This window comes from Phyllostomus discolor, chromosome 9 (assembly GCF_004126475.2).
Source record: "Phyllostomus discolor isolate MPI-MPIP mPhyDis1 chromosome 9, mPhyDis1.pri.v3, whole genome shotgun sequence".
NCBI classification, from domain to species: domain Eukaryota; kingdom Metazoa; phylum Chordata; class Mammalia; order Chiroptera; family Phyllostomidae; genus Phyllostomus; species Phyllostomus discolor.
The window spans coordinates 28,149,893-28,253,216 of NC_040911.2; the positions used below are offsets into that span (position 1 = coordinate 28,149,893).

The 103,324-nt window shown below is 42.8% G+C and overlaps 2 protein-coding genes and 1 long non-coding RNA gene across 5 annotated transcripts; 2 read left to right on the forward strand and 1 right to left on the reverse strand.

Moving 5' to 3' along the window:
• The first annotated feature begins 28,980 nt into the window (after window positions 1-28,980).
• Window positions 28,981-57,275, forward strand: ZNF24 (zinc finger protein 24). The gene is made up of 8 exons (XM_028523529.2): window positions 28,981-29,088; window positions 31,780-32,255; window positions 32,529-32,670; window positions 34,990-35,528; window positions 46,324-46,602; window positions 48,763-49,188; window positions 49,340-49,487; window positions 51,804-57,275. The coding sequence occupies exons 2-8, from the start codon at window positions 31,851-31,853 to the stop codon at window positions 52,340-52,342; spliced, it is 2,478 nt and encodes an 825-aa protein (XP_028379330.2). The 5' UTR covers window positions 28,981-29,088; window positions 31,780-31,850; the 3' UTR covers window positions 52,343-57,275.
• Window positions 57,276-63,952: 6,677 nt separating this feature from the next.
• ZNF397 (zinc finger protein 397) lies at window positions 63,953-102,999 on the reverse strand. 3 transcript variants are annotated; one of them, XM_036009156.1, is made up of 4 exons: window positions 101,150-102,861; window positions 100,744-100,882; window positions 97,138-98,099; window positions 64,336-67,044 (listed from the first exon to the last, which is right to left on the reverse strand). In XM_036009156.1, the coding sequence occupies exons 1-4, from the start codon at window positions 101,561-101,563 to the stop codon at window positions 65,362-65,364; spliced, it is 3,198 nt and encodes a 1,065-aa protein (XP_035865049.1). In that variant the 5' UTR covers window positions 101,564-102,861; the 3' UTR covers window positions 64,336-65,361. The 3 variants fall into 3 exon arrangements, with proteins under 3 accessions (XP_028379733.1, XP_035865049.1, XP_028379734.1); XM_028523933.2 differs by lacking the exon at window positions 64,336-67,044 and adding an exon at window positions 102,895-102,999 and having other exon boundaries at window positions 94,496-98,099; window positions 101,150-101,647; XM_028523932.2 differs by lacking the exons at window positions 97,138-98,099; window positions 100,744-100,882; window positions 101,150-102,861 and adding exons at window positions 79,516-79,735; window positions 80,391-80,485 and having other exon boundaries at window positions 63,953-67,307.
• LOC118496676 lies at window positions 89,919-92,703 on the forward strand. Its single transcript, XR_004899233.1, has 3 exons — window positions 89,919-91,476; window positions 91,751-91,918; window positions 92,425-92,703. It is a non-coding gene; the product is annotated as an uncharacterized LOC118496676 (long non-coding RNA).
• Window positions 103,000-103,324: the final 325 nt, after the last annotated feature.

Consider the following 103,324-nt stretch of genomic DNA (forward strand, 5'->3'; position numbering starts at 1 on the left):
TTTTTCCTGCAATTGCAACCAGAAATTTTATGTGTTTTGTCCCTAGTTTAGCTGTGCCACTAAATGGATTTTCCCATCCTCTGGATCCTCCTGTGTTGTTCTTCAACATCTAATACATCAAACCCTTAAAACCATTAGTCCATCTGTACACTTCAAAACTCTAGACTTAGTCAACAGTAGTTAATGGTGAAATTTAAGTGTAATAAATTAAAAATAAATTTAAAATAAAAGTAAATTATAAATAAGTTTAAATTACTTTAAAATAAGTTTAAAAATAATAAAAATAAAAGTTAACCATGGGAAAAAGAAGAAGTGGTTAAAATGTAGGTAACTATAAAAGGCAATGACTATATACACTTTATCTTTTGTTCTGTTATTTCTTTAAGTGGCATAAATTTATATAAAACAAGTGTATTTGGGGTTTATAACATATATAGTATTAATGTATATACTAATAGCACAAATGTGAGGGTGGGGTAGGGAGAAAATGAAGTAATATTGGAACAAAGTTGCTATGTTACTGTATTAAGTTAGTATTAACCCAGGTAGGTTGTGATATGTTAAAATGTATGCTATGATTTCTAGAGCAAGTAACTCAAAAATATAGCTTAAAAATAAGTGAAGGAATTAAAATATTATACAAAATTATTTGTTTAACATTAGAAAGGGAATAAAATAAGAACAAAGATACATTAGGCAAGTTAAAAAAAAGTGGCAAAATAATACATATAAATCCAACCACATTAATAATTACACTAGATGTGAACAGAGTAAATATGACAGTCAAAAGCCAGACATTGTCAGACTCGATAAAAAGGCAAAGCCAACTGTGTTGTCTGCAAGGCACACACTTCCACTTCGAAGACACAAGGAGGTTGAGAGCAGAAGGATGTCTGCCCTCACCACTCGTACTCAGCATCATGCTGGAGGGGCTGCCAGTACAATGGAACCAGAAGGACCAACCAAGTGTGCTACATGCAAATTAGAAAATAAAAAGTAAAACTTTTAAATCACAGAAAGCATCATCCAGTATGTAGAAAATCTCAGAATAAAAGATCAATAAACAAAGTATCATTTTTCTTTTGTAATTACAATGGACAGTCTAAAACTCAATTAATAGGGTCTAAAAGAATAAAACAGTTAGAAGTAAATTTAACTTAAATGCAAGCCTTGTACACTGAAAAGTACAAAACATGAGAGAAATTAAAGATCTAAATAAATGTAGATGTATTCTATCTTCATGGATTAAAAGGAACAATATTATTAAGATAGCAGTCTTCCTTAAACTGACCAACAGAATCTCTATCAAAATCCCAGCTGAATTTCTTGTGATAACTGGCAAGACAACCCTAAAATGTATATGAAAATGCAAAAGATCTAGAAGAGCCAAAATAATTTCTAAAACAACAAATTTGAAGGACTCAAATTTGTAAAACTTACTGCAAAGCCACAATAGTGAAGACATACAGATTAATGGAGCAGCATTGAGACTTCAGAAATAAATCCATATATTTAAGGTCAATTGATTTTTAACAAAGGTACTGGTTCAGTTGAAAAAGAATGGTCTTCAACAAATGTGGCTGGGATAGTTTTCTCCATATGCAGAAAAATGGACTTTGACCCTTACTTCACAACATACACAAAAGTTAACCCAAGATGACTCACAGGCTTAAAAGTAAGAGCGAAAACTATAAGACTTCTAGAAGAAAACCTTGTAGAGAATCTTTGTGACCTTATGTTAGTTTAGGGTAGAGTTCTTAGATATGGAACACAAAGCACAGTAGGATACCAAAAGAAGTAATTCATAAACTGGACTACATCAAAATTAAAAACTTTTGCTCTTCAAAAGATATCACTAAAAAATAAAAAGATGAACCCCATCTATGAGAAAATACTTGTAAACCTATGTCTGGAAAAGAATTTATATCTAGAATATATAAAGAACTTTTACAATTCAATAATAAATCAAATAACAATTAAAAATGGGCAAAAGATTTTAATAGCTATTCACCAAGAAGATATTTAAGTTACTAATAAGGGTACAAAAATATATGTCTACACAAGACTTGTCTGTAAATGTTTATGACAGCTGGGCACTGGGGGCTTGCTCTGCACCTGTCCTTGCTTTTAGGGCTTTCTGGAAGGATTTTGGGATGCCCTGCTGTGCTCAAATGAATCTGCACTGCGCAGACCAAAGCTACTGTGAGTGGCTTTAGTAATGACAGTGAGAGCAACACTATTATGTAATGTATTCTTGACAACTATTGCACTCTGCCCCAACAACATCTTCTGCTGTTCTCTGGGCACATTGATGGCCACCATGTTATCTGATCCTCACTCATCCGGTGGGTAAAATTCTCACCAAGACTGGGTTCCCCGGCCTCCTAGAAACCTCCTCCCCTTCCCTGGGTCACCTAGCCTACCTCTTCATACCTTAATGATATCCCAGGCGGCAATGGCCTGAGCAACCTCACCTGGTATGGTGCATCTGGGCTCGTTAAGACAGAGCCCTCCGACTCTTCTGATCTCTGTCTCTTTGAAACAAAAAAGATATATTGTGTCACCCTGACCTGCCATATAAATAGAAGTAAGAAGAGAGAAATGGGAGCTTTTACTATGACTGAGCTCCATTGCTGAGACTATTAAAAATCAGAAAAAAACCACAGTAGCCAAGGAGGAAGGAGCAATGTGGTTTACTGAGCTTTGCTGAAAAGCAGGAATTTCTCTCATGGGACGACTTGCTTGGAAATAGAAGGAACTGCAGTTGAGACATGTGATTCTCATTACCAGCTACATCCTCTCAGACTGGAGGCAGATATAATTGGATCCATTTTTATTTTAATTATAATTCTTTGGCTTTAAAGAAATTGCCAATGGAAATCTGCAAGCCACCACAAATGCCGCCATTGCAAATTCCCTGGATTTTAATGTGGCCTGGATCTCCTTCAGGAAGGCTGAGGCCACACACCACAATTGATATTTGTTGTTGTTACAGACCTAAAGTTTTCCCCAAAGATGAGCTGACTCCTTCTCTTTCTCTTCCTTCTTCTGTCCTTCCTTTTGAAGCAAGGAGAAAGATCTTTTAGATTTTGTCATCCCTCTACAACACACAGAAAAGAGAAGGAAGCCTTTTTTAAAAAAAGATTTTATTTATCTATTTTTAGAGAGAGGGAAAGGGAGGGAGATAGAGAGGGAGATGAACATTGATATGAGAAAGATACATCAATTGGTTGCTTCTCATAAACTCTCCGATGAGGGACCAACCCACAACTCAGGCATGTGCCCTGACTGGGAATCAAACTGGTGACCTTTTGCTTTGCGGGACAATGCCCAAGCAAGACACACCAGTCAGGGCAAGAAGGAAGGCTTTGGTGATAAGTGGCAACAGAGTGCAGGCTCACAGAGGGCTTCCTTTTGTTTTCCACTACTCCAACCTCTCTAGAGGCCCAGATTCAGGAATAGGCCTGAAAAGTACTTGAAATTCAAAGACAGGCTCTTATAAAGTCATAGAGCACACCAACACTGTAAAACTCCTGGGGTTAAACCTCATTTGAGCTGTTTCCCACTCACTCCCTTTCTATCAAAGACATTCTTGGCAGAATCAGAAGGAACCCTGGGAAGGTCAATCCTGAGCACACAGTGGGTGACGAGGGCAGGGTACCAGGTGCCCGTGCAGCCTCCAGCAGGGCCTCACTCCCAAGTCCCTGGGAGAGGAGCTGGTGGGTGTCTGAGGTTCCTCTGCCAGTCCTGGATGGTTGACGGCTTGTTGAATGTAGTCTGCATAGGAGCAAGGCAGGACCCACCTTTCTGTTGAAGCTGAGCAAATAAATACAAATTGCACAACCTATGTCATTGTCACAATTTTGTTTTAAACTAAAATTCAGGTAAAAACAGTTGTGAGTGTGTCCCAGTGTTTTCCTTGCTCTAATTTGCCCTGTGCTCAAATATCGTACTCACATTCACTAAGATACAATTCAGCAAGTTCTGCAATGACTTTTCCTATCACAACTAAATCTCTGTTTAGAGAGAAAAGAGAAGGGTCTTACAACCATCATTCTTCTCCAAACACACACTAAATACAGCCTCGGCTGGCGAATTATGCAAAGAAGTTTCTCAGTTTCTGAGACATTTGTATTTTATTTCCTCATTATATACTGGAAGCCTTTCCCCTGAAGCTTCTTAGGAAGAACTTGCATCCCTTCTCTCATGGTTTTCCAGACCCTGTTCTTATTTTCTTCTCTTGGCTCCTGCCCCCAAACCTATGTCAATATATAAGGCCCATGGGTAAGGAACTGAGGAGGGAGCAAGTTTGTGGCAGGCCAAGTAATGGCTCCCCAGACCTGCTCTCCTGGGACCTGGGACTATGTTATGTTACATGGTAAAGCAGAATTAAGGCTGCAGGTAAAATTAAGTTTGCTAGTCAGCTGACTTTAAAACAAGGAGATTATCCTGGATTATCTAGGTGGACCTAATATAATCTCAAGGGTCCTTAAAAATGGAAAGAGAGGCAGAAAAAAGAGTCAGAAAGAGAGATATTTGCACCACCCCCACCACCCCAAAAAAGAAAAAAATGGTCAGAGCAATGCAACATTTCTGGCTTTGAAGATGGAGCCAGGAGCCAATGAAAATGGGCCAACTTTAGAAACTGGAAAAGACAAGGAAACAGATTCTTGCTTAGAGCTTTCAGAAATGAAGTTCCACCCATACCTTTATTTTAGCCAAGTGACACGACTGTGGACTTCTGACCGTCTTCTGAGAAGACAGTAAATCTAATGCCTACAAAGATGTAGTATTGCTGTCCTCCTCCTCTGGGTGAAGAGATGTTGGGGGCTCTGATGGTCGGAGCAGGGAGGGCAGGGCCAGGGCAGTTACAGGGGTGGGGGCAGGTCGGCATGCCATCCTTAAGGCCCAGCACCACACAAGTCACCATGCAAGTCACCCTGCACCCTTCTGCCCCCCTTCTTCAGGTTTTGATTAGGCCCTTATGCTTGCCTAGTATTTAATCAATTCTAATAAAATAAATGTAATCAATTCTGATTTAAATGATTCCCAAATCAATATTTTTGTTTACATTATAATGTCTATAAAGCAGGGATGCACCTTACAGTCTATGGGGTATGAAGATGTTCCTGCTCCTTGGCATCAGTATCCGGGAACACGGTGATGCCGGGAAGGTGACGTCAGAGTCCCCCCCCTCCCCCAGGGGTAATACAGCCATCTCCATTTGTCGACTGTTCTTTGACATTTTTGTAGGGCCCTGAGGTAGTTTTGTACTGCTGCTGTAACAAATTCCCACAGACTTCACGGCTAAAACAATACAGATACATGATCTCATGGCCCTTGAGGTCAGAGTCTCACATACGGCTCTCACTGGGCTAAATCGAGGTGTGGGCAGGCTGTCCTCCTTTTTGGAGGTGCTAGGGGAGAGTCCATTTCCCGCCTATTTGGGTCGTTGGCAGGGTTCAGTTTTTTGTGATGGTAGGACGGTACGCTGGCTGTAGGCGGAGGGCTGCGTCCCCTTCCACGGGCTGCTGCTTCCCTTCCCTCGGGCCCCCTGCAAAGTCGGTGACGGTGGGTTGAGTTCCCCTCACACAGCCTCCCTTTCACAGTGCCTTGCCTGATAAGACAACTAATCCCAATACCTCAACCAGCAAAAAGTCTTCCCTCAGATGGGAAAAACAGAACTAAAACCGCATGTATACTCCATTTCTTTAATAAACTTCAGCTAGGAGGACGCACGAGCAAAGTGTACCGGGGATGGCAGAGGACGGTGGATTTCCTCGTGAATAGAAATCTCGTAGGTCCTCTCGTACCTGTCTGAGCATGATGAAAGGAAGAGTGAGCAAAATTCCTCAAGTTTACTTCAGACAAAGAGAGATACCTTGGCTGAACCGTATATTTTTACCTTAAAAGCGAGCTTGTGTGCACACACGTCCACATCCACTGTCCAGGATGGGGCTCTCTCAGCACTCCTTTCTCAAAGGCTCCCCTCCGCTGCCAGCATCGCTGGGCTCCCTGGGCACTGTAAGCACGTCGTCTGCCTCCAGAGACCTAGCTGGGTCCAGCCAAACATCTTTGCAAACAGACGCGTGAAAGCCTTGGGGAGGGACACAAAGGCAGGGGTCTCCCTTTTTACTAGGTGGAACCCAGCCCCACCTGGCACCCAGAGAGCACGTGGCTCCACGCCCGCCCCCACTGGACTTGCCACTGGGAATTTAATACTTCACAGTAAGTTCTCTGAGGACAAACTGATAAGGGATTTTGAGACTTCCATGGTTTCGGGGTTGGGTGTTTCCCTCGGCTGCAGAACCTACTGTGGAGGGTGGTCGGTGGCTGGCCCTGCACGTCTAGGGATGGGAATTACAGCCCCAGCCGCAGCGAGGGTTTTCTCACGCGGAGTCACCAGCCTTCTCTGGAGAGGAATCTGGTGTCCTGGCTTCACTGAGGGTATTGAGAACCAGAAAATGATGGCACTTCGTGTGAGACAGAGAACCTACAAACTGGAACCAGATGGACATCAAGCTTGTCAGCAGCAACTATTAATGTGAGAGGATTTGTGGGATTGTGGTTTGAAAATGTTGCAGAAAAGAGTGCTTTAAACTAAAATTTTACATCCAGCTATATTACTGTTTCAATGTGAAGATCAAATAAAGATATTCTTAGGCACACAGAGTCTCATAGAGTTTTACTAGACAAAGTCTTTTTTAGGGAAAACTTGGAGGAAGAATTCTAGCAAAAAGAGAAATAAATATAGGAAGACACTTTGGAATAAGGAATATAAGGGTGAGTACATAATTCATAAACTTTATATTATGTAAATATGTTTACTGTTATATAAATAGGAAAGAACTTCCAACTTTCTTTTAAGTGTCTCCTTTTAAATATGATGCCCTGGCTGGTGTGGCTCAGTGGACTGAGTGCTGGCCTGCAAACTTAAAGGTCGCGGATCGATTCCCCATCAGGGCACATGCTTGGGTTACAGACCTGGCCCTGATTAGGGGCTTGTGAGAGGCTACAATGGATCTCTCAGGCATCAATGTTTTAAGCCCTCCCTTCACCTCTCTCTAAAAATAAATAAATAAAGTATTTTTGAAAATTAATATGAATGAGAAACCATGAATAGCCTGACAATAGATGAAAGCCTTTAACATTAAGTCTGGAAACCAAATAAACAAAGAGAAAAATGAAATTTGGCAACAATGACAATGCAGACGGCAGAATAATATGTTAAAAATATAATTAATACTCCAGATAGATGAGATATCACATTCATTAAATAAGAATAGCAGGCCATAAAAAAGAAGCATTAAAAAATATGAGCAATTTCTTTGAAATTTAAAATACAGTAGCAGAAATTTACAATTCAGCAGAGCCCTGACCCATGTGGCTCAGTGGGTTGGGCGTCCCCCCACAAACTGAAAGGTCTCCTGTTCGATTCTGTTCAGAGCTCATGCCTGGGCTGTGGGCCGGTCCCTGGTTGGGGGCCTGCAGGAGGCAACCGATTGGTGTTTCTCTTGTACACTGATATTTCCTTCCTTCTCTTTCTCCCTCCCTTCCCTTCTATCTAAAAATAAATTAAAAAAAAACTTTTTAAGTAAAAATTCAGCAGAATATTGAAAAGATAAAAGTTAAGGAACTTTCCAAGAAAGTAGAATAAAAGATAAATAGATACGCAGACAGACATCTAGATGACAGAAAGAGAGAAACAGAAAAAAAATGAATTAATCTAGGAGACTAGTCCAGGAGATCCAACATCCAAATAACAAAAGCTTTCGAAGAAAAAACAGAGAAGAGAACTCTTAAAGACATAAAATAAGAATACCCAAGATGCTTATGGAGATTATTTAAAAGTTTCAAATTGAAGAAATAAAGGAAGATACATTTGCTTACACTCAAGATGGATTGTCAGGGACCAAGTTTTACACTCCTGCCTCAAATATACCAATAAACAAACCAAGATACAAATAGTACATCCTCACTTAACACCTTCAATAGGTTGTGCAACTTTAAGCAAAATAACAAAACCAATTTTACCATAGGCTAATTGATATAAACAAAAGTTAAGTTCCTGTGGTCTCTCATCAATGTTATAACAGAGGAATGTTGAACAAAAGGACATTATTCGAGGACCCATATATGAAACAACGGGTTTAAAGACATTGGACATGAGCCAACAATGAACATTAATCCTGAGAGACCAGAAACAAAGGAGGTGAGCCCTGTGAGCCTAGCTTACTGCCTGGAGAGAGTTTCCAGGCTGCAGTTCAGGGACAGAGAACGAGGGCAGAGTTCAGCGGCTTCCCTGGGGTACAGGAGTCAGAGCTGAGAGTTTCGAGGACATCAAGGTGGCTAAAGTGTCTAGACAGAGAGGGAATCCCAGAGATCTGCAGAGACCAGCACAGGAATGAGGAGAAACTACCTAAGGCTACGGGGAAAAAGGATCTGAACAGATTGGAGAACAGTGTCCGGCACTGACACCAAGCTGGGAACAGTGCCTATTCCTACCGGCCAGATTGGTAACACTCTTCATTCTCAGGGCATTGAGTAGAATACTCAGGAAGGCCTTGCCTCAGTAGTGGGGAATAATTAGCCCTAGACAAAGCACTACTCCGGACCTACTAGAATCATAAAAGTAAGTCATGAAAGGATCAATCATTTTCTAAGAAACTTGACTGCATTCCAGAATGAACCTCAAGAATATTCTCAGAACAAAAAAATATCCAGCAGTCACAAGGTAAAATTTACAATGTCTGGCATCAAAACAATGGTCACCAGGCATTGAAAGAATCAGGAAAATACAATTCACAATAAGAAGAATAATCAATCAATTGAAACTGATCCAGAACTAACACAGCTGTTAGAATGACTGAAGATATTAAGACAATTATTATAATTATATTCTATACATTTAAATAGTTAAATAGAGACAAATATTCATTTTTTAAGATTTTATTTTTAGAGAGAGGAGGAGGAAAGGAGAAAGAAAGGGAGAGAAACATCTATCAGTTGCCTCTTGTATGGTCCCCAACCAGCAACCAAACCCACACCCAGGCAGGTGCTCCAACTGAGATTCGAACCAGCAACCTTTCACTTCATGGGACAACACCCAACCAACTGAGCCACACTGGTCAGGGTGAGACAAATATTTTTTAAAAGACCTAAATCAAACTTCTAGAAATGCAGACTACAAGGTATGAAATGAAAAATGCACTGGGCTCTATTAATGGCACATTAGATCTAGCAGAGAAAAAGAGCCTTGGCAAACTGTGAAAAAACTTTAAGCAGCCAAACGTATGAATGGATTCTTCACTTGAGAGAAGAGAACGGAAGGTCAAAAAAAAGTTTGAATAAATCATGGCTGATATTTTTCCTATTTTTTTTTTCAAACTATAAACCCACAGTTCAAGGAACTCAATGACTCCCATGGTTAAGAAACATGAAAAAAAAAACCATCGGAAAAACAGTGATGAGAAAATCTTAAAGGCAGCTGGGGCAGGGGATAGAAGGATGTTATGCACAGACAGACAAAGGTGAGAACAGTAGGTTTCTCATGGAAACAATATAAGCAAGGACACATGGAGCATCTTTAAAGTACTGAAAGAAAAGACTTTCAACCTTCTGTATCCAATGAAAATATCTCTCAAAAAATGAGGGGAAAATTAAGATGCAATGTCAGAACTGCACAATGAAAAATGTTAAAGGACATCCTTCCGGAAGAAGGAAAATGTCAGAGGTAAATCGGGACCTACATAAAGAAAGGAAAAGCACCACAAATTTTAAATACATGGGTAAATATACGAGTATAGTGTTAAAGACCTGACTTGTTTTTTAATTGCAATGCAAGTAACTGAATTAAGCTATTGATTGCTCAAACATCTACTTCATAGTTAGCTATTATGAATAAACATGTTGCCAGCCACAGGACTAGATAAAGAGCCCGCTAATAGAGAGCTGGTTGATTTAGACAACTGATGGTTTGGCTGGTTGTTTTTAATTTCCACTCTTATGTTTTAAACTCACCACTAAAGAGTGAACACTGGGAAACCCTAGGCCCCCTGCATTTGGCACCAGTAAAAGCAGAACCCAAGGCCAGTGCTCTGTCTGTTTCTCTCTACACCTGTGGCATCGTTGTGTGGCCCCGGGTGTGCCATGGTACCCTCCAGCACTTGTAATAAACCTGTCTTTCAAAATTTTCTCATGATTATTGATGAGAGCCTCTTGCAGTCATAACAAGAACCACAGGGCCAATCCAGCCACAACATTGGTTCCGAAAAGAGAGGTGTTGGCGGGCAGTTCACTGTGGGCCTGGGTGAGTGTCCCCAGGCATTTCTACCTGTTAGCATCACTATCCATAGGTTGAGACTGGCACAGAACAAAGATTTTAGTATCTGTGTATTAGTATTTGCATCCCTTTTTATTTTATTTTATTTTTTAAAAAGATTTTCTTTATTTATTTTTGGAGAGAGGGGAAGGGAAGGAGAAAGAGAGGGAGAGAAACATCAATGTGTGGTTGCCTCTCATGCGCCCCTCACTGGGGATCTGGCCCGCAACCCAGGCATGTACACTGACTGGGAGCCAAACTGGCGACCCTTTGGTTTACAGGTGGGCACTCAACCACTGAACTACACCAGTCAGGGCTACATCTCTTTTTAAAATAATTGATGATTAAAATGGATGTCATAACTGCTAGAAGGGGAGAAATGTAAGTAGAGATTTGTGAGGTTCTTATACTACATGTGAAGCAATGTAATATCACTTGATGGTCAGTTGTAATAAGTTAAAGATGTATAACATAAACCCTAAAGTAACTACTAGATATTAAATAAGAAAAAATTCATGAACTTGAAGACACAACAATAGAAACTATCCAAAATAAAACAGAGAGGAAAAAGACTGAAATAAGTGAACAAGGCATCAGCAAACAGTGGGATAACTTCAAGTGGTCAAATATGCACACACGCACACACACACACACACACACACACACACAACTGGAACTCCTGAAAAAGAGGGGAGAGATGGGATGGGCAGAAAAAAAACTGTAAAATCAAATTTTTCTGAATTTGATACAAATTATCGACCCACAGATCTAAGAAACAATAAAATCCAAGCACTAAAGAAATAAATTACACCAAGTCACATCATATCAAATTTCTCAAAACCAATGATTAAGACAAAATCTTAAAAGCAGCTGGAAGAAAAAAATACGTTACTTAAGATAGTAACATCTTCAAAGTATCAGGGAAAACTCTGTCAATCTAAAATTCTTTACTCAACAAAAATACCTTTCAAAAAAGAAAGCAAAAGAAAGGCTATTCCAGACAAACAAAAGCTGAAAGAATCCATCACTAGTGACCCATACTAAAAAAGAAATGTTTAAGGGAGTCCTTTAAAAAAAAGACAATAATAACAGATGGAAAACTGGATTTACTCAAAGGAATGAAGAACATCAAAGGCAGTAATTATAGGGGTAAATATAAAGAACTTTTTAGTCCTTTAAATCACCTAATAAGATAATTGACTCCAGCACAAAGATGTGGAGAGGAGAGATGGAACTATACACTTATAAGGGCCTTATAATATATGTAAAGTAGTGTGATGTCACCTGATACCTTAAAGATGTATACTGTCAACCCTAAAACAAGGACTAACATAATATAACAAAGAGGTACAGTGAGTAAGGCAACAAATGAGATAAGATGGAATCATAAAAAGTACTCAACTCTAAAGAAGGCAGAAAAAGAGACAGGTGAAAGGAACAAATAGCAAATGGGACAAACAGGAAACAAATATCAAAATGAAAGACTTAAATATAACCAACCAATAATCCCATTACATGTGAACGTTCAACTGCAAGATTGTAAAAAAAAGCAATACCCAACAGTACACTGCAAATCAGAAATGGAATTATTAGGACTCAATAACAGAAAGATCTCTGGAAACCCCAAATATTTGAAAAATCGAATATTTGAAAATTGGCAAATAAGCACATGAAAAGATGCCCAACGCTTTTGGCAAATTAATTAGGGAATTGCAACTTAAAATCACGAGATACCTCTACACACTGATTAGAATGGAAAACATCGCCAAGACTGACCATACCAACTATTGGTGAGAATACAGGGAAACTGGAACTCTTGTGGGAATGTAGAATGGTACAAACATTCTGAAAAACAGTTTGGCAGTTACTTAAAAATTTGAACATACCTACCCAGCATATAACCAAACCCTTTCACTATTATGTATTTACCCAGTGGTAGAGAAAACATATGCACAAAATGATTTTTACACAGACTTTATGGCAGCTTTAATTATAATATCCCCAAACTGGAAACAACCAAATTGTCCACCAAAAAATGAATGGGTAAACAAATTATGGTGTATTCATATGGTAGAATACTACTCAGCAATGAAAAGAAACAAGCTGTTAATTCATGCTACAGGATGGGTGTGTCTCAAAATTAGTATACTAAGTGAAAGAAGCCAGACCCCCCCAAAAAGGTGTGTTTCCATTTATTAAAATTTTTTTGAAAATGCAGAGGGGGCGAGGAGGATATCAAGATATAAAAAGGGAAGGGTCAAGTCAAGGAGCATGTATAGAGGACCCGTGGACAAAGACAATCAGGAGGGGAGAGCTGAAAGTGGAAGGTGGGGGTGGGTAGGGCAGGGGAGAGTAATGGGGGGGGGGATGGGGACAACTGTAATTGAACAATAAAAAATTTTAGAAACTGCAAACAACTCTATCTATAGTGACAGAAAGTAATCACATTGCATGAAGAAAAAGGTGTGCCCAAATTTCCAAAGGGGCACAAGGAAATTTGAGGGGATGACAAATTTGTTCACTATTTGATATTGGTGACGGTTTCATAGTTTCATCCATATGTTACAGCTTACCAGTTTGTACACTTTAAATGTTTGCTGCATCTTATAGGAGAATTTTATTTCTATAAAGCTGTCAAACATGAATACAGGAAGATTTCCATAAATACATGTGGATGGGATGGCAACTCTTTAAGAAGTTAGTGCTTAGAAAGGGAGAAAATAATTTAAAGGTCATCCACGGGGAAAAAAAACTTTGAAAAGGAACTTCCTTATTTTCCCTTCCATTCCTAGTCTTCTGTTTCACTATGGCTCCAGAGAAATAAATCAAAGAGGAAAGAAGATTGTTGCAATTGGATTCTTTAAAAATGGTAATACAATAATATTTCCTCTCAAGGGATTGAAAGTACACTGCCTGCTGAAGCTGGCACTTACCTTAATTTCATTTCACTCACAGTGAAGTAGCAAGAGACAGCATGATTTATACCTATATCAGGACAATGATAAAGCCTTTTTTTAGTAGTGTCCTACCAAGAAACAAGTCAGGGTATGCTACAAAAACACCTCCCGTATTTCCCATCACCTGTAAGATGAGATCATTCACCATCTTGCTCCCACTGACCTTTCTAGCCACAGTTTCCATCCCATCCTTAGTAATGTTGCTCAGCTTCATCCAAACAGACTGACTCATTGTTCCACCAGCAGACTTTGGGATTTTCTGACCCCCTGCCTGGGAAACATCCCTTGCTCATGCTCCTTTAGTGGCCTGCTCAATCCTTACCCATCCGCTATGATCCTGTTGTATCTCTCCCATCCTACGTAAATGTCCCACTCCTGAAGGGCTAGAGCACTTGCCTCTGCCATCCATTGGCTGATAGTTATTTTCTTTTAGCATTTTGAAGGTATTATTCCATTTTCTTCCAGATTCCATTGTTTCTGCTTAGAACTCAGCTATAAATTTATGGCTTAAAATTTTTAATCAATGTTTGAAAATTCTCAACTCTTAGCTCTTCAAATACTGCTTCTATCCCATCATCTTCCCTCCTTAGGGCACTTCTTTCTGTAACTTTTTTCTCTCGTACCTTCACTTCTGGTTTTCTTTTTTTATCTTTCCATCTCTCAATACAGTATTCTGGATATTGTCTTTGATCCATCAAAAATCCGTTCATTCTCTCTTCAGCTACCTATTCTGCCCATCGCTGAGTTACTAATCTTGATGGTTGTGCTGACAGTTCTAGCGTTTCCCGTTTTTGTAGTTTCTATTTCTCTGCCAGAATATTCAGTCTCATCTTTCATCTCTCAGTGAACACGGCAAGCGTACTTATTTTAAAGTCTGAGGTTTTTTTACTTCATTCTCTAGATTTCCTGTGTGTCTCTTGTTTCTTCCGGTTGTTGTTTACATTGTTTTGTTCCTTCGTGTGCCAGGTTGGTGGTGGTTTTTTTTTTTTAGGTGAAGTTTGTGTAACATCAAAATAACCAATTTAAAGTGTATGATTCAGTGGCATCGAGTACATTCACAGTACTCTGCAATCACTACATCTATTTAGTTCCAAACTGCTTTTATCACCCCCACAGAAAACCTTGTACTCATTCATCAGTCACTTCCCATTTCCTCTCCCCTAGTTCCTGGTAACTACTGGTCTGCTTTTTAAGGTCTCCATTCCATTCTAATACTTAAAGGAGTTTCTTGTAGGCAGCATGCAGTTGGGTCTTGCTCTGTTTGAGTCCCATTCCCTGTACTGTCACCTGAAAACTCTCAAAGCTATAAATTGGGACAATCACTTGCTTTCCTTATCTTGGGGATCACTGTCCTGATTGTTGCCTGATACCCGGTCTCTCTGAGGCAGGGTAGTAAGAAGCTAGGAAACTTCATTGGTGAGTGGAGTGAGGAAACCGAGACAGATAGCTGAACAAAGTAGCTGAGTAATTTATAGCCAGATACAGAAGGTCACCAGGGCAGAAAGTTCCTGGTGCCTAGTGACAGGCAAAACTGTTGGCCTAGCGTGGCCTTATTCCCCTGGCATCTTGCTGGTCCTGCTGTTTAGACCCCCTGCCCTGGCTCTGACCAATCAGTGGAGACCACAACCTGAAAGGGCACCCCTGGAAAAGCTGATGAGTAGTCTGCTGAGATCCTCCCGTAAGACCTCTCCTAAACACCCTGGCTTTAAAAGCCTATGAGATGAAGGACCCAGGGTTCGTTCTCCCTCCCTGAAGCACACCTGCATGTTTCCATTCCCCTCCTCACTCTCCCCAGGCGTGCATCTCCTAAACTCTAAGGGGCCCACCAAATGTGCAACCAGGGGAGGAATGAGCAGTGGCAACTTTTCCGGAGCCGACCTCCTGAGCCTGTCTCCCAGACCCTCTGTCTTCTGACTTTTTGGTGAAAGCAGCCCCGCCTGGTCTCTCCCTGTTGCTTCTCTCCTAGGCCCTTCCTTGTTTCACTGTCCCCAGCTTTAAGACATGTCCCTTCAAAATCACCTCGTGTTGTGAGATCTTTCCTGCTTTAAGTCAAGAACCCACCCACTGCCATCAGCCTTAGGCAGGTCTGCTCCCGCCCAGTCCCCTTTCCAGTAACATCTTCTCTAGAAAACCATTATTTCATATATTTTGGCCCATTTTCCTTTTCTTTCCTTTTTCCTTGTTGTTTTGGGTAGGAGGGTAAATACAGTGTCTGTTACTCCACTTTGGCTAGGAGCAGAATTCTGCTGCTCCTTTAAAACATACTTTATGTGCTTTAGTTTAGCAGCTAAATCCTTCTGTTCAATTTTAATTTTAGTTTTTTTGAAGCATGGTGTCACTTGACCACATTTTAACCAAGACAGTCACCATCCTGAAATCCTTCCTCGGGAGCTTTCATTGTATAAAACCTGCTCATTTCTTCCGAGTTAACCTCCTTCGCCTGTAACCAGCAGGTGGCTGACTCCAGGTCCCCTTTGCCTTGGAAGCTGGTGTGAGCAGCACGTGTCCGTGAACCGCTGACGGTGTCCCTAGTCATCGGACACACTCCGACTGTGGAGAACTGGCCTCTCTAGTCCAATCGAGACCGTCACATCCACCAGCCCCTGGGACATGCATACGACCCCTGGCTCTGTGTAAACGACTTCGGGTTCTGGGGGCTCTGATGTTTTAAAATCCAACATACTGCATTTTGCCATGTATAATGCGCATTTTTGTCCAAATTTTTGAGGGAAAATGAGGATGTGCATTATACATGGGTACAATGATTACATACCATGGGAATCCCGTGTATACTGTGCACAAGAAAATGGGTGTGCGTTACACATGGCAAAATGTGGTAGTTAATGCTTAGATGTTGCTAGATTTTTTAAAATAATTTTCAATCCCATGAAGATTTTTCTGAGTTATTGTCTCCTCTTTCCTCATTCTTGAATTTTTAATTTAATTTGATTTTTTTTTGCCATCAACTTATAGTGTTTCTAAACAACCCAAATGCCGTCCACTCCTGAGCCCAGACGGTCCTGGGTGAAACTTCGGTGAGAACCCCTGACGCTGATATATATGTGACCAGGGTGCCATCCTGGTCTTATCGGAGGCAGAATTCTTTGAGTGGCCCCACCTACGGACTGAATAGTTATCACGTTGGCTTTAACATACTACACAACCAAGGAGCACTGAAACAAAAGGCAGGCTTTTTGTCATGCCTAAACCTTGCCCATCATAAAAACACCTTCCCTGCAGTTATTGCTTCATCTCTCCCTGCCCTTTCTCAGCCAGACTTCTTGAAAGAAATGTCAGCACTTACTCCTTCCATTTTTTCACACCTGGGCTGATTGCAATCTGGTTCCTATACCCCACCCCCAGCCTTCCTAAGCATCTTTCAACAGCTCTTGAAATTGCCCCTCAGTTCTGGTCCAGCTTGCAGGGACAGCATCTGATACTGCAGACCCACCCCCTTCTCATCCCCTACTTCTCTGCAACCCCTCCACTTTCTTTCTGCCCTCTCCTTTTACTCCCTCCCAGTTTTGTCAATGGTCCTGGGGGCTTTGTCCTCACTCCTCTCTTCTTCCAGGAGAACCCATGGGCTCCTGCGGCTTCGATGACCCCACTGGTGAGAGAGGGCTGGGGGTGACGAAAGAAGACTGTGTAGGTCAGGAGAGTGTGCCAGGCCTTGAATGAAACCCTAAGCAGATTGCTGGGGAGAATTAAGGCAGCTGGAGGAGAGTGGGGACGCTGAGGACATGCCTGCCGCTTCCAGACGTGGTGCCTAAACACTGGTGAGTCAGTTTTGTGGATCCTGAGTAGGAGAAATGTAAAGTACACAAGGCAAGATGTTCCCAGAGACAAATTATAATATCTGGTATTGCGTGCAAGCACAGAGCAATATATCAACCCAGAATGCTGAGTAAGGCTTTGCTGTCTTGAAGCACTATGAGGAGTACAATTTTCTATGTTGAAACTTTCTCCCCTGGGGGAAAGAACCATTCACATGAGTTTGTTCCAGTTTGCTTTGTACACGTGTACATATATGTACAGAGTAGGGCCTGCTATGACCTGACCCTCCTTTCCAGCAGAGCTTGCAACTGCCTTTCCCAGGAACTCTTCCACCACCTCGTGCTTGCCCCTTGCACACGAATGTCTGGTTGTTTATACTTCCTTCTGCTGTGGCTCATACAGACCTTCTTTCTTCAGCCAGTCTATAGGCTTCCTGAAGAGAAGGCTTGTTCCTCAAGCCACTCGGCAAAGCACTCCACCTGCCATGAGCACTCAGTATTTGTGGACTGAGGTTTGTCTGTAAATTCCTACAGGAGGGGGGTGGCACTGGTAGGGTTTTGGCCACTCACCCCAACTTCAGCCCCGCCCCATTAGCCACAAAGAGCCACTTGAGAGCACTGATGTGGCTCCTTGCCAACCCCTGTACAAGACAAGTAATTCTCTGCTCCAAATAAAGGAGAGAGGAGAGAGAGAAAACACCTTAGAGGCCATCCCTGTCTCTCCCACTCTGCAGCACATCCCATCCCAGGAGCCCTTGGAGGGTATCAATGGTGGGGTTGTGGGGGCCGGCCTGTCCTGGACTGAGGCTGAATAATGGTCCAGGCTGTGTGCCTGCGTGTGTATGTGTTGAAAAAACTGGAGCTTAATAACTGGATATTACACGGCAGCATTCCAGTCATTCCAGCTACCCAAATCCATTTCTAATCCACTTCTCCTCCCTTGAAGTTGAACCTTCTTAAAGTTCATGACCCAAGAATGAGCATGAACCTGCTTGTAGCCAGCTTCTACCTTCCTCCTCATCTCCCAGTGATGTTAGCATATAACTGACCTGGTCCTCTCCACCCTCCTCCTGTCATTTCTGTACCAAGGATGAGCCACCATGCTCTGGCTTCTCAGTCTTTCATCATCTCAACAGCCATCCTCTCCCTCCACAACACCTCAGCTGCTCACGGCCTAACTCCAGATGTTACTTCTGCAAATGAATGCACGGCCTTCAAAAACTTGCTTGGTGCCTCCATCTCCTATGGTTCCTCTCTGTACAGAATCCCGGTTCAACACTTGGGCCACAGGGCATGGTCTGCAGGGCCAGCATCTCATTTTCCTCCTGAGCTAAGATGATCAGTGGTCTGGCACATCACCACTTGTCTTCTGATACCCTTTCTCTCCTCTGGGCTGAACCTCCAGTACTTGTTAACCAGGACATCCAGCCATCAGACCTGCGGAGCAGGAGCCCAAGGAATGGGGATGTCAGAGGCGAGAACACTGTTTTACAAATCTCAAATGAGCACCAGCCCTGCCAGCTGACTCATTGCGCTCCTTGGACAAGTTCACACCCTGCCCTCGGAGCAGCCTATTTCACAGCCTCCCCTTCTCCTCTACTCTCCACCCCACTTCAAGCTCTGCAGAGACCCACTGCTTCTGGGGGAAGTGAGAGCCCTCCGCTGCTAGTGGTGGGGCAGGAACCTTCCTGGGCTCAGGACCCTGCACACAGCAGCTGTCACGCCTCTTGGCCACCCCGTTGAACTAATTCTGGCATGAATTGCTAGCCTGATGGAGATGGGGTCAGAGGGCATCATTTATTTCCCTACAGTGGGGCCAGTTCTTCCCTGCCCTGTGGAGAAACACTGGGGCAGCTCCTGAAATTTTTCTGGTATCTGGTGTCTAATAATAATAATAATGATAATAATAATAAACAACTTTAAACTTCACATTTGGGCTGGCTTTCCCCTCTTCCGCCAAGACACCGGCAGGGGCAAAGGTCCTGAAACATTTCTCTTTTTCCTCCAGCCTCTTTCTTAACTTTCCTTCCACCCCTTGCCCTGGTTTCTGGCCCCACCCAGGGTGGGGTGGTGCAGCCGCGCACAGGAAAGTCCTCACAACTTGGAATTCCATGATGATCTGGCCTCAGCCCTCCCAGAAGCTGAGCTCCCTGAAAGTTCAACAATGGGCATGAACCTGCTCGTAACCGGCTTCTATTTACCTCATTCCACAGTGACTTTAGCCGGTAGCTGACCTGGTCCTCTCCACCCTCCTCCTGTCATTTCTGTACCACGGATGAGAAGCAAGTGCTTTCCTCCCTGAGGCACTTTGGTGGGGTTTTTGGACACCCCTAGACTCTGGGATCTCTTTTCAGTGGGTCACTCAAGGCCCCTCCCTCAGCTTTTATGTATATGATGGAGTCTCAGAACTTCCCCTGCGGGGGGGGGGGGGGGGGGTCTGCTTGCCAGGTAGCCTTCTTGTTTGGGGTATCAAACAACCCTATGCCAGCATTCTCACCTGCGTGGCCCAGACCCCGTCCTTGGGGAACATGTTCCCTCGGCCCCTGCAAACAGTGGGAGCCCTGCCCCCACCCCGCTGCCTCCCTCCACAGCACAGACTAGGACCAGTGCTCCAGCAGCTCTCTCCAAAATCCCTTCTCATCTCCAGCTTTTCCCCCTGGCCTTTTAAACCGCTTTTCTAGGCCAGAGGTAGGGGGCCACCTGGGGTCACAGCACCAGTTCTAGAAGCTTCCTCTGTGAGGTAGTGTTGGCCATCACTCGGGAACGCAGCACCCGCCGTACAGTCCGAACCGGGGCCTCCCCAGCCCCGTTTTCCAGTCCTGCCACACCTGGCTGCACACGCAGTGAGTGAAGCGCTGGTCACGGCTGCTGCTGTTCAAGGCAGAAAGGCAGCAAAAGGCAGGAAACAGAGCGGTCCTAAACCGGGTCGGGCACCCTAGTCAGTTGAACGCATCAGTGAGGTTTCGGTGCTCTCCTCAGGCCCAGAAAGCCCGCCTTATTGCAGGCTGTACAAGGCTTTGCTCCAGAATTGAAATATATTTTTCTACACCAGGTAGTTTGTCATGGCAACCAATACGATGTCCTCTGACCCATATGCGTATCTAGAAACCCGGAGGCCAGCAGAGGTGGCAATGACCCCTCTAGTTCGGCCTGTGTGCCCACTTGTCTGGGGCCTCCTCCCCGGACCTCGAAGCCCCTGCACCCGGGATGGAAGCCACTTGTCATTTCAGGCAGAAAAGAACTGTTTACCGAGGGGCTGCAAGGGCTCGGGTCAGGTAGGGGTGGCCAGATGAGAAAACAGGTTAGGGAAGCTGTAAGGGTTGGGTTGTAAAGCAGGAGCAGAATGTGCGGCAAGTGGTACCTGACAAACTCCGAGGAAAGAGCTTGGGGAGCCTCCTGGGGATCATTCAGGGCTCTGCAGGAAATCCCACTTGAGTTTCATGGGTGAAGAAATAACAGTGGTAGTACTAGTAACAATAATAGCTTCCTTTTTTTAGTGTTTCCCAGACCCTTAGGAAACCTGACCTCCTGTATTTATTACCTCATTTACTTCTCAGGACACTCCTATGAGTACCTACTACCATTATCATCATTTTACAGGTGAGGAAACTGAGAACCACGAGGTAAATTCACCTGCCCTAGGGGTCCCAGCCAGGAAGGGCAGCACCTGGAGGAGACCCTGGCATTACGACCCCCGACCCAGTGTGATTTCCATCACATTATACTGCACGGCAGAGAAGCTGAGGAGGAAATGCTCTTATAACACCAGGTTTAGGATCTGACAGAGTGCCGCATACTTTTCCCACTTTTTAAGTTCAGAGTCTAAGAGCAGAGCCATTGCTTCTAAAATACGTGTGGCATCAGATTGAAAAGCCAAGGACAGAGGGCTAAGAGCAGGCTGCAAACGGGAGAGCAGAAGCTGTGAGAGCAGTGTCGGCCCATGTAGGTGAGCCTCGTGGGTTCCGAGAGTCAGCACATCTCTGGCAGGCTGACAGGCCAGCAGACGTGAGACCCTGGGGAAGAAGGATGGCAATCCCATGTTGGGAGAGAGTGGGTCTGGGAGAAAAGAGACCTAGAGACCAGGGAAGCTTAAGAGATAAGTTAAGAGCCCTGGCTGGCATAGCTCAGTGGATTGAGTGCGGGTTGGGAGCCAAAGTGTCTCAGGTTCGATTCCCAGCCAGGGTACATTCCTGGGTTGCAGGCCATAACCCCCAGCAACCGCACATTGATGTCTCTCTCTCTCTCTCTCTCTCTCTCTCTCTCTCTCTCTCTCTTTCTCCCCCCTTCTCTCCCTAAAAATAAATAAATAAAAATCTTAAAAAAAAAAAAAAAAAGAGAACACACACGGCAAACAGTCTAAGTATTTAAAAAAAAAAGAGATAAGTTAAGACAGGAAAGGAAGTCAGAGAAATTCAGAGGTCCTAGGCAAGAAGGCAGTGTGATATTTGAGAACAAACCCTCAGATAAGAGGGAAGGGGGGAGGGAAAACACCAGTCTCTTAGAAGGCCCTGGACAAGCACATGGCTTCTATGAGGAGAGTGTGGACAGCTGGAGATCACCCTGGTGATGGGGTGGGTGAAGATCATGGGCAGGGAGGGAACAAAGCAAGCTGCAAGGGGCCAAGTAAGGAGAAGGACAAAATGCTGAGTGAATTTGAAAGGGATGCTAGGGAACTTAGAGAGAGAGACCTCGGAGTGTGCCCAGCACCGGCGGGCAGAATCACCACCCCCAAGTCTTCTGTGCACTCTTCCTGGCATTCCCACAGCCCCTTGGGCGGTGCTCCCAGAGCCGCTCTCGCCCTGTGCAAACAGTCTCTCCCACCGCCACCGCCTCATCCACAGGCATCATTGACATGGCTGCTGGGTGTGCCGCCACCCTGTGCCCCCCATATCCCCTCATGGCGCACCCCCACCACCGCTCCAACCTCCCAGCAGGAACACCCCCAACGCATTATCTGCAGATTCCTTGGGCCCTTAGTACGTCTTCAAATGTATCATTCCTGATCGCTGTGTGACGCCACTGGACTGTGAGTGCTCTGAATAGTGTCTTGTTCGTCTGCGCAGCGCCCCGACCCGAGGCAGTCCTTTATACGTGGCCTGTTCGTGTACAATCGTTGGTATTATAACTATTCCAATATAAGTGTTCAGAATTAGTGCCAGTTAAAATATTACTACATCCTTTCCTCAGAAAACTAAAAATGGATCTGCCTTTTAACCCAGCAATTCCATTGCTGGGACTCTATCCTAAGAACACTAAAACACCAATCCAAAAGAACCTTTACACCCCGATGTTCATAGCAGCACAATTTACAATAGCTAGGTGCTGGAAGCAACCTAGATGCCCATCAGTAAATGAATGGATCAAAAAACTATGGTACATTTACACAGTGGAATTCTATGCAGCAGAAAGAAAGAAGGAGCTCATACCCTTTGCAACAGCATGGATGGAGCTGGAAAGCATTATGCTAAGTGAAACAGGCCAGGCAGTGAAAGACAAATACCACATGATATCACCTTTAACAGGAATCTAAACAACAAAACAAAACAAAAAAAACCTAGCAAAATATAACCAAAGACACTGAAATAGGGGATAGTCTGACAGTGGCCAGAGGGGAGAGAAGAGGGAATTTCAGGGGGGAATGGGTAGGGATTACAGGAACAAATTTGGAGGACACATGGACAAAAACTAGGGGTGGGGGGTAATGGGGGGAAGGGGGGAGGGTTGGGTGGAGGGGCTGGAACGGGAGTAGGGGGGAGAAAACTGTACTTAAACAATGATTGAAATAAAAAAAAATATTACTACATCCTGTAAAACAACACAAAGCAAAACAATAGCAATAGCAGTTTGTCAACTCTACCAAAACGGAAATAGTTGGTAATTGCTAATAGTCGTTGAGTTAAAAATCTTATTCACCTTGTGCCCTCTTGTGGAGAAGAGGGCAAAGAACATTCAGTTCTTGTCGCCACCTTCTCTAAACATATTCAGTAGTTATAATACTAATCAATGGAAATATAGTTACATTTAACTACATATTATCCTATATTTTGATTTAATCATTCTATATTTAAATATAGCCATATTATATTTAAATATAGATATATAATACAAAATTAATGAATCGCCTTTACCATATTAGGATTTATGATTTTGTTAATGCCATTCACAGATGAACCAGGAAGTACTGTGTAATTGTATTTTCTTTCTGGCAAGATCCTCCAGTGTTTCGCTCTTGGAAAATCATTACCATATTTTCTGATTCTAAGACACACTCTCCCCCGGCCCATTTGGGAGGAATAATGGTGGTTAATACTGCTGTTGAGTTCTGTTTACATTTACATTGGTGAAATACTATGTCATTTATGTTATTAAATATTTCACCACATTTTTTGCTTCAAAAATTTTTTTTCTGTTTTTCTCCTCTAAAACCTAGGTACATCTTATAGTCCAAAAAATACATTGTTTCATTTCTTATTTGCTTAGTTTTCTGGCTCCTTATCAAAATTGATGCCCCAAATCTCTACTGAAACTGTAAGGTCTTCTCGGTATTGTTAAACAAATCTGGAATCTTCAGCAACACTACCTTTAAAAATTACTGGAGCTATCCTCAGTGCCACTGTTTAAAATGAGACTAATTATCTCCTGTCTCAGTTGCTGCACAGCTGTTATCCTGGGGTCCGAAACTTGCTTGCATTTTCTGTCTGTGATAAATAGAAGTTCTGAATTTTAATAAATCAAATTCGTCATCCATGATAATGTACCTTTGGAATGTCAGGGTAATTTCTGTTTCTGCAGGCCCCTCCGGGCACAGTCCCCCACCAGAGCGCTAGACCGCACAACCCCTCATTGGTATCTGGTTCTCCTGCAAACCACCTCTACGTGCTCTGAAAATGAGCTGTTCGCTGCCCTGTACCCACCAGTGTAAAAGAAGGACGTATCTATCTGTCTTACTTTTCATCCAGTCTCAGAGATTTCCCCACTTTGCTTTCTCCTGTCTCCCTAATCTACCACCAGTGGATTTCATGTAACTCCTTTATGTCACCTCCTTCGATTATAATGTATAGAGCAAGGTGCAGAACTGCCATTCTCTGGAGCATTTTCTCAATCTCTTGAGGTTTTACTTCCCAGCAGTTGTCACTGAGTTTGGCTCAAATAAACTCATAAAAATTCTTACAGGTTTGGATGTTTCTTATGTGAACATTTAATAAATAATGATACAAGAATAGAACTCAAAACTGTAAGCTATTTTTGCCAAAGCCTGTATAACCAAAAAAATATAACTTACATTTTAAAAAATTGTGACAAAATATATATAACATAAAATTTACCATCTGAACCACCTTCACGTGCGCAGTTCAGTAGGAAGTACATTCATGTTGCTGTGCAGCCTTTCTCCAGAGCTCTCTCCATCTTGCAAAGCTGAAACTTTGTGTTTGTTAAACAACAACTCTCATTCGCCCCCCCCCCCGGCGAAGGAATACCATTCTACTTTCTGTCTCTATGAATTTAACTCTACTGATTTCATTCATAAAGCATTTATATTTTATTGTTTCGTTTAGCATGACAGCCTCAAGATTCATCCATGTTGTAGCCTACGTCAGAATTGCCTTCCTTTTTAAGGCTCAACAATACTCCACTGTGTGTGTATGTGTATGTATACATGAGCCACTTTTGTTTCCATTCCTCTGTTGATTTACGCTTGTGTGGCTTCCATCATTATGCTACTGTGAACAACGCTTCTATGAACACTAGTGTACAAGCATCCCTCTGAGATCCTGCTTTCAGTTCTTTTGGGTATATACCCACACGTGGAATTGCTGTATTATGTAGTAATTCTATTTTTAATTTTTTTTAGGAATTATAGTATACCATTTTAATTCATCTTGCATAATTATTTTTAAGTGTCGGGAAAAAGTCATATTACAAATATTATCATGCATATTTTTAAAAGAGTTTTATGGTACAATATGTTAATCCAAAATAAAATCTTACATAAATTATTGCTCTCTCTATATATATATCAAGCAAAAATTGATGAGTTATTTTTTTAAATTCCCAAATGGTTTTGAGAAGTTACATATTAATGTAAAAGGTGCTCTTTAGTGAAATTTGTTTTGGAATCACTGAATGCCGAGCAAGAAGCAGATTAATCAGTGCAGCAAGGGAGTAAGGACAGCTATTTAATTAAGAGGTATTCGTTAAGCAGTGATTCGCTGTATGTGGTTTTTGATGGGTAGTGCAGAAAGAAGTGGGATCCAGTCCTAAAAGAGTTTAGGATCTAGTGGGCTGGGGCTGGCAGACAGGAGTATAATACATCAAATAACTAGAGGAAAATGACACCCAGAATATAAGTAGGTGCTAAATGTGTGAGACATGAAGGGGGAAAGGTATTTGAAAGAAACTCCACGGAGGAAACAAGCCGTGTCAACACTGAGAGCATAAGAAGAGATAGTTAAGGTTCAAAGAACAGAGCGAGCAAAAGCACAGCGATACCTATGAGTGCACTTTGTAGCTCAACCTGCATGTGCACCCTCCTACAGGTCTTTGAACTTCTGTGCAGCAGTGAAACAAGTTTCCCGCTAACAAAATACAACTTATCTGTCTTAAAGGGAAAGTTCTCACCGTTTCTCAAAACGTGGAGACACACAGTCGCAACAGTTCCACCACTTGTTAGATTAATTACTCATTAAATTTGGGCAGAATCTGACTGAATATTCTGCTACCTAAAGCAGAGATTTTCAGCCTTTTTCATTTCATGGCACACATGAACTAATTACTAAAATTCTGAAGCACACCAAAAAATATATTCTTTGTCGATTTGACAAAAAAGTTGGTATGATTTTGACTGACTTACAAAAAAAATAATAATAGTAATTACCTACTCTTTTTTGCTCCAAAGTGACTTTTTAAAAAATCAGTTGCCTATACTTGTATCTAAGGGTTTCTGGTACCAAAAATTAACCAATCAGATGCAACCTTATTATGCAACATGACCAATAAGATGCAACTGACCTATATACAGGGTCTGGCAGAAGTAAAGCTTGCCTGAGTGTGGTTGGCAGCATACGTGAATGTCTCACACAAGGAGGACCGCAACCTAAACATTTCACCTAAAATGTCACATGGTGTGCTTGAGTGTATATTGTTATGTTACAAAATTACATGCTTATGATTTTGTAATAAAAGATTTTTGTAATAAAAAAGGGTGCTACTTGTGCCAGACCCTGTTGATGGTTTAAGACAGGGCAGTCACATTAGATGGCTATTGTTGTGTTGGCTGTTGTCATTTTTTATTTGACAATCTAAGGGAAAAGGGGTCAGTGCCTTTGACTATTTAGTCAAGTATTGCATGTTTTAAAAATTCTTGCAGCACACTAGTTGAAAATCACTGACCTAAAGAATAAATTGCAAAGTTACCTTTCCACTATATATATATAAAATAACAATTGGAGAGAGAAGAAAATGGTTAGCATATAAAACAAACACACACATACACATATAAGCAAGCAGAAAAGATACAGAGCTACCACTGTTATCTTTCTGGGACCTGCTGGGAGGCTGTCAGTGATATCTACGTCTTCCTCCTCCCAGCACCGGGTCCGCATGTCTCCCACCCTCCACCAGAAACTCGGCTGGTCAAGGTCTTTACCTACTGGAGTGACCAAAACTTTTACTCCCTGAGGGTATGAGTGTTCAGTCCTGCCCTTTTTTGGTGTTTGTGGTTTTCTGTTAACCTTTAATGATTGGCATTAAAGTACTAAGTCTTAAGAAAGGCGCCCCCACATAACTCCCTGGGTTTCAGATATAGTGCTCCTTGCCCGCATTGTGTAGTTGAAACCCAAGTTCAAGTCCCTCACCTAGAGTAACTTTTTTCTTTTGCTAGTTGGTCCAACAGCATAACTCCAAGATGTCCAGCAGGCAGTCTCACTCTCCAGTTCAGCTGAACCACTGTGTCTGCTGATGGGAACATTTCTCCCATGGGGATGATGACTTCCCAACAGCACTGCTCAATGTCTCGGGGGTGGGGAGAAAAATTCTTCAAACGGGTTATTGAATTTAAGAGAGGACTCACTCTCACTTCTACCCCTTAATGGCCTGATCCATGTGTTCTGGCTATGGGATAGAGAACACCATATAACAGTCTCAGATTCAAAGTATATGCTCTACCCTGTAAAACAGAATCCCATTGTTTTGGGGTGTTGTCTCCCAACTGGCACCACCTCCGACTCTTCACTAAGCCAGTCTAACTTTCAATTAGGCCAACTGCTCCTGAGTGATGGGCTATGTGGTAAGACCAGTTGATTCCTTAAACCCATTGCTGTATTTCTTTTGCTGTGAAATGAGCTCCTTGATGAGAAGAAATGCTGTGCAGAATACTGATATGATGGATGAAGCATTTCATATGTACAAAGATAGCAGGGCTGGCTGAAGTATTATGTTCAGGGAAGGCAAATCTATATTCACAATACACGTATATTCCAATGAGGATAAATCTCTGCCCCCTCTGTAAAGATGTCCAATGTAATCAACCTGCCACTGGTGGCTGGTTGGTGCCCATGGGGAGTGGTACCATATGAGGGGTTTACTGTTGGCCTCTGCTGTCGACAGATTAAGAGCTCAGCACTGGTGTTAGCCAGGTCAGCCTTGGGTAGGGGAAGTCCATGTTTCTGAGCCTGTGCCTAGCCTCCATCTCTGCCAACAGCTGCCTTGTTTATGGCCTACCCGGCAAGTGCTGGGGTAAGAGGGGAAAGACTGGTTTATATTCACTGAGTGTGTCATTTTGGCCACCTCATTATTCAGAGTACTAATCTACTTTTTTTCTTGCTCATACCAAAAGAGTTTTGTTTTCTTTATTACTGTTGTTTATTAACTAGCAAGTGGTTTTCTAGCATCTCTGTCTTCCCCTTTCTAACTCCCCACTTCCTTCTAAAAACATTTCAGACATGGCAGGTGTGGCTCAGTTGGTTGGAGGCACATAGTCTTGTACACCAAAAAGGTTGTGGGTTTGACCCCCTGGTCAGGGTGTGTGGGAGGCAGCCAATAGATGTTTGTCTCTTAGGTCGATGTGTCTCTCTCTTTACTTTCCCCCTCTAGAATCAATAAACATTATTTTTTTTAAAAATTAAATACATTTCCAAGAGTCCCTGGGGGAAGGTGGATGGAGGAAGAAGCCAATATGTGGAGCTGTGGCCTTGTAGCTCACCAGGCTCCAGGTTTATTTTTAAACTGACTTAAGATTCTCTGAGTAAATATATACATATATATTGGTCCCAAAATATGCACGAGAAGGTTCTCTCTCACCTTTTGAAAGTCCATTAGGTTCTTTTGAGAAAGCATGGGTGGGTGGGGGAGGGCGTCAAACTTGTTCCTTAAAATGTCAATACTCCGAGCTTAACCAGCCTCAGGAGCCGGAAGGGTACTACTGGGGAAGTTGTGCAAGAACAGGAGCCTCCCCTCTCTGTGACCATGGACAAGCCATGGAATCCTTGGTTTTATTTCCTGTAAAATTGGGGTAAACAAACTTACTGGGTGATTCAAAGAGCAAAGTTAATAATGTAAGTAAAAGTACTCTGAGAAACAACAATGCTGGTTTATTTGAACAGGGATGCGGAGCAGCTGGGATGCCCACCCGTGGAAGTTATGTTTTTTAAGGTCTTCATTTTTTAGAGAGAGGGAAAGGGAGGAAGAAAGAAAGAAAGAGGGAAAGATCTACCCGCTGCCTCTCCCACGCACCCCAGCGGGGGACCTGGCCTGGAACCAGGCATGTGCCTTGACCGGGAATCCAACAGGCGACCTTCCACTTTGTTGGGTGGACGCTCAACTAATCCAGCCGGGCGGGTCAGGGCGCAACTAGGTAGGTTATTATCCTGTCCTCCTAGCTCTTTAGCGCCTCTCGGAGGAGTCGAAGGCTCGTCTCCATGGCAACCGCTCAGCCATCCCCGCCCCGCCCCCAGTCCCTCCCGACGACCGGAAGCAGCCTCCAGACCCGCGCTTCCCTGGCTTCTCCCCGGTACCGTGGGTCGTCCTTCCCCGCCCCGAGGTGAGAGCCGAGGCTTCCTCTCCGCCGCCAGGCCACGAGGAGAAGCACCCGCCACCCCCTTGGTGGCAGCCCTCCCTTTCCACCGCGCACCCCTCTTTATACCCCTCGCCATCCCCCCTCCCTTCGTGCTCCCAGCAGTTCCCGCGGCCCCCACCGGGTCCCTTGTGTCTCCCGGTTTGTCCCCGCACGTCCGCGGACCCCCTCCCCTTGTCTTCCCCCGCGGCGCCTGCCCCCTCGGGGGAACCCACTGGCACCCCCCGACTCTCTGCGCGCACCCGCCTGCTCTCCGTGCGCCCTCCCCTGGCGCCCGGCGCCTCCTGCGGTCTCGCGGAGTTAGGTCCTTGCCCGGGAGGGGAGCCGCGGGGTTTGGGGGCGGGGTGAGGGTAGGGGGACACTGTCTTGAGCCCTTAGGTAGCCAGCCCACTTGGAGCCGGCCCACCGGAGGAGGGATTTGGGAGTGAAAGTCGGTCCTCTCCGTAGAGACCCCGGATCCTGGGCTCTGGACGAAGCCTCCCTTCCCGGGACGGGTTCGTTCTAGGCCCTCCTGCGGCGTTGGGGGTGCAGTTCCCGCTTCTCTTGTGTAAATCTGAGCGTTACTGTGGAGACGGCACAGGTTTGGCGGCAGCTCTCTCTCTCTCCTGCGACTTCCAGAAGCTGCTTTAGCTTAGGGGCCCTCAGTGGAACACCCCAGAAGGCTCCAAACTCGGCCTTGACCCTTCCCGCCGCTCTATTCCGGCCCAGGATCATCTGGGTCTACTGCTCCTCTGAGCTGGGACTCCTGCCTCCGGCCTCTGGACCACGCTGTTCAGTAAATGAATGTGGATGGCCTGGGTTCAGACCCCAGCCCTGCCCCATTGCCCACGTTACCTGAGCTTGCCCTGGTTTCTCATCTACAACATGGGAGTGAAAATATCTGTACAGGGCTTTTGTGAGGATTTAAATGAGTTTATATTAATGAAGGTACTCAGAACAGTGTTTGGCTGCTATCGGTGTTAGCTGTTATTTGCAGCGGATCACATCGCTGTGTAAGTTGTATCCTATATTTGGTAACGTTGGTGTGTCTTCTGCTAGAGTACAAGCCTTAAGAAGCCATAGGGTTTGCTCACGTCACCAGTGTATCATCAGTGCCTAGAACAGTACTTGGTGAAGAGGGAAAAAAATGACAGGTTACATAAAAGGAAAGAATAGGGGGCCCTTTGTGTTGCAGGTTCCATTCCCAGTCAGGGTACATGTCTGGGTTGCAGGCCACAGCCCCCAACAACCGCACATTGATGTTTCTCTCTCTCTTTCTCCCTCTCTCCCTTCTCTAAAAATAAATAAAATCTTAAAAAAAAAAAGAATAGGGACCCCTATAAGATTATTTTAATTGATCACCAGATACCTATCATCATTGAACTGATAACATTGAAATAGTACTATGTAAAATGGTACTGTCTATAATGTTATACTAAGAAAAGTATCTTTCCATCCCTGGGAACAAGCTAATGAAGTTGCTGCTTTCATACATGATTATGTTGCTGGTGGCATTGTGAATTGATAGTCTCTTCTGTAACTTATGTGATAATACCTAGCAAGACAGAAAGACAGAATTTGCCACTCTCTTTTGGCCTCAATAAGCAAGGCCATGGGACATGCTTGAAGAAAATAATTTGAAAGGAGAAAAATAGTATATTGATGAAAATGTGCCTCCCAGCATTATTTATAAAAGTAAAAATTAGAAACATCATAATACTCTACAATAGAGATACAGTTAAGTAAATAATACAGATGTTACAGATGGGAAGTAAAAGTGAGTGTGAAAAATAGAGGTACATTAAGATGGAGGGATTTACTATTACTTTTTTTAATGGTTTCTTTAATGACAAAATAATGTTTTAAAAATCACTAAACTTCAAAAAAATACAGAAGTACTTCTCTCGGACTATTTCTTAGAGCTCTTTGCAGCAGGCTAGAAAAGATTAATTGGCTCTTTGAGCCTGCCCCAGAGTCATAGCTTTTCTCCTCTTCCCTAGTTCTGCATTCTAAGAGCTCCTCCTATGCAGTCCTGCCTGGTCTCTTACTGTGATATTTAGTCAGTCTTGGCATGATTTTCAGTATAAATTGGCAATTACTCATGAATATGAATTAATGAATCTTAAGCTCTTTGATTCTCTCTTTTTTCTTTAAAGATTTTATTTATTTAATTTTAGAGAGGGGAAGGGAAGAAGAGGGAGAGAAACAGCAATGTGTGGTTGCCTCTCACATGCCCCCTACTGGGAACCTGGCCCAAAACCCAGGCATTTGCCGTGAGTGGGAAACCAGCTCTTTGGTTCACAGGCGGGCACTCAATCCCCTGAGCCACACTTAAAGAAGGAAGTATTCTTTGAAAGCATGATTTACCCATATTTTGCTGTGTATAATGCACACCTTTTTGCCCAAATTTTTGAGGGAAAAATAAGGATGCACATTATACATGGGTATAATAATTACGTTCCATAGGTACGTAATAATACGTGTAATATTCTTGTATGTATAATAATCTCATATATAATGTGAACAAGAAGAATGTGGGTGTGTGTTACACAGCGCAAAATACAGTATGTTAAGATTAAGAGCAGTGCTTCCTCTGCAGTCTTGATTCTCGTCTTAGTTGTATACTAAGAAGCATTTGTCTTTGTCTTGTTTCTACTTGTTTCTTTCATTATATTTAAGGATTATCCATGAGGAGAGCTTCACCTCCTTGAAAATTAAAGCCTGGCAGTCCTTAGCTATTCCCAGTCCAAATGTCTGAGTCAACATTCCTGCCACAAACTTCAGAAGAGCCCGGTAGCATCCTGGTAGTGAAGATGGAAGGGAAAGAGGAGTCCTGTAATCAGGAATCCAGCCTCCACTTGAGAAGCTGTTACAGCCCGGAGACTTTTCGCCTGCAGTTCAGGCACTTTGGCTACCAGGAGTCCCCTGGGCCCAGGGAGGCTCTGAACAGGCTCCGGGAGCTTTGCGGTCTGTGGCTGAGGCCGGAGGTGTACACCAAGAGGCAGATCCTGGAGCTGCTGGTGCTGGAGCAGTTCCTGGCCATCCTGCCAGAGGAGCTGCAGGCCTGGCTGCGAGAGCACCAACCAGAGAACGGAGAGGAAGCCGTGACTATGCTGGAGGAGCTGGAGAAGGAGCTTGATGGGCCAGCAGAGCAGGTAAGAAGATATCCATGGGGATGAGTCACCAGGCTGTGTCAGGAGCTCTGGCGAATCACTGCGGGTAGAGCTCTCAGATTGTACTCCCATTCAACTGGTTGTGTAGCTGGGTAAATGTACTCCCAGCTGTGCCAGAAAATAGAATGTGGCTCTGCTATTTTCCTCCCTTTTCTTGTCTCAAGATATTTTCTACATAGTTTCTTCTGTCTTACTTTATCCTGAAGTCCCAACCCAATTTCTTCCTTCAACCTCAGATAACCTAACTGCTTCCAGGTTTTGGGACAAAATGAAGACACACTTGCAGAGAAAATGGCAGCGTGGGCCGTCACTCAAGAGTCACCATGTGGCCCGCTGAAGCCTGCAAAGCAGCAGCTGCAGTGCACACCCCAGGAGCTGCACCCCTCCAGACAAAACGGTGAGGGGCGGGGTTTAGTTCCTGGCGCAGGGCAAAGGCAGACTCAGCCCGCCGCACACATCTCAGCTGTTCCCTGCCTGGGGTCTCGGGTCTCGGGTCTCCACTCCGGCCTCCTCTCTGCCATGGGAATCTCTACCACTGTATGTTGTGCTAATGAACATGCTCAGTGTTTTCTTCTTCTTTCTAGTAGATTCTATAAAATCTGCAGATTTTTAACATTCTTGCCATCATCTCTATCAGGATTTTCAAACCCTTTTAAAGCAGCATGACCCATTCCTCAAATGACATTTACACAGAGTTCCATTATATAAAACAGATAAAAAGACAGCTACTTTGACTGAAGCAGGACAGTTTCAGCCCACAAGGGCTCCAGTGTGGCCTTGTTCCAACCTCTTATTATCAGGAGGCCTGAAGTCCTTCTTGAGGACCCCAAGGTTACAGTTAAAGACCATTAATCTACATTATTTTGTGTAACTTTTTGCTCAGTTATTGGCGAGATCCAGTATCAAAATTGCCGTGTTGCTGCTAAGATGACTGCCCTCTCACAGTGCTTTCAATGTGTTTCTCTACCCCTTCCCATTCTAAACTGGCCTCTGTTGCATTATTTTTACAGAGGTGCTCCAAAATGGCCTGCACAGCAACCTGTTCTTCCGTTGCAAATACTACAAAAATAAGTGCTGTGGGCGGTGGGAACAAGGCACGATAAGGGGGACGAGTGAAGCAGAGACAGGGTTTTATTAAACACGGTGGGGAAGGCCTCTCTGATGAGGTAACATTTGAGCAGAGACCCACCTAGGTGATCATCCTCGATAAAGTGGGAGCCAGAGATGAAGAGGGAAACCCCACCTCTGAGGGGACTCTCCTTTCCCCTACCCCTTCTCCTATATTCCAGGGGAGGCTGATTTGCTAGCAAGGTTAGTTTTTTCAAGGGAATTTTGATAAGAAACTACAGGAGGGGAAAGTGTATGTGTGTGTGTATATATATATATATGTATGTGTGTGTGTGTATGTATATATGTGTGTGTATATATATATGTATATATAAATTTAGATGTTTAGAAAAGATTTCTCACTCTTATTTGAAAACTGTCCACTCCCAAGAGGCTTGTACTGAGCACTTAGCACCTCTAGTCTAGGAATCACCTTGGCTTAATGAGGAGAAAAGCGGGAGTCTTTCCACACACCGTCAGGATGGCGTGGGAAACCATCCGGCCTCAGCAGCTGTGTGTGGTGATGGCTGAAGAAGCCATCAGCTGCAAAGACAGGGGCTGGGCTCCTGTTGTTGGCAAGAATTAGGTTCTACTTGGGACTGGAAATTTGAAACCAAATTGCAAATAGATGCAGTTCTGTTTGCATAAATTTTGTTTCAAATTTCTTTGCAAATAGATGCGTAGAAATTGAAACCGAAAGCAGAAGGCCCAGGATCTTTTAATTCAAGGCAGAGAAAACCAGAATCATGATAGGCTACTGGACGCATCTCTTAAGGCTGCCGAGTGATTTCTGTGTACAGAGTCAGATCGGAGCCTCTGCAGGTGATCGCGGTCTCTGTGCTATCAAGTGCTAACTGTTGCCAGGATTTTGATAGTAATGCCTAGACGCCGAGGTCTCTTTGGAAGGAGTTTCTTACAATTAATAAGATAGGTGATTTCTCTTTAAACTAGTAATAATGCCATCCAATTAGAGGTATAAAATACACAGAAGAGTGGAGGGTTTTTGTGGATGGGTACTCTGTGCTACCCTTGATCTCTTGAGGTGTTATTCTAGAATACTAGCTACAGTGTATTCTGTATTCTCCCACCACACTTTTTTTTTTGCTTCACTTGTATTTTCTGACCTTATTTTCCATATTCATTTTGACCCCTTAGCTTTCTTCATCTCCTTCCTTTGCTTAATTATTGATTCATTTATCATTATTAAATTTGTTTTGTTGATTGACACTCCTGTTTATTACTACCTACTGTCACATTTGAGTTCTCTCTTTCAGCTGCTCCTCTGTTTCTCCAATAATTCCTTCTCACTAAACCCTTTTCTTTTAGTCCAGACTTCCCTCAGCCTCTGACATGTCTTTTTACCCCAATTCACCATTCTGCTTTTTACTTAGAGCTTTTCTTACTGCTATCTGACTGCCTCCTCTGACTGTAGGTTTCTCTGGCGCTGTGATCTCAGTGTTTTCTGCGTTACCCTCTCCACCCTCCACATTGGAACACTCTTACAAACGTGCTACTTAATAAACGATCCATGTGTGTTTCATTTGGATCTTCCTTTCTTTCCTTCTGAACAGAGAACGAGTGACATTTGCTTTTCTGTGTATTATTTCAGATAAAGACACTAGAACTGTAAATGTGAAGTCAGCTTCAAAGCAAAGGACTTCTTCAGGGGTAGAACTGCATTACGATGTTTCTAACATCATTCATGTGAATGCTGCCCGGAGTTTCCCGTCTGGAGGAACTGGCGAACAAAGTGGCCTGTTTAAAAGAAGTCATAGAAATCCTTCTCAAAAGAAACAACACAAGTGTGACGAGTGTGGCAAAACCTTTAGTCAGAGCTCCGCCCTGCTGCTACATCAGAGAATCCACAGTGGAGAGAAACCGTATGTGTGTGACGTGTGTGCAAAGGCTTTCAGCCGAAGCGCGGTCCTGATTCAGCATCGAAGAGTCCACACTGGGGAAAAACCTTACAAGTGCCATGACTGCGGGAAAGCCTTCAGTCAGAGCTCCAATCTTTTCAGACACAGAAAAAGTCATACTAGAGGAAGAGGTCTCATCAGTGTTGTGAGGGAATCAAAGCATTTACTGAGAACTTTGTCAACAGAAGAAGAAGACAAAAGGCACAAACAACTTAGTATAGATCAGTGGTTCTGAAGAGCACAGGTTTTCTTTCCCAGGCCATAAGAGCCACAGGGGGAATAGAGGCTATCTTATGTCAGCATTGTTTGCTTTTCTGTTTACCAATACTGTGTCCGTTCAGATGTTTAAGATTCTAAAGCTTAATTGAAATTTCCATCCCTAGGGTAGCTCTTGAAAAGAAATTCTCAGACATTTCTACTAGTCCCACCCTTAGCACAAATGATAAAATAGCGCAGTTGACCCTTGAACAGCAAAGGTTTGACCTGCACAGTTCTACTTACATGTGGATCTTTAAAAATAAATATACGGTTGGCCATATGTATCCCTGGGTTTCTACTACCCGCAGACTGAAAACAGTGTTTTTGATCTGCGATTTGGAGTCTGTGGGTGCAGAGGACCAACTTTATACATTGTCCTACCCCATTTTATATGAGGGACTTGAACATCTGCAGAGTTGGGGGGAGAGGGAGGGGGGAAGGTGACCCTGGAAGCAATCCTCTGCAGATTCTGAGGGACCACTGTATATTTCTTTTTAAACAAGTACATTTCTCCTGTTGAGAAGGAAGGTGAGTTAGTGTAAAAATAGACATTCTCTTCCATTTCATACCACTGAGATTTGGAGTTATCAGACCAAAGATAAAAGCACTTTAAAATTTTTTTTCCCATTTTGTTTTCTGTTACCAGATTCAGAATATGAGAATAGGATGGAAGAGAGCCAAAAGGGTATGTACCTCAAGAACTAGGCTGAAATGTTCAGGGTCGTTGTCAGGAGGTAGGTGAGTAAAGGAGCTTAATCTCTATGAAAACTCACAAGAGCCTACACATTACTGATAAGACTAAGACATTTCCTGTGTAGGAAAATAAAAAATCTCCTTTACAATGTAATTTGTATATAACTTAGTAAAAACATTAAGGTGACTCAACATGTGTTCAGGGAGTGGCTTAAACATAAGAATTGTTCTGGCAATAAATCGGGTTGTCTGTGAGTGCTCATGTAAGGTTGGTGATCACCTTGATGTAAAGAAAAAAGGGAGATGAAGAAAAGATTGTCCAAACGAGACTGACCAAGGTAATTCAAATGCTGGCGAGTGCAGTGTGGAACAGAGAAGTGGCCTACGACTTACCTGGGAAAGGAAACCCTGGACAGCTGATGACTACCCTTCAGGGTTCTTCCCGGCCCCTTTCTGGCATAAATTAGCTGTGAACATGTTGCAGGCATCACAAGACAGTCTTTTCAGGGTTTTGTGCATTCTTAATAAGATGCGTTTCTAGACAAGCTGTCACAAAGCAAGACCCTGGATTTCGATGTTCTTATACTAATGAAAACACTACAGTAAATTTAGAGTTCACCAAAGTTTTATCCACATTCAATCCAATCCCCTGTTTAAATATAAAATGACTGATTTTTATGTTATTAAAATTATTCTGACAGTGTACAACATAATTTTCCCTTCTCTAGGCGTTCTTGGTAAGACTGTGTATTACAAGAATATATGTATTATGGTGTTTCTCACGGTGCCACAGTTACCCAACCTGGAGGCAGACAAGCAGTGAGAGCCCTGGAATGAGAAGAGAAGAGGGGCTCATAGCGAACTTCACCTAAGCGGTTTCCTCATGAAGTATAAACATTTCATTATCAGAAAACCCAATTATATCTAGTGTTTAGATTAACTCCAGAAACAAATGTGGGATTACTGTGCTTTGCTTAGTTACTATGTTAATAAATATAAGATTAGTAGGGGGAAAAATAAATGTAAATTTTAACTATAATTTTCTGATAGTGATTATATTTTATAGTTCTAGGGAATGTGAATATATATTGGGGTTTGTATATGTTCCATTATTCAAAATGTAGGGAGTCTGCCCTGGCTGGTATAGCTCAGTGGACTGAGCACGGGCCTGCTAACCAAAGCGTTGCTGGTTCAACTCCCAGTCATGGCACATGCCTGGGTTGCAGGCCAGGTCCTCAGAAGAGAGTGCAACCACACATTGATGTTTCTCTCCCTCTCTCCTTCCCCTCTCCTCTCTCTAAAAATAAATAAATAAAATCTTTTTTAAAAAATGTAGGGAGTCTATTTGGTGCCTGTTCTCTAAGTAAAGAGAGAAATAAGCCATCTGTTACAGCAGCAAATGCCTGAGAGATGTGTATTTTGTGAATTACTGCTCAGTTGTGGAAAGACAGTTTCTGAGGCACTGTGAATAAAATGACAATCCAAATCACGTATTTCTGAGGGAAGAGTGGGTTCACTTGGGGTGGTCATAAACTACAAAGTTGCATTCTCTGCACTGTGGATAATCTGAGCCCCTCCACCAGAAAGTAAGGTGAATCGTGTCATCTAAGTACATGATGAATTTTTTTTAAAGATTTTATTTATTTATTTTTAGAGAGAAGGGAAAGGAGGGAGAAAGTGGGAGAGAAACATCAATGTGTGGTTGCCTTTTGTGCGCCCCCCACTGGGGACCTGGCCAGCAACCCAGGCGTGTGCCCTGACTGGGAATCAAAATGGCAACCCATTTTTTTACAGGCTGGAGCTCAATCCCCTGAGCCACCTCACACCACGGCACGTGATGAATGTTTAAATGGTGTTGCTGTGTACTTGAAGTTATCTTGCACTTACAGAGGTCTCCTAATGAGTAGAAGACACTATATCTAAATGAAGAATTACTATGACTTGAGCTAACCTTGATAAAAATTAGCATGATATTAGTACCCATTAGATTGATTTTTTTCACAGATAGTAAATGGTCCAAAGTGAAATTGGTATTTTTAAAATGAATTTCACTTCATCTGGGCCTTCGATATTATATCTATAATCTGATGTTCCATCCTTCACTGCCATTTTTTTTTTTAACATGTCCGTCACTGTCCTTAAATTAAGGCTTCCTGCAGCAGGAATGCTTTGGGAAGCAAAATCCACTTTTTGTGGCTTAAGCAAATAAGACCACAGAAATCGAGAGGGAGAGTTGGTAACTGGTCTGTCTGGTGCCCATCTTTGGCCTTTACCTCATGCTTGCTTTCTCAGATATGTATGAAAGCCTCCCAGCTCCAGGAACGGCCTCTGGGGTCTGACAGGAGGAAAGTGGAAAAGGGTCATGGGCATGGCTGTCTACCAGGAAAAGTAAGAGCTTTCCAAGAACCCCAACAAAATTTTGCTTACGTTTTCTAGTTGTGTGTCTGGTAAAGTATGTGTTTCTAACCAGCAGCAGCAGGTTGTGTGGGGATTGGGAACAATGTTGAGTCAACCAACAGTGTAGCCATACTCCTTCCTCTGGCCACCTTCATCATGGGCAGATGACTATGATTTTACCTCCTGCATTACAGAGGGGGAAAAAAAAAAGATTACAGCTCCAGCAACCTCCTACCACCAAATTTGCCAATTTATCCATACTTCTTCCATAATTTCTTCTCCTTTTCAGAATGAAAGAGGGCTCTCTCCTTGTTGATCTGGACTCTAGGCAATACTGTGGTAGTAGCACAGCAATGGCAGAGGTCACAGGGAAAGCTCCTTATACTTGGAAGGGAACCCTTTGCTCTGATCACGGGAGCTTTGGTCCCAAGAGCATGGTGCCAATCCCCATTGCCTTTATTCTCTGTGTCATCCACTGTTTGGACCAGGATGCAGACATAGTTGAGGGAAGTAAAAACAGTAAAGAGTAGGGAAAACCAAACTCCAGCTTTCTAACTGGATGACTAGTAATGGAGGCCTCAGGAAGCCCAAAGGGGTTGGATTTATTGCATTGAGGAGGGAGACCAAGTGTGATCCCTAAAAGTAGTGTATGAACTCCTGCTCACCTCTAAACTGCACATGTGTGGATCTGACCCTAAACAGCAGACAGCAGGCATAGAGAACTGAGCTAGAGTAGACTCACCCAGAACCCAGACTGGCCACTGGGTGGCGTACACAAAGGACAGATCCAGATTGCACTGGAAATGCTGTTCCTGGTGTGGCTCAGTGGAGATGTGGCTCAGTGGTTGAGTACCAGTCTGCAAATCAAAGGGTTGCTGGTTTGATCCCCAGTCTAGGGCACATGCCTGAGTTGCGGGCCAGGCCCCCAGTGGAGGGCATGTGAGAGGCAACCACACATTGATGTTTCTCTCCCTCTCCCTCTCCCTTACCCACTCTAAGAAATAAAACTTAAAAAAAAAAATTACGCTGGAAGTGTTTGAAAACAGAACTAACTTCCTTTGGAACCGCAGCACACACAATGCAGATCAGAACTTGTGGCTTGATGCTAGCGAGGGCCATTGCCTGCTAAAACAAGTCAGCTTTCTCCTTAGGGTTTAGATGATACCCAGACTCTGAGAACATAATATTCAAAATGTGCAGGATACAATGCAAAATTACTAGGCACAGGAAGAACCTGGAATGTCTCAATTTGCAAGGAAAAATTAAATTATTCCAGTGCCTAGGTAACAAAGATGTTAGGAATATCAGAAAAGAGTTTATTAATTTACCCCATTTTAGTTTAGCCTTTATCTGTATCTCGTCTTACAAGGGCACTAGTCCCATTGTAAGGGCCCCGCTGACACAACTTTTTCTAAACACAATTCCTGAAAGGCCCATCTTCAAATACCAACACAATGGGGGTCAGGGCTTCCACATGTGAACTTGGGGGACCGGCACAAACATACAGTCCATAACACTGAATGACCCAGCAAACCCACTTCTAGATACTCACTCTAGAGAAATGAAAACTTGTGTTCATGCAAAACCCTGTCCATAAATATCCAAGTAGCTCTCTTCATAATTGTACAAATCCAGAAACACCCCAAAAGTCTTTTGATGGTTAAATGGATAAACAAGCTGGCACAGTAAAATACTACTCAGCAATAAAATGAACTATTAAGATAGGCAACCACAGATGAATCTTACAGTCAATATGCTCAATGAAAAGTTAAGGGCATTATGCCTAGTGCAAGGTACGTAAAAGCTTGCACACTTTATGATTTCATTTATGTTGTTTTATGGAAAAGTCAAACTATTCTGATGGGTAATAAGTCAGTGGTTGTCACCAGTTAAGTATGTAGGAAAGCTGTGAGTGCAATCCAGGGGGAATTTTATGGAATGATGGAACTATTCTGTATCATGATTTTGGTGGTAGTTTCACAAATCTACACATACGTTAAAACTCACAGAGTATATGCCCCAAAAGGTGATTTTACTGTATATAATTTTTTTAAAGGAGCAGAACTCCATGAAATAGAGAACAAATAATTGAGCAAATAAAGCCAAAAGTTGATTCTCTGAGAGATTAATAATACTTATAAACTTTAAGCAAAGTTGATAAAAACCCAAAAACAAACAAATTACCAATTTCAGGAGTGAAAGAGGGGTCATCACTACTGGTCCTGTAGACGTTAAAAGAATATTAAGGAAATACTATGAATAACTTTATGCCAATAAGTTTGACAACATACATGAGTTAGATATATTTCTTTTAAAAATATTTTAAATTTTAGCAGAAGGGGAGTGAAAAAAGAGAAAGAGAAACATCAATATGTGGCTCCACCCATTTATGTAGGCATTGGTTGATTCTAGTATGTGCCCTGACCAGGGATTGAACCTACAACCTTGGCATGTTGGAACAATGCTCTAACCAACTTAGCTACCAAACCAGGGAAAATTAGATACATTTCTTGAAAGACAAAACTACTTCTTCTTACATCTCATTGACCAGAATAGAACACTATGGCCATTCCTAGTTGCCACAGAGGCAAAGTGAGTACCTGGCAAGGGAAACGGTGGTCATGGATGGCTCAGCTCAATCACAACACACTGCCTGTGGCTGGGCAGTGTTGCCTGTCTCTCCCTCCTAAATCAAAACAATTGGGGGTGTATTAGAAGTAAGGGGAGGGCTTTGCGTAGGAAGCTAATAAAGTCTGCCACAGTTAGGTCTTTAGTCATGTGCAAACAAAAGGTTCTAGCACTGTACTTACCAGCTACAATAAAATGAAATCTTTAACCAGTGTACTTAAAGTCCCTGGAGAGAAAATCTTTTGAGCTGAGGAGTGGGACTGAGAACTCCTAAATAATTGTTAAAGAAAAGCCTAGAAAAGACTATTCTTGGGTGAAACTGACAACACCGTATCTGAAGGTCTGTACTTCTCTTCCAAAGTGAAACACTTCTTCTCTCCCTGTCTCATCTCAGCGTGCCTCCCTTACCCCTCAGCACACTGCCTCACTTGGGTTTCCTGCATGTGCTCCATTCTGCTCTACTGTGGTACTTCTCCACTGATGTGTGGGTCACCGGCCAGCAGTGATCACGGAACGATGCGGATGGCTCATCGAAAACGCGAGAAAAAACATGCACAGAGACAGACTAGTTTCTGTGGAGAAGTAGGGATGGGATGGCCACCCCCTCTAGTGGGAAGTGTGCCAATTTGCTGTCCAAGCCTGCTTTTATTGGGCTCCTTTTGCATAAGAATTCAGGTAAAGCACATTCCTCATTACAAGGAAGTAAGGATCAAACAATAGATAACAAGGAACTCTGAGGGTCTATTTTGAGTCAGGGTCAAAGAGCTGTAAGACTTTTAAGGAACAAACTAACTTCCTCCTTGGACCCTTTCTCATTCAACTGAGAGCATTCTAAACAAAGAAGGTTTCACAGGAATTTACATGTTCTTTCTTAGGCCTGATCACCCGGGGAACCCGCCCTTTTCAGCACAGAGCTGCACCACCCTGTCATTGTTTCAGGCTTAGGTGGAGCAAGGGAAGTGAGGCAACCAAGAGATAAGGAGATTTTCTCCCAGACCATGAGGACTCAGGCTTTGTCAAAGACGAAGAGTGAGGGTCCATCACCCCCTTTTGCTGTAGCCCCCAAAGTCCTTTCTTGGGGGCCTCCCACATGATCATGCCTGTCTTAGATTGTTCCCCCCTTTGGGAATGTTACCCGTCATTGGCTAACCGACCAAGCTTTGGGGTTCAGTTATGAATGAAGCAGCAGAAGCAGCACTCCTGCCAGGGAGATAAGCTTTTCTCCTTGCTGGCTTACAGTTCCAAGAGCGTTCCCTCAGCCTTAGCCTGGGTTGGGGGGGGGGAATTACAGCTTCTGAGACCAGGCAGGGTGGTTCTGTTACAGGGTGCAGCCAAGAGGGGGGCCCCAAATAGGCATTTGAAATGGGGTCCAGAACTTAAGGTGTCCAGGAGATTTTGGGATGTTTCCATCCCCCCCCCCACCCAGGGTGTGGGTTGGGGGAAGGGGCAAATGGAGCAGGGCCATTGAGAGCTGTTTAGCATAGCAACAGCCTTGCAGCTAAGCTCTGGCATGGTCGTTTGGCATATCTATAACCTTTGACTGGTTGCATAGATATGTTAAGTAGCTGTGATCAGCTCTAAGCCAGGGGAATGGAAGTAACTTCCCCACCCAGATGTAACTGGGGGGCGGGTCCCCTGAGTTACAGCGCCTGCGTGGGAGCTCAGAGAGGATTAGCTCCAGGACATGGGGCCACACCTGCCCAGACTCAGGATGGCAGCCCAGTAAAGCTGGAAGGATACGAGTTCTGGCATGTGAAGCCGAGTGTGGGAGGAGTCGGAAATGAGGCTGCAGAGCAAGATTGGCCGCAGGGATTTAAAACCCAGATTTGGCAGCCATTGAGGAGAACCACGCGGACTTGATGCGGAGTGGAGATTTCCTGCATCCCAGAGAGAGGGAACCACGCGGCCTGGCAGAGTGGGGACCCCCACAGCTTTAGAAGGGGGAACCACCACCTGGTTTTAGCAGAGATCCAGGCGACTCAGCCGAGGGTGCCGGGAATCCAGGGAGGTCTCCCAGTCGAGATGGAGTTCTAACTGGGAAGAACCAGAGGACTGCCTGAGCCATGGACTTCTTTTTCCTTTCCTGAGATACGGTACTCTGGACTGGGCAAAGGGGGAAGGAAGGAAGGACTGTGTGTTTGTGGGTGTTTTTAGGGACTTTAGGATTTTTTTGATAGACATTAGGTCACTACTTTAAGTTCGTATAGCACTAAGTAAACATTTCCTTTCCTTTTCACGAATCTGTGGCATTGAGAGACATCTTTCCTCGGGCGGCGGACATAACGGACCCAGGGCCTTCTTTCAATAATAGTATATCGTCCCAGGGCCCCCTTGTTGTGTTCTGTAACAGTTCCCAACACTCCACTGCCTTGCAAATACTTTTTTTCTTGTCTATTTCCTTAAGGAGATGGTGATGCTAAAAGAAATCATGATTTTGTTTTAGTTATCTTTAGTTCTCTGGAACCTCTGTAGTACCTTTTTTTTTTTTTTTTTTTTTTAACAATTTATGAGATTCATTTAAAACACTGAGTGAGATAGTTTTAAGGCAAAGTTGAAAGTTTTGTCTAGCAAAGAAACAGTAATCTGTCCTTTTTAGATTCAGACAGATTATTATTTACACAGACAGTGAAAGTGAGATTAGCTACAAGTATCAGCCCCTCGTGAAATTCTGTCTCACACACCGAAAGGACGACACTGAAACAATAGGAACTAGATGATGGCAACGTGAATTGTGGACTGCCTTGGTGCTGAGGGCTGATGCCATGCTGCTTCTAAGCCTTTTCATAGCCTGCAGCTGTACAGAAGGGGCGGGGTGGGTGGTAAGCAGAAGGCCTTAATCACAACCCAGGAAGCAATGAGAAATTGTCTTCTTCCTTGGACAACCAGGAACTGAGTGGCAAATGGCCTTGTAGCAGCTACTTGCAAACCCTCATGCTCTCATGTTCTGGGAGGATCACGAGGTGTTCTGCCAAGACTCAGATCAGCTGCTCTTCAAGGCTTGCTTATGTGGCCTGTGTAGATATGTCCAAGGTTCTCCAGTGCTGGCATGAAGCTATTCATTACACTCAGGTTGCTCATAGGAACAAGATGCTTTATCTCGACTATTTTTTAAAAATGTATTTGAGAGAGAAATTGATTTGCTCTTCCACCCATCATCCATGCGTTCAGTGGTTGCCTCTTGTATGTGACCTGACCAGAGACTGAACCCATGATCTTGGTGTATGTGGATAATGCTCTAATGAACTGAACTACCAGACCAGGGCTTGATTAGATCTTTAAGAGGGCTTCAAGGACCACAATTCAGAAAAGAGCCCACATAGTGGGGCTCAGAGGGTAGTATTTCAAAGAGGTGTCAGCCCTTGCCCTCAAAAGAGGAAAACCTCATTGTGGTTTCCACTTACTCTCTTAGAAAGAATTAGGAACTATAGAGCAGAATCCCAGCCAAGGGTTTTGTAAAATTTTGCAACATGTTTAACTTCCTTAAGTGTTTCTGTTTGATGATCTTTTCTGTTTTCCAACATTAATTACATGTAAATTAAAGTAAAACAAAACGAAAATGCCTGGAGATAGCCTTTAGAGTCACCAAAGAGGGAAAGATAATAAAAGCAGCCAAGCAGATTGGTGGCAGTAACCAAATAGAGGACTAAAAAAGCTGGACTTCTGAATTCTCCTAAATGAAGAAAGAAAGAAGAGGATCAGAGTTAGGATCTCCTAGGAGTTCTGGGGAGATGAAGTTTGGGTCAGAGTACAAAGTAGAAGTTTGGGTCAGAGTACAAAGTAGTACTATACTGTCAGTTGCTCCCTAACTTGCTCTCTCATTTACAAATTGATCAGGGGCTGAGGGCGCTTTGCAGAGGGCACTTTCCTGAATGAGGAAGAGAACCAAAACCTGAACTCGCAGTGCTTCTGGAAGATTGGAGCTACTTTAAACAACAGGACTCTTGTGTGGTTTCTGATGCCTGACATGTGACCTAGCAAAGGCACCAATGAGGCCAGCACAATCCATTCATTTATTCAACAAATATTTGTTAAGTTCTCTATAAACCCAGCTGCCAGCATCCTATGACTAGTTGGGGGTACTATGTTGAACAAGACAGACAAGTTTCCTGCCCTTCTAGGGCATCCAAAACCAAAACAAAACATGGAAATGAATACATCGAATCACTTTTAATAGTGCTACATAGGGTGGGAAGGCTCCCAGGAGGAAAGGCTGTCAGTGAGGCAGAGGATCCTGGGCCAATGTGAACCTCAGCTTTCAGACAGGGAAGGTAGGGAAAAGGCAGAAGTAACAAGTTTTTATGCTATGCTTAAGGCAGTGGGGATACATTGAAGGCCTTTATTTTATTTTTTAAGATTTTATTTATTTGTTTATTTTACAGAGAGGGGAAGAGAAGAAGAGGAGAGAAACATCAATGTGAGAGAGAAACATTGTAACCTGTGACTGTTCACTTTGCAGAAAATCGCTCAATCAACTGAGCCACACCAGTCAGGGCCTGAAGGACTTTGAATAGGAAATAAAGTAGTCTGAGATACGTTATTAAATGATCGCTTCAGCAGCTGTTTTGTGGTATAAAATGGCCAACCTAAATTAGTCAGATGACCATGAATTCTACAACTTTAACGTGAGATTATTCCCAAAGCTCCAACCTGTCTCATCTTGTTTCCCTAGTAGATAAATTGGTCAAAATAAAGTTTTGTAGTATAGCTAGTAGGAGTCAAAGGTTGGAGTCATGCATTGGTTTCAAATCCTGCTTCCTGCTTGTTAGTCGAGTTCTTGGCAGGTTATTTACTGTGCATTCGTTAGCAGTGAAATGGGGATAATAAAAGTTCCTACAGCACAGGGTTGTGAAAATTAATGGCAATATATGTAAAGCTTGGTGACAGTGCCTGGCACCATCCATGTATTAAGCATTTATAAATATAAGCTTTTATTACTTCTTTCAGAGGATTATTGTGAAGATCACATGAGAAAATACATGTGAAAGGGTTTGTGAAACCGTAAAGACTATCTTAATGGCCGAATTGTCTCTTTCTTTAACTTGTCTTTTAAGCGGAGCACAGAACGTTGGGCAACCCGAGGAAAGAGGCACCAGGCCAAACCCAGGCTCAAAGCGGTCATTGTCGTAGGGCTGCCCCTCCCCCGTCCAGAGCACGTCTCCATGGCAACGCGGGGCTTCGCCTCCCTCCGCCTCCTGGGGCCCGCAGACCGGAAGCAGCCCGCGCCGGGGGCTTCTGGGAAACAGCTTGTGAGTGGCGTTTCTGCGTCTGCCTTGCACAGTGAAGCTGCTGTGGTTCCCGAGCCGGAGGTTTGCGCCAGAGTGGAGGAAAGGGTGTGAGGGGTACGCTGGGGTAGGGGATGCGGACAGCATGGAAGGAGCCAGCTAAGGAACCTGGCGTGGACCTTCCTCGAGACCCCGGGCGTGCGGGTGCAGGCCGCGGACTTCGCGCCCAGCAGTTGCAGCGCGCGGAGGGGTGGACGAAGAAGGGTCGGATAGGATTTTCTGCACCCTCCGATTGTCTTTCTTTTCCCTTGTCCTCCTCGACCCTTGTCTTTCCCTTCCCCCATCAGCCGGTTTTGTTCTATTCCCAGGCCCTGGCATCTCGCGCAGAGTTCTGGGAGTCGGTTCGGGCGGAGGTGGGGAAGGGTGGGCCTTGCGCGAGAGCTGCCGGGACTTGTAGTTCCGTCGGCCGCGAGGGGAGTACTGTGTCCCCTCTGCTAAACGTGCCAGAGTGGCCTTTGATCAGGTGAAATCCGTGGCGTTGAGTGCGGCGAGGACGGAGGAAATCAGGGCGGGGACGAGGTTCGCAGCTGCACTCTGCAGGAGTGAGGTAGGGAGATCACCCGAACGAGGCTACCCACGCAAACTCTGTCGGGACCACGGGCCTGCCCTCCCGGCAGCTCCTGCACGGTCCGCGAGCAGGGTGCAGTATGAGAACATAGAAAAGAAATTTCTTTTATATAGAATGCTCGAACCGTTGACAAGGTAGGAATAAGAAGGAACAAATATGTTGGCTAAACCTTGTGTATAACGCTGCCCCACTCCAGAGTACTTACACTTCTGTGTGTTACCTGTCTGATAAGGTCTTTTCTGATCTTAGTTTCTATCTTGATAGGGTTATAAGTTTTTTTGAAATTAATTGGTTTTCAGATTCTGAGCCCTGAGTAGATACATTGGGTAGCAGCATGGTGCATCCCTAGTGTGTGTGTTGTAAGCAGTGGCATGGGCATGACTGTGCAGATACTGAGGAAATGATCAGAAATAGCGCAAGGTTTCCCTTCGGAAGAAGCTGGGAAAATTGTGAGTCATCAGTGTAAGGACAAGATCTTGGGTGACTGCAAGAAGTCGAGGTGGTTATGAGAATGCCTTTCATAGAATTTTCTGGGATGAATGCCTGTCAGATTTAAATGTAATTATGTTGTGGTGAGCGACTGGATAATATTTTTCATTGTATGGCACTGGAGGCTATTTTTTTTCGATATTACGTTACCTGTTCTTGAGCAACCGAATAATTTTTCACATATATTTTAAGTGTAGGGAGTTCTTAAACATTTTTAAAATATTTTTTTTAACTTAAAAATTTTTTTGTCTTAAACTTTTTTTCCTTAAGCAGGTCATAAAAAAGCATCCTTGTTTTTGCGTTGACCTAAGTGTGTCAGGGAACACTAGTCTTGAGTTGCAAATAATGTGTTTCAGAATCAGATGCATTTAGAAAACACTGAGGTGGGCTAGTTCTTACTTGGATTTTTTTGATTTTTGAAATAGGGTGTGTTGATTTTTACAGGTCACACTTTTTCTCTAAAAGGCCAGGTAGTGTGCCCTGGTTGGGTGGCTCAGTGGATTGAGTGCCAGCCTGTGCACTGAAAGGTCAATGTTTCAATTCCCAGTCAGGGCACATGCCTGGGTTGTGGATCAGGTCCCCAGCTGGGGGCCTGCAACAATTGCTGGCACACCCATGTTTCTCACCCTGTCTTTCCCTCTCGCTAAAAGTAAATAAATAAAATCTTAAAAGAAAAGAGGCCAGATAGTGAATATTAGGTTTTTCAGGCCACATCATCTCTGTGGCAGCAGTTCAACTCTGCCATTGTAGTGTGAACTGTGAGCAACTAAAATAATTTAGGGACACAGACACTTTAATTTCATACCATTTTCACGTGTCATGAAGTATTTTTAAAAATTTTTTCAGCCATGTAAAAATGTGAAAACTATTAATACAAGTATTATACAAAAACAGACAGCAGGCCCGATTTGGCCCTGAGCTGTAGTTTGCCAGCTTCTGGTGGTTTATTGACTGGAATTTTTAACTCAGTAGAAGGAGAAATGTCTTAACGTCCTTTATCTCAGTGTATGTCCAAATTCTTAGGCTATTTGGTCATTTATATATTTTTTTTTATTTTTTGTGCCTTAGGACTGCCTGTGAAGAAAACGAGGTATTTCCCTGAGGCCTAATATCCTGCCTGCCTCGATTGTTTTTTCTTGAAGTATTTATAAATCAGGATGTCTGCACAGTCAGTGGAAGAAGATTCGATACTTATCATCCCAACTCCAGATGAAGAGGAAAAGATTCTGAGAGTGAAGTTGGAGGAGGATCCTGATGGCGAAGAGGGATCAAGTATTCCCTGGAACCATCTCCCTGACCCAGAGGTTTTCCGACAGCGATTCAGGCAGTTTGGATACCAGGATTCACCTGGGCCCCGGGAGGCTGTGAGCCAGCTTCGAGAACTTTGCCGTCTGTGGCTCAGGCCAGAGACACACACAAAAGAGCAAATCTTGGAGCTAGTAGTGCTGGAGCAGTTCGTTGCCATTCTCCCCAAGGAGCTGCAGACTTGGGTTCGAGAGCATAATCCAGAAAATGGAGAGGAGGCGGTGACGGTGCTGGAGGATTTAGAGAGTGAACTAGATGACCCTGGACAGCCGGTGAGCCTGCTTGTGTCACTTCCTGGTCAGGAGCACTGGCATAACAGTAGGGGGTTCACTCAACTGCAGTGTATGTTTTGTGTGGTTTCTTTTGTGTGCAGTTCTGATTCTCATCAAATTCCCTATCAACTGAACCAAATCTTATTTCCAGGTTTCTCTCCGTCGACGAAAACGGGAAGTGCTGGTAGAGGAGATTGTCTCTCAAGAAGAAGCTCAGGGATTACCAAATTCTGAGCTTGATGCCGTGGAAAACCAGCTGAAGTGGGCGTCCTGGGAGCTCCATTCCCTAAGGCACTGTGGTGAGGACCAGAACTGCATGTGGGTAGAGGGTGAAAGAGTGTAGGCCTTTTGTCCAGGACCCTGTGCTTATTCATATGTGTGTGTGGGGGGGGGGGGCGGGGGGAGATTGAGAGAGAGAGAGAGATTGAGAGAGATTTCCTGAGGCTGGACACATTGTAGGAGCTTGATTCTTACAGCAATTGGTTTGCCGGCCTCAGGTCTTTTATCCTAGTCATCAACATCAGCCTTTTCTTCCCTCTCACCGCTCTCTGGAAGACCTCGCCATTTCAGGCTGGCTGGTATTTGCCTTACTCAGAGCCAGTACCTCCCTGTGGACCAGGTCCCTGTATTTTGCGTGCAGTATTGCACATTTGTCATCTGTTCCATGTCCTTTCAGTTTCCTGTCTAATCTTACTTGTACAATAAACTTACCTGAAGCCTCTCCAAGTCCGTTTTCTTTCTTTCTTTGTTACTGGAGTGTTTCTAAATTTTCTATTTTTTTTCTTCAATGTCCTATCTAGAGGCGTTTTTTCTAAGAAGGTTCTTCTGTAGAAATGATATTTGGGTAAAGCTATTCACCGTTTCTATGTATTTATGCAAAGAATAGACTGCCTAGCTATAATAAGCTTTAAATAACAGAAAAATTAGAGTAGTCTCTCTCAGTATATTGGCAGTGAATGACATTTATATTCTGTGATACAACTCAGTTTATTCCTACAATTATTGGATATCTTTTTTCATATTTATGTGAACTGAAGTGAAATTTTGTTTGAGACCACTTTGGGGATCATTCCTTGAGGTAGTTGGAGGTGGAACTGGAGTGTCACAGAATGAGGTCTGAGCAGCTCTTCTTCCCATTTGATGGGGGAGGGGCAGCGTGCCGGTAAATTAGAACTTCTGGTGTGGGGGCTGAAGTCTGCTGAGAATCCGCAGTTTTAATGTTTCATAGGACATTCTTCTGTGCAGTAAAGTTTGCAAACCACTATCCTTGGTTTGGAGGTGGCATTTTCTTAATGTAGAAAACTTCTCCCCTGTCTGAATTTTAGAATTTTTTTCACCTATCTTTGAGTACCTCACTTCAGCAGTCTGGTGTCTACTACACTGGAGAACTTACTGCTCACTGTGCCACTTGTCTCCACTGAATGTCCTCATGCCTCTGTTCTTTAAGTTGCCAGGTCTTGCTAGTCCCCTCCACCCTTTCAGTCTCTCTTCTTCAGCCTTCTCCCCTGACTTTATCCCTTTTTTTTTTTTTTTTAAGATTTTATTTATTTTATTTTAAGAGAGGGAATGGAGGGAGAAAGAGGAGAGAGAGAAACAGCAGTGTGTGGTTGCTGGGGGTCATGGCCTGCAACCCAGGCATGTACCCTGACCGGGAATCGAACCTGCAACACTTTGGTTTGCAGCCTGCGCTCAATCCACTGAGCTATGCCAGCCAGGGCTCCTTTCTTAATCACTTCTTGTAGGCTACTCACTACCACTTTCCTGAGTGCTGCTGCTTACCCTGTAGTAACTGTTTTGATTTTTTGAGGCTTGACGTTTCAGGAAAGTCTTAAAATGAAGCTTGTTCACATGGCTGTCCTCAGATGGGATCGTACCTCACCTGGTAATTTAGGCTGTTTTTTCACTAGAATCTTTTAACTGAGAAATAAGAAGTCATCTAGGTGCCCTGAGAAATACCAAATAGGGCAAGCTTTTTCTGCAGGAAAGCTTTGATTTATGAAGGGCATATTGAATTTGTGAGTGTCATGACCTGAATTCAGACAGGATGCTCCCAGCTGATTTTCATCCCCTTCTTGTGGGGACAGCTCCTGTGTCTCTTGACTCTTGACTGGGACCTGCTTTGTCTTGCTTATTTCAAAAATAGTCACCTTCTGACTGGTTACTTATTTTTTATACCGTTGTATTTTGATGTAATTTCTCTTTTTCAAAGCAAAAGAATATTATAATGATTTTCTAATGCCCAACCTTATTTTTCTTTCAGAGTTCCATCCAGACCTAGTTGCATCACTGTCACTGCCTTCCCAGCAGTCTTAAAATCTCCCATCTTTCTGTCCTTCGTTTTCTCGTTTCCATCCACAATCCACTAATGTATGTTGCTACTTTTATTCAGATTTAACTGTTTAACCCCTCATTATATTATTTACCTCGTTAGCTTCATAATCAGTCATTACATTTTTTTTCTCTTTTGAGGTAGGCAACCGTGACACCATTTTTCAGAGTACTGTTACAGATGTATGCAAACTATTTTACTTTTAAGTTGTTAAAATTTTTTCCTTGCAGGTTCCTTAATCTCAGAATAGAAAATGAGTGATATTTACATTTTCTGTTTATTTCAGATGATGATGCTAGGACTGAAAATGGAGCATTAGCTCCAAAGCAGGAGATTCCTTCAGCAGTAGAATCTCATGAAGTTCCTGGCAGTCTCAATATAGGTGTTCCTCAGATTTTTAAATATGGAGAAGCCTGCTTCCCTAAGGGCAGGTTTGAAAGAAAGAGAAATCCTTCTAGGAAGAAACAACATATATGTGATGAATGTGGAAAACACTTCAGTCAGGGCTCAGCCCTTATTCTTCATCAAAGAATCCACAGTGGAGAGAAACCCTATGGGTGTGTTGAATGCGGGAAGGCGTTCAGCAGAAGCTCCATCCTTGTGCAGCACCAGAGGGTCCATACTGGAGAAAAACCTTACAAATGTCTCGAATGTGGAAAAGCCTTTAGCCAGAATTCTGGGCTTATTAATCATCAGAGAATCCATACTGGAGAGAAACCTTACGAATGCGTTCAGTGTGGGAAATCCTATAGTCAAAGCTCAAATCTTTTTAGACATCAGCGAAGACACAATGCTGAAAAACTTCTGAATGTTGTGAAAGTTTAAGGAATTTTGAAAAAAGTCAGCACTCAGGTCTTTTTCTTCAGAAATGAAGACAAAATCAAAAACATGGAATGATACATAGCAGTTTGGTTTCCCTATAAGAATGTTAGAAAATCCACTGGGAAATGTAGAAAATTGTCACCCACCATCATCATTTCATCTTGAAAGAAATGGTGTCATACCTGCCTAGAAACTGAAATTTTAACCTTAATTCAGGTGTTAATGCCTAAATCTTCCATGTGATGTTTATATTCTGTTTTTTCCAAATAATCTCTATTCTTTGTCCCCCTCTTAAAATTTTCTTTTGTAGGCAAATACATGAGTTCTGTGTTGATCATTGCGATGTTCTTTGCAAGGATACATTCCCTTCTACACTAAAAGTCAACATGGCAGTTATGAAGTCTGAAAACTGAAGCCATCTTTTCAAAATTTTCTGTTTCTTTTGTACCCAATTTGGATATGCATTTCAGAAAATAGAAGATAAAAGGTGGCTAAAAGCCTCAAGGTAAAATTAGAAGTGCTGGTGATAAAACATCAAAAAGTGAATGGGACACCTAGATTGGGAAAGATAGAGAAATACTTGGATTCAAGAATTGAAGTACATTAAGAGTTTATCTAAATGCAATTATCGGCCTATAAGAAAACTCAAAAAGGGCGCACCCTGTCTGTAATGTGGAGACATCCCACCAATGAAAGTAACATCCTCCCATGGTTCATCAGAAGGTGGGTCGAGTAAACGATACTCGTAAACTAGGAAGGTAGAAATGACACTAGGGCGAATTCGCGGTGAATGGCTGTGTTGAAGGGCAAATGTAAAAGGGTAATGGTCTGTCTGGGATTTTAGGAAACAAAAGACTTGAAGATCCAATTCATTATCATTTTGCCTTCATTTTTGTTAAGGACAGGAAAATCTCTGACCAGGTGGGTAACAAGGTATCAAGTTTGCTACTTTATTTTTTTGGTGAAAGAAAAGGGTTGAACACCAAGCTAACAAAGCAGCCATGTACTCATTTGTTATTAAACATTTTCTACCGACAAGGCACTGTGCTAGGTACTGTAACCCTGCCGTGAGTAGGTAGGTAATTCTTTCACTGTAAGTTCCTGGGGATTGGTACAAAGCTGTTGCTCATGAGTTGGCCTCTTGCCCACGTCTGAGCAGTCCTGGGGGAGGTCACCTCTGAAATTCTCAGAGCCATGCTTCTCTCACCAGGGTGTCACATTTCGGGGGAAGGAAGACTCAGAGAGCTAGCCATCTCTCCAGCATTCTTCAGTAGTGAGTCCAAAATTCTATCACAGTTTAGAGGTTTGTGCGTTTAAAAAAAAAACTAATCAATCTAGAGATCTAGCATTAAGGGTGTACTTAACATGTTAAGTTGAAAGGATTGTTTTGTTTTAAAAAAAACAATTAGGTTATTGACAACTAGTATATTAACTCTCAGAATTGATTGAAGTATTTTTTTAATTTTAAGTCTTAACACATTTTTAAAAATGTATAAAAGGAATCCATTGTAGTGGTAGGATTATATACTCCTTGGCTGAGAATCCCAAGTACTGTGGTTCTGCTGTTTAGTGGAAAACTCTAGAAGTTAAAATACAGAATCTGAGAAAAGGCGTTTTTATAGTGGGCATCGTTGTGTGGAAAATGACCCATGTGAATACAGATATTTCACAGTTCCGGAGATTTGGGTTATAGCTGGTGCTTGGATCGAATTTTAAAAATGGAAGGCGAAGTCTGCACGAGCCTGTGCAAAAGCGTCGTGGTAAATGCAAGGCCCGCTGGTGGGGGGGTGAGGCAGGTGGAGCTTGTTTATAGGTTTTCTGATAACAATTATAAGAAATGTGCTTTATAGATTAAGATTTATTGAAGTATAAATATGTAGTAATGATATAATGTATTTTAAGTTATACAAGAAAATGTAGGGACTTCTGTTGGGGTCTGTTTTCTCTGTGGCTGAGAGGAAACAAGTCAGTGTCCAGTAACGGTGCGGACTCCTCTGCTCTGAGATAAAATGATCTTGAGTTTATCGAATGATTTATTTATAACCGACTTCTTTCCAAGTAGGCTTTGAGGTGGCATATTTGGAATTCTGCCGGGATGACAGGATTCTTCTATCAGAGTAGGTAAGAAGGGACCAAGCTCTCAGTGACTGAAATTTCATGCTTGCTTAGATTTTATGTCTTTCCTGAATACAAAGAAGCTTCCATGTGGTAGATTTGTCTTAAATGCCAAAGATGTTTGGTATAATGTGAGAGCTTAGAAAAAGTCGTATTAGAGTTGGCAGATATGTGTTTGTCTTGCCAGCTCTGATACCTGGGGGTTGTTTGGGAAGGATTCTGAGGCTAAGGCAGGGCTTTGTGGGAGAAATGGCTGGATCCAAAGGACTGGCTGATCGTGCGCAGGAAAAGGAAGTGATCTGTGTACTGGCTGGCTCTGATTAGGTTATGTCCCCAGTAGACAAATTGATTTAAAGTAACTCTTCAGTGACTTATGATTTCATCTCTACCTTTATGTATACCCACACAGCTAACCAGCGGTTCTGGGGGCTGCCCAGCCTCGGATGAAGTGGTGATCTGGCAGTTGTCAAGCAGTGGCGTCTGTGTGGTTGGCAAATGAGCACGCAGTGTTAATGGCATGCAGACTGCTGATACCTACCCAGGAGCCACTGAGCTTTTTGCTCATTACTGCTAAAGTTTTTTCTGGTGTTCTTGGCGTTTAAGCTTCCTATACTTAACACCCAGTTGGCACTTGATCATTTAGCAGTACGTCTAGCAATTTATGTAAGTTGAAGGGAGGGTTATATGTATTGAAATAATCTGCATGCCAGGCATTGGACTAGAGACCGTACCTATCTCTCTTAGATTTGTAGACTTAGACAAGCAGGATTCAGAGACTGTGAGACTTGCATGTGGCCAAGTAGAGCTAAAATTCAAGTCTAGTTCTGTGAACTCCACAGACGTATATTTTTCCACAATGCCATGAGTGGTGGCCATTAAACTTTGATTTTAGGTTTTACCTTTTATGGTTCAGATGCTTTTATCTTTTATAGTTAATGTGAAAACTATTAAATATGCTTGTTTAAATTTTCTATAGTACAGAATGTAAAGTGAAAAAAAAGACATTCCTTTTCATAGTCTTACTCAGAAATATTAATTACTTGGTTTGTTATTCTTCCAGGACTAGGCATATACAAATTTAATTGACAGTGTGTTAATAGCTGACACTTGTGGTTTCTATAAAGGCACTGTTTGAAGTGCTCTAGCATGGATTAACTCAATCCTCACAGCACTCGTACGAGGTAGGTACATAATGCCCATTTTACATACACACACTGCGATTTGCCTCCTCTCCTTCCCAGTTTGGTAAGACCTTGTTTTTCATGGCTACATATACTGTTTCACTGCATGAATATACTCTAATTCATTTAACTGACCCCTGGATATTTTGGTTCTTTATAGTTTTTTATTATAGATAAAGATATAGTTAACATCCTTGTACATCTATTTTGCTGCCTGTGTGGGTACTTCTGTAGGATAAATAGAAGTGAATTTTTGGGGTCTTACTGTGTACATTCAGCATTTTAAGAAATGCCACCCAAAAGATCGTAGTAGTTTACAACTCCATCAACAGTAAGAACGTGCCTGTTGGCCTACATGCCCACCAATCCTGTATCCTCAAATATTTTTGCCTATCTGATAGGCAAAATTTATTTCCTTTTTATTATTAATAAGGAGGAACATTTCTTCTTTGTTTATTGGCCATTTGCATTTCCTGTTGTGAATAGTGTTTGCCCATTTTAATTTTTTTAATTACCAGGCTATAAATGACTACCAGCTCATTGTACAAAATGTAAATGATACACACAGGTATAAGGACAAACAGACCCTTTTCTGTAGCATTTCCAATCACATTCCACTGTCCGCAGGTTAGTGTACATTCATCTAGTCCCCTTTCCATACATATCCGTGTGGATATACATAAACACATAAAAACTATTTTTACATGAATAGGATCATATATGTATTGTTCTGCAGCTTGCTTTGTTTGTGTGTCTCAAAAACATCCTGAGGATTTTAAATTTCTTTAATGGTTGAATAGAATTCAATATTATGAAAATACCATTACTGGACTGTTTTCTTATTTTTTTCCTCTTGCTATTACATTGCCAAAGTAAATCTTTTTCATATATATTTGTGCATGTGTGTGAATATTTCTTTAGGATGGAGTTGTGTAGGGTGGATTGTTGCATCAAAGGTGTGCTCTCAGACAGACCCACCTTAGCCTTCCCATAGGCCTTCATAACTTTATATTTTACCAACTGTATGGAAAAGCTCATTTCCCCATATAGCTTTACTTACTCGTGATAGTTCTATCGGATGAGAAAAAAAAAAAGAACTCTTAATTGCATTCCCTGATTAATGGTGAGTTTGAGGTTATTTTCATGTGTATTGGCCATTTATAGTTTCACCGTAGGTGGTTCATATCTTTTTCCCGCTTTCCTATTGGGTTACGTGCGGATATGTTTTCGTTTGTTCAGCATCTCTCCCCATCTTCTGGTAACAGAACCCTTATTTATTGTGGGGAACCCATTCCCTGTGGCTTAGGTGAGTACCTGACCAGGTCTGGCCTTCCTGAGTTCTGCAGCTCCCTAGCCACAGTGATGAAAGAATAGGGATGTTACTCAAGCCAGGCTACAGAGAGCCCTCAACAGAACTTCTGTGGAAACGATTGGAAAGAAGGCTCTACGGAGATCTCACGAACTAAGGACTTGTGTAAGCCTGAATTTGTACCATGCGGAGTTTGAGGAGAAACTCAAAAGAGAACTGAGTTCTGGTATCATTTTTCTGGAGGCCCTAGTCCAGCTGTGCCTAAAGCCTGCCCTACCTCCGGACTTTAACATTTTGTGAGCCAATAAAGTCCCTTTCTTGTTTAAGATAATTGAATTGGTTTTCTGTCCTGATTAATATAGGTTATTTGTATTTTCTTATTGATTTGTAGAAACCTTTGTAATTTCAAATTCTAGACTTATACTTCATGCATTATATAGGTTAATAAAATTAGCATGGCCTTCCCTGATTTGGCCTTTGTCAACCTCTGCCATTTGTGACACCACTCTTTGTACCAGGGGTCCCTCCACTTGGGAGCTGGGCACACAGTAGGAGGTGAGCAGTGGGTGGCTGGCCTCGGAGGGAAGCTTCATCCCACTCCCCACCCCCAGCCCTGTGGGAAAGTGTCTTCCACAAAACCATTCCTGGTGCCAAAACGGTTGGGACCGCTGCTCTATGCCACACACCACGCATGTGTACTTTACACACCAACAAAAACTGAACATTGGTGTTGGGAGTGTCTGTGGATGAAAAGCTTTTCACATAATCAAGTCTTCAGGTATTTTTCTGCCTGTCCTTCATTACTAGGACTCCAAGACGGGGGATTATGCTGGTGAGTCTGTGCTGCACCCGTGGACTCCCAGCCACTGCTGTTGCGTTCCCCTCAAGCATCTCCTGTATCTGATGCTTGGAGTCCCTCCCCATGACCTCCATCCCCCTTCCTTCCCTTCCATGGTTCTTCAGGGTCCCCATTTTCTGCTCAGCCCTGTGGATTTGAAATTGCCCCAGCCCAAGATCTGGGGTTCACCTCTTGCTCCTGGGTGTGGTGGTGGTGGTGGGGGGAAACATTGTATGTCATGGTGAATAGCGAGAAAATAAAGCAGGAAAGAAGGGATAAAAGAAGTCAAGGAGGAAAACCATTGCAATTTAGATAGGTTGTTCAGAGAAGGTTCACTGAGAAAGGTTTGGTGAAAGACGAAGGGTATAGGAAAGCAAGCTGAGACTGGAGGAAAGATGTCCCAGGCATGTGAACACAAGTATGAAGAACTGGGTGTGGGAACAATGCCTCATTTGTTCAAGAACCAACAAGGAAGCTAGTGTGTCTCCAGCCGAACGATCATGGAGGAAAGTAGTAGATGAGGCCAGAGAGAGACGTGGGGTGAGGGTTGTGGGCAGGACCTGGTCTGGGGAGACCTGGTTAGCCATTGGTGGGACTAGGACTTACACTTTCAATGAGGTCAGAAACATGACTAGTTGTTGAGAATAGAACAAAGTGTCCAGCTATCTTGTTTTTTTTTTTTAAAGTCTCAAATATTTCTTTACGTACTTTATTTATGAAGGCAGTAATAGGACAATTTAGAAAAAGTAGGAAAATAGAAATAAAAAGATGAATCAAATTGATAAACCTAGCCAGACTGATCAGAAAAATAGAAGATAAAGATTATTCAGGAATGAAAGCCCTGGCTGGCGTAGCTCAGTGGATTGAGCGCGGGCTGGGAACTAAAGTGTCCCAGGTTCGATTCCCAGCCAGGGTACATTCATGGGTTGCAGGCCAGAACCCCCAGCAACCGCACATTGAATCTCTCTCTCTCTCTCTCTCTCTCTCTCTCCCCCCCCTTCCTCCCTTCCCTCTCTAAAAATAAATAAATAAAATCTTTAAAAAAAAAAGAGATTATTCAGGAATGAGGGGTGATATTACATTATGCAAACTCATGTAAAAGTTCTATCAAACTCTGACCCATGTGGCTTGGTTGGGTGTTCTGCAATGTAAAAAGGTCACCAGTTTGATTCCTGCTCAGGGCACATGCCTAACTTATGGGTTTTGTCCCTGGTTGGGGACGTGCAAGAGGCAACTGATTGGTGTTTCTCAATTGTGTCAATCTTCCTCTCACTTTCTCCCTCCTTCCCCCTTTCTAAAAATAAATACATAAATTTCTTTTTAAGTTCTAGTGAAGTTTATTAATCATCCGAGTCCAATACTCATTCACTAGACATTGCTTGAGCCATCAGCAATATTTTGCATAATAGACATTTTCATTTGGCTTGAACAACAACACGTGGGTTTTTTCTACCTCTTGGGTGCTTCTCAGTCTCAACACTGGTATTTCCTCATTTTTATGGACTTACATGTTGGAAAGTCTGAGGGTTCAGTGTTCAAATCTCTTTTCTACTTATTTCACTTCCTAGGCAATCTTATCTGGCCCTATGTCTTTTTTTATTTTTTATCATTCAATTCCAGTTGTCTTCTCCCCCCCGCCCCTTGCATTGCTCTCCTCTGCCCTGTCCAACCCTTTTTTCCCAAAAACAATTCCCACCTGATGATTGTCCTTGTCCATGGGTCCTTTGTACATGTTCCCCTTCTTTCCCCGTTATCCTCCTTTTCCCTCCCCTACAGTCATTGTCACTTTGTTCTTCCATGTCTCTGGGGTTTTTTTGCTCATTTGTTCTGTTAATTAGGTTTCACTTATAGGTGAGATCTATGGTATTTGTCTTGCACTGCTTGACTTATTTCACTTAGCATAATGCTCTCCAGTTCCATCTATGCTGTTATGAAGCGTAGTTCTTTCTTTCTGCTGTGTAGTATTCTATTGTGTAAATGTACCACAGTTGTGTGACCCACTCATTTACTGTTGGGCACTTAGGCTGTTTCCAGCACTTGGCTATTGTAAATAAGGCTGCTGTGAACATAGGGATACACAGGTTCTTTTGAATTGATGTTTCAGGATACTTAGAGTATAATCCCAGCAGTGGTATAGCTGGGTCAAAAGGCAGTTCCATGTTTAGTTTTTTGAAGAAATTCCATACTGTTTTCCACAGTGGCTGCACCAGTCTGCATTTCCACCAACAGTGCGCTAGGATTCTCTTTTCTCTACAACCTCACCAGCACTTACTGTTTGTTGATTTATGATGGCCATTCTGAGGTGTGAAGTGGTATCTCATTGTGATTTTAATTTGCATCTCTCTGATGGCTAGTGATGCTGAGCATCCTTTCATGCTCTGGGCCCTCTGTATGTCTTCCTTGGAGAAGTGTCTGTTCAGGTCCTCTGCCCATTTTTTAATTGGGTTGTTTGAGTTCTCTATATATTTTGGAGATCAAACCCTTGTTTGAAGTATCATTGGCATATATGTTTTCCCAAGAAGTTGGCTCCCTTCTTATTTTGCTGATATTTTCTTTAGCCATGCAGAAGGCCCTATATCTTTAAATACTATTTCCAACTCCAAAATCTGTGTCTCAGCCTAGACCTCTTCTCTGCAGTACAGGTTTGTATTACCCTTTTGCCTACCAGACATCTCCATTTTGATACCTGCTTTATACTGGGCTCTTAAGAAAACATAGCCTAAGATAAGAGCTTACTGCCAAAATTGTATTGGGGTGATGTAATCCCAGGAAAAATCCCCTGAGGGTAACCAAGAAGTGAAGCAGGGGAGGAGAGAACAAAAGCAAGTAGTTGTTACTGAGCTGGCTACAGCTTCTAAAGAAGCACGTAGGTTTGCTTAGTCTCACTGTCTTCGAGTGCAAGTGGTGTGAACTACTTCATCTTCACCTCCCGGTGGAGTAGGAGGAAGGAGAAGGCATCAGACACCCCTCCCCTTCTAGTCAGCTTCCACCACAGAGCAGGCACTCCTCCATACTTCTAGGTGGCACCACTGAGCCTCTCCAGCAACAACCACTAGGAGGCCAGGCTCCAACACACCACCAACAGCACAGGGGGAGTGGCAGGTCAGAGATCAGGTGGGAGTCACTTGCTCCCTTTCCCCACAGCCTCCCCAGCCTGCAACCTCAAAGGTGGTGGTGCAGGCAATCTTAGGGGCTCATTGGTATCATAAACCAGAAGCCCTGGCCCTGCAACTAGGAGGAGGCTTATAAACTAAACTTGCCACAATGACTAATTAGGCATCTCAAGTCTAACGTGTCCATGTCCCAAAACAAACTTTTACTTTCTCCCCAAACGTGTTCTTAGAATTGCCCTCAGCTGGGAAAGTAGCTCAGGCCGATAGCCTCCTATGTGCCCTCCTTTCCTATGTGCCCTCCACTCAGTTCTCAACACAGCAGCCAGAGATATGTCACATTACTCAACTTCCCTGCTCAAAATCCTCTTAGCCCTGGCTGGTGTAGCTCAGTGGATTGAGCTTGGGGTGGGAACCAAAGTGTCACAGGTTCGATTCCCAGTCAGGGTACATGCCTGGGTTGCAGGTCATGACCCCCAGGAACTGCACATTGATGTTTCTCTATCTCCCTCCCTTCCCTCTCTAAAAATAAATAAATAAAATCTTTAAAAAAAAGCAAAAAAAAAATCCTCTTCTTGCTCTATTGAAATGTCAAAGGGGCATTGTGTCTGCAACTGTTAAACATACCTGAAAAAAAGAGCACATGTATTACATATATATATAAATGTACACATCTGGGTAGATAGCCAGATAATCTGGCCCAAAATGTGAATAGTGCTGAGGTTGAGAAGTCTTCAAGTATTATAGTTTTTAAAATTTTTTTTAAATTGATTTTAGAGACAGGACAAGAAAGAGAAACATTGATTTGTAGTTCCATTTATTTATAGTCATTGGTGCTTTTTGTATGTGCCCTAAGCATTGAACCCACAACCTTGGCATACTAGGACAGTGCTCTATCCAACTGAGCTACCCAGCCAGTGCAGATTGAGAGTAGTTTGTGCTGGGTTGGGATTAATCTTCACATCTTGGAGGATGGGGAATCTCTATGTATTATTTGTAATTCTCCCATAAGGAAGATTAGTCTCTTCTTCCATCTTTATTCACATCAGTATGGACTCATGTATATTTATTTGGTGTTGGAAGTTCTTTCAGGTTGATTCCTGTGTTCCGTTGACATGCCTCCATTGTATTGTTTTTTGAGCTCTTACTGTGAGATGCTGCTGGCTCATCTTGTGTTTTTCTTGCCCTAGCCCTAGAATCAGCCATTTCTCAAAGGAACTCTGGTCCCTTTTTATTTGCAGAAAGTTATTTACAAACCATCATGTGGGTGTGCTCATTGACACTGGAGTGTCATTACTTCTAGGTCCTCTCAGAGCACAGCTAAGTAAATATATACTAATCCATGTATACACATTTTATAATTGTTTTGGTGTCTGTCCATCGGTGTGTGTGCAAGAGAGTTCATACTGATATCTCTGGCTCTAATTATTCTGGTCATTTTTGATTCAACACTGAATATTATACATGAACAGTTACAGTCTCTGGATAGGTGTCCTCCAGAGAGGATTCACCTTGTCTTCTAACTGGCAGCTAGATTAGGAACAGATAACTTACTGAAAGTCAGACCTGACTTGAGACTGTTTCAGACTTTTTTTAGACTCGGGCCACACTGGTTTCCTTCTTATTCCTAGAGTATAGCCTTTCAATGTTCACATTGAATTGTGGAGCGATTACAAGAGCAACTCCTACTTGGTATGTTCTGTGCTCCAACTTTTACTTCCCATCACAGTGAGTTCGCTGAGAGTTCCACTTACTCTTCCTTTGCTGTCGGGCTAGATTCCTTGGTCTTTGGCCTTGCCAGTTGAAGAATGCTAGGGAAAAATCAACTGGCATTAAATATGAGGCCCAATACTCCCTTCTCTTTTCACTCAATATACTTCATTATTGTTTGAATCTTTAGAGTAGCATTACTTTCATAATTCATTTTCAAGTTCTAGTGAGCAATTGGACTTAGAAAACTAGAGAAAGTGAGGAGTGTAGGATCACTGTGTTCTTTTGTCTGGATAGCAAGATATTTAGAAGAGCAATTCGCCAGGATAGGGATATGAGGAGGAAGATAGCATGGGTGTATGTGTTAAGTTCATGAATTTCAGTTTACCTTTAAGACACAGGAAAGAAATGTGTAGTAAACAGTTGGCTCTGAAAATTTATTCTTGGGAGAGATGGCTACACGTCAGATATAAATTTGATCATCCTATTTTTTTCCACCTTTTAAATTCCCCAAAGAATAGACAATAGTTGACTGTATACTTTTCTCCCTACTCACTTCTGAACTCATCATATCAATGCCTTCAAACTCCTTTACTTCTGGACCTTGCAATTTTATTTCCAGACTTCCCAATAGTTTTCCTTCCTGCTGTCTCTTTCCTCCTTTTAATCTTAGCCTCTTCATAAAGCAGGGAGATGAATGTGCCATTCCCTGGTTCAGACCCTAATGGCTTCCCATTATCTTGAGAGCAAAATGCAGTACGTCTACTTGCACCACGCCTAGTACTTTTCTGTTTTATGGGTGACACTAAACCCCAGAAAGAAGAAGTGCCTATTTTTTTTACTGTCACATTCAACTGTCTTTTACTTCAAGTTTTATTTCCACCCTATTCTTAAGTACACATTCCAGTCATTACTTTCATAACACTTAAGTCTGAGGGCAGGAACTTTTTTTTTTCTTTTGCAGCACTTAGTACAGTGCCTGACGTTGAGTATTTATTGAATGAATTAATGACTAAGCACCACACTCCACATCATTGCTAATACATCCTTGCTTCTGTGCCTTTTTGGACTGTTCCCTCCCTGCCTTTATGCTCCTGCCTCATCCTTCAGAACTCAAATGTTGACAGCTCCGCAAAGCTTACCATTTTCTTTCGGGTCAGAATTCAGCCCTACCCCCTCTGAGCTCTTGTAAATTTCTTGTCTACCTTTATGATTATATTGAGCTATGTGTTTTCTGTATACATCAGTCTTTATCTCTATACACACAGGTTTTGTTGGGACAGTATACAAACTGTTTTGTATGCAAACTTTGTGTACACTATGAAACCTTAAAGAATACCTTGAACAAGTAGTTTAACAAGGTCTGTTGAATTGAAATAATTGGATAATTATGGGAGATATTCAAAGTAAATGATAGTAGCAGAATTTCAACAAATGGTTGATACCAGAAAAGCAATTTGAAATGTTTATTTAAAAGAATTTTTTTCAGTAGAAAACTTTACTATATGTAGCCTATTATCAATATGTATATCAGAAATCAATAAACAGAAAGTCTGAGGAATGTTGCCACTTTAAAAATCAGTAGGTCTTTTTATTTTTTTAAATACAAATTTTAAAGATTGTATTTACTTCTAGAGAGAGGGAGAAACAGAAAGAAACATCGATCAGTTGCCTCTCACATACCCCCAACTGGGGACCTGGCCGACAACCCAGGCATATGCCCTGACTGGGAATCGAACCAGCAATCCTCTGGTTCATAGGCAGGCCCTCAATCCACTGAACCACACCAGCCAGGGCAGATCTTGTTATTTTAAAGTAGATTATACTACACAAATCAGTCATGGGGGTATTACTTTAGCTATCATTTTGTTCAGTCTATAGATGACAAGATAAATAGAGTAGTAGAGAAATCATTATACTTTGACACACAGAATTCTTTTTTTAATTGTTCCACATATTTAGAAGCTGTAATTAAATGGTAATACTGAAGAACTGATCTCAAACTGTTAAAGTTTATAGGTTTCATTATTGAGAGCAAAATAAATCCATATTTGCTGTGAACATCACAGGAAGTTAAAAACTCCTCATTAGGAAAACCAAAACTAGGCGAAACATTGTTTTTGAGAAAGTAGGGCACTGGATTTATGTAGTTAATAAATGTACACCAGAATAGCACAGCATGTTCACACACATGGATTCAATGATAACTAGCATTAGCATAAGCTAGAACTCTCCTGTCAGCAGGTACGTGTGAAATCAGAGCAAATGCCAATTAAATTGTGGAAAGTACTTAAGTTTTCCCTACATTACCTAACAATTTCTCTGATATGTAATGGTAATTTGGGCTCACCAAATATTTGGGATTATAATATGATTATATTTCTAAATTCTGATTGCATACCCCACAGGACTGATTTTTACAATGTCTGATAAGGTTCTTAATACTGTTAACACATTTCTTACAATGATAAAACTCTCTTCTTGTGGATTGTATTCAATAAGACTACAGCTTTTCTTACATTATAGCAGATATGAATTTCTTTCCATTGTTGTTGTTCACTAAAATTTGTATTCACATTGAACATTTTCCCAGAACACACAAGATTCCTCCTCAGAATTTCTTAAGTTCAGTAATGTCTGAGCTCTAAGTTAAACTTCATCATAAAAATTGAGTCAATGTCTTCTATCCACTGTGGGGTGTTTTTTTTTTTTAATGTAGCCTAAGAGTTGAGCATTGATTAAAACCTTTTTCATAATAATCAATAGCACTCATAAGATTTTCTTTCTGGTGTAGTGTCTCTCGTACTGAATAAAGTTGGTGTATACACTAAAGGTTTTCCCACATTCGTCACATGTCCTCTGTCTTGGCCATGGTCCGTAAGGTCAGAGAGCTGAGTAAAACTTCTGCACTGGAGAGCCCTGCAGGGTTTCTCCCCAGTAAGGATTCCCTGATGTTCAGTGAGATCAGTGCACGTGCTGAAGGCTTTCCCACATGTGTCACATTTGTATGGCTTTTCACCAGAGTGCATTCTTTGATGGTTAATGAGGTCAGAGCGCTGACTAAAGCTTTTGCCACACTGATCGCATGGGTTTGGTTTCTCCCCAGAGTGGACCCTCTGATGTAGGATAAGAGCTGAGCACTGACTGAAAGCCTTCCCACACTCATTACATTTGTATGGCTTCTCCCCAGTGTGGATTCTCTGGTGTTTGATACGGTCTGAGTTCTGGCTGAAACTTTTGCTGCACTGTGTGCACGAGTACGGTTTTTCTCCAGTGTGAATTCTCTGATGAAGAATAAGGTCCGAACTCTGACTGAAGGCTTTCTCACAACTGCCACAACGATAGGGCTTTTCCCCAGAGTGCACCCTCTGATGTTTGGTGAGGTCTGAGCTTTGACTAAAGCTCTTATTGCACTGATTACATGCATACGGTTTCTCTCCAGTATGTATCCTCTGATGTTTGATAAGGTCTGAACGACGACTAAAACTTTTAGTGCAGTCACTGCACGGGTAGGGCTTCTCTCCGGTGTGGATTCTCTGATGTAGAATAAGGTTGGAGCTCTGACTAAAGGTCTTCCCGCACTCATCACATTCATAGGGTTTCTCACCTGTGTGAACCCTCTGGTGTTTAACGAGATCTGATCTTCGACTGAACATTTTACTGCACTGGTTGCATGGGTAAGGCTTCTCTCCAGTGTGAATCCGCTGATGATTAATAAGATCTGAGAGTCGGCTGAAGGTTTTGCTACATTGGTTACATGGATAGGGTTTCTCTCCAGTGTGAATCCTCTGGTGCAGAATAAGGACTGAGCTCTGATTAAAAGCCTTCCCACATTCATTACATTTATATGGTTTCTCTCCAGTGTGGATCCTTCGATGTTTGATAAGGTCTGAGTTCTGACTGAAACTTTTGCTACACTGATCACACGGATATGGTTTCTCCCCAGTGTGGATTCTCTGATGTAGGATAAGGTCTGAGCTCTGACTGAAGGCTTTTCCACACACATCGCATTTATATGGTTTTTCACCAGTGTGGATTCTTTGATGTTTTATAACATCAGAACTCTGACTGAAATGCTTGTTACACTGGTTACACGTATAAGGCTTCTCTCCAGTATGGATTCTCTGATGTTTAACTAGGTCTGAGCGCTGGCTAAAACTTTTACTGCAGTGACTGCACTTATAGGGTCTTTCTCCTGTGTGGATTCTCTGATGTATAATAAGGTCTGAGCTCTGACTGAAGGCTTTCCCACATTCATCACATTTATACGGTTTCTCACCAGTGTGGACTCTTTGATGTTTAATAAGGTCTGAGCTCCGACTGAAACTTTTAATACACCAATTGCAAGGATAGGGTTTCTCCCCAGTATGAATTCTCTGATGCAGAACCAGGGCTGAGCTCACACTAAAGGCCTTTCCACACTTGTCACATTCATAGGGTTTCTCCCAGTGGGTTCTTTGATGCCTAATAAGGCCTGTACTCCAAGCAAAGCTTTGTCCACATTCACCACAGTTATGTTGTCTTCTTTTAAAGTGGCTCTGATCCTTTTCATTTAATTGAGCCCCAAATTCACAGAATTCTCTGCATTCAGAATCCTGGAGAACATCGTCTCTGGGGTTGTCAGACTCTTCAGTCAGTAGTTCAGTTTTTTCTGTAATTTCCTTCTCTGAAGCCAGCTCTCCAAGCTTGGTCTTAATCTCACCATCTAGAACAATACACAAAATTCAAATGGAATGTGTTCTCCAAACTGTAAGAAACTTTCAGGTAAAACAGATCAGTATTTACCTATAAAATGTTATCACAGCCCTGGCTGGTGTGGCTCAGTGGATTGAACACTAGCTAGCCTGTGAACTGAAGAGTTGCCAGGGCTGGGCACATGCCTAGGATGTGGGCAAGGTCCCAGGTTGGGCACATGTGAGAGGCAACTGATTAATGTTTCTTTCGCACATTGATGTTTCACTTTCTCTCTTTCTCTCTCCCTTCCCCCTCTCTAAAAATAAATAAAATCTTTAAAAAAAATCACAATATGGGAGTGCTACAAAACAAAAAAGTATCCTCTGAGAGGGAAACTAGGAAGAATCAATAAACAATGGGCCACAATAACTGTTTAGAGAAGTGGCTTACCAGATTTGGCTGGATATGTTTGTCACAGGATATCTGGGAACTGAAACCTATCATAGTGATTAGGAAAGTTCCACTAAAGTAGAACTGATATGTAAGCAATTTATGAACATGTGTAAGGTGTGCAGTGTGAGATTGGGGGGTGGGTGGAGGGAGAGTGGGAGGAGGCAGCAATGCCTGGGCTGTCACTGGGAGGGTGTACCACCGGGCTGGTCACAGACTGCCAGTAGGACAAAGAAAGAAGCATCATGCCCAGGAATGGTCAACACATATTCCTAAATTACTTTTATAAAAAAGTCTATAGACAATCCTCCATCTCTTTTGTCCTGATTATCACCAAGGAAGTGGCTGAGAATGCATAATCCCTTTTTTGAAACAGCCAAATTCATTGGCCAAACTTCTTTACAGAGGTGTGTAAATTAAGAAAAAATTGCAGAGGTGGGGTCAGAAATCTCCTTTGAGTTAATTTTTGAAGAGTCTTTTCCTATGCTCCACAATATCAGATGCCTGTGATGGTAGGGAGCAAGGGAGCTCCTTTGAATGTATTTATTTCAAGATTTTATTTATTTATTTTTAGAGATATGGAGGGAGAGAAACACTGATGTGAGAGAGAAACATCAATAGGTTGCCTCTCCCACACATCCTGATGATGGACTTAACCTATTCCCAGGTACGTGCCCTGACTGGGAAACAAACTAGTGACCTTTCTCTTTGGGGACAGTGCCCAACCAACTGTCCCACACAGGTCACGGCGCTCCACTGAATTTCTTGATTGTCAGCCCACTGTTAAGCCCACAGTTGTCAAGCTGCAAACAGTTTATAGAGCTGAAACCGTGACACAGACAAGTTTTAAAGGCAAAAGTCCAAATCCCAAGCCTGTAAGAGTCTGGGTAAATCTAAATATGTGCTGACTGATTTATGCAATATCTTATGTCTCATGGAATTTACAAAATATGTAGAATTAAAATACATGGCAAAAATAGTACAATGGGAGGGAGGTAAATAGAATGAAAATATTACAAGGTCTTTGGATTATCCTAGAAGTACTAAATTAAGATATACTGTAATAAATTAAATGTGCATGTTGTAATTTCTAAGGCAACCTTTTCCAGACAGATTCCATGAGAGAATAAATTAGGAAATGATTTGAGTGACTGTTTTCTTAATTCTTCCAAGGAATGATACATAGCCAGTACCACAACCAATATATAGAAGAGATAGTAATACATTATTTACAATGAATGCCTTAAACTTTGGTTTAATTCTCTCACAGAATTACATCTGAGAAAGGCTGCTATGAGGTGACCATTAAATAACAATAAAAGAATGTATAAACAATAAATTAATAGAAAAAATAAAACAAAAACCCTGGTAACACAAAGTTAGACTAAAAAAAGAGACAAAAGAAATAAAACATAGGATAAATAAAAACAAATAAGGAGATGGTACATTTAAATCCAAGCACCAGCTATGTTATATGTAAATTTACTACTCCAATAAGAAGCAAAGAAAAAACAGCTAAGATCATACTTCATGGCTAAATGATGAATGCTTTTCTTCTAGGAACAAGGGAGCAAAACAAGGATGCCCTCTCTTACCACTTCTTTTCAACATCATACAGCTTCTATTCAATATTCCTAGCCAGTACAATAAGACACAAAAAAATAACTGAAACATAGAAATAAGAGAAAAAAGTCAAACTGTCTTTACTTATAGACTATACACCACTCCATATATAAAAAATCCTGAAGTGTTTCACAAAAGCTATTAAAACTTATGGGTTTATTAAAGCAATATACAAAAACTCATTGTATTTCTGTAGATAGCAATCAACAATTAGAATGAAAATGTAAAACATTTTTATCAATTGTATTGACAATGCTTAGAAACAAATTCAACAAAATACATGCAATAGTTGTATAATGAAAACTACAAAACATTGCTAAAATTAAAGGGGACGTAATAACTAGAAATATACACCATCATTTATAAATAGACAGATTTAATATTGTTAAGATGGTAGAATTCTCTGCAAAGTGATCTATAGATTCAGTGCAAACCCAATCAAAAATCTCAGTAGGCTTTTTTTCTAGAAAGTGACAAACTGATTCTAAACTTTATGTATAAAGGCACAAAGAGTCTAAACAATTTGGAAAAAGAACAAAATTGAGGAGGTTACACTATTTGATTTCAGACTTTACTATAAAGCCACAGTGATTAAGGCAGTGTGGTAATGGCATAAGGATATACACGCCCATTAATGGAACAGAACAGAGAGTAAATACATAGATCCAAACATATACGTGCAACTGATCTTCAACATAGTTGCAAGATAAGTAAATGGTGAAGGGATAGTCTCTTTTCGGCAAAACATCTTAGAACTGGATATCACAATGACCAAAATCAACTTCAACCCTTTCCTCACGCTATACATAAAAATTAACTAGAAGTGTAACGTAAACCTCAACATAAAAGCTAAAGATGTAAAACTCCTAGAATAAAGCATAGATGACCAAAATTAATGCACAGAACTTGAGAAAATAAATCTGTGTTTAAGCCACCCAGTCTATGATATTTTGTTATGGCAGCACTAGCAGACAAATATGGTATGTTTTTAAACTTTATACATTTAGGGAATTATACCACACGTATTTTGTGACTTGCTTTCTTTTGTTCAACATTATGTCTGCGGGATTCATCCATATTCACATGTACAGCAGCAGTACATTCACATTCACTACTATAGTGTGACATGCACCACAATTTATTTACCCATTTCCTCCAACGGACAATAACATGTTGCTGTTATGAACAATGCCAATATGAATATACTGGGGTATCTAACTCAGTGCACCCATGCAGGTGTTTCTCTAGGTTATAAAAACTTAGGATCAGAACTGCTGGGTCCTGAATTAGGTATTTCCAAAGTGGTCAGCCCAATTCATGCTTCCATCAGGAGCGTATAAGAGTTAACATTGCTCTATATTCTAACTAACATTAAGGATCTTTTTTTTTTAACCCATTGTATCAGGCTCTTATTGCTATAGCTACATTGAAACTACAGTTTAATTAAAGTCCCTAATGAGTTCTGTCTTGACAAATTTGACGGTCAATAATTGATCTTATTCTCCTTTTTAATTATTATTGTTTTTTTTTGCTTTTAGAGAGAGGAGAAGGGAGGGAAAAAGAGAGGGAGAGAAACATTGATATGAGAGAGAAACATTGATCACTTGCTTCTCATATGCACCCTGACCTGGGACCAAACCCACAACCCAGGCATGTGCCCTGGCTGGGAATTGAATTGGAGACCCTTCGCCTTGCAGGATGACACTCAACCACCTAAGCCACATTGGTCAGGGCTTATTCTTAAAAAAAAAATAATAATTAATGTTTATTGTTACTGCTATTACAGATGTCCCCATTTCCCCCAATCTTATTCTTGATTTATTTGACATTGTAGTTTGCTTTCTTGTTAACTTACCCTTATCCTATTCTCCATACAACAGAGTGTCGTTTACATGCTATTATCTTATGTAAAGAGTTCCAATGGCTTCCCATTAAGCTGGGAATAAATTCCAAATTCTTCCTATGGCTTAAAAGCTTCTATGATCTGGTCCCTATGTGCCTTCACTTCATTCTACCACCCCTACTACCTGTCTAGCCCAGGCTCACTTTGTTCCTGTGCATCTCCTGCATTTGCCATTCCCTCTGCCTGGAACATTCTTCTCTCACATGGTCAATGGCTTGTTCTCTCACTCCATTTATATCTCCAACCACTTTTTACCATCTCAGAGAGGTACAACGTTTGGTGAGCCCTGAACTTTGAGGCAACGGATATGAAAGCAGATCCCAGTTTGCACTTGGGCACTATTAGAGACTTAATACTTGACCACAGAGTGCCAAATGACTATTACAAACAGACCATTGTGTACCAGTTGTTATTTAACCCAGCAAATCATACAACTGGATGTTCAAACTTGCATTCCATTGTAAAAGCAAGTCTGGAAGACAAGTAAATTCTATGTGCCAGTGACTCAGATTCTCACGGTGCCTGTTCCTGTTTCCACTATCTCCATCATTCATGGCCTGATGGGAGTTCCCCAGGCCCAGTTAACAGAGATTGGAAAGTCCAGAACTGACTCACAGATGAGTCTGCCTGTGTGTGGGCACAAGCCAAAAGTGAATGGCTTTCACTTACACCTAGCTGTGGTCTCAAACACCAGTGAAGGCAAATGTTCCTAGTGGGCAGAATTTCAGGTACACACCTAGGTGTACGCTTTTCATGGAAGGCAACATAGCCTAAAATACAGGCCTACATTGACTCACGAGTCGAGACTAATGGGTTGTCTTATTAATTAGGCACCTGGTAAGAATAAGACTGGAAGACTAGAAGTAAGGATTCTGGAGGAGAGGTATGAGGACAGACTTGGAATGAACAAAGAATGAATCTATTTCTGCCCTGGGTGAATGCTCACTAAAGGGCATCCCCTGTGGGAAAGCCTCCCAGTAATAAGACGGACATGATGATTCACACTATGGACATCAATCAGCTGTTTTACCAATGCCTGCCCAATGAACTCATGTACGAAGTGGTCATGGCAGGAGGGATGAAGGCTATGCACGGGCTCGACAATATGACCTCTGCTTATCAAGGCTGATAAGCCTATAGCCACTGCTATGTGCCCAAGCATCCAACCACAAGCGCCAACACTAAGTTCCTCAGAAGACACCATTCCCTGGAGAGGACATAGCCAGCCACTTGGGGCAGATTCATTACACTTGTTCCCTTCTTTCATGGAAAGGGCAGCGATTTTTCTTCTTTCTACAATTTTTTAAAATTAATTTTTTTTAGAGAGAGGAGAAGGGAGGAAGAAAGGGAGAGAAACATTGATCAGTTGCCTCGTACATGCACTGACCTGGGACTGAACCACAACCCAGACTCTGCCCTGACCAGGACTTGAACGTGCAATATTTTGCTTTGCAGGATGATGCCCAACCAACTGAGCCACACCAGCCAGGGCGGCGATTTGTTTTCAAAGGGCTAAATACATAGTTTTCATTGACTTAAGAATTCCATGACTATATTTATTACCCTGGTATTCTACTCAATATTGCCTCCAAAGGAGTAGTCATTTTACAAGGAAGGAGGTGCAGTGGTGAGCTCACACCTATGTAATTCATGGGTCTTCCTACATGCTTCACCATCCGGACATGGATTGGGACAATGGTGAAATGATCTGCTGAAGGTTCAGTTTTGGTATTGGCTAGGCAACAACACCAAATTTGGGTTGCTGTTGTCCAGGATGCACTATACCATAAACCAGAGGAAAACACACAGTACTGTCTTTCCCATGGCCAGAATACACGGGTATAAGAGCCAAGGGTGAAGGAATAGTAAGAATGTCTTCTCTTACTATATATCTAATGATCCACTTAAATTATTTTTGTCTCCTATCCCCATAGTCTTGGGCTTGGTGGGTTTGAGGTTCTGGTTCTCAAAGGAGAAATACTTCTACCATGGAACAAGGTCACGATGTTGTTAAATCTGAAGCTGAGACTGCCTTCTGGCCATTCCGGGCTCTTCATGCTACTGAACCAACAAGCAGAGAAGGGGTCACTCTACCGGCCAGGGTGACTGATGATAATTAGCAATGGGGAATTGGTTCCTGCTACATAATAGGGGTGAGGAAGAATATGTCTGGAACTCAGAGGACCCACTGGGTTGCCTCTTAGTTCTCTCATGTCTAACAGACCCAGTCGATGGTACCCTAAAGTAACCCAAAGGCTCAGATCATCCAGGAAAGAAGGTTTATGGTACTTAACTAGGTAGAAAACCGCATGACTGAGAATCTGGCAGAGAGTAAAAATAATATGGAATGGGTGATAGAAGAAGACAGTTATGATGATCATCTGAGGCTTTGTGAATAGCAAGAACTGAAGCAGTTATATTTTGTTAATTATGTCTTTCCCCCCTTTTCCTCATTACCTTAGATGAAGAGCACTGGTGGCAGGGAAGTCTTAAGTTTCAGGTGGAAGTATGATTTAATTATATGTCTACCTGCAATAAAATGGTAGCTTAAGAGACTTTGTTTTTCTGCTGTGTTGGGAACACAGCAATCCAAACAAAGGACAAAAGTGGATCTTACAGGTTAAAAGGGGTGGACTGCAATGGACATTCTCCTTTTCCCCCCATAGATCTATTGTTCACCTTGTTCTGTGTCTCAGGAGGCTATTAGTTTATGGACTATATCATTTAGGGTTCCATGCCCTCTGGCTTGCAATTAGATTTGGCCAAAAGTAGGAGGAGAATTGTAGAGTGACCAACTGTCCTGGTTTGCCCAAAACAGAGGGGCTTCTCAGGATGTGGGACTTTCAGTGCTAAATCCCAGGCAAACTGGGATGGGTGGTTACCCTACACCCTGGCTTTCCTCTTCCTGGGCCAGGAGTTGGAAGTAATTGTAATTCTTTTAGCAAAGGCCATAGCTCCTACTGGGAGGCTCGATCCTACAGCTAGCTACCTGCTCTAGGGTCTGGGAATCAAGTTCTTTCCTTGTAATTTAGGGCCTAAAGGTGGTAACTGCTCCTCACCATTGTTTGTCCCTAGACTGTTCTCCATCTCTGGTTAATTTCTATAATCCTGCCCATTTTTTTCATGAAACTTTGAATTACCCCAACTGAATGTGCCATCTGTTTTCTGCTAGAATACTGATATATTCTGGTTTATTTTTTCCTTAACCACTATTACCACTTGATGCTATCTTGCATATTTATTTCTTTCCTGTTTTCCCCATTAGAATGTAAGCTCCTTGAGGGCAAGGTCTTATCTGTTCTGTTCACTGCTACACCCTTCACACTTAGAGCAGTGCCTGGCACAGGACAAACCCTCAATAACCAAAATATTTTATGGTCAATAATAATGAAGCGATGATCTTACTAATAACAATTTATCAACAATAAGTATTTGTTGAATAGTTAATTAAATGATTTGAAGGAGACTTGGCTGGTGTGGCTCAGTGGATTCAGCACCAGCCTGTAAACCAAGGGGTTGCTGGTTTGATTCCCAGTCATGGTACATGCCTGGGTTGCAGGCCAGGTCCCCAGTAAGGGGCACATGAGAGTCAACTGCACATCGATGTTTCTCTCTCTCTTTTTCCCTCCTTCCCACTCTCTAAAATAAATACATAAAATCTTTTAAAAAATGATTTGAAGGATACATAAATGTTAGCAGTGACTGTCTTTCAATGGTGGAGCTGCAGGTTATTTAAACTTTCTTTTTTGTACCTTTCTGCATTTTATGAATGCACTTTAATATAGTTATATCACTCTATAATTAAAAATGCCATTTATACACACTCTGAGAGAAACAAACAGATGTGATATGTATGTCAATTTATGTAAAACTGAAAGGAGAAGGCCCAGTTCTGCCATGCTTCTCATGAACGGTGAGAGCTGGACTCTTCCAAACAGATTCTTAAAGGGAGACAAATTCTAAATATGTATAGGGGAAATAAAAAAAAATTAAAAATAAGATAAAATATAAACTAAAAAAATAAAAATTGAAATGCTCCAAAGCTAAAAAGATGCAGAAAATCTAGAGTAAAAGAAAGGAAACAGGGACGTTTGAATTTCATAGAACAGTAGTAATGAGAAGACCAAAATAAGAAAGTAGCAAAATATGATGTAGAAGGGAGACCCTGTAAAACATTGGAACAAAGTTGGGGTCAAAATTATAGTGGCTACTATTTATAACGAGTTTACTACTAGCCAGTTCTGTCCTCAGAGTTTTACATACAGGATCTCATTTAGTGCTTGTGATGTTTGTTATAGTAGTAATGGACCCCACTGAATCCTACCTCCCCAAATCTACATCCTTGTATAATTCTCACCCACATGACTCTGAAACTGGTTATGTGACTTACTTTTGTGGATGACATATTAACAAAATTAACACAAACAGGTTGGAAAAGTGTTTTGCAGGGAGAGATGTCCGAGATGGCAGCCTAGGTAAACGTGGCTTGCCTCCTTGCACAACCCCAACAAAATTACAACTAAACTACAGAACAACCATCACTCAGAACTGGCAGAAATCAAGTTGAATGGAGACTGTGCAGCCACAGAATTAAAGAAGAAGCCACATCCATCCAGACTGGTAGGAGGGACAGAGATGTGGAGACATGGAATAGGCTTGTCCCACACCCATGTGTGGCAGATAAACAGCAGGAGGGATATCTTGGGACCAAGGAGTCCCAGCCCCACACCAGGCCTCCCAGCCCAGGATTCCAGTGCGGAGAAGGTAAGTCCTGGTGGCTTTTGGCTGTAAAAACCAGTGGAGATTGAGTTGGTGGAAGAAACTGCTCAATTCCTAATCAGTTCCTCCTAAAGGGCCTGCACACAGACTTACTCATAATCATTCCCAGAGCTCCAGCACCAAGGCAACAGCTTGAAAGTCACCAGTGGCATACAGGGAGGAACTGAAGTGTCTGGCATCAGGGCAAGAGACGGAGGACAGCTTTCTCTAAGACAGAATTGCTGGCAGAGGCCATTGCTCCTCTTCTGAGCCCTCACCCATCACAGCCACAGAGTGTAGTGGGTACTGTATCTGAGACTCCATCAGCCTGCCTAATACTGTTTGCCCCACCCTGGTGATTCCCTGAGGCTGTGTTCCACCTAACTTATGGGCCCACCCAAGCGGTTAACAGTGGCTTTTCCAAATAATTGACATCTCACACATGCTTCTGATCTTTCTAAATCCTCTCAAACAAGCAGCAGCTGGCATGCTAAGTGGTCCCAGGCTCAGCACTAGCAGCAGCTGGCCTTGGTTCACAGCCTGGCTTTGCTCGGGTATCTCCAAGCCCAGCACAAGAAGCAGCCAGCTGCAGATTGCTTTATAGCTTATGCCAAGTGGCCCCAGACAGAACACAAGTGGTCACCAGAGCCCTGCTGAGGTAAGCCCTGCTCTGTGGAGTAAGCCCCTGAACAGCTGATCCTCCACAGAGGGTGGAGGTTGGTGGCCAGTGGTCACACCCAGTCCTTGCAGCTGACAAGCCTGACTAAATCCCTCCCATTAACCTGCCAACAACCATCAAGGCTCAACTACAAGAGACGGGCATACTCAGCCCACTCGGAGGGTGCACCTCAAGTATCCAGCTTGGGTGATAAGGGAAGTTTAGCCACTGGACCGCACAGGTCACCTACTACATTAGGCCACACTACCAAGACAGGGAGTCATAGCAGCTCTACCTAATACATAGAAACAAACATAGAGAGGCTGCAAAAATGAGGAGACAAACATGGCCTAAATGGAAGAACAGACAAAACTTCAGAAAAACAACTAGACAAAATGGAGATAAGCAATATTTCAGATGCAAAGTTCAAAACACTGGTTATAAGGATGCTCAAGGACTTAGGGAGAACCTCAATGGCATAAAAAAGATCCAGTCAGAACTGAAGGGTACGCTGATTGAAATAAAGAACAATATATAGGGAATCAACAGTAGAATGGATTAAACTGAGAATCAAATCAATGATTTGTAACCAAAGGAAGCAAAAAACAACCAACCAGAACAGCAAGAAGAAAAAAGAATCCAACAAAACGAAGATAGTATAAGCATCCTCTGGGATCGCTTCAAGGGTACCAACGTTCACATCACAGGGATGCTAGAATTAGAAGAGAAAGAGCAAGAAATTGGAAATTTATTTGAAAAAATAATAAGAGAAAACTTCCCTAATTTGGTGAAGGAAATAGACATGCAAGTCCAGGAGGCACCAAGTCCCAAACAAGATGGACGCAAAGAGGCCCACACCAAGACACATCATAATCAAAATGCCAAAGGTTAAAGATAAAGAATCTTAAAAGCAGCAAAAAAAAAAAAAAAAAGCAGGTAATTACCTACAAGGGAGTTCCCATAAGACTGTCAGTTGATTTCTCAAAAGAAATTTTGCAGACTAGAAGGGATTGGCAAGAAGTATTCAAGGTGATGAAAAGCAAGAACCTACATCCAAGATTACTCTCTCCAGCAAATCTATCATTTAGAATCGAAGGGCAGGTAAAGAGCTTCCCAGACATGAAAAAGCTAAAAGAGTTACATCATCACAAGCCCTTATATGAAAAGCTAAAGGGACTTACTCAAGAAAAAGAAGATCAAAATGCTAAACAATAAAATGGCAATAAATATGTATCTATCAACAGTTGAATCTAAAAATCAAACTAAGCAAACAAGCAGAACAGAAACAAATCATACACAGAGAGAATGGTTTGATGGTAGCCAGATGGGAGGGGGAGTTGGAGGAATATGGAATGGTGAAGGGATTACAAAGCACAAATTGGAAGTTACAGAATAGTCACGGGGATGTAAAGTACAGTACAGGAAACAGAGTAGCGAAAGGACTTATGTGCATGACCCATGGACATAAACAAAGGTGTGGGGATTGCCTGTAGGAGTAGGGGGTGCTGGGTGGAGTAGGGCAAAGGGGAACAACTTGGGACAACTGCAATAGCATAATCAATAAATATAATTTAAAAAATAGAAAAAGAAAAGTGCTTTGGCGTGGGCTGTGAACCAAAGCATCACAGGTTCGATTCCCAGTCAGGGCACATGCCTGGGTTGCAGGCCACGGCCCCCAGCAACCTCACATTGATGTTTCTCTCTCTCTCTCTCTCTCTCTCTCTCTCATTCTCTCTCCCTCTCTCTCTCTCTCTCCCCCTCCCTTCCCTCTCTAAAAATAAATAAGATCTAAAAAAAATTTTTTTAAAAGAAAAAAAAAAGGAAAAAGAAAAGTGCTTTGCATCCCAGGGCTTGTACTCTCTGTGATTTTGGAAACTAGCTGCCCTGTGAAAAAGCCTGGGCTGGTCTGCTAGAGATAAGTAACCCAAGCCATAGAAAGCACCCACAGCCAGGCTTATATAATTGAAACTGGCTTAGACCCTGCCCTAGGTGAGCCAGTCTCTACGTGAGTTATCCTAGGCAAGACCAGAAGATAAACTCTCTCCAGCTGAACCCAGTCCAAGCTGATGACCTACAGAACCCTAAGAAAATAACATGGTTTAAAAATGCCTGAAGTTTTTTTAAAAAAGATTTTATTTATTTATTTTTAGAGAGGGAAGGGAGGGAGAAAGAGAGAGAGAGAGAGAGAGAAACATCAATGTATGGTTGCTGGGGGCCGTGGCCTGCCACCCAGGTACGTGCCCTGACTGGGAATCGAACCTGTGATGCTTTGGTTCGTAGCTAGCACTCAATCCACTGAGCTACGCCAGCCAGGGCCTTGCCTGAAGTTTTAGGTCACTAAGTTTTGGGTCCTTTTTCATTGAGTAATAGATAGACATCTCAAAATAACCTCCAAGATACGAATTAGTAGACACTTATAAAATGAGGAAACAGAATCATAAGAAAAAGTTACTTTCTGAAGCTAGTATATGACAAAGCTAGTTTTTGAATCCAGGTTGTCTGACTCCAAAATTTTTAACTACTACCTTTCAGTAAATGAGACAGATGATTTGAAAAGATTTTAAAGGTGTAAATACCAACCACTGACAGATTGGTGATAAGGTGTTTGTAACAGGAGAAAAAGGATGGCTTGGGAGATTGAAAGGACAGCAAGACATTCCTTGAGAACGACTGCCGGAATTCACGACACGGTCTTGTGACTGTGCCTGCCGCGCCGAAGAGATGTTACTGCGCATCAGAACGAGGGGAAGGAAAGGAAGAAAACCAACAGCACCCGGAGGCGCTAACGGAGCCGTGGTCACACTGCCCCCCCGCCCCCCAAGAAAGACATAATACACTGCTTCTCACCTGACAGAAGGTGTTGGTCTTGAGCTTCATAATTGGACTGTATCTCCATGGGCTGCAACTGGACACTCGACACCTCAGGGAGCAACCGGGGAATTACCATGTCCTCAGTAGGTCTTTCTTCTCTGAGACTCGGAGGCAAGTGGGCACCACTGGGCTTGGAAGGGAATCATTGCGGAGACTGGAGATGCAATTTCTGGCCCTAGACCACCAGAAACATCCTCTAGATATCAAAGAAGCAAAGGAGAAAACAAAATCTCATTTAATTTCTAAGTGGTTTTCTCTCGGAATTAAGCTTTCCTTTCTCTCATGATCCAGGAGTCAGGCATTACCCCTTTTGGACACGAATTCTCCATGCCAGGTCTAGAGATCTTCAAACATCATCGGGGGTTAATGCTAGCAAAATAAGGGTTAGGGAGACAGTCAGGAGAGGTAATCTTAGGAGTTTGCCCCAAGTGGTTAACACTACATATTCGCTTCCCCTCCTATATACCCAGTGACACTTCTGATCCATCATCGCGGTCTGTTTTTCCTCCTTCCCTTCTCCCAACACTCACACATTCAGGTTGCTCCTTCCAGGCACCGTGGGCCGATTCGCGTGGTCTACACTTGCGATCCCACCCAGCCCCAATTTCCGGCCTTCATTCGATTGGACCCAGGGGCCAGCAAGGGCTGGCCGGATACCAACAGCACGCTCGGCCGAGAACCGAACCAGCTCCGCGAGCCCAGGAACCGCGCCCAAGGGCGACCCCGGTGGCCCTGACTCTCCATGGCCCCCGGTAACCGCACACGGTGCCCTGGCAGCGCTGCGAGGACGCTCGAGAGGCCATATCACCCGTGCTCCTCCGCCTCTCCGGAGCCCACATCAACAACCATACCTCGACGTGTTCTCCAGACCGCTGTCATTCTCCGCGGGCGCTCTAGGAATCCGGGAGGGTTTGCTCGGCTCGCTGGAGCCGGGCGTCGCATGTGCGCACGCGCGGCAGGGGGCGGGGGGGCGGCGGGGGGCGGCGGCCAGAGGCGGCGAACGCGGGTGGCAGAGATTTAACACCGGAACACTCACAGACCTGTCCCCAGCGGACTCGCAGCAAGGGACGCCGTGAGCCTGCGCCAGATCCCTTGCCCTAGCAGCCTGTTCTTGATTTGAATGTCGCAAAGTATCTTTGGGGAAAGCTCCCTGGGGCAGGGTAGGTCTTCTGACTACAGACTGAGTTCTTCCTTAGTTATGCTACCTCTTTTATCTACCCCCCACCGCGCCCCACCTCCCTCTCTCAATTAGATTCGCTGGTGCGCTTCCATCCTAACTTCCTGTCCTCTGGTGTTTCCCCCGGAACATTGGGATGCCTCTGCATCCCCTGGAGGCCTTGTCAAAATACTGGTTGCTGGGCCCCACCGAGCCAGCAGCAGGTCTGGAGTGCGAGCCCAGGTTCTCAGGTGATCCTGCTGCTTCTGCTTCTGGGAACACACTTTGGATACCACTGCCGTAAAAATAAGTAGTGCTCAGCAATTAATCCCTGAGTTGCTGGGAAGCTGGTTTTCATCTATCCTGCCATTAAGAAAGGACCTGGGGTCTCTTTCTAAGAAGTTTGCTTCTTGCCTTTGCAATCCTCATTATGACTAAAGGATGAGGGTAGGCAGAAGGACCTGAAATGGGGGTCGGTGGGGTGGACAGCAGAGCATCAGGGTAGGAAAGGATATTACTATGTTCTCGGAAATATCTTGGAAAGTAAATAGGGAAATTGGGAGAAGAATTGAGACAGGTGAGACAGGTGACTTTGGATAAGATGCTTGGAAGTAAGGGTGCAAGTATGAGAAAGTGGTAGCTGGCTGAAGTGATGGTTAAAGTGGGGGAGGAGGGCTTCCTTTTCCAGCCCAAGACCCTCCGGCAATATGTGAAATTTCAGGTCGTGTGAATGAGACCCCAGTGTTATCTGTAAGGACTTGTTTGGGTCCAGCCTTCACAAGTAGCAGTGCAGTTACTTTAAAAACAAAACAAAACAAAAAACAACTTCACTGAGGTATAAAAGACACACAGTTATCAGCAAATCTTTACACAGTTTGACAAGTTTTGTCATATGTATACAGCCATTAAATTATCACCACAAAATACTGAACACATCCAGCAACCCCAAAAGTTTTCTCCTTCCCTTGTTAATCTCTCCCTGCCTCCCACAACCCCCTACCAGTGTTCTGCTTTTGGTTACTATCCGTTGGTTTAAATTTTCTAGAGGTTTAATTAAATGGAATAGTACAGAATGCACTCTTTTTTGGTCAAACTTCTTTCCATTGGATGTATATACCACTATTTATCTATTCACCAGCTGATGGACATTTGGTTTATTTTAGTTTTTTACCATTACAAATAAAGCTGCTTTGAACATTCATGTATAAGTCTTTATATGGACATTTTTTATTACACAGTAGGTGTATGTTTAACATTTTCAGAAACTGCTACAGTGTTTTCAGAGTGGCTGAACCATATACATTCACACCAGCGGTGTATGAGAATGCCATAGTTGACCTACCACTTTTAACAGGTTTCCAGTAAAACAGAATGAGAAAGTTAATCAGAAGTTAATGATCACATACAGAGGTAAAGGGTTTTGCTGACCTTTATTTAGAAGTGAACATAGACCTTCTGTGTGTTTGACCAAGGAAACAAAACTGTTCTTTCAGATTACCTAGATTTATTGCCATCAAGAGTTTTACCAGAGATATTACATTCTGTGTGTGAGTGTCGGAAGTCAGTTTGGAACAGTTTGTTGGATTGGCCAAGACAAACCCAGAGCCAGCTGTGCCCCACACCAGTGGACAGCTGAAGAGGCTCCTCTCAGTGAGGTAAGGAATCCAGCGGTTTTCAGAGAAACCAGGAAAGGATATGAGATTCTCAAGAATGAAACAGGCCATCTACCAATCGTCTACCTGATTTCTCTCTCCTCTTCTATTTCCTCCTGGGGAAAACTAGGCCAAACTAACATATATCTGATTTAGGCACAGATTGTAGGGAAGTGGTTCTTAATTTTTTTGAGGTAATGATGAAAACTATGAGCCTTTTCCTCAGAAAGTTGAACAAAGATTTACATGTGAACTTTTGCTTATCGTGTATTATTTTGTATTGGATATCAATTTCATTTGATATTGAGATTATATAAGCAATCTTCACAAAGAATGAATTTCAATGTAAATATCAATGTCCAGTTCCAGGTAAAAAAGGGTCATAACTCCAAATTGTGAAGCCACATAAAAAATTAACTTTCCTTTTGATCAAATCAGTACTAACAAGCAGGCTGCTGCTGTTTGTTTTGAACAAGACATCTACATAATGGACAATATGACATTTTTGACATGTTAATGGGTATGTCCAACTGACTGGCTTTTTAAAAAAAGAACCAGTGGTGAAAAATCAGATTCAGAGTAGGAAATACTGGCCACTATAATCACTTTGGGAGACATGGCTAGTCTTGTATCAAGAAACACCAGACTTCCCCAAGACATTTGAAGGTGAATTCAGATCAGATCATTTCCTTTGTCTTCAATCAATGAGGTCATTGACATCAGTATGAGGAGTCTTCAGAACAACTCTAGGTTTGTACTTTAGCACATTGCTGTAGGTTGAACTGTGTCCCCGAATAAAGATGTGTTTGAGTGCTAACCTCTGGTACCTCCAAATGTGCCTTTATTTGAAAATAGGTTCTTCACAGATATAGTCAAATTAAGATGAGGTCATACTGGATTAAGGTGGGCCTAATCCAATGACTGGTGTCCTTAAAAGGAGAGGGAAATTCAGACCCGAGAGACTCGGAGAGAGATGCCACGGGAGCATGAAGGCAGAGAGCGAAGTGCTGCAGCTATAAGGCAAAGAGCACCAAGGATTGCCAGCATCCACCAGAAGTTAGGGACAGGCATGAAACAGATCCTTCAAAAGGAGCATGGCCTTGCCAGCACCTTTATTTTGGTGCTGTGAGAATAAATTTCTGCTGTAGTGAGCCACTGTGGTACCAGGAGTGGGGTGCTGCTGTAAGAAACACCTAAACATGTAGATGTGTGTTTGGAATTGGGTGATGGCTAGAGGCTGGAAGTTTTAAGGCTCATGATAGAAAAAACCTAGGATGAGATTGTTATTAGAAATATGAACATTAAAGGTGATTCTGGCAAACGCTCGGAAAGAAGTGAAAAGGACATTGAGAAATGTTCTCTCACCGCAGAGAGTACATGTAGTGTCATGAACAGAATGTTGCTAGAAAGAATGAGCATTAAAGATATTTTTGGTGAGGACTCAGACAGAAAAAAAGAAAAATATTATTGGAAACTGGAGAAAAGGTGATCCTTTTTATAAATTAGCAGAAACTGACTGCATCATAATCTGCTGTAAGGTAGAAAACACCGTTTGTAAATGTGAAGGTGGATATTTAGCTGAGGAGATTCCCAAGTGAAGTGTGAAAAGTGTGGCCTGGTTTTCCCTTGCTGGTTAGAGTAAGATATGAGAGGAAAAAAATAAATCAAGGAAGGGACTATGAAGCAAACAGAAGTCAGCACTTACTGATTTGGAAAATTCTCAGTTTATCCAGACAGCATGTTCTAGAGACAAGGCCATCAGGGTAGCTGGACAATCTTTTAGTGACAAGTAGGTGTGTGACTCATGTATCTAACAGACCAACTCGGCAGAAACCAGGAATAGAAATTGGGTTATCCAGAAAGGATCTGTGGAGAAACCTTGCAACTAATTGTGTGGAGCCCCTTGATATCCATGGAAGACCAACATGGCTGTTGAGAAAGTTAGTTACCAGAAACACTGCTAGCTTAGACCGAATTGGACAGAGACGGGAAGAAACAAAGGAAGGCTGTCATGCTCCTGGGATTCTACATGCAGGGAATGTGGTGCCACTGCTGAGGGCTGGGAGATCAGAGCCACCTCAGCTGAGAGTGGCTCAAGGGCCGCTGGGGCCTAGAGGTTGGAGTTGATTGGGCTTCTGTGGGCCCAGCAGCTGGGCCTGATGGTGCTTCCACTGGCCCACAAGGCAGAGCGAGCCACAGAATAATTTGGGAACTTTAGAAATATTTGGAAATTAAACAACATATATCTAACCTATGATTCAAAGAAGAAATTACAGGCAAGTTAGAAAATATTTTTAACGGAATGAAAATGAAATGCAACATAAAACTTTATGGAATGCAGCTAAAGAAGGGCTTAAAGGAAAATCTATAGCTTTAAAATGCCTATATATAACCGAAAAGAAAATTTCATATCAATAACCTGAACTTCCACCTCAAGGAACTTGAAAAAGGAAAACAAACCTAACAACAAAAAGAAGGAAGGAAGTAATAATGATTAGAGTTGTAATTAATGAAATAGCATAAAAATGATAGGGAAATAAAAATTTGGTTCTTTGAAAATACCAACAAAAATTGACAAACTTTATAGACGGAGAGAGAGAGAGAGATTACCAAAAGCAGAGAAGAGAGGACATCACTACCAACATCATAGAAATGTAAGGGTATAAGGAAATACTATGAACAACTTTATCCCAGCACATTGTACAACGTTAGTGAAATGGACAAATTGCTGGACATAATACAAATTACATTCTAAAACCACCCGAAAAAGAAATAGAAACTGTGAATAAATATATGAAAAATAATAACTCAAGAAGTTGAGTTAGTAATTTTTTTTCTAACAAGGAAAGGCATGGGCCTAGATGGCTTCACTAGTGAGTTTTTTCAAACATTTAAGGATAATACTAATCCTTCACAGTTTCTTCCGGAAAATAGAGAGGGGGCCAGTAATGACTCTGAACCAGAGCCAGAGGAAAACATCACAGGAAAAGAAAACCACAGACAAATATCTTTAACAATATAGACAAAAATACTCAATAAAATAATAGCAAACTAAATTCATTAAGGCATAAAAAAGGATGACACACCATGACCAAATGGAATTTTTCCGAGTAATATAGATTGGTTAACATCCAAAAAGAAGTTCTTTTAGAAACTTTATTTTCCATCAGCCTTATTTCCATTCTGTTTCAGAGTTTGTGAAAGGACAGCTTTGGACCATTCACTCAGTGGCTGTACCCACGCTTTCAGTGGCCTGAGCAGTGGGGGCTGCTGACCAGTCTTTAGTAACGTGAGTGTGCTCAGTTTGTGAAAATTCCATAAACTGCATGTGCACTTGTTTACTTGTAAAATCAGGATTACTAACTGGTACGATTTATCTATTCTTCATCCAAAGCATCACAGCACAGGCCAAAATGCATCATTTTTTATTACAATGGTTCATGTTATTTTCTGAGACAATTCCTCTGCTTATCGCATACCATTCTCTCCCCATCTGCTATTTCTGTTTTCTTCTATCTTCAATTTCTCTCCCCACTCACTTCATCCTTTTCTACAAATATACTTAGATCTCTACTATCCTTAAAAAACAAACACCTTTTTTAAAAAAGATTTTATTTTATTTTTTTAGAGAGGGAAGGGAGGGAGAAAGAGAGAGAGAAACATCAATGTGCGGTTGCTGGGGGTCATGGCCTGCAACCCAGGCATGTACCCTGACTGGGAATTGAAGCTGCGACACTTTGGTTCGCAGCCGGTGCTCAATCCACTGAGCTACGCCAGCCAGGGCTAAAACAAACGCCTTTTAATTGTATTACCTAGGCCAACCAGTGCCCTCCCTTCTTCCATTATCACATTTCTCCAAAAGTAATTATTAGGTATTCCTGGTGCCTTACCATACACTGTCATTCCACAGGTAACATCTCTCCCTGGCCCGTCTGCCCCTCCCCTAATTCCAACTCACCTTAGTTCTCACCCTCCCGCCTCTAGCTGCCTGTCGCATCTACTAGTCACCGGTTCCCTCCTCAAATACTCTCTTGGCTTTTATGTTTGAACTATCTTGGCTTTCCTTCTCTGAGCATCTCCTCTATCAGCTCTTTCTCGTCACACCCTCAAGCATCAGTATCTCACAATTCTGTTTATTTCCCACAGGATCTCCCTTGGCGATGTCATCCCCTTCCCCATCTGCAACGTGACTTTCAGATGTATCAAATCTTGCTTAGTTCACATTTCTACTCGCCCGTGCTTTCTCTCATCTCTTTTGCCCTTTAATCTACTCTATGAAGTACTGTCAGACACCAAAGTACACTTCTGGCCATGTAATGATCTGCACTGATCACTAACTGCATTCCTAACTCCTGAGCCTGGCATTTGAACTCTCTAAACCTGACCCCAATCTAACCCTTAGCCTAGGTTTCTGCCAAGCACGATGCTGGGCTGATGTTCCTGTCACTCCCCACGTGGAGAACACTGAGCTTCCTTAAATCTACATTTTAGTCATCCATCAGGGCTCAGCTCGAGGAGCGCATTCTACGAAAAAATTATTCTGATCTCCTGCTCCGCCTACCGCCGCCTGCTCCACCCCCGCCCTTTCACTCCAGAGCGGGGTCTGTCCTGGGCTGGAACCTCTACCCCCGCGCTCCTCGCGGCAGTTTCTCGGGCTACCATTGTAGCGAGTCTACGTGTTCGTGGTGGGCTAATGTGCTCTAATTCTCCTCCTCCCTAAAATTTGGGGCCCTAGTTTCTATTTTTATGTTCTTGATGGTATTTCAAGCTCAAGCGCCCTCTGTCTCTTTAAAATTTTCCTCTTTCAGTGGCCCATCAACTGTTTTGACTTGGAGCTGTCCCCACCAGGTCCCACCCGTAAATTTCACTGGTTCTTTCCAACCCTACCGTCCCCTCTCCGAGCCCCCCAAGCGGCCGCCGCGCGTCCAGCCACGGAGCTGCAGTCCTCCGGAATTCCTAGAGGGGCTCTCACCCCCCACTTCCGGCGGCGCGCGCAGCCCCAAGCCCTCCGTGCTGCGACCCTGGGTTCAGTCCCCGCATCCCGCGGAGCGAAGGTCGGTGGGGCTGTCCTGCGGCGTGGCTCTTCGTGCTTTACAAACCGCCACTGTGTGGTGTCACCCTCCCCGCCGCCTGGTCTCGGCTGTCTCGGCCTACCACTGTCACGGGCAGACCCTGCAGCTGCACCAGGTAGCCTTCTCTTCGAAGCTACTACCCGCCAGCCCGTACGTCCGCCGGTCCACCCTTTCTTGCATTTGTCCGTTTGCCCGCCCACTCACCCGCCCTAGCGCCCACTGACGCTTTAAGCACTTGGCGGCGCTTTCTGTGTGCTAAGCCACAGGCGAAGGAATCGGAGGTGCACCGACGGAGTCTTCTCACGCAGCCGAGGCTCGCTCCTGAGTCGGGTCTCAGCCCTCCGTCTTGACTTACCAGTGTAGCTTAAATGATTTATCACTGAGTACTTTCCGCTTTGTAGTTCTAATCACTATTAAATTAGGCAATTAACGTCTCCTTTCTTTTTAACGACCCACTTCCTTACTATTTTAAGTCGAATGGCAAGGCCACGGTATCATTTACAGCTCCACTCAGCGTCTAGCATAGTGCCTGCACAAACTAGGCACTCAGTAAGTATTGTTAAATGTGTGAAAAACAGGCCCTCTTCGAAACGACCCTTGGTTTGGTGGGGAAGGCAGACAAGAAAAGGCAGTTGAGAGTACACATCTAAAAGTATGGACTCTGGAGTCACACCTTTTGGTTTCAAAATAGCCCAGACTACATCACTTACAAGCCATATGACCCGGTGCAAATTGCATAACTTCTCTGTTTCTCTTGGGTAAAACACTGGATATAGACAATAGAGAACTGTGAAGATGAAATGAAGATGCTTAAAGCAGGTAGACAGTGCTTGAGTCTATAATAAAGGCTCGATTAGTGTTTTTTTTTGTTACAATTAAATAAGCAAACAATGCAGATACATTTTTTTATGACAACTGTGTTGCAGCAAGCAACATTGTTCAAAAGTGCAGGGGAGGTACCCTCTGGGTTAGTAGCTGGAACCAGGAAGGCTGTCTGCAAGCTCAGAGCCTTCTGGCCCCTGAGTGTTAGGCAGCTGGGTTCCCTCTACAGCTCCATAAACAATTTAACATTGAAACGCAAGACTTCGGTCCAAAGCTGTCCACTTACACCCCCTTATAAGCCTGGTGGATTTAGGACTAATCTAGGGAACTCTGATGTGCAGGAAGGTGGACCAGTGAAAGAGAAGGAACAGACAATGCTTTATGTTGAAAGCTTCCCTTCAGCTACACATGCTATGGAGGACAAGTTGATGAGGCATAATATTTATAATAAAAATTGAGTAATATCACAAACCTATTGAAATTAAAAGGGAAGATATACAACATAGGGCAGTGATTGCTAAGTAAAAGGTACACATCAATGTGATGCAAACTGGTAAATGCCACATACACATCGATGCACGGATCTAGTAATGCCTTGTCATGGGACTTCTTAAATGTCAGTTGTCACATAATAATAACTAAAGAAATGTATTTAGCATTTTTCTTATACTTAAAAAATGTAAGAAGAAAATTGCCCCGAGTTTCTCTATGTTTAGGTGTGTATGGAGCATCTCTTAAATCTAGCAAAGCACAGTTAAGGAAATGCTGTTTAGTAGGCATCTCAAAATTCTTCATATGCTCAGTAAATACCGCCATCTTTTAAGCCACCAGAGCCAGCCAGAAACCTGAGTCCTTGGTTCCCCTCTCTTCCAAATCCTCACTCCGTGTGTCTCTAAGTCTTGTCAAATCTCCCATTTTAATATCTTTTGGCTCACTTAGCTCCGACCCTCATTGCCCAAAAGCTTGCTACAGAACCCTTCCCTGTCTGTGCGCCACACCATTCTCGGGGCAGGTAAACAGACCCTTTAGCCTTGGGGATCAAGTGCAAACCGCACTACAATGTCTCAGAGTCCTGGTGGCCTGGCTCTTCCTCTGTAGGTTTGTCCTCTCGCCATTCCTCAAGTCTGTCCCCAGCTGTGGCACAGGGTTTTTGTTTTTCTGTTAAACCTGGCTGTTCAAACAGAAGCACGTGTGGCAGTTGCTGAAGCCCCACTCATGGAGAGCCTGACTCACTGAATCTATTGTGGGGTTCATGCTCCATGCCTGATTCTGAGCCATCGCCAGGGGTGACGACCACTAGTCAGGCCACCAGAAACCATCTGCAGTGTCCTCATCGGTCACATCCTCTCACCCGCTCTTCTCTGCCTGAATGATCTTCTATGTCTTCACCTGCTCACTTGTATCAGACTCTGCTGAGGTGTCTTCCCCAGGTAGGCAGCTCTCCTTGGTCTTAGTTGTCTTTCTCTGTGCTATCTTTTTGCTTTCCTCCATCCTTGATTTATCACACTGTTTGTTTACCTGTCACTTCCCATACTAAACAAGAGTCTGGGGACAGGCTATTTATTTATTTATCCTCACCTGAGGATATATTCATTGATTTTAGAGCAATAAGAAAGAGAGAGAGGGAGAGAGGAACATTGATCGGCTGCGTCCCACATGTGCCCTGACTGAGGGTTGAACTTGAACCTAGTTATATGCCCTGACCAGGGACTGAACTCGCAACCTTTTGGTGCACAGGATGATGCACTAATCAACTGAACCACCTTGCCAGGGCGAAGACAGTCCTTTTAATCCTGTGAGTCCTGTCAGGACACTGCCTAGCATGTAGCTCAAGTATTTGTTGAAATAATGGATGAAGGAATCCATTCCCCCCTTCTTTGTGCTGTCTCAGAACCTTGACTTAAAGTCAAGAATATTTCTTCCTTGTTTGTACATCCCCCCCTGGCTTTTCTCCATGACAGCATTAACCTATTCTGTAATAATAACAGTAAGTGCTTCAGAGTTGGGCAACCTCAAGTTCATGACTTGACTTTGCTGTTTACTAGATTGAGGCCTTTGGCAGATTACTTAATACATTACTAAACCTCAGTTTCCTCACCTCTAAAATGGAGATGATACTATCTGCTGTATAGTATTATTGTCTAGTGCGAATAAAATAGCATTTGTAAAGTGCCTGGAAGATAGGAGGTGTTTATTAAGTGCAGATTCCCTTCTTCAGAGCGACACCGTGGCGGGACAGCAAGAGCTGAATGTTCCTGTTGCAGACCCCGGTTCTGCTGCTTGTTGGTTGGGTGTCTTTGGCCAGCCCATGATTCTCAATAGCCTTTTTAGGAAAATGGGCATAATTATAATTTTTCTTATTGAATTGTTAGGGAAATTATGTAAGATTTATGTTAGGTATGCAGCTAGTGCTTGGTGTCCAGTAAGTGCTTAATAAAATGGCAATAATTATTCTGAGAAGTAATAATATACTACAGTATTTTTCCTGCTTTCTATGATCTATAAGCACTACTTATTATCCCCTATGGTTGTCCCTAACAGTATTTACTAAAGATTGAATTGGTTTTGGTGATACTTAAATTTTCTGTCCTGAAAAAATCCTGCATCATCTGTAAGTGTATTTATATAGAGGCTTCCTTTCAGTTAGTTTTCTTTACAGCAACCCACTCCCTGGCAACCAGTCTTCAAAACCTGTATTTATATTCTCAGCACATTTTCCCCCTGTGTAACCTTAGCATCGCTTCCCTCAGGAGCTCCCTGAAGAACTGGAATTCAGAAGGAATCTCTCAGACACAGATCTCCATCCTCTCGCTAGGTCAACTGCAAACCCTTTCCAGGTGTCTGCCCAGAGTGTCAGGGCACACTGCAGTTTTGGCCTACCGTGCTCCAAAAGAATGAGGACTTAAAATTGTGAAGGCTGCAGAAGAGAATTATGTTTGGGGCATGTCTTTAGCCTTCAGGAAAACCTGCTGCCAGTGGTCAGGCAGTTTGGTTACTCTCACTCCCCTGGGCCCAGGAGGCTCTGAACAGGCTCCAGGAGCTTTGTGGTCTGTGGCTGAGGCCGGAGGTGTACACCAAGAAGCAGATCCTGGAGCTGCTGGTGCTGGAGCAGTTCCTGGCCATCCTGCCAGAGGAGCTGCAGGCCTGGCTGCGAGAGCACCAACCAGAGAACGGAGAGGAAGCCGTGACTATGCTGGAGGAGCTGGAGAAGGAGCTTGATGGGCCAGCAGAGCAGGTAAGAAGTTGGTTTTTGTTTGCTTGTTTTAGTTGTTGCAAGTTAATGGGGAAGCCAGTGTGAATGGCCTTGACTTGGTTATTGGAGAATTGTGTAATTTTTGTCTTTTGGATTATTATTTGTCCCCTGGGATCAGGCCACTAGGGCTTTTAGTCCTATTGTTTTCTGTCTAATCATTTGAATGAGTTTCTGACTCCAGCTGCTCTGCCCTGTTCTAGGGGTTTTTCTCTCATACATCCTTTGAATCATAGTGCTGGTACTTGATTATTCCTAGGACATAGCTCATAGCCAAGGAACGATGGAGAAGGAAATGGCATCCTCAGGAGCACTGAAGTCTCTGAGTATCCAGCTTCAGCCCTTGGAGAATCAGTGTCAGTGCAAGAGTGAGACTCAGGAGCCCCAGGCTTCCCATGAGAGGTGAGGAGCCACAGGCCATTTGGAGGTGAGGATGGAGGTGAGGGCTCTCGTCTGTGACATGGTTCGTTTTCTTAATGACAGTCACTTGCCATGATCATTAAGTATTGTGGAAAGTCCCCCTTGACTAAAAATATTCTTCCATTGTTTCTGCCAAGAATCTGAAATTCCAGTGTAATTTCTAACTTTGGTTTAAGAATTAAGGTCTCTAATAAAATTCTCTAATAACATCCATAATATTTAAAGACCAACATTCTTTTACTATTCTTGCCCCACTGGCATGGAGATGAATAATGTATCAGTAACGGAAACCACATTTTGAACAGGCAAAGTATCATATTAGGAATTATTAACTATCATTAGGGATTAATCACTAAGGAATAAAAAAACTCTAGAGAATACAGGAGTAACACATATAGGGAGTCCCTAGGGCCGAGGCAGAGCACCCAAGGAGGGAACAAATGTGCAAGAGGGTGCAATTAATACCCGAGAAAGTTTGATTCCTCTGCTAAGATGTCCTGATTTCCCTTCCAGACACTGTCACTTCTGAAGACCTGGTGACCAAAGCTGCTGTGGTAAGAGGAGTGGTGAACTTGGCTGGGAGGCTTGTGTCCAAAGGTGGTGGGGTTATTACTGAGTGAGGGCAAGCAGAAGTCTGAAGGCTTCATACAGATAGAGGGTTGCCTTTTCTTATAATGACAATCATATGATTTCATGTTCTAATATCATTTAATAGTTTTCTTATTGTGAATTAATTGTAAATGTTGATAATACAGAAAATGGGAAAGTATAAATCACCCACAATCCCACTCACGACCCACAGGAACATTGTTTTCATTTGGAATTCTATTAGTTTTTTTCTTTTTTATCCCAACCTAATATTTTTTGGTAAAATCTTGTTTGGTAAATCAATTTTAGTAACTGATTTTAACATTTATAGTTCAACTGTTTAGCATTACAACATAATGCAACATGTATTGTAATAAAGTTTGACTTTTAAGTTTTGATTTGAAATTATTCGTTCAGGAGTAGGGAGCACAATAGCACGAAGGGAGGTGTGCTGGGAGACTCGGGGAAGGAGTGTGGGAAGAAGCCAGGGGATTGGTGTTCTTAGCTTTCATTCCTTGGGCCAAAAAGTGTCTGCAGATTGACAGTCCCTGGGGCACCAGTTCACCAGCTGAAGTCACAAGTAGCCTCTTGAAACACACACACACCCACACCCCTGGGCCCACCAGAATCAGGACGCTTCTCCACCTTTGGGAGCAAGAGCCTGGGTGACTGACATGGCCTTCCCCTCCTCTGTGGAAATGCTTGTGCAGGACAAAAAGACCCATGGCCCTTTAGATGCATGATCATTGTGTCAACCAAGACAGCTGCCAGCGACAGAGTTTGAGTAGCAATATCTAGTTCAGGCCCATCAAAAGCAGGGGGTGGGTGGCTATAGGTGGAGCTTGCCCATGGGGCTCACCTTTCCTCCTGACTTTGCAGAAATGCTCTCCAGATGAGTCCTCCTACATGGGAAATTAATGTACCTGGCAGTCCCCCTTTGTCTGAGGATTCACTTTATGGAGCAGGGAAGCAAAGATGTTCACAGGGGATCTTGGAGAGACCAAGGTCAGATTTGCTTAATTTCCAGTCCTCTCAGCTGGACTGTGTGTTAACCAAAGCCTCTGGACATGAGGATGGAGAAGGGAAGAGATAGGAAACTCATAGTAAGCACCTCGTCTAAACTGCACATTATCCTTTTAAACCTGTGAATCTGTTGTGCAAGATTCATTTAAGGTAAACATTTGGGAGCAAGAGCCTGGGCGGCTGCCATGGCCTTCCCCTCCTCTCTCAGCAAGTCCTCAGTGGAAATCCTCGTGCAGGAAAAAAAGACCTGTGGCCCTTTAGATGTGTGATCATTGTGTCAGCCAAGACAGCTGCCAGTGTTCCCCCCCACCCACTTCCTGGCCTGCCTGTATGCCAGACAAGGCCCCAGGCAGAAGGGAAAGGCATGAATCCTTGACACCTTTCCTCCAGCAAAGCTGGTGAAGGAAAAAACAATTACCTTTGACGTCTACCTTACACTGATGTCCCTTCTGTTTCATACGCAGAATGCTGAAGCTTTAACATAAGAGATCACTTACTTCAGCTCCTTTAAACTGAAGGTTCACAATTGTGAGGTGACGTGCTTACAGCTGCCCAATTAATGGACAAGAACTAGCAAGAACATAGGTCTCCACTTCAAGGCTATTCCCTTTCTCAACTATAAATCTCCTTCATGCAAACAGCTCCGATTTGCAGAGGTTTGTAATTTGCAGAAGACATTGATTATACATGAGTGTGAGGTGGCTACGTCTGCCATCGCCATTCACCAGTGAGGAGTCACACATCAGAGTTAACAAGTAAGCTAATCTCCCCCACTTGGAAGGGACTGAGATGCTATGGAAACTATGTGCTTTTCTCAACTATCCTGGGCTTCCACTCTCTTCTATACCTTTTTCCTCTAATTTTAGTTTTCAAGATTTATTGAAAAAATTTGGAAGACACAGAAAGCACAAGAAAAAAATTAAATCACCTATAATCTTACCACTCGAAGATCACCAGTGCAGCACTTTGAGTGTATAGTACTTCCAGTATGTTTAATGAATACATTTTCTACATGGAACCATAGTGTACATAATGGACTTTTATTTTTACTGAAGATATGAGTGCTTTGTCATTTAATATTAATCAGCATCACTTTTAACAGCTTTTAAGACTTTGTATACATTCATGATGGTTTTTGAGGCATAAATTTACAGGTAGAACTTTAAAGTCAAAAGGCAATGCTTAAGGCTTCTGGTGTGGATTGCCTAAGACAGCATCTCCTTGCATCGCACTTGCAACATTCGAGTCTCAAGTTCCCTGAATTTTTGTTAGTTTTATTAGGGACAAAAAAATTGCCATCTCAACTCTTGCTTTAACATATTACATTTTTGATTCTAGCAAGGCTGAACACTTAGTGTCCATTGGCATTTATTCTTTTGTGATTTGCCTATTTAAGAAACATTTTTTTCTGCTGTAACTTCTTCATGGGAAGACAGTACAGAGAAATGGCTCCACAGAAGAGTTCTGGATTCCTACTGCCTGGGCTCAAAGTCTATCACCACTTTTTAGCTCTATGTTACTGGGTCAACCATAGTCCTAAGCCTCCATTTCCTCCTCTGTGAACTATGGGCTGTCTGAGAAATAACCAGTACGTGTCAACAAAGCCCTGGTTAAGTACCTGTCACGTTTCCTAGCCGTATGTGTAATAACTGTCTGCAGAGGACTATCTCCCTTTTGTAATATGTTGTATCATTCCTAGTTTGTCCTTTTTCATTTGCATCTTTCTCTGTGGAAGAAAACGAGAATTGAATAGCTCTTACTATTTTGTTATATTTTACCATCTTTTCCAAATGATGCTATCCCTTTCTTTTTCCACATTCTCTCTAAGCATGGGCACGCAGCCTCCTGCCTTTCCTGCTGGTGAGTGCATGGTTCTCTGTGTATGCCCCAGCTGGACCACTACTTCCCTCTCCATCCTCATGGATAGCTCTTTTCCTACGCACAGGATTCTGGATTCCCATAGATTTATTTTTGGTAAGGTGTGCTATAGCTCCAATCTGTTAGGTATTTTGAATAACATGTTTTTCTGTTGCTGACTATCCTATACACCTTTCCACATTGCACTGAGAAGTACCAGTCTCGGGATACTTTTCCTGCTGGGTCCTTCAGAAGAGGGTAGTCTCTGGATGGACCATGACTATTTCTTTCTGTTGCTACTTCCCTGTAGCATTGTCTTTAACAAAATTCATGAAAGACTGTGAACACTGCTAATATAAAACAAAACTGAACACGCATGAGGTGCTTGGAGAGTAAGTCACAGACCCAGCAACTGACAAAATATTTTTTAGCACCTGAGCCCAAGGAAGTGCACTAGAACAGTGGAGCTACAGCTCAGAAACAAATGATATGGTACCCGTGCCCACAGCAGCTTGACCAGAGCCTTGAAAACTGGAAGCGGACAGTAGCTCTGTTACAGTCTTACGAACCAAAGACGTCTTTATGTCTAGGAGAGGGGCATTTAGAACTCTGAACAGACTATTACCCTCTATGCAGGGCTCCGTCTGACTCCCTAACCCCACCTGCATGAAAGGTCTAGCCTAGCCTACAGGTAGGGCAAGAAAGCTCTACAATAACCCTTTCTCTGGGTCACCCCAGACGAAGACAAAACTCTTCACCACCCGGTGGTCGAAGGACCCCAGGTTTTGTCTATTAAGAAACTTCACAGGCTTGGCTTAAGAGATTCTGGCTCCATCCATACTTCTCTTACAGACCTGCCTCCACTTCAAAAGGAATGCCACAGGAAGTGGCCTTTTACTGTTAACTTCTCCCATGTACCAGATTTTCTTTCTGACCTTTCTCTATTGTTCCCTAGCCTGCCTATCTCCCACTCATCCTTCAAATCATTTACCCCAGAAGCCTTCCTGGACCCAAAGTTGGGTCAGGTACTCCTTAACGTAGCACTGATCAAACCAGTGTCATCACCTGTTTGCCCTGTCCATTGAACTGTAGAGAATGTCTCTATTTTCTATTATACCTAGTTCCTGGCAGAAAACAGGTACTCAAAAATACCTGCTGGGTAAATTAATTTGTATTCTTCCACCTCATTTCTGGCCTGCCCTGCGCTCCTTAATTCATTGGTGAAACTACCCCCCCACCCGTCTTGCTGTCCGTTACTGTTAACTGATCAGTACAATTTTTGCATCCATGAAACAAAATGTCCCTCACCCTGTCCACACCATCCCACCAACAGTTGGACGCAGTGACAGAGCCTGGGTTGCTCTACCCTCTTCGTGACATTCTCATGGAAAATGAGGTTTCAATGTAATAGTCCCATCTTTCCTATTTCCTGAGTAGTCCCAATGGTAAGAGGAAAGCTGGAGGCAACAATTCTTCCATCTGCTCTTCTGACTAGTCACAGGAAAAGCTTTCAAGGGACAACGTGCCTGTGCACTGGAAGTGCCGCATGGAGTAGGACTGACTCGAGACCTGGTAGTTTACAAGCTGCATGGGGTCTGGCTCAAAGTAAACCCTTTTGCCTAACGGAGATAGAAATCTGACTGAAGTATTTACAATCGTCATTGTACTCACAAGTTACTTTACAGTGTGGACCCTCTGATGGCGCATAAGGACCGACCTGTGGCGGAAAGCCTTCCCACATTCGTTACATATATAAGCTTCATCCCCCGAGTGGATTCTCTGATGCTGAACAAGGGCTGAGCTCCTTTTGAATGTTTTGCCACATTCACTACACTGATAAGGTTCCTCTCCACTATGAATTCTCTGATGTCTGATGAGATTTGAGCTCAAACTGAATGCTTTTCCACACTCATTACATTCATAGGGCTTCTCTCCACTATGTATTCTCTGGTGGGTTATCAGCTCTGAGCTCTGCCTGAAAGCTTTTCCACACTCGTTACATTCGTAGGGTCTCTCTCCTGTATGAATTCGCTGGTGTCTTATAAGCTTTGAGCTTTGGCTAAAGGTTTTCCCACACTCATTACACTCATAGGGTTTCTCACCAGTATGAATTCTTTGATGGATAATGAGATACGAACTTTGACTGAATGCTTTGCCACACTCATTACACTTACAAGCTTTCTCACCAGTGTGGATTTTCCGATGCCTAATGAGGGCTGAGCTCTGATTGAAGGCTTTCCCACATTCACTGCATTCATATGCCTTCTCACCACTGTGTATTCTCTGATGAATAATAAGATACGACCTCAAACTAAAGGCCTTCCCACACTGGTTACATTTGTAGGGCTTTTCTCCAGTATGGATTCTCTGATGCTGTGTTAGAGAGGAATGCTGTTTAAAGCTGTGCCCGCATACATCACATCTGTAAGGCCTCTCTTCCGTGGGAACTTTCTGATACATTACAGAGTTTGCACTTAGAATCAAGCTTCTTTGAGGCTCATGATGGCCTATCTTTCCTAGAGATTTGTGTGTGAAGATTACTTGACTAAAACTGCCTCCTTGGACAGGGGATCTTCCTAATTTCTCCCCCGAAGCACTTCCCTGCTGCCACTCTAAACTGCTTTCGTGTTCGCTAAATCCTCCGAATGAAAGTTCCTGGCAAAGTCCTGCTTTTTTGCCCAAAATGTCCTTCTTTGTTGTCGATTCATTACTTTCACAACCTGAAATGACAATAGCAAAAAACAGATTTTTAATTTCTCCAGTCACTCTCAGTACTCACTTTCTGTGGGAGAGAAAACAGATGCTTCTGCCCCTAAAAGATGTCACTGTCCACACACAGCTTTTCTTTAGCCGGTCACATAATAGGACCCTTCCTCCTCTCCGATACTAGGGCCTACACCTACACTTTGCAGGTTATCCTTTCATGGCTGAGACTTCAAAGGATCAGTTACCTCCTTTCCTTTCCCAATATTTTCAATCTCTTTCTCTACTGTCTCCTTCCTGTTATCAGCATTTAATTAAGCTCAAGTCTCGCTCATCTTTTAAAATCAAGCTCCTTGCCTATACATCTCCCTCATGAAACCTCATTCCCATTCAGGGCAAAGCTTCTTGAAAGGGTTGTCTGTACTCCATTCTGTAGTCTGGTTTCTGCCTCACCCATGCCCCCCACCCCCTCTCCCCATACACTCTCATCAGGATCACCAACTTCATGGCTGCTTAATCTACTGGATACTTTATGGGTCTCCTTTGTTGGCCTCTCTGTAACACTGACACTGTGGACAACACCAGCCTCCTAGAAACTGCTATGTTAGCCTAATTTCTATGGCTGTTCCTTCTTAGATTCAAGGCCAATCATTCAAACATGAGTTCTTTCAAATTTTGTTCTGGGCTCTCAGGTATCCTCACTCTACAAACTGTCTACCTCCTAGACTTCAGTGACTAATGTACTTATGTTATAAGCTAATCAGATCCCCAATTCTATCCCAGCTTTCTCTCGTAAGCTCTAGACTCTCATATCCAATGCTAATTAGGCATAATACTTGTGCCTATTTTACAAACACCAAAATGTCCCAAACTAAACATATCATCAACATGTTTTTTCCCCCTGACGTTTTCTATTTATATAAATGGCACCACTATTAACCAAGCTGTTTAAGACTATAACCTGAGTATCATCCACAACTGCTCTCCACATGCTGCACTTTTGATAACGACCAGCTACTGCAATGCAATTTCAGTACCAAGAAGCAGAAGCCAGCTTTGGTCTTCCCCACCTCTCATGGTAATACATCTGGACTTACTTACTGTGGCCACTTGGATTACAACAGTTCCTAACAGGGCTCTACCCTTGCCTTCAAATGCACTCTCCACCTACAACTAAATTTTTAAATGCGTACCCCGTCATGTCGTTCCCTTGCACAACACCCTTCAACTGTGCCCCACTGCACTGCACAAACTAGTCAGAACGACATACAAGTTTTCACAATCTGGGTCCCATTTTTCTTTCCAGTTTCTCTTACCACCTCACCCCTATGAATTTCTATTCGAGTTAAATTAAATTATCTGCAGTTCCCAGAGTGGGCTATAGTCTCTCACCTTCAGGAATTTGTGGCCTTTGTTTATGTGATATTGTAGTACAGGACATATATATATATTTGCTCTTCATCCCCAGTTCCTGGCAGTTTTCAAAACCCTTGAAATTTCCTAAGTGAGCAAGTATCTTCTGTTATTCATAATAAGTCCCTACCGACCATATCTGGGTTTATGCTACAGGCACCAACCAAGTGGTTAGAGAGTTGGAACTCTCAGCCCCATCTCTGACCTTCTTGGAGAAGGGCTGGAGGTTGAGTTAGCTAATCACCAATGGCCCATGTCTTAGTCAACTGTGCCCATGTAATGAAACCTCCATAAAAACCTTAAGCAAAGGGGTTCCGAGAGCTTCCAGGATGGTGAATGCATCCAAGTGCCTAAACTTCATGGCTACAGAAGCTCCGGCACTCAGGACCCTTCAGGACTTCACTCTATGTATGCTGATTCATTTGTATCCTTTGTAATAAACCAGTAATCGTAGGTAAGGTATTTCCCTGAGTTCTGTGAGCCACTACAGCAATTTACAAAACATGAGGAGAGGTTCATGGAACTGCCAATTTACGGGAAATCAGAACTGTGGGTAGCCTGGGACTCACTACATGCAGTTGGCATCTGAAGTAGGGGGCCAGTCTTATGGGACTAAAACCTTAACCTGCGGGTCTGCACTGATTCTGGGGAGTTATTGTCAGAACTGCTTAGTGTGAGGGAAAACCTCATACATCCGGTGTCAGAAGTGTTAAGAAATGGTTTTCCCTTTAGCTTGGGATACTCCTCTTCCCACCTATTTACCTTGCTTTTTCCTCCTTATAGTTCAAGTCTTATCTTAGATCTCTTTTCCTTCAAGAAGTTATACCTTGAACCTCTGAGGTTGGGTCAGGTGCCTTTACAAGTGCCCCCAGAGTACCCAGTGCCTCCTTTTAGTCTATACTACACTACACTGAAATTGCCTTTTTGCTTGTCCACTAACCCATCCAGACCTGAAAGTTCTTGAACACAGAGACCCAGTGCCTGTCATCATACCAGGCATGCATTAGGACCCAATTAGGATATATAATGAAGGAATAAGTAAATAAATGACAGGGAAACTGACACAAGGAGGCCTGATTGCAATTTGTGAGCGTTGCTGAATACAAAGCTGCTAAAATGAGCACCCCTGGCCTAGAATAATAGAAGTGAGGCTTACATGTGACAGGTTTATAAAGTGCCATTAATTCTATATCATCAAGGCTAGAGACCTAACTGATAATGGTTCTCAGGTGATTTTCTATTTCTTACCACTTTGGGGAGAAATGCAAGGGTCCCAAGGTTTCAGCTGTGTCTTTAAAGGCTGGATTTGGATGTTTAACTCTTGGGATGCTCCAAGACCTGTTAAATCCTTCCACGGTACTGCTGGTGCTTGTGGACTAGCTGGGACCTGAAATCAGTAAAATACAGTTAGCACTATGAGAAAATCCCTGGTAAAATGCTTAGTAAAAAACCTCAGAAGTCAAGAAAGACATCTCCATAGGTGAGGGATGGGGGAAAAAGAATGATTTAAGGGTGGAGATGGGCATAGCCCTAGTAGACACGTCAGGGTTATGCTTCAGTAGAGATAAATTTTCATCCTACTGTTATGATGATGCTACATGCTCCAGTTTGTAAATTCCTTTTCCCACAACATATTGCATCTCCCTGTTCCCACCTGCTGTCCTGGATCATCAAATTCCCTCTCCAAATCCTCCAACAGAGTCACAGCTTCCTCGCCACTTTTTGGACTATGTTGCTGAACCCAGACCTGCAGCTCCTCAGGCAGGATGCTCAGGAACTGCTCCAGCACCAGCAGTTCCAGGATCTGCTCCTTCGTGTGCAACTCTGGCATGAGCCACTGATAGCAGAGCTCCTGGAGTCGGCCCAGAGCCTCCCGGGGCCCAGGTGTCTCCTGGTAGCAAAACTTTCTGAATTGCTGGCGAAACAATTCTTGGCAGGATCGGGTATTCCCATTCTGCTTTAATTTCTGACCCCAGGAAAGGCTTTCTTCTACTTTCACTAGTATCAGTTCTTGTTCCTGAGGACTCTGAGGTACCAGGGTTGAAACTGCTCTGGATTCCACAGCCATTCTGTCCTGAAAGAGCTGTTCAAAAGAGCTCACAACAACTGGGTATGTTACTTCCCAGAAAGTCTTGGAGTAATCTCTTCTTTCCTGAAGGATACAAAAGCACTGTTAACTTAAAGCTGTGAAAAAAATCTCTAAGAATTTATAATAAGAAACATCAGCCATCCCAGTAGCATATTGAAAGGAAGTAGGTATGAGATTGTAAATAAATAAGTGGCAAACTAAACATCATTCATGTCATTCACTGTCTCCTATTTTGTAGAATTTCTACCACTAATTCTATTAAGGAATTATTTTAGAAGCAAAACAATGCAATATTAACATGAATAAGATACTGAGAAATTTCCTTGTTGATTCTCTTTCAATTTTCATTGAGGGGAAAAATCTGTCTTTAACATGTATGTAAAACGTGCAGAACTCCCTTTTTAATGTTTCAGACTTCCAAGAGTAACAGTATCTATGTAGGATTTAATGCTGATTTTTAAATTAATTTTCAGTAATGTAACTATGGCAAATAATGTTGACTCATTTAAGGTAGTAATAAAATGTTTTTAAAAATGCATATTAAACATTAGTTGATTAAAATGAAAATATTATTGGATAGTTGCCATTTGATCAATTAGGAAATTCAGTCACTGAATTTATTCAGTGAACACTAAGGACCTTACTATGGGCTGTCATGAGCCGGGTATCAGGATACAAAGGTTTTTGCTCCGGAATAAATGAGTCTATCCAGGAATAACCAAGAAGTACTTATTAAATAAATGCTTACCATGTGTTCAAAACCATACCAGATACATACACAGAAGCAAAAAGGTCAATCTCAGCTCTCAAAAAGCTTAGAATATAATGGAGTAAACATTTTTAAAAAGTGAAATTGGCAACAAGTATGTATTAAGTTTTCTGATATAAATTAAACACGATCTGATTTTAGGATGGGGGAATAGTGATAGGAGGGTATGCCCTTGAACTGGCAGGACAGTAAAATTTAACCCTAACGCGACAGTCAACTTTAGAAATTAGTATACTGACGCTACAAAACTATAGTTTACTAACCAGCTCGGCTGAGCTAGCTTTCCTACTTTTGTATCCAGGTTAAATCACAGAATTTGCAAAATCAGGGCGGCGGGTGAGTAAGTGCTCTTTCTGCTGGAAAGCGGGTGCTTGAGCGATGGCCTCATCTGCATCCCCAAGACCAGAGCAGACACCGCCCCAACAACGCTCCGCGACCTGGGGACGGGCAGGACGAAAGCGGGGCTCTTCCACCTCGCGCCCGCCGTCCGGGTTGCACGCCCTCCTAGCCCCCCCTTCGCCTCGGGGCCCGCATCCCTCACCGCAAAGCCCACGGGTGACCAGGGAGCAAGCCGCCAACCCACAGCGGCCAGCCACAAAGACCGGAAGCTCACCCCCGCAGCTTTCCGCTCGCAATTCCTGCAACCTCCGTTCGCCCCGCCCCGTGCTCACAGGCAGCCAATCAGCGCCATGAATCCTACTTTTTCCCACCGCCTTCCCTCTGTGGCCGCAGGCCCCGCGGGGCACCAAGCCCCGGGGTGGGTGCGCAGAGAGGTAGCGGTCCTTGAGATAAGTACCTCCTGCACGTGCTGGCCTCCTCCTGCCCATCTCCTCTTTCCACGACGACTCGGTGTCCCGTCACTCCCGATTCATTCTCCGCCCATGTTTTAGAAAAGTATTCATATTTTCCTGTATTTCTAATGCTTTTCCAGTGTCTCTGACAAAAGTAAACACGTGGGTAAACAGGCTGAA

What these genes read in the sequence shown, in the direction of transcription:
- ZNF397 (XM_036009156.1), bottom strand. Translation starts at nt 101,563, where the DNA reads ATGGCTGTGGAATCCAGAGCAGTTTCAACCCTGGTACCTCAGAGTCCT. An exon ending in TTGCATTTCTCCCCAAAGTG is followed by an intron (nt 98,100 to 100,743) that starts GTAAGAAATAGA and finishes TTGTCATTTCAG; the next exon opens with GTTGTGAAAGTAATGAATCG. An exon ending in GAATCCACTCGGGGGATGAA is followed by an intron (nt 67,045 to 97,137) that starts GCTTATATATGT and finishes ACCCACTGGGAG; the next exon opens with AAACCCTATGAATGTGACAA.
- ZNF24 (XM_028523529.2), top strand. Translation starts at nt 31,851, where the DNA reads ATGTCTGAGTCAACATTCCTGCCACAAACTTCAGAAGAGCCCGGTAGC. An exon ending in TTGATGGGCCAGCAGAGCAG is followed by an intron (nt 32,256 to 32,528) that starts GTAAGAAGATAT and finishes AACTGCTTCCAG; the next exon opens with GTTTTGGGACAAAATGAAGA. An exon ending in GCGCCAGAGTGGAGGAAAGG is followed by an intron (nt 46,603 to 48,762) that starts GTGTGAGGGGTA and finishes AAGTATTTATAA; the next exon opens with ATCAGGATGTCTGCACAGTC.